Source organism: Pseudopodoces humilis, chromosome 5 (genome assembly GCF_049639895.1).
Source record: "Pseudopodoces humilis isolate 2021_Gansu_Grassland_sample_001 chromosome 5, ASM4963989v1, whole genome shotgun sequence".
Classification (NCBI taxonomy): Eukaryota; Metazoa; Chordata; class Aves; order Passeriformes; family Paridae; genus Pseudopodoces; species Pseudopodoces humilis.
Window position 1 is genome coordinate 62,728,700 of NC_142204.1, and position 144,179 is coordinate 62,872,878.

Genomic DNA, 144,179 nt, shown 5'->3' on the forward strand with positions numbered 1-144,179 from the left:
AATGTTTCTTGGGTGTGAACACAGACATGTAGCTAGTAGTTTAGTTCCAGTCCTTGCTCTTAAGCTCAAAGGCTACAAACACATTGCAGGTGTTTTATACTTTTTATATTTTGTTTGCTGACACTACAAGCAAAGAAACTTGATGATACAAAGCCCAGCATCTTTTGAAGATTATAATAGGTAATATATTTCAGAGTATTGGTGTGAAAAGGAGTTATAATGAAAAGAGTTCAATTAAAGTGGGACTATTAGCATGAGTTCAGCTGAGAAAAGGAAAAGGAATAAAGAAGAGTCTATACAGAGAAGGAGGAGTAGAACCCTAGAGGAAGAAGAGCTTTTGAAGGAGGAAATGGCTTAATTTTTACCCAAAATTAAGGGGGGGTATAAAAGCTCTTCAAAGGGCTCAACCAGAATCTCATTGTGAGCAGTGAAAGGACCTTAGTATTGGTGAGCTTTATCCTATGAGAAAATTTGGCTTTCAAGACTACTATAAGAATGATATTTTTCTATCATATAACAACATGCAGCAGTGAGGAAATGTTCACAGTGTTCATGTACGGACCATGGCATGTTCCATTGCTCTGTTTATTTCTGGGGTCTGTGCCATTTTCAGCAAAGCCTTACAAATATTACATTTTTTTTTCCCAAATATTGAATCAAATAATGACATTTATTAGGCAGATATCATAGGCAAAACTGTATGCAATACAGCTTTTACTGAGGTCTTATTTTACAAAAAGCCTGAAAGGATGCCCTGAACATCATGTTTTAAGTTGTCAGCTTGGAAAGAACCTATAAATTGCATGGTTTTAGGGGTCTTTGAAATGCAGACAGGGAGAGCAGATACTGGAAAAAGGACTACTGCAAAGAGCCAAGGAACAGCATCTATCCAAAAGGTTGTGAACCCAAGATTAAACAAATGCATTTTTCTTATTCCTTCCCCGCACTGCATGTTTCTGTACAAGCTAGAAAACAATCCTTTTTATCAACTCTCATTTACCTTAGACAACAAAAATGGCCATTTTTTAATTTGGCTTTTTATTTTCCTAAAATCCTTTGAAAAAAAAAATCTATGGCTCTATAAAATGTTGGACGTGATGAAATCCCTTGGCCTAAACTGTCTCGAATGTGGAGCTTAGCAAACATTCAGGTTCATTTATAAGGCCAGCATATGAGGCTGTTCGTTTATCAGGCATTCAAATCAGCAGTAATGAAGCTGATAGAGTGCTAAGAATACACAAATGCTGTTTGCTCTGTAAAGCTGTATCTGGAATCCAATAATGAGTCCTGAGACACAGGACAGTCTATCACTATAGAGTAATTATTTGTTGACTGCTGAGCCAGCTGTGTTGAATTTGCTTCTTGGAGTGTTCAGAATGCCAAAGCATCTTTAAATCTCAGTCTTTAGATTTGATTAGACATGTTAAATGACAGCACATTTTTTATTACTTACACTGTGCTAGTCTCCTGATGCTAAAAGCAAATTCTTGTTGAGATGGTACAGAACAAGGTAAACTGGAAAAGAGAGTGAATAGAAGAACTTTTGTTGACTATTTACTTGTCTTTAAAATGCTCTCAGAGATGGGAACGGCAATACCTACAAGCTGTTGGTGTCTTGGGACTGTGAGGACTGATTATGCCCATGTGGAAACAGAAGAGGACACACATCAATGTTAAAGAAAGGCAAGTACTGCATGGAAAGAAAAGCTCCCCTGTATGCCGGTAGCTCCATGTATGCATGAATGTCTGGGACCTACTCTGTGTCTCTGTGTAATTGTACTTGGGCTCAGAGCACATGGAGTCACTTGGGGTGTGTGAGAAGGGCTCAGCAAGCCACTTGCAGTGAAAAGGATAAAGAAGCACTGGCCTCCTGAGACCTAGCCCATTGCTTTCAGCAAAAGCCACAATGCCACAACCTGTTTTTTTATGGCCTTCACAACAGAATTACATTTGCTCATTTCATTCTGGAGGCAACAATTAATTCCAGAGGCAACAATAATCTGGTAGCATTGGGAGCCAGACCAGTGTTAGCAGCCCCTCCTGTGCAGGGAACATTTTTCGCTGGTCACCTCTGGGCTTCTGTGGCTGCTTGGAGGAGGCTGTGCTTGAGACTGCTCAGTCCTGTGAGGAAGTGGCTGTGTTCTGCATCCTGCATTTACTCAAAGGGAAACCTTAGAAAGGTCTTGACACCAGAAGGCAGACCTTAGAAAAAGCATTACCTCCCAATAGAGCCACTGGAAAAAAAAGTGATCTAACAGACATTTGAAAGTCAAGGGAGAAGTGTCAGACCCCCAGAGTTCTCACATCTGACATCCAAAAACATCTTGTTTTGCCACTGCTCAGAGTCAAGGCATCAAAACCTTAAGTGCTGAACCCTGCAGGAGAGGGCAAAAAAGAGTCAGTGAAGATCAGCAAAAGACAACTGAGCAGGATGGACAGAGGGTCAGACCTGGGAAACCTTTCTCAGAGTGTAAAACTCTATAAATGTCCATCTGTTTTGGAGCCTTATCCAAACATTTCCTACAGCATGTGGGAGTGCTTGGAAACTCAGCTTCTGACCCAGACTGGTCTGAGTGCTGAGCAGGTAACTATCAATAGCAGCACACCTCGGAACCAGCCACTATGGAAATCCTGGAGTGAGGTCATCTTACCCACTCACACTTCATAAAGCCTTGCAGCAACCTATCTAGCTGGGAAATCAAAATATGGGTTTAACTATCCAGAGTCTTGCTATGAAGGTCAGTATTTGTGGCATTTAATTTTCAGTTATTATCCCAAAGAACTGAAGAGGACCTATGCTTTCTTGTTAAAACCCATCTGGAAAAACAATCGGTAAGAAGAGCAGCAATAACACTGCTCAGATGCTGACTGCAGGAAAAAGGAGCATACTGTAGGTGTCAGGCAGGTTATTTCACTGCAAGTACAAGCCAAGAAACTGGGAGAGAGCTGTGTGCACCACCCTGTGGTGCAGCCCCAGAAGCCTGCAGAGATAGCTGGAGAATTTATTTTTTTTTTCATATTTTGTTGTTTTTTTTCCCAGTGTAATAAAAAAAAAAAATTACACTTCACTCCCCTTTTTCAGTCATCCATTTCTGATTTACTTTGTACTCCTAGGAGAAAACAAATCTTTTTAGTCTCTTTTTTTAATAATGAATAAAAGTAACCTGCTTTTATGCAAGGTGCTTATATGGGATAACCTCTGAAAGAATCAATCTCTGACTCCTCATGAGTTCCTTATTATCTCTGTGACTGGGCTTCAGTCTAGAGCAGGGCTCAGAACTGATCAGCTACAATACCTGATGCTCCAAATATTTTCTTGAACTTGTTTAGAAAATCTAGAGAATTGCTTTTCAGGTTCCTTCCTTAAAAAAAAAAGAAAAAAAAAGAAAAAGCATTTTTTAATGCACATCCTTAAGGGGCAAACCAACAAATTTTTAAGATGTTGCAACACACTTTATTTTGTTGGGCATTTTAGATATTCAATTAAATAGCACTATGTTAAACTACATTTTGTTCTTTCTTACACACTATATGATGCATATTCACTGTCGTGACAGTTTCATCATGCTAGGAACTTATACACATAACTACACTTTTAAAACCAAGATTCTCTTAATAAAACACGCATATCTACAGTAACAACAATTGCAAAGAACACATTGTTAGGTCAAGAATTCAGCAAACTTTACAAACTACACAAAATAAAAAGGCAAAAAAATTAACAATACATAGTGAAGTTCTTGGCAGAGAACACATCTTTACATTTGGTGAAGTTATGCCTAGAAGTCATTTTACTTTTGCATTTTTTAAGGAATAAAATTATATACATTATTTAGAAATCCTCAAAATAGGAAGTATTAAATAGCACAAATAATATTATAGTCTTAAGTTTTGGTGTTACCTACAGTAGAGGGGCTACTTTAAACAAAAATTGCAGTTTGTCTTTTCTGTACATTTAAGGCCAAACACCCAGCTGGTATCAACCCCAGTAGCTATAAGGACAGTAAGGAAGTTACATTAGTAACTTCAGTTTACACCAGCTGAGCATCTGGCTCCTGACTTCTCTATACATGCAGGAAGGCTTCTAAAGCATGGAGGCTTGGACCAGTTATGCACTGACAGAAGCTTATTGTATTCATATACTGGAGTTCTCATGCAGCAGGAAAAATGTTAGTTTAAGTATAATCCCTTAAACAGTCATACCATAATAATGGTATATGAAGCAGCTTTAAAAATATTATTTTATAATCATACAAGACTCTGAGCTATGCTGATTGTTTTAATGGAATCCCTTATTGCCAATATTCTATTGGAAGAGTGTAACTGTAATTTCTGAGGCCTAATGGGGGCCTATTAAAATATCACTGTACCTAACCACTTACAGGGCAATTTGTACTCTTAAATACCTATTAATCACTGTATTCCATCTGGAAGCAATTCTGATGCTCACAACAGACATTAGTATCACACTAACTCTGCAGTGAATCTGCTGGGGAGACAGGAAAAGCATGGCAGCATAGAGAGAATATGCACTACTGTCATCCCAGGAGGTAGTTCTGTTCCATAGCATTCAATTTTTGGTTTGTCACTTATACACTTCAGAAGCCAGTCATATTCAGGGAAAAAAAAAAAAAAAAACCAAAAAAAACCACCCCAGATTCTTCCAGAATCTACTTTGCCAGCTCTTGGGGCCAAATTCCATCTCATGGAGGTCAGTTTCCATAAGAAGGACCTTAGTTATCAATAGCTAAATATTGCAGAAATACACATTTAGGCCTTGAGTGAGTGAGGAGATCACTTAACTAGAGGGCAAAATAAGAGCAGGCTGGCCCTGCCATGCAAGCAGTAACCACACAAGTTCAAAGAGCTCCTGCCAGCATCAAAGGGACTTAGAAACTGTTTAAAGGGTGTGATTAGGGCTCATTTCCCAGCTATCCTTCATGAGGTGATGATAAAGTGACAATCCAACTAAAGGCAGGTAAATACCAGTGTTACCTCCATTGCACTAGACTGAATTCACACAGGCACAAACCCAGAAGTGTTTCCCCATGCCCTGTTGAGTTACTCCCAGAGTATTCTATTAAAAGCAGGATTTTAACAACATAGCTCAGTTTTGAGCTGAACATCAGTTAATATTTTTGTATAATGTCATAAATAATTGTGATTTTTCTAAGGTACTAATACATTTTTAATCCCTGTTACTGTTTTGAACAGACTAGTTGGCTTACAGAACACTCTTACATTAAAAGTAAAAGGATTGATGATCTGTCCCTCTTTTTGGCATTTGTGTTGATAAAAAAAAAATAAATAAGTGATTGCTTTTCCTAGCATAGCTTTGTGCACACTCACACAATTTTCAACAAAACTTGCTTCATTAACCTGACAGCTGCTTCTTAAACAAAAGATTTCTGTTTGAATATGCCTCTCAAGTTATAGGTTTTGGTTTTTGACCCAAACCCATTTTTCAGTTTTATTTTTCCCTCATTCATTTTTTTTCTTCTTTTCTTTTCCTGATCTGCTTTTCAGCAGCGAACTGAAAATAGGAGCAAATTGGGAAAATAACCTGGAAAAGAATAAGGGTACAAAGACTGGAAAATGGGAATGGTTTAATTAGAAAATTCTAGTTAAAATATTTGCAATTTTGAGAAAAAACCTGAAAAAATAGTGTTTTAAAATTTTTAAAGACACTTATGACTTGTTTCCACATTGCAGACCAACTCTAATCTAATAATGGAACAGAATAAAGATAATCTATATTTTTCATTTATGAACAAGCACTATACAGTATATCTACATTCTGTCCATTGAAAAGAAATTGGAGTGCAATCCTTTGAAAAGTAGCTAAAATACCTAAGTCACTTAGGTGTTTTTCAAAATTGTATGTATAATGAACATTCTCATGTTACCTTTGTGCCTCTTATAAAGCTATGTAGTGTTATAGGACACCCTATTTTAATAAAAATCAATATGATGAGCAGATATTTTAAGTCACATTCCAGAACTCATTAATTTATTACAACTCATACTATGCACAATAATCAGTGCTTACTCTGATAAAGTATAAATTCTTTGTTTTCCTTCTGTTTGTTCCTTCATTTGACCTCTGAGCAAATGAAACATTTCTACTACTTTACTTGCTTCCTGTCATGCATTCACATGATTTGATCGATGAGTGAAAGCTGTAAACCCAATATTGAGCAGCAAACAAGAAGAAACTCATGCTCTTAAACGCAGTGCAAGGAAATCTTAGTACCATCCTACTCTGAGGACGCATCTTAACCCAGATTCTTTCACCACCAGTCTAGTTGGTATGGTTCCAGAGTTGCAAGACAATGCATTGATTTTGTAAAAAATTCTATTCAGCTGTAATTAAATACTGTTGTTAAAGATGAATCTGGTTTACGATGCATACCCAATGCTGCTTCTAGGATAGAGCCCAGCCTAGAGTGACTAAGCATCCAGGAAAGAAAATGCTCTGAGTTATTTTCTTTAGTTAGGTTACACTGCATTTTATCAGGAGACAGATCTTTTATGAGGTGTGCTGGATTTTAATTTAATTTTTTATCAGATTTGCACAAATTTGTTCTCAATAGACAAATATAAGCCCCCTACACTGAGGACAAAAATAACTATTACTATAAAATAAAATTAAGATCCAGGTAATTGATTCCTTCTATTTCTACTTTTTCTGCTATTGATAAGGGCCTTTAGTTTGCTGTAGTCCCCTCTCATCTTCTGGGATTCTTCCCTGTGCTGCCCTGCCTGCCTGCTGTCTTTGCAGTACTGGTTAATCATCTGCATCTCGGAGTGGCTGAAAGCCCCCACAAAGTCCTTGGGGTGGAACTGCAGCGCTCGCACCGAGCTGGCCCAACTCCAAGGGGACCACTTGTCAGTCATGACAGCCACCATCTCTGAATCCAAGACCTTGAAATTGATCTTTGCCAAGGTCTGCTTGAAGCTGTTCTCTGTTGCGATGCAGTGGTAAAGGCCCCGGTCGCTGTCCTGCACAGAGCGGATCAGGAGCCCGTGCTCAGTGGCTATCATCCTCTCGTTCAGCTTGACCTAGAGAGAAAAAAGGCAGAAGGAACCTTTTAGGGAAGGTTATGGAACAACAGAGTATTGGACCTTCTGGGAAGCTTCACTTCAAACATAGCTTTCTTAAAGTCACTATATTTTTATATAATTATCTTCAAGACACCACCAATATTGCTACCTTTAGGAGAGACCTTATCTCAAGGAAGGCAAGTGCTGCTAAAGAAAATTACTTGAATATTTTTATTTCTTATGTTAGAATAAATTTGATCAGGATGTAGACAAAGATGAAAATCTGGAAACCACATGAAATAGAAGTTTTCATAATGTTCAAATAGCAGAGTTGAAGAAATGAATTTTTATTTGCCCTGCTGCACTCCTGAGAATGTCTCTTTCAGCATCAAGAGATTGTTGCTGAGACTCAGTGGAAGAAAGGTGCAGGACCAGGGAGGCTAATTTGGCACTGAACTCAAGGTGGCTTCTCATTAAATATTTTGACTTTGAGCAGGTTCCTGCTGAGGAACTCTATCTGCTCTGCAGAGTCTATAGCCTCGTATAAAGATTACCACCACAGTGGTCTCAAGTGGGACTTGGCTCAGCGTGAACCAGGAGCACAGGTACTCTCCCATTTCCTTCCTGCCTTCAGACTGCACTGTCCCAGGAGAAGGTCACGTCATCTGAAAGAAGCAAGCTACCAGAGCTTGTTATCATCCAACTATAAATGAATGTGCAGATGTCCCTTAGCATATCAGTATGAAGTAAAAATTGGTAGTTCAATCTGTTATGAGAGGAAATCACTGCTGGTATTTTTCTGAATGGTTTTTCTGTTTTGCTACTCAACTTTGCATTATATTCGGTTCTCTGGGGAACTAATTTACTTATTATGGTATTCTGCTATTGTAAACTTTTGTAGACTTTGTGGAAGATTTCCAGAAATCTGAGAGCTTGAAAACTAATTAACACTTTGATTGTTTTATTCTGCCTGTTATACCTTGAAACTGCATTGATTCAAATGCAGTTACTGAACATGAGAAGAAAAAAGGGAGATGTTCTGCTGAATTAATGAATTAAAGAATTGCACCTATTGCCAGGACATGGCTTGAGTCTTTGAATAGTTAGAAAACTCCGTGAGACATTTGCAAGTCCCCTCTGTTTTTTTAAAATGGACTGATAGGAGAATAATACTTTACAGTATTTATAACATATCAACAGACACCACATTACTTAAAAGCTCCCTTTGAAAGATGTTTCTTTTTATCCATATAGTAAGTGCCTTGGATTTGAAATGGATTTTTTACCCTTTTACATTACTTAAGGAAGGCACATTCCCCATAAACAATCATACACTATATTACAGTGCTGAAACTTGAGAGCCTTAGAGAGTGCAGTAATGGAAAATGTGATTGCACCATGGTGAGGAAATGCTTTTGTCAATACGTGTTCTTAGACTGGACTAGCTTCTTGCTAAAGAAATCTTTCACTTTTCTCCCACTTTTGCCTTTTATCTCTTCAATAGCACAGAGGAGCTACTGCATGCTGACATCTCCCTGAACTTTATACAAGTTATTGTTTTTGTGCCTATTTCCTTGGATCAATAAGAAGTTCTGAGTGCTGCAAACCTTCAGTTTGCAATTTGTAAAGTGTGAAGCAAAGATTCTTTAATTTTCTGGTTGCTGTTCTGATCTGACAGACATCAGTGGGGCTGAGGCTGAAGTCCCAGCTGTGCTGAGCCTGCTTTTCTAAGTTTGAGTAAATGATGGGCACGGTCCTGCACCCACACAAATTCTCCAGCTTCACTGTAGCCAGAGTGCCTGACAAAAACATAACCTGTCCCTCGCCTTTGTCTGGGGAGGGAATGTGATGCTGACTGAGGATTCTCCCAGAGCTCCTGCTCACATTACTCACCTCTTTCCTCCTGTCATTGTCTTTCTGTAGCAGCCATTTAATAGAAGCCTGAGGAGATTTAGGTGTGCATTCCAGAAAGGTGGTGTTGTTTTTTACTCCATACTGAACTATTTCTGCAGCATTTCTGTATGCTAGAAAGAAAGAAAGCAAAAAAAAACCAAACAGGTCAAGATACTGTGAATGGTGATTTGATTAGGAAAACATGTAACTCTTTGCAATATAGATTAAATGAAGTATGCCTGATTCTGATATTGGCCAAAAATAAAAAAAATTGGGGAAAAATTTTCAAAGAAATTAAACTAAATTAAATGTGAAGCACATTCAGTTTCAAATGCCAGTGTTTTCAGAGTGACATACATAGTCTGCTCTGAGAAATTAGGATACCTATAGGCTATACAGGATATATTGGATAACTAAGCTCAGGGATATTTTTCTATGAAATTATCTCATTCTTTACTACTCCAAAAGAGAATGAAGCATTTAATAAATTTCTTCACATTTCACCATTTATGAGCTGGGGGAATATGACCAAAATAAAGCATCATGCCCCAAAGAAGGCTCCAGCATCCCAGGGAGGACAGAGAGGGCAGGCTGGGCTCCCACTCCTCTGCTTCTCATCCAGCACAAGGACAGGACTTGGCTCTCAACCTGAAATGTTATGAATATGCAGACAAGCCAGCAACAGAGAGAAAGACAGATTTATAGTCCTCCAGTAACACCTGGGCAAGTGCTGAGCATATGTCATCCCTTAGACTTGTTGTGTCCCTTTATAGCTTTGATAGATGGATAATTGGCAGTTACCAGTAGGAACTTCTGGATCCTTATTGCTTGGTCAAAATCGTAATATTTGTCCTGAAAACAGAGCACCTCCAGATTTAAAAGCTTGCCTCACATATGAAATACAATTTTTCCTTTTTTTTTTTGAGAAAAGAGCAATGGATACAAAGTAATATGAGAACTGCAAATACCTAGAGGTTTGCATGTCTAAAACGCGACTCCGTTTCTGCAAAGTCCTAAGACTGGTTTTCCTCAGACTCTACTTTATCTCCCATTCTTTTCAGCTTCTTTCATCAACTGATATGTGAAATTGAAATCCATTCTTCTGAAGGAAGGAGACTTTGACTGGTTCTAGTCCTTCAGCACATTTAGGAGTTGTAGCAAAACCAATTCTAACTTTTAGGAGAATAATGTGGAAATATTTTGCATTCAAAATGCATTTCTGTAATGGCTATAAGGGCTAACACAAACATAACAATATTAAACAGACTTGAAAAGAAAACATACAAGATTGCTTAGCTCTTGATGATTGATTTAAAAATAACAATGTGCCAAAAATGTTGAGTTTATATGTGCTTAGGGGTCTACTGTGTTTGAAGACTTTGATCCAGCATTTTGATTCTCTATGAGCCTTGGCTTTGCTTGGTTCTCTGCTCTTTTGTCCTTTAGGTAGATTTCATTTTTTTCTCAAACATAGTCATTTTGCTATAAATGGCTCTAATTATATTTTGCAAGGGTCTAAATTGCTCTTTCTTTTATTTTTTCCAGGCAAACAACTGTTGTCGATCTATCCTATATCCTATTGCTACCACCAAAACTTCCTTTACAAAGATGCTAAAATACATAAACCTATAAATGCTAAATACATAAACCTATAAATATATCCACATTACAAAAGTGGCTGGAAAACAAGAAACCTGTTTCACAAGACAAGACAAGACTGTCAAGCCTCAGGCCAGAATGCAGACAGTCGACATTCTCACATTTTCCACATGGAAAGAGGAGACAGCCACCCTTGGGACAGACAATGGCTGGGAGGTCTCAGCACATCCCTGCAGGGGAGGACAGGCAGCTCAAGTTACTTCAACGTAGATCTCTCAGAGCTCAGGTGTATTCTCTAACACTGGGGTCATCTCTTGGAATTACCTGTTCAAGCTCTTCAGCTTCACAGAAATGAGCTAATACTGACTCATGGGCAAAGGCTCATTTAAGCAGAGGGATCTGCATTCAGCTGACTGCTCTGGTCTTTTCCAGGAGATTCTTCCAACAATCAGTGGAGACTGTATCAGTAGAATTATTATTAACAGAACCTTCCACATGTAACCCTTAAAGCATTGTTCTTTGATTGGGAAAACATCAAATAAAAACATTTACAATCAGCTCTATTATTCGGTCTCCAGGTGGTACGGATGAGGACATACTTCAGAATTCAGGCTCATAAATAGAGGTGAAAGGAGCATAATTCTCTGTGTGCCCTTGGTCTGATGGCATATATTGCCACTGCCTAGCTCAGACATGAATGGGGTTGAAGAGGATTGAGCTGCCTTTACATATTTATTTACTCCCATAGCTTTGGGCATATCTGACTGGTGTCCATCAATCTGAAGAAAATGCTAGCTGGGAGGGCAAAGCCTTGGCTCCCCTGGCCACCCTTACCATGTCAGGCTGACTAAAGAGTTGCACAGCTGGAAATAAGAGACTTCATAAAGAAATTTGGAATAGGTTTGCTTCTTTTCTCATGTAAAAGGAGAAGGGAATAACCATAAATAAAAAGAGAGGCCAGCCTAGATCCTGCTGTTTGGTGAAAGGTGTGCTCCAAAACTCATTATGGGATGGGATCAAACATTCAGAAAAATTCTGAGGTCCAAAACTTAAATGAATGAAAAGGCAATAATAAAGACAAGAGAAACAGAGGTAGAGAAGCCCTCAAAGTAACTTTATCTTTTTCTAGTCAACAGTGTCAGCCTATCAATTCAAGTATGCTGGACTATGTATTTCAGGGCTCATGATTTTATCATATATGTGCAACTTTCATGTAATTGCAAGGAAAGCTGCTAAAACCAAATAAAACAAAACTCAGACTTGGAAAATGATTATGCTTTACCAGGAAACCATACCAGTAATGTCAGTTACAATGAATCATATAAAGGAAAGCCATGTGTTATTTATATAGCATGAGAATCTCTAAATTATAGTACCTTTCAGGTTGAAACCTCGGCACTGAGTCAGAGGGTTTCCATGTCTCACGTCTTGTCTACGGCTCCTCCTGCAATATTTTGTAAAAACAAAATGTTATTCCAAGATAGCTATGCTGAAAATAACCACTCTTTTATTTGTGGATTTGTTGTGCTTTGGGTTTTTTTACTAGATCAAATGCTAGAGGTAGTTCATGACCTACAGTGAGTGTGCTTTAATGTGCACTACTCTTGGCTCGAGTGAAGATCCTGTTTTAGGTGAAGCATCTGTTGAAGCTTTAAAAAACAGGTGCAGCTTCTGTAGGTAAAGCAGTTGTGCAGTGGGGGTGGAGAGATGGAAGGACTGGAGGTGATACATGAAAGAGACCCCTGTTCACTCACAAAACCTAGCATTCAAAGCCAGAACCCCCAGCTGGAACTCTTCATAAAGGCAAACAGCTGACAGTGAGATGCAGAAGAGTCATACTGGCTCATATCTAACACACCAGCACAAAATTATGATAAAGGGCATGTTCTTGCCTCAATTTTAGCAATCAAGGGGCTGGGGATACTGGCATTTCAGTCCTCCTCAGCTAGAAGGTCACAGAATTCAGTGCATGAAAAGCTGGTACAGGTACACAATTTTTTTATTAAGATATATTATTTTCATTGCTAAATATTGTGTAAGGTAGTTCAGTACTTATCAAGTTCAAGAAAAAAATATATTGGTGATAGATTGTTGCAAATGGACACTGTTGGGACATTAAACAGCTGTATTCTGAACCATGCATTAAGGACTTGAGGATCAGAAACCGTAAGAAGCCCCTGGAGCTCCAGTACTGCTGAGTGAAGGGTGACACATCTATGGCCACATTATAGCAGGTAGTGCACAAACATCCAGGGAGAGCGCTCATAATCCCCTGTCACCCAAGCCTTCACGGCATCATTTGAAAAGAAAATATTTGAAAGGTGTAATTACTGACATTCCAAGTATAGTTTTTATGTTTACCATCAAAAATATTTCATTTTATGCCTTGGGGTCTTAACCCTTGTGAACTATTTACATGAGTCAAGGGAGGCAGTGAAGAATTTCTGAGTGAATATCAGAGTTCTTGTGCTACCATGAGCTGCTCCATGCTGTCAGAAATGGCATGCTGCTTGCATTAAGCAGTTCTGAGAATGTAAATTTAGCACTTAGATATTTATTAAAAAAAAAAAAATAAAATGGTAGTTAGAAAATAAAGATAATACCATAAGGTGTTTTGGGGTAAATCAATGTTGCATGAGGAACTACTGTAATTCACAGGAGACAGAAGTGTAAAAAGAAGCAAATAAGCAAATGCATACAGCAGAAACTACTGTCTAGACAATGGGATTTGGCTCTAATTACCAATGTTTTCTCCTTCATAATCTGTCTTGTTAGATAAAGAGACAACTTATTTCCTTCACATATGAAAACCAGAACTTTTTCCATACAGTTTGAGGTGTTTATTTTGGTTTGACATAAAGAGAAAATTGCAAGCAAAATACAGAAAGTAAGCCCCAGAGGAAATAACCCTGGGTGGGTGTGTATAATGGGGATGGCAAACTGGAAACTGCAGAGGCTGGGTGTACCTGACTGCTCCTTGTACCTTTTGGCAGCTATGTTACTGTAGGAGTTAGGTGGCCTGAGACTTGGGGATTTTTCTTTCCGTTCCTCCCCCATATTCTGACCTTTGTTCCATGGAAAAAAACAATGAGTTTGCAGACTGGTGGCTGAATATTCTGAATGAAAGTAGTTAACCATGTACTCTACCTATTGCTACGTGGCCAGTTTGGGCTTTACCTTGTAATCTCAAGTATGGATTGAGTCAAGGAAACTTTGCAGTAACAAAAACAATTGTCCAGGGGATGACTTTACTAGCAGCAGATCCAAGCTTTGCCTGTTTCTGTCAACTGTCTCCCTCTATGAGGGAAGTGCAATAAAAGCCAGTGACTGTATGAGGCCTCCTGCACCTGCAGCTCAGGTGCAGACACTGAGCACAGTCACAGGTTTAGGCTGGATGTCAAGTTCTTCATCCAGAAGGTGGTTGGGCACAGGAACAGGTTCCCCAGGGAAGTGGTCACAGCACCAAGCCTTGAAGAAGAGTTAGGGAAATGATCTCAGGCACATGTTGTGATTCCTGGAGTGTCCTGTGCAGGCCAGGAGTTGCACTCAATGGTGGGTCCTTTCCAACTCAGCAGATTTCATGAATCTGATTCTAGAATATGCAATCTAAACCTCTTCTGGCACAACTTGAGGCTGTTTCCTTTTGTCTTTTTGCTTCTCACCTGGGAGAAAAGCCCAACCCTCGCTGGCTACAGCCTCCTTCCAGGTAGTTGTAGAGAGCATATATCTGGAAGGTTTGTCTCCTCTGCAGTAACACTACATTGTGTATTCTGTAGCTTTGTTTGTAAATGAAGTGAAATCTTATTAAGAGAAGAGCTCACTACAGTCTTCTGCTATTAAATATTTCCCCTGGGAGGAGGCAAGAGACTCCTGATTTGCATAAAATTATGAGATGGACTATTAGTTCTGTTGTAAATTAAACAGAAATTGCTTTCCCTGTCTGCTTTAATAAACCTCATGTCAAAAAACTCAAATCCACAGGCATTACATGGAAATCACATTTGCCTAAAATTTTCCTGAAAATAATTCTTCTCACTTAGGAACAAATGAGGAATGAAAAAATATAAATGAGTTTATTCCTCAGACAGCCTGAGAGATATTTTGGTGTATTTAGGGCTATCATAATTACATCCACGGTAAGTAATTGAATTTAAATGAAAGGAACAAATGTCTCACTGATTTTGTGTGCATGAGACAGAAGGATTAATATTTATGATTAGGAACCATTTTTCTCCTTTTCTTTTTTTTTCCATCCATTATTTAAATATGAAAAGCCAAGCTCTTTACCATACACTCTTGCAGCACACAGTCCTGGGTGATGAATAACTCCAAGCACACCAGCTATGGGGATACTGCTCATGAAAGGAATGACATCCCACTTCTCTATCACAACACTCCAGGCTATGCAGCAGAACAAAAACCATCTTCCCTGGAAAATTTTGCTCACCTTTTTCCTGTGGGATAAAACCTGGAGCAGGAGTTGCCATCCCAGGCGCAGTATGGATCTCGGGCTAGGCAGCAGTCAGCACAGGCGGTCCCGTAGATGTGGCAGCGATGCAAGGAAACCTGGGTGACCCCTTCATCTGAGCTCACGTACAACTGTTGCTGCAGGAGGAAATGGGAAGGTTTATTTCAGATGTGGAGGAGTTTCACCCAAGACCTGGCTAATACACCCAAAAAGCTTTTAAATTAATTTTGGAATTAACTCAATACCAAGAAGGGAGCCAAAAACACATATAAAATCAAGATCAACAGAAATCTCCCAGGTGAACAGGCCTACATTACTTCCACCTTCCTGCTAGAAAACACCTAGAAACACTGGGGAATGTTAATGGTTTATTGGACATTGAGTGTCATTGTTCTGCTCTGGGGCAGACAGGCTGAGTTAATATCGCTCAGATTTGAGAACTTGGTTCTTACTCAGTGAGGATTATTGGCTCAAGCCTTTGAACTAAGTATTTTCTCTGCACATAGTCACTTTAATAAATATTATGCAGAGTTCCTAGTTGGATCCTCCAGTGCATACATATCCAAGATGTAAAACCTAGAGATTATGTTGAGGCTTATGGCCAGATTCTGATAGCCTTATATACCTGGAAAAATAAGCCAAGAGAACTTCCACAATAAATCAGAGCTGTTGCAAGAGAAGTTCAAAGGGAGTAGGTCATTACCAAAATCTGGGCCAAAATGACTGTTTTACAAAAACAATTAATCATTCTAAAAATATAAATCAATATTGAATAAAACCCCTTGAAATTCCTTTGATCTTTTTATCATAAAAATGAAAAAGCATATGAAATTCAAGTCAGTAGTAGCTTTGCAAAATATTGAGCAACATCTTGCTTGCAAAAACTTAAAATACACACTTTTAGCTTGTGTGTTAAGCATTTCAGCAGAAATCCTCTCAGCTGTTTTCATCATTCTTATTGCCATTGTTTATTACTGCTAAACAAACATGCACAATTGCACCAAGGACCCAACACTGCCTTTTCACACTGATCAGACAGACTTCCAAAGAAAAAATTTCTGTTTGGGACTTTAGAGAAAAAAATGAGGAGGGTGAATTTCCTATTTTAGTCTTTTTTTGATTCTTTAATTGTAAATAAAAACAACCAAAAAACTGACACTTTCACTGACTTAGAAATGACATTAGGAATAAAAATTGTTTTATCTTAGTGGCTGAAGGGCATGTAAACAGCTCCTGCACACTTCAGTCTGTACTCTATGGAAAATTCACCTTTATTTAGTGTGCTAAATAAGAATTGCTATTCTAACATCTAAGTCAATTTGCTTCTCAGCTAACAAGCACTAAGCAGACATTCTACTTTGCCTTACCTTTTTAGATGAAATCTTCATTGTTGTTATAGGAGAATTACTCTGAAAGACAGAATTACAAACCATTGTCAAGAACTCTGTCCCAAAATTAATATTTATAAGTCACTAAAACCTAAGTTTTAGTGACTAAAAAACTAAAGAAAAACTATAAGCTAGAAAAACTATAAGAAAAACTATAAAAAAACCTATAACTATAAACCTAAGAAAACTATAAATTTTCATATCCTGGAAAGGGACCACTCACCCCTACTAAGTACTGCTATTTTCAGAACTAAACAAATGAAACACAGACAATCAATGTCTCACAAAATATATTGTTGAACCACAATATTATTACATGTATCTAAAAGGTTTTTGTACACTCATAATTAACTTGCACCTGTGCTATCTCAGAAATACAGGAGCCATTACTTTTACTTTGTAATAAGAAACAATGTTTTTTCTTTAATTATGATAATAAGGAAAAATCATAAAATAGCTCATGAATATTTACCACATGATCTAGACAAGAATACAAAACTCTTTTCCTACAAATTATCTACCGTGAATATAGTTTGGCGACCATGCAACATATAAATTGAGATTATCAATGACTAGATTCTTTTAAAATGGCATAAGTGTTCTTGAATGTTTCTTTCCCAGAGACAGTATACTACTGTGTGTCATCATAGCAGTCTATTAATATCTGTGTCCAAATCAAATATTAAAGAGCTGGAAAAGGAATTGTTACTTTCATTGCCTTAAGTCATTATGTTCATCCAAACAAGTGATAAAATCTATGGTAATAAAAATATTCAGCATTTTTTTAAGATTCAGCATTTGCTCTGTCACAAAGGAAAGCCACAACAGCAAGGCTAGGATTAACTGCAGTAGACCACAACACAGCAGGGAGGTCAGGACTAGAAAATTTGGCTGCAAATCATGTGAACTGGCAAAGGTTTGGAGAAGTTTAGAGCTGCTTCATGAACTGTTTGGACACTGCAGGTCAAATGCAACACTGGATCTGATGCCACACTCTGCTCTCCTTCTTGACTCTGGAAGAGGATCACTTCTTTGCTACCCTTGATATTAACAAGCACATGATTTCACCCCTGCTCTCTTGGAGAGAGCACCTAAACACCGTGATGCCACACAGCTTGTAACAGCAGAAGTTGTGATATCATAGTTTTTAGGGTTCAGGATAAAAAGGTCTGTGCATAGAAACCCAGAACTAGGTTTAGGCTGAGGATGACTCTCAGCCCACCTATCTTCCTGCTGTATTAATTTATGTTTCAGTAATTGGAATGAGCAATATCTTGATGAAGACTCTGGTTTAAGTAAACATGTACCTTTTTTAGCAGGAAATCTTCAATGAAATCGTAGGAAGACTAACTATGCCTTAATGAGTGTTAACACAGATACCTTTTTGAGTGTTCCTTTCTTAAGGAAACTGTTAATGCTGCCTCAATAAAGAAGCTTAAATTTTCTTTTTTTGTATTTTGTCAATTAAATTAATAAAAAGCCATGACAAAATCCTTAACTAAGTTTATAGATGCATACTACCATTTTCCCAGAGACTACTGTTTAATGAATAGCCCATTCAAATATTTGAGAGGGATTTTTCATCATGAGGGTGAATATTTTCTTTAGGTTATTACAACTGTTACATGCCAGAGTGATTGACAGGGGCAATTCCTTTATCTCCTTGTAGTTTTTGTGTTTCTTTTCAGCTTATGTTGTTTTAGACTTGTAGCTTTCTTGACTCCAGAAGCATGTGACTTTGAAGAACAGGAGTTAAATAAAAACAACATTAATTTGATCTCATTTTGCAACTGAGAACCAGGAAGGTTTTCAGATAATCAAAGTACAGAAATCTGAAATTCCAACCATACCCAGAAACAGTCTCTATAGTGATGCCAATGATAAAAGTCTCCTTCTGGAAGCCATCGTAACATGACGTCCTAAAAAACTGATTATCAAAATATTTCTAGCCAGTATATCAACATAAAAAATTGGCAATTGAAATACCAGAGAAGAAAAGGGCTTCAGGTAGCCATAGGCTTCATAAGAGTCAACATTTCATAATCCTCTTTACATGGCTATCAACCTGACAGCATGCACATTTACTTGGTATTTTATCAAATCGCAGCTGTCCTTGCCAAAGTCTGTTACAACCAAGTGTTTGTGTGAACATAGACACTGGAAAAACAAAAGGAGGAGAAAGCCAAACCTGAAAAACCTCCATCTCTTCTAAAATGAGTTCTCCACTTGCAGAAAAGTTGGTGGGTAGGACAACAACTTTTTGTACAGTTCCTTGATCTGCAATAGGTGAGAACAAGTGAGACCATATGACACAGAGAGGGAGAAATAAAAAAGCAGATGAACCTTCATTAATTATTAAAGAAAACCATCAAAACAAGCACTAGAACATAGAGAAAGGTAAGAAATGTTCAGTAATTTCTGCAGTTTGGAGTCAGTAAGAATGATGAGATGATTCCTTATACAGGAATACTATTATAGTGTTATTCTCATATATGAATATAAGTCATGATAAGATTGGAGTTGTTACCATTACTGTTACCATTCTATACAAAAAGATCAATAAAAATAAGTATGTTCTCCTGCTGTACAGACACACAGAGGCAGAATCTATCCTAATGATCTTACAATACAAGCAGGTAAAAGGGAGCTACTGCAGGATGTGATATATTCATATCCAATAATAAAATGCTAGGAAAATTGATGACATGAAAGGTAAACTTTACAAAGACTAACTCTGTCTACACATAAACACAGTAAGATGAAAGCTTTTTTAAAAAATGAAATTAAAATAATAATCAAGTACACTATATATTGGCAGGAGTTAATATTTTGTTCTGTACGGTAAAAAGAAAAAGTTAGGTGAAGATATTTTAGCTATTGTATCATGGCTTCCCTCTCAAAATACAGTTCCAAACCTCAAAAATCCACTCAGAACAAAGGAGTAAGAAGTAGAAATATGTGGCAATGACAGTGTTTTTGCAGGGTAGATGTGATGAGTGAGACCAAAGGGAAATTTGTGATTAGTTTTCCAAATTTCTTAAGTGGAAAGAATACGCAAGATGAAGGGGTCCATCTGTGAAGGCTCTTAAAGGCTGAGGCAGCCACTGAAGTATTTCTGATGAGGCAGAAGAGGCAGACTGTAGGATAATCACAACAACGAGCATTTTAACTTAGAAAAAGCACATAGAATTCCTCTTACCTGAAAGACCTAGAAATTAGACTGAGTAGAATAAATCTACCTGCTCAATACTGATTCTCAGGAATGAGAACACATGGGACAGGCTCTGTTCAGCCTTCAAAAGTTTTAAGAGCAATGTAGAGTTGTGCAGTTGGAAGAACATTAGCATAACACAATATAGGCAAGTATCTACATTTATGGGGGAATTTCAGTTTCCTGTTTGGCAACTCATAACGAAGACAACGTAAGTTGAAAAAGTTGAATTTTATTTTTGCTTGAAGCTCAGTGACTAAATTCTCTAGCTAGAGCTGCAGGGTAAGATGATTACTGTAAGTAATTTACATCTCTTTATTTCACTTGAAGAAGCCAGATACTACCACTACTACCACCACCACTACTACCACTACTACTACTACTACTACTACTACTTGTTGTTGCTATTATTATTACAAAAAAAAAAAGGTTTAAAGACAGAATACTGATATTTAATCACTTGACCACACACAGAGAACACATTACAGTATTTGGTCTTTAAAAAAAAGAAGGAAAAGAGAAATTGAAAGCTGACAAGACTTAAAAATGTGTAGCTATCAATGGTACATGCTCAGGGCAAGTTAGGCATGAATTTTTTATGAGAATTTCTACGGAGACATTTATTCTCATTATACAATGGCATGATAAAACAGTTCCTTCTGAAGAAACTTTACTTAAACTAAATCTTGTGATAGCACAGCTGTGGTCTAGCCTGGGTGCCAGTATTAGCAAAGCTATGAGAATCTGAGAGAGATTTAGTAACCGCCAGGACCCACTGAAGTGTTAAACTGCTGCAGATGCCTCCCTCAGAGGAAAGGAGAAAGGGGTTGTGTGTATTTCTTCTCCTGCTTAAGGGAATAACCCACTCACACATGCACATGGCTTCAGCCCAGTCTACTTCTGCCTCATTGCATTCTTTTATCAATTCTCTCTCTCTGACATTAAACTCTACCTTACAAAATACTTAGTCAGAAATGCAGGAAGGAATTGCAGCCTTTTGGGTTGTTGTTTGCAGCTGCCTGCAAAATGTCAAGTACCTGTAACCCTGACAGACAGGGCACTAAGCATGTTGACAGTGACCTTACCTGCAAAGGAATGTAAGGCTGCTGAGCCTCTGAAGAACCGGTTTATGTCAATGATCCATTAGCACATGCCACACATTTAAAATTCCTAAATTGTCTTGAGTCCTCAAACATTTCACCAAACTGAAATCAGAACCTGAGAGGAGATTTTATCCTGGGCATTGGCACAGAAAATACTGATAATGCCTGACGCCAAGTCCTTGAGTCCTAATAACCTTTCCTATTTGTAAAGCAGGTTCCTATCTACTTTTTTGTCACACCCCAGAAAAATACACAGAGTGAAGGACTGTTTACCTTTGTATTAATTCCCTTTGACTCAGAATTTTACCATTTGCTTTGACTCAGTATTGTACCATGACAGACAGATCCTTGCAGAAAGGAATGTTCCATTGTTTCAAAGCAGACTTAATACAACATTTAGAATAAATATTCATGTAGGTAATAGAAAGATATTGATTAAATGAAATTTCTTAAAGCAAAGGATTCTAATAGTCTGTACATATATATCTCTCTATATACACCTATATATAAACATTTCCAATAATATAAAGCCTATAGGCTATAGTTCTCCCATTGCTTCTAAAAATAGTCTTGCTACTGTTAGTCAGCCTCTTCCTTAATAAATGGAAAGCAAATATTTGTCCCCAAACCCCACTTTTTATTTCTTTCTCAGCAGCACTGCTGTCTCCACTATAAGCACAAATTTGTATCTGACAAATCAAGTCACTTACATGTGTTCACATACAAAGCTTATGGTATATTTGAGTTTTGTCAAAAAATATTATTTGATTATTTCTGCTAATGGCAAAAATGGGAACTAAATTCCCTGGGTCAGAGGAAAGGATGAAGCACTGCAGAACATTTATGCAAAGCATTGCCTGAGCTGTTTCTGAGTTTATTTCACAATAGATAATACTTTATGCTGTAAATAAGGCATAAGAGATCATCAAACAAGTGCAAGTGAATTTTTTTCAAGTTTAGCCAATGTATGAAATTAGAAGGTAATCCTCTAAAATTCATAAAAAGGAACAGCATGGTTTCCTTTGCCATTTACTTGTTCTTTCCAGAAATCCACTTGAAAACAGATCTCCACTGCTATGATTTTACATAGTCAAGAAAAAGTTACTATGTCCCCAGAATACCAATCCGTCACTAAGAAACAGAGGCAGAATTTTGGTCACCACTTTCCCAGTTCCTCACTGGGAGCTGTTTGCAGCCTTGCACCAGCTCAGCAGTCTGAGAGTTAGGGAGAGATGGACAAACAAAAGAGAATCTCCCTCAAGCTGACAGCAAAGGGACAGGAGTGACTCAAAACGCTTTTCCATTTCAAACCTGCTTAACAAATGTGGGTGTCCCAGCTTGACATGAAAGACAATGACACCGAGATCACATTCTTTCTGAGAGGACTGAGAAACTGGGAACAGCAAGGGAGGAAAGTGCAGACAAAACAAAAGGTGTAGAATTTATTCAGAGTGGGAAAGAAATGAAGAAGGAAAGCATTCCGATAAATGGAATGGAAACATAAGAGGCAAATCATCATAATTATAATAATATTTATTGAAATGCAAGGCATGATTCTGGACTGATATTAATCAGCTAAGCTTCATCAATATCAGTTAGACTGTGACTGATTACATTAATTCCTAGTCTGCTTGACCATGGGCAATGGAAAAAATAAAGCTTAATGAACAGATATGAAAAATACAGAGTTTTTTGGCTGAATCAGAAGGTTTGAGTATAAAACTTATTCTCTGAATTTTGACTAGTTTTTATTTCCCCAGTTCCAAGTGAACACTGCAGCTGTCAGTAATGTGAGCCTCAAAGAGAGCCAGGACCCATTTACCCCTGAGCCACATCACATGGACAAACTGAACTACAAATAAAACCACCAAATTTTCCACATCATAAAAAACGACTGCAATAGGAACCAAGTTCTACTCTGACACGAGTTTTAAGAAGCTTCTCTCAGTAATCCCCACCCCTGATGTGTCTGATACTGCTGGAGACCCTCTAAAAACTTTTCTTCATGTTTTACCTGTCAGTCTAATGGCAACTAATTATTTCTGGTCTCTTATCTGAGTTGATCCTGATGTATACAAATAACCTTACAAAGAAAAAAAGAAAGCAAAAAGTTGATAGAATGTTTGAAATGTCTGTTTGAGAAAACAGCCTCTGCTGAGGCTCAGCAGAGCACCTGAGAGGGTGGCACGTTAGCAGTCAGGCCTGACAGCCACATTCCCACGCTCTCTGTCTGCTGTAACTCAGAGCTCCCACCATGGCCACTAACTTCTCTGTGCTTGGTTCACTCATCTGTCAAATGGGGGTAATTTTTTTCCAGCTCATAATATGTCTGTGAAACTTCATAAAATTCAAGCTGCATCAAAGAACAAAAAGACAGATACAAATGCTCACACTTGAAGACTAAGTTTTTGTATAGCCCTCGCTCAGTCAATCTTTTGGGACACACGGTGAGCTTGCTTGAATAAAAGCTGAACAAAGGAAATGAAGCAGGTGGAGGTATAACATCTTAACTTACATATCATCTTAAAACTCTGTGAAAAGGCTTTGGGTGAACAGGTCAACAAAAGGTTATGAATGACTCAGGCACTACGACCAAGAGGAAGAAGGAAATTGTGTCTGACGCCTGTTGTGCCACTGTTGTGCAACATCATCTTCCCAAGCTCACAGTCACGAAGCAGCAGCCAGGAAAACTATGGGAGGCAAGTTTGCTCTTTTGACCAGATTATCTCTCCATTAGAATCTGTAGATCATTTGGCTATTGCATTACTGGAGGCTACTGCTGTCAGCAAGGGTTAGTTTTGCAAAAAGACTGCCATCATACAACACCATGAAAATGAGTATTACAAACTTATGCTCTGGAGGCACTTAATGCATCCAGACTTTGAAAACAAATGTTTCATCAGAGAAGGAAAGATAATGAGAAACATCGATCAGCCTCATGCCACATCAGATGCTTGTGGCTGACATTAATCATCTCAATAAGCCACACTGAAGTTTGTAGTGCCTTTTTATGACAGTAACTCAGATCTCTTTCCAGAAAAACATATCATATCTTGATAGCAAGGAGCTGAAAAAAAATCTCATTGGTGTCCATAGCTATTTAATGTACCCAAGTTTGACCCAGACATTTAAATATTTTCATAACAACAAGAGCAATGAAAAACCCCATGAATAATCTTTTGGTTGTGCAATCTGTGTGTACTTTGACCAAAGGCTTTCGAGCTGCAAGCAGTAGGTGCCACTTAATAAATGAAGATTAATCTCACAGATATGTTTGCATGATGTTTTATATTTTATATGTTTGCATCCTGTCTTATAACTCAGAAAACAATATACCAAAGGATGAACACAAAATATTGAAAGCTCAGGTTTTTTACATATACCTGAAATGAGTAAACAAATTACAGTAAAACCCTAGGGTGAATCCAAAAAACTCAGGACTGAGTCCTGCCCCATCACAGAAATAGAATAATTGAAACAGAATTCTAATCCCAAATTCTTGAATTGAATATGTTATTTCTCGTTGCATATGGGAAAAATACCATCAGCATTGCTCTAGTCAAATATGCATATGAGTGATTATATTCTTTCCAAGTAAATTATGTCTTGGGGTTCTGTTTGGGAAGACAAGATAGATAGACAGCACTCTCCTCTCGCAGCACTGCTCTCTGTCAGTCCAGACTTGTACCTTACTCCACATCAGCTCAGCCCAGACAGGGGTGAAGAGACCCCTTAGGGGAGACCTAACAAAACTATCAAGTTTTGTTAAGTGCTTTGGGAACCTTCATGATTAAACACATAGGAAAACCAGGAGATTGTAATAATTTGAAAAGCATGGAATGCCACAAGAACAGTGTCTGTCCCTGGGATTTATTTTGTTTGCTATGCAGGTAAGCAAGGGAAAAAACCAGTACATTAACTCTGGCTATGGACCAGCACCTGTGAGCACAGAACTGCTCAAGGAGCAAAGGAAACACTACATTTAGTTCACACCAAGGTGAAAAAATTACAGAGCTGCCTATACCCTTCTGTGCCATGGCTATATGATGAAAGCCACTGGGGTTGTTGGAGCTCTGTACTTCTGTTCTTCTTCGCTTGCTTTCAGGAACTGATTTATTACTAAGGCTGTAGAGGAGGAAAAGAGGAAAAGCTAAACATTTTGTGTGCTTTGCATCTGGCAAGACATAAAACACTCTGATTTCAAGCATGAGACAGGTCACTGACAGTGACAGACATGGCTGGCAACATCTCAGTTCAGCAGCAGTAACTTATCATTTGAACTGAGTGTAATTGTCACCAGGTGTCAAGTCCCATTGTCTGGCTGTGGGGCTCCAGACTCCCAAGGAAATTATCACATGAAATTCTCCTATACAATGTGGTTTTTGCATTTGCTGGGATGAACTGACACCAAAGCAAATCCCCTCTGCATTCCTTTTGACACTTAATATCTCCATCAAATCCTCCTGAGTCTCACAGAAAGCAGAGAATAAAGAAAACAAGTTTCTCCTCTCAGTGACTGAAACTTGATCACTTTTGTTTGAAAGGGCTGAGAAATTCAGTAACTTACATTGCAACGATTTCTTTGGAGGAAGACCTTGGAAGGTATTAATGTCCTGTGCCCTGCTCAGGAAGAATAATGCCTGCCCTCCATCTCACTAGAAAGCAGAAAATGATCCTTGTCTCCAGTGCAATGAAGAAGATAAAGCAATGAATATAAAGTATCAAGAGCTGCACTTTTTGTATCTGATCCATAATGGGGCCAGTACACAGAGGAGGATTAACATAAGAACAGCCTGAGGTATATTTATGTTTTTAACAGCTCACGTGTGTCTATGAGGCCACACTGATCACCTAAAATCAGTCAGATGGTTATCAAAGGATAAAATGAAATTGCCTATGTTTACCTCTTGCAGAGTTATTAAAATGTTTACTATCAAATTGTGATTTCAAGGACATTTCAGCTTTTCAATAGTTTTCTAGCTTTAACTATCATTGCTACATTAGCAATCTATACAGTCTGGGAACTTGTGTCTCAATCTTTTCCTAGCTTCGACTGAACCTTTTACTAAGCTTCAGCAGAATTTGCCTCCAAATAACATTAGATGCTTACAGAGCACTTTGAAACAATGGCATCACTATACATTGAAAAAAAACCCAAAAAACTAGAAAGCCCTGTCCTAATTGGGTTAATTTAGCAGTTTCCAACAGCTGCAAATAGGAGAGAGTCAGGAATGCCTTAAGACTCATTTATCAACTTACAGTCCAGAAAACAGTAATACCCAGATCAAAAACTTATGAAATTCTTTGAATAATTCATTACCCTGACTATGTCTTATCATATACTAAGCATTCACTCTACATCAGATGGAGACTTGGCAAAGGTTTAGTGGAAAAACATGAAATCATAGAATCATTTAGGCTGGGAAAGACCTGAAGGAAGACATTGGGACCAGCCACCAGTTGGCTGTGACTGCATTCATCACTCTCTGGGCCCAGCTCTCCAGCCAGTTTTATCCCCAGTGAACAGTGCTCCCATCCAGGCCATGATCAGCCAGTTTCTCCAGGAGAATGGTCTGGGAATGGTGTCAAAGGCTTTACAAAAGTCCAGGTAAACAACACCCTGAGCCTTTCCCTCATCCACTGTGTGGGTCACCTCCTGGTCATAGAAGGAGCTCAGGCTGGTCAAGCAGGACCTGCCTTTCACAAACCCTTGTTGGCTGGGTCTGATCCCTGACTGTCCTGCACACGCCATGTGATGGCAATCAAAATTATCTGCTCCACAACCTTCTGCAGCCCTGAGGTCTGACTGACAGGTCTATAGTTCCCCACATCCTCCTTGTGGCCCTTCTTGTGGATGGCATCACATAACTTCCAATCAGCTGGGTCTTCCCCTGTTAGCCAGGACTGTGCTAAATGATGGAAAGTGGCTTGGTGAGCACTCTGACAGCTCTCTCAGTATCCTTGGGTGGATCCCATCCAGCCCCAAGGACTCATGTGTGTCTAAGGGGTCAGAAGACATCTGGTGCAGTCCCACACTCAAAGCAAGTCCTATTAGAGCAGTTCTGGGTTTGTCGGGTTTTGAATCTTTTCAGTCTCTGAAGATGGAGAATTCATAACCTCTCTGGATCCTTTTTCCATGTTTGATCATATTGATGGCAAAAACTTTTTCCTTTATATCTAACAGCACATTGCAACTTGTGTGAAATTCCTCACCTTGGCACTGAGCACCTTGAGAAGAGTCCTCATCTGTTTTTTTTCCCACTAGATAATGGTATCCACCCATTTGATAGCTGTCAGCAGCATTAAGGTCTCCCCTTAGCTTTCTTTGAATAAACCCGTTTTCTCATCTTTTTCTCATATATCATACAGTCCCTCCACTGATCCTGCTCCATTAGGTTAATGTTTTCTTTGTACTGGTGAGCCCACAGCTGGGCACAGTACTCCCAACAGGAGCCAAATACAGGGAAAAAATCCTTTCCATCAACCTGTTTGCTGGCTACACTTCTGCATGCACAGCACAGTGTGCAGTTGGCCTCCTTTGGCACATAGGCAGCCTGCTGATTTTGATAGCTGGAGAGGTTTTTCTAGGAAGAGAGATACTTTCATTAAGTACTTTTTCTATAGAAGCCTGATATTCTTATGTGATTTTTTAGCACTCACTTCCTAAATCTATTATAACAAGATGGTTATTCCCAGCCCCATGCGAGTTTGTTGGCAGACACAGTTATTCCATAAGCAGAAAACAATCAGGACCCCAATAATATGTGAACCATAAAAGCAATGCAAGACATCTCTGTAATCATTTTCTGATGTGCAGAGATACATTTGTTCTTTAAAAGAACTCTATAGAATTATTTTCCTTTGTTCTACTTGAAAGTAAAAAAAGTAAAAAAGATTAGTCTTTGTGCCTATCAACTTCTAATGCCCTGTTAAACCAGTGGGAGTTTCAAATGTGAGTGAGTCCTAGGGTCTACTCAGAGTAGCACTCTACTTGTCTGCTTCAATCTAAAGCGTGTGCTTCATATCAGAATATTTAAAAAAACCAAAACTGATCAGTACAAGAATCACTTAACCTGCTCCCCTGTAGACTTCAGACACTAACACCAGATTCAAATTTGATGTAAGTAAAACAGAATGTAGGTTATATTAGACAGAAATTATTTTAGAATACTTGGATCAAGTTCTCTGTGTCCACTACTGCTAGGACTCCAACCATTTGTTTCTTTTTCTCTGCTAAGTACTTCCATATTACCACTGTTTTCTGGAGGAGTTTCTGCCTTTGCAACATCTTGATCAGATCGTGCTTTTCTTCAGAAGTAGCTTACACAGCATATATTAAATAATGATGATGAGAGTATATAAAAACATTATAAAGCCAGATTTTGGTATTTTTTTCTTGTGCTGGAGATCATCAAAATCTAATGTGGAATCATATTGCAGACATACCATATTCAAGAGAAGTATTATAATTTAGATCAAATAAAATATGCACTGGTGGTGTTTTTTGTCTCAAAAATAAGATCAACACATTGTATCTCTTGCACATAATTGATGTCTATAGTAAATGGAAAAATGTACAGAAAGTAAAAAGAACGTAATTCCTGGATTTCTATAACATTTCTGTATAGTGCAAACATTACACAAATATTTCTGAAAGCTGTAAATTATAAAAATCAGAGTTGATTGCAGATTACATTGCAACAGAGGAAAATGAATGCTGCCAAATTTGTCTCACCTGTTCCAAGAAACAAGACGTGGTATCTTCCATCAGCAGCGTTCACTCGATCCACAGCAATCTTTGTATACTTGTAGTCAGCTCCTATCCTGATGATTAATGGCCTCTTGTGTATTGGGTAAATGGGATTAAACATCAAAGGGTGGTTCCTAATGAAGGTCACAACATCGTCTGGAAACTCTTTGGTTGTCCGCACGTTGGGTGTGAAGGCTCCTCCTGGACACTGCAAGAAACGTGCACAGAAATGGTGAACAGCACTTACCATCTTTCAGAGAGCTTTCATCTCCACATCATTTACAAATATGGAAAGATAGTTGACAAAGGAAATTCCAAAAAATCACTTCAGACTTGGGCCAAACTTACTATATTCCAGTAAGGGCAATGAAGTGTTGAATAGCTACACTTTGAACTCCCATCACTTCTGATAAAACAAACCAAAATATATTTTTGCATTTTCAAAATCCAGCTTGATGGCAAAGAACTGTACTTCTGAAACTATTTCTACATGTTTTATGCTTCTAAACTGCCTGCTGAAAAAAAAAAAATAAATCCAAAAGATTGTTACAGGAAGATACCAAACTTTGGCATGTGACTTTTACAGAGTTAGTACAAAGGCAGAAGACAAAATCTGATACTTAATTGTAATTTAGCCAATATCCCTCTTGATTAAAAGATGATGAAAGGACCTGTTATTCATTTGAAAGAGCAATAATATGGAGTTAAGGAGGGAGTCCCATAAAAACTTATTTATATCTGAAAAGGTTTTTTATACTTTTCCCTATGCCTGAGAAGTAACTGAAGTCCATGAATACTTTGGATGCTCCTTTAAATATAATGAAGAACTATCCAAATAATCATCCCTGAGGCATTCTGGGCCTCATGAGAAAATATAAGCCGTCTTAGAAAAGTCTTTACTGAGTTTGAAAATAAAAGGAAATTTTGAAGAAATCTGAGCTATATCAGTAATTTGTACAAAGTTCTGGATGTATCTATGTTAATGTACTTGATTTTTTTTTTTTTCCAGCTACCACTACCTCACTTCTTATTGCTGCTCCTGAGTTTTCATTTTTTTCCCCTAACCATATTTCTGAGCTGTGACTCTCTTCAGAATACTGGAGAGATTCAGAAGTGTTTCAATGCAGTATTTTTTCCAAATGGAAAATGATTTGTTCAATAAAAAGTACTTGATAGAAATTTGTTTATTTTGACAAGGGCCATTCTTACATTTAGGATGGAATTTCTGGTCAAAACCACAGACACAAAATAGCCAGTAGCTTAGGGAGAGATTTACCTCACCTGACTTTTACTCTCTTAAAGTCGGCATCTATTCTTAGGTTTCCTCTGTAGTCAGTAATTCGGACTAAACACCCTGCTTTTAGATGGCTAAAATTACATAAAATGAATCCTATTCTGAGAGACTTGGAAACTGTCTGGGGAAATGTGAGTCATGTGTCCAACCTACCTGACGAGATGCAATGTTAGAATTTGGGTCTTCACCTCCCGGGGCATCCCCGTAACCACAGGCAGGAGTGTAACCACAGCCTGCTCTACCCTCACTGCTAAAGCTGCTCCATATTGTGCACCCAATTCACTATTCACTGGCCATACCAGAAAACAAGTAGAGAGGGGACTTCAGCCTAATCACAAGCTTTAGAGTCATCTTCTGGCTCAAATAGGAGTTTATTATCTATACAAAGTAGAACAGCTCTGGTAGGAACTCTTTAAAAGAAATTGCTCTGGCATCAGTTCCCTCCAGGAAGAAGAAGCAGAACTCAGCTCAGACATGGGTTGTTTCTCTCAGCTGACATCCTTGACGATTTATTTTTCTGGGCTCATATTTATCCTAAAGGTTTTGTTTTGGCTCTCATTAGAAATGATGCTATATGTTAACACTCTAAGGTTGCTCACAAAGGAGAATTCTTATTATCTTGCTTGCTCTACCCTCTCTGGAATTTTCATCCACATTCCAGAAAATGTATGGAACTATCTGTTAAGGTTAGCAACAAATGCTTAAAAAAGAACTGCATTCATCATTAGCAAGATTATTCTACTTGGTAGTACTCTGCCAGACCCTATTTCCTTTCAAGAGGGATTCTGTTTCACAAACAGTTCAACTTAAACCTTCCTGTCTCACATAGCTCAATTAAAAGTCTTTCTCTGATACTTTCAACCTTTCCATTATTGACTTGGAGTCATAAGACTTTTGTCTGTGACTTCTTGCAAAAATGTCTGTGCTATGATTCACACCAGCATGACCCTAAAAACTTACATTATATCATTGTTCCGAGCAAAGCCTTAGCAAACATCTTTAATCAATTAATTCTTTTGCTAAACCAGTGACAAGCAAAAGATGATACTGAAGAAACCCATAAGCTCTCCCTTTCCTGGAAGGATTGAATGGGCAGCCTTCACAGCTCATTCGAGAACTCGTCTACACAATTTCATGTTCACACTCGATTATCAGAATTCTTTAATTTACAGCATATTCCCCAATATGATGTAGGTACAAAAACTATTTCTGTAAACTCTGAAAAATGGAAACTACCCTCAAACATCACAGAGTTCAGTAGCAAGCTGCCAATTATGCATTTTTTTTTTCCATAAGTAAGTTTTGCTTGTGGAGAAATAAGAAACCATTGGTATTTAGTGAAGGCCAGCCAAACACTGCCAAGTTGATCATGGCCAAAAGACTGTATTGCTTTATTTAATCCTACTCAAGCTACACTGAAGCCCATCCATTGTTTATCCAGTGTACTGCAACATGATGAACTTTCATTTCTAGCCAGAGGTTTAGTATGAATATCTCTTTAGGCAACTGCAACGTAGGATTTTCCATGTCATATAAAAAGGCATGCCTCTCTAGTCCAGCATCCCAGAAGTTACAAAGAAAGTACATTCCAGAGAAGAAAAGAAGCCCCACAGACTGCAAACCTGGCTAATCATGTTAACTCTTTGAGCACAAATTCTGAGCAGGGAAAAATTCCCATGTCCAGATTTTCACAGATGCTTTGATATAAGTGAAAAATAAAGTTTGTGACACATATTGAAAAGTGGATTTTTTTTTGGCAGTGAAATAAAAGAAACGCCAAAGAAATTCCGTCTTAGGAAATATGACTTAGGGATACTGTGTTGTGGCTGAATCATGAGGAACACACAAAAGCCAGTGATCCAAAAACCAGCAATGGTCATTTAAAGGACCATTCTCTATGAGCTATGATTTAAGAATTTATCTTCAAATTCAGAGCTCATCAGCATATTTGGAAAGTGTAGATAACTTCTGTCACCATGTAAAATCCAAATCTGATTTTTTTTCCCCTTTCTGTTGTGTTGCCCAATTTCTTTAGGCCCATCTGGAATACCGCAAAAGCCTCCATGACATGAACCAAGAAAAACATGGCAGTGGTTGAGGAAACACATACAAACAAAATACTCTGAAGAAGCAAGAAACTTTGAAATGTGACTAATCACAAGGGTGTGAAACTTCCTGTTCAAATGAGTCTTTTTTTAAAAGCCCCAGTGAACTCATGAGATTAGAGCTGTATGAATTAATTGCAAGGAAAGACTAATGCTAGCATTAGGGCTTAGTGGTATGTCAGGTATTGATTAGCTAATTCTAGAGATCTGGGAATGTAAAGTCCTAACTCTTAAAGCCAGAAACAACTGCATTAAAATGTCATGAAGAATTGTGTGAATGGGGAGAGCTATTCCATGTACAAGAAAGAAAGAGATAAAAAGGACAAGATTTTGCAGCATAAAGACAAATCAGACTAAAATAGTGATATGGCTAAAGGTTCTCACAGGGACCGGCAAAATTTAAATAAAATTTAATTTCCTGTGATTAATGGAAAAGCAACAAAGTGTTAATCTAAAAAAATATATAACTGCATTGTTGAGAGATAATTTATGTTTCTCTGCATACTTATTTCATTCTGACACTTGAGAAACTGTAAGACTTCATAGGAGTCAACACACACACACACTACCATACTTCATTTAGCAAATTTGGATTCAGAGATGATTCTATAGAAAGTTCATACATTCTTCATTAAAGCTTGAAATATTAGATGTCACATTTCTGCTAAACATAAATTAAGAACAGTTAAAATAAGTAAGTAAATAAGTAAAGAAGAAAGTGCATTAACAGCACTTTTTTATGTGTCATGAAGTTGAAAAGTAAGAAGAAACTACTGTTTTGTTTAAAATATTTCATGAGATACTTTTACACAACTGGGAAACAGAGCTAGCTCTAATTGTGTACAGAATTTATTGGAAGATTATTACTACCCCTGACAGAGTTAAAGAAAGTTCTAAAAGTAAGGCATACAGAAAGCATTCTTATGAGGGAGACTATGGTGAACTGAATGACAGGAAAACACATCTATTTCTAGGTCTCTCTTCTAAGATTCAGAACCTGTCAGGGTATGATTTAGTCAAGTGACAAGTCCCAGAAACCTCATTCTCTAAATGTCCTACTACATCTCCTAAGCATCTGAGTAGAGGTGCAAGAGTCTAGAGAACTAAAGAAAACTCATACAGACAGAAAACATTAGATTAGAGACATTTGGATCCAGGCTGTGGAACACACTAACAATGCTGTCTTTGCATGCTTGTTTATTTAGCTACAGTTTGCTCAAATGTACCCACAAAATGGAAATGCACATGCAAACAAGAAGCCTATCACCTAATTAACTAATTCATATCACCTTTGAGCAGAAAGAGAAAGAATGATTAACATTTTACATGACTTTTAATTCTTTCTGGATTTCCAGACACCATGTGATTTGTAGTTGGATTTGTAGGCAAATAAAATAGTTCTGGATTGTAACTGTCACAGTCACATACAGACTTTTCTCCTGGAATAAATAATATTTATTTATGCATTAAACGCAGACAAGCAATTGGCAAGACTGAATAAACATCTTTGTACTTACGGTGCCAGGTCGTGGGTATGGAATTCTGCCCTGATATGGAATCAGCTGGTGGTTTGGGCCCTCCTTGTGTGCAAATGGTCCATTGAACACAGTCTGGATGTCAGACAGATGATACACACACACGGCTGAGCCTTTAAATATGGAGCTGGAAGACAGAAGAAAAAGTTAGCATTGCAGTCTACTTTTTTACAGTTTTACAAAAACTTTTTTATAGCTCTTCCATAATTTTACATGGTCCAGTGTTGAAAGATACCTCTAACATAATATTTTATACAATTTATTGCTTTTATATGGATTTAAAGCATTTTAAATCAACTAATCTAGCTGCCCAATATGCACCACTACTTCTTAAGACTTAGCACCTTTCTGAACAGTGAACTGAAAAAAGAGAGGGGCAGGCTCTGCCCTGCTGGTGCAATAAGATTTCCTAATGCTAAATATAGAAGAAATATAATCTGGCTCCAGTTAAATCAATGGCAAAAATATTGCTGAGTTCAGTGAGGCAGGAGTTTTATAAACTTTTTGCTGCCAAGCTCAGCACAGGTTTCCATAACTCCCTTCCAGTATATTAACCACAAGACCTCCACGAGCCTCCTAAAATACATGGCTAAAATATAATCAAAACATCCAAAGCGATGACAATCAGTTGGATTATTATAATCACTTTCCAGCTTTTTTTGCAAAAAACAGGGACATGATGTGGCTGTAAAGGAGTTACTCCTGTACAGTCCACCCATAAAACTGGTCTTATGAAGACCCAAGTTTGAAGTTTCCTGAGGAGAACCAAGGGATTTGCCTAAGAAAATGGAATGTTCTTCCCACTGCTCTAGATTCAGCCATGGATACAGGTAGCACAAGCCCTGAATGTTCTCCATCACCCTGTGATGATGAAGGGCACTAGAGAAAAAATTTCCAGATTGATGCTAAGGCTGACTACAGTGAATGAACTTCATTTTTCCTCTCACTTCATGTAAGATTTGTAACATTCATTTTTTAAAAAGTGGAAACTCTAGACAGTCTAAAATCTGCCTGGTGTTAACTGTAGGATGAAGATAATCCGAGTAAATGTTTTCAGCTGAAGAAGAAAAAACACTCCAGAAAAAACCCGGAAAATATTACACATAGTGTAACACAACAGAAGTGAAATCCACATTGCTCTCAGATATATATGGATTAGTGGAATGAACCTTTTAGCTGGATTATGGTATTTGTGGAAATTTTACTAGGTATTAATAGATTTTGAGAAATGCATTTAGTCTTTCCAGATGTTTTATGTTATATTTACAGCATATTATGACACTAAAATAATTTAGTTCAGATTACTCAGTTTCCTTCTGTATGATTTAGATAAAAATACTACTAGTTATTACTTCCTGTGATATTTCTCTCTTGCTACTCTTATGAGTTGGAAGTCTACAGAGATGAAGATACAGGAAGTATTAAGGAGGAATGGTTTCTGTATTTAACTAGGTAACACATTCAACCTATAGCTGAACAAAAATAAAGCAAGAATAGACCATGTGGTTAACGATAACAGAAATGCATGTGTAAAAACTTCAGAAGAAAGAGAAAATATCTTAAGAGCCAGGAAAAAGTGAATTTTTCTTTTTTTTTTTTTTTTTGTAACCTTATGTGGTCCCTCGATTCAAACCTCATTTCCACTGAGAAATACCAGAATTAGGTAGAAGTGTTTCCAGTTCAGTCTTGTTGCACCCCTAACCTAAAGATAAGTGTGGTTTTACTACTAAACATAAGCTCATCCTTTTCTCTTTTTATGAAGTAGGAATTATAGACAACACCTAAGTTTACAAGTTAAGTGATACTTTCTTTCCCAATTAGATATCACAGAATCATATTCTCCTGTCATATTTACATATTTGAGCAAGCAGACCCCTGTATCCAGTAAAAAAAAGTTTATTGGAGCAAAAAGGATCTGAAAGTATTTTTTACTAAAAATTGCCATTAAAGGAATTATTAATAATAAATTACATAATTTTCTAATTTTATCAAATAAATTAAATGAAAATTAAAATAATAAAAAAAAAAAACAACAGGAGACTTCCTTGAATGTAAGAAAGGTAAATAATAAAGGGTAGCATATCAGAAATCAGGGGGTAATAACCAATTTTACTCTGTGTTAACACTATGTGGTGAGGGCAAGAGGAAATATAAAAAAAATAGAGGTAGAGGTGGAAGAATCTGTTGGTCCAGCTGTCAGTCTATCTTTGTGAAGAGTTTCAGCATAGTAAGCCATATCTAGTGCTTCCACCACCCTTGGGAGCTCAGAAAATGCTTTCTAAACCAGTGAGTGAATACTACTGACTGAGCTGCAAGGAGGTGACCAAATGCCACGTAAGCTTCTCCTTTTGTAGCCAACAAAAGCCAACCTCTGTGATCATCAGCCAGCCCAGAGACTGGAAGTCATTTGTATGAATTCATGTAAGAATTCCTGGTTTGATCCTTCAGGGATGCTGGATGTTCTTCAGGAGGTGCTAAGCGCTCTCAGATGCCACATGAGTTCTCTGGAACATTTTCCCAGTGGCAGCTGACAGTGTCAGGAAGCAGTTTGCTCCAAGAGGCATAGCTCTGACACAGATAGCAACAGCAATGACACTGAGACTCCTGCATGCAAACCACAACCACAGCAGACACACAAAATTGCCCAGCACAGCCTCATCCACAAAATACCAGTTTGAGTTTTCATACAGAAAATCAGGCAGTTCAGGTAATTTTTCTTCAAATCTCCATGTTTACCTCGATGTTGTAAAAATTCCATACACGAGTGTTGTTCTGGGGTTATCTGTCTCTAGGAGAAACACATCCTCTGTAAGAAAAAGAAAGACAGACATTTTGAATAGTTTTTCCTTATTTTTAAAAACTTTATTTTCCAGTTTAATTGATGATTTTATTTCTCGTAAACTCAACAGTAGTTTTATCTCAAGACTTGAATGGGAACAAGGAGACTTACCTCATGAACAGACCATTATGCCATGTATCTGGCATTTGAACATTCAGAAACAAATTTGGAAATTAACTCCATGCCCCCTAGCCTTGTGGAGACAGAAGGCAAAGATTTTCAAATACATTCAGGATCTATGTCACGCATTTTTTCAGCTGTATCTTGTTTCAGCAGGTTGTTTAGCAGTAGGGAAACATTAAAGTTGCAGTAGGTTAAAGACAAAGAGTTCCCATAGATGGATGTAATTGAGAACAGGGAAATTAGGTGTTTTATTGTCCAGACTGCACTGGAGTGTCCTCACTAGTGCACTTCAACATGGTATGAACAGACAGCTTTGCAGTAAAGACGGTGAGGGATGTAAACCTCCTGCCTCCTGTTGTGTAGGGATTTACTGACTGCACCGTGCAAAACTCACTGTACCTACTCACCGAAACCAATCTACCCACTATTACCTCTGATCTGTTGATTTTTTTTTTACACTTCAGTGAAGACTACTTTAATCTCTGACATTTTCTCCTCACTAATGTTTCTAATAACTATAATCATGCTACCTCTTACACTTAATTTATAACAAAAAAAGACTGAACTGTTTGAGCTTTTAATCACAGAATATGTTCTTCAGCTTTCCATTAATTTATGTGGCTCTTTCATTTAGCCCGCTGAATTTTTTAAATATTCTTTTCAATATGTCAAAAGCAAAAGACTTCACCATTCAGAACTGGAAGTGTTATACTCTCCTGCATTATACATGAACACAGAATCACGTGTTTGCTCTCTCCCAGTTTTCTGAATTTCCAGCTGTGATTGTATTCTTCCTCCTTGCTGTGAAATTGTGCTGGGAGCCCACGCTGAGAGCATTGTCTCCTGTTCACTATGGTCCTACCCTTTGTCACACAAGAAACTAAAAGCACTTATCCTACTGCTTTGTTGATGAGGAGGGGGTTGGTAAATCACAGTTCTGAAAGATGAGCTGTGGCAGTGCTGAGGCACTGTAAACTTCAGAAAATCAGTCCTCCTGATTGAGCACCTTGCACATTCCGAGCTAGACCAGGTTAGGAACTATTCCTAGGCCCAATCAGCTTCCATTGAAACCTTGAACCAAAGCAAGTACACAAAATAGTTGTAAATATATCAACTCAAAAGCTCCAAACCCCATTTGCTATGGTGGGAATCAGAAATAAGAATGGACAAAAGAGGGAGAGGATACAATGAGAGAAGATCAGAACCAGATGAGACCCAGTGCAGGGCACATTAGCTGCTTATATTACTTATATTTATAGTAAGACACATACCAAATCTTCCAACACCTGAATTTTGAACTATGATTTTGCGCATCTCAGCTGTGGAAAATATAGAATTTGAAACTTTCTGATAATGTTGTTTGACATGTAAGTACATGCATCTATTAATTCCTTCATGAAAAGAAACTTCTTGTGATTGCTGTATCATAATATAGATTATGTAATATATATAGATGTAATATTAATGTTTATTAGCATTAATATTACATATCAACGTAATTAATATTGAATGATAGTAATTTAAATAAGTTAACATCAATATTATTATTAATGTTAAGTACTGATAAATATGTGTAATATAGATTATATGCATAGAATATTTACAGTATTTCACATGTTGAAACAAAAATTGATGTGACTGAATGATTCCTGAGAAATTATATTTATGAATAGTGCTATTGCTGGTACCAGTAACAGGATTTATTAGTATTATCTTGAATTACCAAATTGAGGACTGTGATCAAAAAATAGAAAAAAATGCATTATTGAAAATGATGTGTAACACTGTGTGTTACACAGTGGTATAAGAAACAGTTTCAAAGGGATGTTAAAAACCCTCTATTGTAATCCAAGCTAGTAGCAAAATAGTAAGAGTCACTCAGATGTTTCCTTCTAAATACTAATTCTTTACATATGTCATTGTTTTACATAGTCAAGATTAATTACCTTTATTTCAAAGGTAATGATAATTACACAGAGAGACTTATGAAGATTTTTTTTCTTGTGCCATCATAAAACTGAAAGGGGAATTTTGTCATGGACTTCTAGTGCTATGATTTCACTGCTAACGACTGAGAAACTGAATGAAAATCAGTCATTAAATATGCACAAAATGTAGCATTCAGATAAAATTTTAAGGAATGTTTTTTGTGATACCTAATTCATCAAAGTATGTTTCTGTTCCATCTTCATCCATTACTGAGCACACAAGTCTTGCTTTCAAGAACGTTGTCCACTTGTTCACGAGACTGCGCTGACCTCCTGTGTCATTCTGGAAAGGAATATTAATTTCAGAAAAGAGGAAATAGAACAGCTAATATTTTACTGGGCTTTCCCACATTTTTCTCAAGTTAATTCATTATCTAGATAATTATCTGGTAAATTCCATATTTAACAGAGATAGGCCTAAGCAAAATCCCCTCATCTAAGCATTCTATATGCAGAAAAAAATGAGAATTAGTTTTCTGAGTGGACTTTTTCTGCTGGACTAGAAGGGTTGGAGGGTCGGGCAGTAGATTTTGTGCATCAGCAGTGTATGCTGTTACGATTGGAAATGACTGTGGAGCTCTGCATCGCTCATTGGCACCCAGGATAAAGACCATGCACACTCTGAAAGGTCTCATGGATCTACAGAGGAATGTTTCTTCTCGTCCTGACAGCAGCATAGCTGCACCTGTCCTAATAAAACACACTTCACATGGGTGGATGCTCTAAACAATACTCAGAAATGATGGCTAGTGTGGGTCAAGCTAGCTGTGCACTGTTGCAAGTCCCGCTAGCTTGGTCCAGAGATGGCCTGGTCACAGCTCACTCGCAGATCTTTCCAATTTTCCATGGCTCTAGGTGGGAACTGTAGCTGCCAAACCAGGGGATGCAGCAGTTTGGTGGCAGATCCTTGCTAACTGTGCTGGTGAATGCCTTATGCAAGAGCAGCATCTTCCAAACTGCATAACATGATGTCACCCAAAGAAAGAGAAAAGCCAAATTGAAATGTGATTTCAGTAAAGTGCTGTGCTATTCACTGATGCTGTTGGAGTTGGTAATCCAATGTTTTGGGTGACTTATAAGGAGTCTTTTCAGAGGGTAATATATCTTGCCAGCCTCAAAGGTGTTGATACATGAACACCATGGTATGTATACAAGTATACAAAAACGAATGGCTCAGATTTATTTCCATTTGCCTTGGGATTCTGCCACTGGCTTCAGTGTAAGCCTAAAAAGGCTTAGGCCTTTCAAAAATCATCTGGGCTTCGTTGTAATTGTAAAAAACCAAATGCAGCTGTAATTGTGTCAAATGTCTTCTTGCAAAATACCAAAAAAGGCCTTTAGGCACTCTCACTAAAATACAGGGAATGGAGATTATAGAAGAGATCACATGCCTCATCATATTGCCAGAGAAGGACAAACACCTTCACACCTAGGCACAACAACATCACAAAGCATCAAATTTTAAAGAAAACCCAATGTAAAGAAAAGGAATATATAAACACTCACAATGAACTTCCTGAAACCTTCCAAAAGAAGGAATGAATAGGCTAGCAGCAACAGTACATTTATACTTTTTCTCTCATTAAAGAAAAAAAAAAATTGATTTCACCAGAGCTATTAATAGCTGCTTCAGTAATTTTTCATCTACAGTTGATTAGAGATACAAAAAAGAACCCCACAAAATAGAGACAATGAAGAGTTCTGCAAAAAAAAATTTAATTATTGCCCAGGAATAGTTATAACTCCTGAATTTAAATTTCCTGTGCACATTTTTAAAGTTAGGCTCACACATGCATCAATACAAGCAAGTAGAAAGAACAGATGCCATAAAAATGAAAACAGCATTTGCAAGTTAAATCCACCAACTCAAAAGCTTGATATTTTGGATATGCTTTAAATATTTTGAGTGTGTGTGTGTGTGTGTGTGTGTGTGTGTGTGAAAGCCTTCATTGCTTAAAGTTCATTTTTATTAAGAAAATAATGTGCCTTATTTGTGCCAAGGACAATTCAACAATTTAAAGGAAAATCCAACACTGGCAGCTATTCTGACTCACTGAGAGAAATACACAAATTCCTGAACCTTTACATTTCTATATTCTTACACATAAAGTCAGATAATACATAACCTGTTCAGACCCTAGCTGTGAATCCAGTAACAACTCTTCTCAATTATGAATGGTGACACAGGAACAGGAAACTTTGTCAAATCTTTTTGTCAAATCTGCCAAGGCTTTTCAAACATTTAGTCTTTTACATTATCATGTCACACTAGCAGCTTATCCCAGCAACCTGGTAAACAAAATAGTTCTTACTGGGCATACTCTTGCAATCATTGAATGAATTTGCTTTGTGCTGCCGCTGTTGTCTGTGAGTCTTTCTTTGAAGAAGAAGTAGATTTTGGCATCATTGGGGTCAGTGCCATCTGGGATAACATGAGCATCCACAAAAATAGGCTCTGAAATGAAAAAGTTTACCAAAAGGATGAAACCAAAAGATGTATCAGTATAAGCAATGAATGATTTGACATTTACTGACTGCTTCAAGGAAGTGCTGAATATACCAAATATTAAGAGGTAAATGGCCCCTTGCTGGCAACCATATGTGTTTGCGTCCTCAAATTTTATTTCATAGCAAATTTTTAGAGGAGCAGTCCAGAAGCAGTGGTATTAGATTAACGCAGAGACTCAAAGACTTCAAGGAAGAAGGAAGAATAAGTGTGTTATCTAGGGCGCCAAAGGAAAGTCTCATTGAGACAAAACATAAAAATAAGCCGGAAGAACTTAGAAATATAACAAATGAGGTTCATAGATAAGAGAGGAAAACAATTTGTGTAACCCAGAAAAGGAAAGCAGAGTATGCAAATATTTGAGCAGCATCTGACCTCATATCAGAGGCTGGTAAAAATACTGAAATACATGTGCAAAACACTGAAAATGAGAATCAGGGAGAGAGAAAAACAATTTATAACCTTAACAGCAAGCATATAATGGACAGTGCAGGAGCTCTCAGAACACCTCCTTTGACTGAAGGAAGAAGTGGCCCCTTTCCCTGCATTTGTCTTTTCAATGATCATGAAAGATTGCTTGTCCTGTTGAAGTGCAGTACAAAGTTTGAAACAATCTGATACAAAGGTTGAATATCTGACAGAAAACTCTTTTAAGACTGCAGTATTTTTCTGTCCACATAATTCTATTCTCAATTAATATAATAAATGTCATGACTCTGTCTCTAAAAGAACATGGAAATAAACTGCACTTTCAAGTACCTGTTTTGAACAGGTAGATTTTCCAGAAATTAGGCATTTTAAAATTTTCTTTTTCTCTCATTTTAGGATGCACACGTTAGGATGTGCAGGTAAGTGTAAAAATGTATAACAAACAGAAAAAAAAAATAAAAAAAAATTAGAGAGCAGGCATAGTTTCCCTTTCATAGTGAAATGAATTTGTGACTGAAATCTTGTGATTTCTTTTTAGTTACATCCAGACAGGAGTAATAAGTCACCATAAAAAATATCAAGACAAAACCACAGTAACTTTACTTCAACATACCTGAAGGCTTTTTAAAACTGTAACTGCTATGTTAGTTGCTCTACAGTCTTTCACACCTACCTCTGCTCAGAGGGTTGACCACCATTTTAATTTAAATTGGTTTCATTGGAAGGAGTCTTCTTACCAGAAAAGACAGGAAAATTTTCACAGCGATGTCAGTAAAGCAAAGAGTTATGTGATTCCACTCAGAAGTGAGTTTTTCTACTGTGTTTAGATGAACAATTCCTCACCACTGAATTAAGTGGCAATGATCCTCATTGACTTCTCTGATAGTGGGACACTCTTCTGCACACATTTCAAATGCACATGGTGGTGAAACTTCTGTGCAGAGATGGATTGCCTTGAATTAACTGAAGCTGGTGGCTTAGAATCAAACTCTAATTTAAAGCAATATCTGATTCATTAGAGGTGAAGGCACTTTTCTAGAAATCAGACTGTCTGACCAATTGCCACTGGAAAGGTTTTCATGCACTTGCCCTCAAACAGCTTGGTTCAGCCTTAATGCAAAAAGGCCCTCAGGTGGAGCTTGGTTCATGAAGGGATCCCTCTACAGCTGTGCACTGTCTACAGCTTGTATTTACACACATTCTTCACAGTTCAACTGCATAAATTCAATTCAGAAAAGCTCTTTAAAAGATAAGGTCTTTGTTTTAAGCAAAGGAAAGCAGAATCTCTGAGAAACCCATTAATATTCTGGTAAATTAAAAGCATCTCACCACTCAGCCACTTGGAGTTGTGCTGGTCAGTCCTCACTGCATTCCTCCTGGTCAGACTGCGAAAAATGGCCGCATCTGTCCCCATGAAATCAATATACATTCCTGAGAAAAGCTCTTCATCTGAAAAGAATTGAAATGGAAGGGGAATTGTTATGGTTTTTGAGAAAACAAAAGTATATTTTAAATTCATCAGCTCCTTATTTACACAGGAGTCTATAAATAGTGGGTCATGGGAATGAGGATTTCTCTGATTTACAAAGACTTAACCTAGAATGCATGAGGGTAATCAGATTTTTCTTAGAGACTTCATGGAACTGTACCATTAAATGTCACAGCAGAGCTGCATATATGGGAAACCGTTCCCGATAGAAAGTTTAGTTGTTCCATTTGCACTGCTAAGGACCAAGGGAGAGTAAGGCTACTGTTACCAAAAGGTATCACATTCAGTATGTTAAGTATGAACTTCAAAGAATTGTTTTTTTGTTGTTACAAAAGTAGATGAAGTGACTGGATTGAATTTATTGCTGCTGTAAACTGACACAACATCTATTGCAGTCAGTGGATCAGTGCCAATTTTTACCAGCAGCAGTTTTGGCTGCCCAGGCAGCCTCAAGCTGACTTCAGTATTGCAGAGGCCAGACAATCATATTGTTGAACTTTACTCAGAGTAACACCGAGCAATAGCTGTCCCCTTTTGTGCACTTGGTTCTAAGCACAGGGTCATTATGATTGAGCAGAATGAGACATGAAACTCCCGCATTAACAGAACTGTGAGCTTCTGCTCCCTGTGCAGGGCTAAAAACTCAGCCCATCAGTCAGGATGTCTATCTGTGTTTGAGTCTGTGTGTGTGCATAAACATATGTATATATAATTACAATTATAATTACATATACTATCATTTTCTACTCTGCGAATTACCAAGCAATTTCCACTGAATAATGACAAAGAAACCCCAGAGAAGAAAACGGTAGCTAAAATAAACTCTCACTCTCAGAGTGGGAGTAGTGGCTGAATACATTCCAGTACAGCTGGGTCCTTTGATTGATGTTTTTGTCTGTACTCCTGGATTACCCAGAGAGTGTGGTCAAGCTGGCAAAAGTCACAGGCTCAGAAATACTTGAGGCTATTTTCATGCTCTGTGTGTGTGTATTTTTTTTTGTGTGTGTGTGTGTGTTCATAATCAGCATGGAACACTACTGAGAAGCTCCCGAGAGAATCAAAACTCTGGAGAATTTGCTTTTCTGCTGCTAACTGGAGCCTGAAGTGAACCCTGCCAGGGCATCCAGCAGCCACTCTTCTGCTCTCACCTCTCCCTGTGATGACAGGATTTGTACACAGGGGATTTAAGCAATGCATTTGCTGCATGTTGCTGAAGCGTTTACTTATGGAGCAGCTATTGACAGAATGAAGTTAGATCTGTATAAATTTATAAGTGATTTTGTACATCTGCCTCCTTGCCTCAATCCATCAGAACTTTATTCTTATTATGAAACAAATGGGCTGAAAGAGATCAGGTTTATAGCTCTCACTAAATGTTGTGTACAGTCCTGTGCATAAATACATACATACACAATTCAGCAATAGTATTATACTGTGTAATTTTAATCCTATTACATATCAATGGTATTACTTATGTCTTAAGCATTCCTAGTGTCTGTTTGCTAATCATGTATCAGAGGAGATCCATCAGTTCCACTTCGTTCTGGTAAAATCCTTAAATTCCACTCAGTATTTGGTCTGCACAGCACAATGAGTTCACTTTGTTTCTGGGGGGAATTGCTGAATTGATGAGGTATGTCTGCTTTTATAAATATCTCAGTCTTGGTGGGGAGAGAGACATGCACCCTGCACACTAGCAATGCCAAGCTGCTTCAAGCATATTTTTCATTGCTTTGATGCAAATGCATCTCTGTACAATGGCAAACTGTACAAAGTTCAAATTTATTTTTATAGCACCACTTTCTTCTGAAGGGTGAATCAGCTTTCCTTCTGTATTCTAGGCTGGTGATGTCCAAAATGGTCAAGAAATTGCATCTATATTTAAAAAGGGTTCTTTTATTGTGTGAGAGTTAGTTGGTCTGGTGGTATGTACTATCTTCTGAATATGGGAGGGAATTCCTCCTGCAGAAAGCTCAAAGGTGAGTCCAATACATTGGCTCAGTCCCCTCATTACAACATGAGCTGAAACTTAGAAAATGTTCACATTTCTGGCATGGATACTAAGGCTAAATTCATTAGAGCATAATGTTTTTGAAGTGACTGGACTTTACAACTGAAACTATAAAACCCAATCTGTGAACTCTTTTTTACAAGACTCTTTTTACCTTTGTGGAATAATTTAAACTTTGTAGATGAACCATGTCATGAAAGATAAGTCAACCATTAGGGAAAGTCTCCTTAGTCACACAACAGAGATCAAGGAAGATAACGAAAAGTCTATTAAGATGAACAAAGCTACCACAGATCTACTGTAGAAAGAAATGAGCTTACTATACAAACAATAACTCAGAAACAATGTTCTTTAATGTTGCTATACAAAATCCAGAAGAAACAAGGAAAGGAAACAGTTGCTTCACCTAATACCACAATGGCAATGAGTAGCAGTGGACTCAGTTATCACTGACAAATATTTTCTTTACACAGTGAGTATCTGTAAACTCTATCCCTAGATCACTGTTGAGATAAAGGTGTAAGTGCAGCCAAGGTTCAGAAAGATGTCTACGTAGCATTTACCTGTTCTCTAAAGGTGTTCACTTCATGTATTTGTGAATAGATATACTTGTCCTTTGTTGAAAATATATTTGCAATGAGGAATCAAAACAAAACAACCCACAAAACAAAACAAAACAAAACAAGGCAATTTATATTTTGAACAGGCCATGTAGGACAGACTGTATAACACTTCCCTTAAGATCCATAAGATTTTAAAGAAAATATATTGCAAAATATGTAATAGACTTCAGAGGAAGGTGAGTATCAGAAACACTGCACATTGCTCCCTTGTAAACTTTGGGTGAAATATGCAGTACCTGTGTGCAATAAGTTTTATTTACTAAGAAAGTCTCAAAAATCTGTGCAACTGCTGTTACCATCATAGCCAAAAATACAGCAAGGAGCAGGCACATGCTGAAAAATCAGGCTTTGGCACTAGGAGTGTGTGAACATACTGCAAATGCGAAAGGTCACCTTACACTATGTATTTCCAGCACTTCCTGGTTGAAAAAAATAAAAGTATCTTTTACAGATGACTTAGGCTGCTCAAAGTTTATGCCCACTTTGGGTTTTCTCGTAGGTGTGCAACAAGCACAGCAGAAATCCTTTATTGTTTCACTTTCTGGCCTTTCAGATGGAAGAAAATTGCAAAATTGGTTGGGTAAAAAGCCAGTTGAAGAATGAAGAGCTTTATAGTTGGTGGGCTCTACAGCAGCAATGAGAACAAAAATGAAATTTAAAGCATCTGAAGTCTTCAGGCTTTCTTTCCCTGGCTACTCTGAGATTTTAAAAATAATTAAGTAAGACACAAGTGCTGTTTAGGATGAACAAGGTCAGAAACCATTCAAACACAAATGCTAGACAGGGTAATGCAAAGCTGAAACTATTCCCGGGAACAAAATATGTAATCTGGAAAAGGGAGAACCTTTTGTTTCCTGTGTCTCTCTCCCCCTTTAAATAACTTATTCCTGCATTTCATTTGTCCACCCACTTTAAGCTTCATACAAGCCTTGAAACACAGATGGATCCAACCCTTGAGCCCATCAGCCAGACAAAAGGCACTGCTCCTGGGAGGCTGAATTCTGTGTCCAGCTGCCTTGGGTTATTCCATCAGCCCACCCTACACATGACCATATGGGTTTAGACCTCAGCAACTTGGAGTGTCTTTACTTACTGATCATCACAGACACAGTATTCACGTTAGGGTTGAAAGAACAGCGTCCCTTTCCTGATTCACACTTGGAGTCGATCTTGAAGATTTGTTCCTGCAAAGTAGATTTGTGTGTCACTTCTCATGTCAGAAACCATTAGATCTAAGCTGATTTTTATGCCTGGCTGTTCACAGCATTAGCACTGCTCTATTAGCAGTGCTCTATTGGCCACTTTTACTGTACTATGGGTAGTTTAACTCTTCTATTCAGAATTCCATCATTTTGTTAGATATCACTGACACATGGTTATTTCAAAGACTCTTATTATAAATTTAAGACACTGAATCAAAAAAAATGTTCCCTCTGTGTCTGTTAAGGATAGGTTGACTGATCTCTGCAATAATATCCATGGAGATTGCTTCTGTGGGTTTGAAGTTACCATTTCTTTTCTGAATATATTGGTGTACTTATACCTGTCTAGGACATTACAATAAAGCTATTAGAACAATAATACATATAAAATAAAAATCTCTTAAAACAACTGTCATTAGATTATAGCATAAATAATTTGGTCTTTACTGAGCTATCAGACCTCCAAAAATCTCCCAACATTTATTTTCTTCAATACCATCTCTTGGATTACGTGTAGAGCTCCAAATCCACAGTGATAGATGATTTATTGATACCTCTTACCATGGTCTGAAATCTCCTGGGGTTTGTTGGTTGTGTTTTTTTGTTGTTTTTTTAAGAAATGATGGTACAGGGATTTGTTTATATGTTTTGTACTTTATGAACAGGAAATACATTTAGCAAAGTAGAAGCAATTTGGACTACTACAGCTTAAAATACAAACAACCTGAATATCTTTAGAAAACCTGCTCCTTTTGGTGCAACTCTTCACTTCTTGGCTCCCAGAAATATTAGCACAGTGTGCTCAGCAAGAAGTGACTCAGGCCCAAGATCATTCCTGGAAAACTGCAGTCAATAATGCAGATATTCTCTGACCCAACACACACTGTATACCAAACAACTTGTTCTTAGGCTCCTACAACAAAATTCCAAACTTCAACAAAAAGCCAAATGACACAATTGCAAGGGAAAAAACCCAACAACAAATAACCAAACTTAAATATTTCCAAAGAAAAACATAGCTGACAAAAATTCCAAAGCAAGGCTTCTGTCAGGTAGATGCCAAAAAATAGTTATTTGAGAAAGTACAGCAACTCCTGGTAATCCCTTTAACAGTTAATGTAAATCACAGGGAGTGGGGATGCCACACAAGTCCCCAAGCATTTGGCACCAGCAAATTGAAGATTACACCAAACTCAAATGCACAGCTGCAGCAGGAAGTTTTCATATCATTATCCCCTCTTTTCCCCTTCTGTTTTGCCTAGTTTAATCTCAGAGATCTTATCTACTGTTTCAGTAATAAGCTCTCTAAACAACGTAAAACACAAGTATGAAGTTTCTAATGTGATCTTGGGTGGTATCTTTGTTGTTTTTTTACTTCTAGATTATATGCAGCTTGAATCTAATCCATATTTACTATATTAAACCACTATTTACCAATTCAAAACCGCCATTACTCTTCTATTAAGAAAGCTCCAGGATTACACTTGATTTTCATATATATTAAACTGCTATTTAGTCTATAATTATTCCACATAGGGATTACATTTCCTTCTGTTTGCATTTACTTTGACATTAGAATATATTTGGGTGACTAAGGGAGTAATTACCAAAGACCAAAGTACCAAGCATGCCAAGGAAGAAAATTAATTGTTTCATAACCTCTGTTTCAGGGAAAAGGGTAAAATTTTTCCTCATCAATGAACCCTTCATTTTTTATTTTTTTTTTGTGAGCTCATGTGGAGCCCCAGAGACAGAAGAGCAAAACAGGACCAGTTCTTATGATTGCTGGATATGAGTCTGTCAGAATTTGTAGCTTCTAGAGAAAAACAGATGTGCTTTGTAAAATATTCATTTTGCACGTGCAAAAACAGCCTTTTGTGCATTGGAAATTGTACCAAATAGAAGGTGAAATGATAAAAGCAGAGGAAAATTGAATTGTCACTAGTCCCATCAGCAGTGCATGGTTCCTCATTCTGCTCTATCAATTAGTCATGCATAGATATATGCAATGAGTTCAGAAGGAAATGCTTGGGTTTAAACTGTTATGCTATTGTTGGCCTGTACAGTAATGGCTTTGAGCATGAAGTGTCTACAGTCAAGTGTCTCAGACTCCAGATGTCTGAAACAGCAGTTTATTTAATCAATTGATCATACGCATGCAGCTATACAGACAGGCTAAGTGAAGCCAATTCTGCTTTTCCAAGTCATGTATCTTTACTTTTCATTTAAGAAATTTAACGTCTTGCATCATCTGCAGATGTAATTTCCTGCCCTCCCCTCTGTCCCAATCTCATTTACAAACAGTCTAAAATAAAGATTCAAACTTCTCTGAGCTGCAATACCAGTACTTAAGATGAGAGAGTATTACATTAATTAAAGGCAAATGAGATCACTGTTCATGTTTTAAATGATTTTTCAAGAAATAGAATAATGACAGGAAAAATTGACCCCGTTTCAAAATACATCAAAATAAGTTAATGCAGAATTTTTTAACCAGAAGGATAGATTTACATACTAATTCTGCTTGCTTCTGCTTCTAAATCCAGGCCTACAATCTCTACTTTTGTATAGTTTAGTAGGATTGAAGTGCAGTGATTCCGAGTGCATGCTCTGTTAAGGACGCTGGAGCCAGGTAGGGATCTACCAAAAGTCACTGAGATCATACCATGCAAACTGACCTGGAGAAACACTGACTAATCACCTCCCTTGCAACTCTGCAGCAACCTTGGGTGTCGGCCAGAATTCCCATCCCACTCCCAATTAAATCAGTGATGAATTTCTGAGTGTCTTCCCAAGAAGCTAGCCCAGCTTTTAAAGCTGCCCTCACATGGCAAAGCTCCAGGTAGCACACTCTGATCTTCCTTCCCAACACATCTGCTTCCACATTGTTCTGCAAAATATACTGCACACCCCTGTGCCTGCAGACATGAATCTGACCCAAAAGCTACTGAGGTGCTGCCTCCTGCTTAAATGCCTTTCTTTTTCCTTCTAGTTGCTTAATTTATTACCTATTACATTTGCACATAAACAAACATTTCACTTTCAACTCAGGAAACTTGGACCACATACTTCTGAAACATCTGATACTTGTACTGAAAATACACTCAGTAAATCTGAATATAAAAAAACTGGAGACCTATCTAGAAAAAGCAAGATCTTACAGTGAAACTTACCAACTTTGTCTGGACACCATCTAGCAGGGCAAAACTTATGCAGTAGATAAAGTTCCTGTACTGGGATTGCATCTAGGTGGTGTTAGGCTGAATTCCAGCTTAACCTGAATAGTTAGCCAAATTAAGGGCTTCTCCAGGGAACCAATAACACATGAAAGTTATAAAAAGTGGACTTTGTATGTTACTTTTCATCTAACTGGCTATTTCCTTTCAAGTATTTCTTGGGCATTTTTCTACCAAATGGTAGGAATTAATCCACCAGACAATGTCAAATAAAAAGTAGTATCAAATGTATCCCAGATTTTGGTATGACTGTGGAATTTTGGACAACCATCATATTTGAGGCATGATTTTTGATTCTAGCTGGTATCAGGTCAGAAAACTATGGACCTTTGCTCTTTTGCACCTTAACATCAGTGAAGGAACACACCGGGACCACTGATTCTTGCATTTTCAAAACTTGGAGCTTTCGCATCAGACCAGTAGGATGGACCACAAGATGAGTGGACAGAATGAAAAGGGAGGTACCTCAGACCTGCGTCCCCTGTTGACGTAGACACAGACGGGGCTGAAGGCGCCGCTGCCGCAGACGTACAGGTGGGTGCGGTTGTACGACTGGATCACCCGCACGAAATTCCCACAGCCGTGCTGCAGGAAACAGGGACACACAGAGAACAGTCACCCCACAGTGGCAAACGTGAAATGCTGGGAACTCCAGGGAACAGGCATGACATATCATTTTAATTGCATCCTGAAAACAGCTACTGAATTTGTTAGTCTCTGGATTTGGTACAGCTGTTTCCTTTCATGTCATTTTGCCTGCTTTGGGGAGCTGGGCTCTCTCTGATGGAGCACCACAGATGAGTTATAGAGGAGTCCATGTAGCTTTCCCACTTCTACAAAGCAATCCAATTTTCATTCACATATTTCTCTTGCATGAGAGGAAGCAGGACCTCCAGGAGACCAAGGTGTATGTAACCTTAGGAAGTTTCCTTAAGGACTTCTCTGAATCTGTCTCCTCTTCCCCCAGATTTGTTCAACATAAATGGATATAATTAAAAAGAAAGCAAGTCCAAATATCAGATTTTATTGTTTATATAAACAATTTATTTCAAAAACTTTAAACTGAGGTTTGCAGTCAATTGTTGCTTTGTATTGAAGACATACAGTAATATCTTCAAATCAGCGTGAAAATTAAAACAGAATGTTAAGGGACACACAGTTCACAATATTGGATTTACAGTTTTTTCCTTCCCTTTGTTCTCCAACTCTTTCATTTCTTACTATGATCAGGTGTTAACTCACTTTAGGCTGAAAATAGATTTTTTTCATGAATATTTTTTCTTACCCAGATCCAGCACTGCTTTCATATTCAATCATCCAAACCTCACTCAAGACAGTGGGAACTGCATATGTTTTATGAGCACAGGGTTGGAAACTGTGCCATCAGTCATCTTCATGAAAATCAGTGGAGTTAATCCTTGTTTGGCAGACTGCACTGGCTTATTTACTTTTAAAGGCATTCACATTTTTGGTTCAGCAGGAGCCAGCACCATACAACATCATCTGAAAACCAGTGCACAACTGGGGTCTTCAGACTGCAGGCAGTGGGCACCACCCACCTTCATTCACAGTGAGCTCCTGGGGGAGCAGCCAGCCACAGAACTTCCCCACTTGGAAGAGCAGTTCAGAAGGCTGTTCAGCATCACCCCAGGACAAATCTGGAAATTTCCCTGCTTGATTAGTAACAACCAAGCAAGGCGAGGAAATGGACACTGCCTATCTTCTCCCACCTGGCAGTCTGAAGGTGCATTCTGTTTACTCTGCCTGATTTTCCAAAATTTCACTTTATAGGCTGGCTTTCAAAGCATTTTAATAGAAAAACAAACACTTATTTCATTTTGCTTTGGCTGCACTCAAGGTGCTCTTACTTTATTGCCAAATACCTAATATGTGTGTATGTGTGCATGTGGATTATAACTTACTGTAGGATCCTTTCCAGCCATTTTGCACTCTTCAACCTTGTTTGCTGATGCTGGCCAGAAAATCTGTAAGGAAAGAAGTATTGTTCAAGTAGTATATTGATTACATAATTTAAAAAAAATAATTTTACTGCCTCACACTAATAGATAAATATTTAGATAAAATTTACACTTTTATTATAAGGAAAAAATGGATTTTTGTTGATAAATAAAACTGTCTTAGCATGCACTAAACAAAATCAAGGTCCAAGTTTTTGACTGATATATATTAAGTTTATTACATATTTTTAAGGCAAGTTAATCAATTAATTTAGATTTTTTTTCTTCTAAAGAAGAGAGATTTTTCATCACTATTTCCTAAATTACTATCCATCTTTACTGTTTTTCTTGTATTGAACTTGTAGAAATTATTCACACTAGAAACCAGAAGACAGATATTGAAAGAAGAGCTCTTGTAAAAATTTTTCAATTCTATTATTAAAGATTTGGCTAGATTACAATAAAACCTACTTGAAATCTCAAGATTTCACATTGATTTCTTTCAGAGAGTTTTTCAAGAAATACCACAGTGTCTGAACATTTATCAGTTTATCTCAAACTGTAAGTATTTTGAGCTTCTTCCATTATTTATTTTGATTTTGAAATAGGAAAGACATCCATTACAAATGTATCCCTAGAAACCTAATAAATGACAGAGCCTGATAACATTTAGCCCCAAGATAACATAAACAATATCATTAAAGGATCTGTGTATATATGTATACACACATATATAGATGTAGAATTGTGGATTTGAATGTATATGTATATAGGATTTCTGTAGATATATAGAATCTGCATAGTGAATCTATTGTTAAAATAAATAAACAAATGGAAGACTGTGCAGAATTGCAGTGATTCATTTTGAACTTAATACTCGGTGATCACTTTCACTGCCAGAAGGCTTTGTGTGTTTTTCCTTTCTCTTATTTTTTTTTGTTTTTTATTCTTGTTTCTCCAGGCCTACATGAGCTACTAAAGTGCCTCACAGCTTTACACTGCAGAAAATATTCCATGTAACAGAGGCCCTCCTACACCAAACCAAACTCAGCACAGGATGAAACCCAACCTGCCAAGGACAGGAGGGAGCGTGCCGTGCTGGGGCACAGCTCCTGCCAGACCAGGGTGGCTGGATCTCTGGGAGATGGAAATTAGCCAAAAGGTCACAGAAGGTATTTCAGATCCTAGAAGGCAGCCCCATTTCAGAGGGAGATTTGGGTACCATTAGGAGGGGGGAAGGATGCATTCACACCATTGAATGAGAGGCATTTAATTTAAATGGGTAAGTTAGAATGAGCTTCCCTGGCTCCCTGAACAATAAATTCAGGTGGACAGAAAAGTCCAGAGAGTGATTCAGAGCAAAGCTGAACTTGACTGTGCTCAATCACTCTCTGGCAGCGCCCCCTCTCTCCCCTGACACATTAAAAGCCTTGTCTCTTAAGGAAGGCATTTATCTTCCCTATTGCCAGCTGGGTATCGCTGCCCCTCTGAGGTACAGTAATAAAGCCCAGAGATTAAAGGACTGGATGGATTTGGAGGAACAAGGCCTTTTTGGTGCACTTTCAGGCAGGGCAGTAGCTGTGACAGTCTAAAGACAGGCAAGACCAAGTCTGTAGACAGGCAGTAATAGCTCAACAGCCAAGCTTCTGGGCACACAAGTACTTCTGCAGGTCACCTATTTCAAAAGCAGAGAGGCTGAATTTCAGCTGGCTTTGGAGACAAGAGAGGAACCTGTAAGCATTTGATAATGTTATCATTTTCACACAGAGATTGCCTACTACTGTTTGGTGAGGAAACACAAAGTCCTTTGAAAACACCATCTCAGTAAGTGAGAGAAGGCAGAAAAGAGGTGGTGTCAAGGAATAGCTGTGGGTCACAGTATCCAAAAACCCCAAATAAGGTGTCTCAGCTACCCAACTGAAGGGCAAAGGCTAACACAGACATAACAAGAGATTGGAAAATCTCTTGTTCAGTGTTCAGTGATTAGGGTTGATAGCAGAAAACAAAAAAAAAATGTAGTATAAGGTTAAGGAAACCCTGTCCTTGCTTTTTTTCCATATGGCATGAGAATGGTAGTGTGTATCTTATTCTTCCTTGAGGACTCTTCCAGAAGTGCATCTCTGAAATACCTTATCTTGGAAAGAGGTGGAAAGTGTCAAACCACACAGGTTTTCCTCGTGAGGCCAGGCCAAGCAGAGTAATGCTTCAAAATTGGTAAACAGGTCAGTTTTAAACAATGTATGAGGAACAGTGTATAGCCTCATCTGCATTACACATAAAGGACTGAAAATTCAATAAGATGAGGGCATGGACTTCAATGCAAAATAATCAAACACCATTTTTTTGTCTTAAAAGGAAGGGTATGGAGTAAAGCAACCTCAGATTCTCAAAATAAAACTTGAACTTACACTGAGGGGGTCTTGGCTTATATTGTTAATATTCAGGGACAGAATATGATCTTTACTCCCCACGTAGATCCGATCCTGATCTTCATCCATCAATAATATCCTGTAATCCAGGGGGCTGTGGGATATCCTGTGATACTCAGAGGTCTTAGTTTCTTGCAGCTCTGAAATAGTAAAGACAGTAGCATAGTAAAGCATTTCACTCACGTTTCTTGCTTCTCAACTGCATTTCTTTCTAAGTAAAGAGATCTTTAGACACAAGTGGGGTCAGAGAGGGAAGAAAGTGCCTCATTGGACACTAGATAATAATACAATGGCTGGCATAAAACAAATTTTCTTTTTCCAGTTTGAATACAATTATCTTGTGCATTAAGTAGACATAGCTCATAAAAATCAGGCAGTGCTGTTATTCATTCATCTAATTAACTCTTATTTTAATGGATATTATTATTTACAGGTTTGGCTTTTAAGGAAGATAATTTATTAAATTAATCAATGTGTTCAATATTATGACTACAGAAAATCCACAAGATCAATGAACATTTTACTTCCTTTCCCTGATAGGGGGCTTCACTAAGAATAGGTTTTTATCATTTTCAAGGTCGAATTTTACTTTGTTCTTCATCACCATGTATGGCTTACTTAAAAGAAAAACAAAATTATTCAGTCAAGCCTAAATGTGCCTGTTCATTCAGTTGTTTGTTTACAGGTTTGGACTAAACTAACAGAACTGTAGAAGGAACTCTATTTTTCTACTTAAAACTTTCTTCAACACAGTGAAGAGAAAACATGCTTTGATCTCAGCAGTGCAGGATCAGGCCTGTTACAGGAATAGCAGGAACTGCAATCTAAGTATTACTTGCTGCCCTCAAGAAAGCTCAGCCTTCCCATCTTTGCTTGGCCAATATATTTTGGCCCCCAGTCAGATTGTTTTACTTTTCTGTAATAACAGAAGGGAAATTTCTCAAGAGCTGAGAGTGGAAAAATAAAACCTTAATAAACAATTTGTCTTTGTTAAAATATTTAACATATCATTATGCTTTCTTTCTTCATGAATATTAAGATCGAATCGTGTTCCCTGTGACTCTAAAAGGGTGGTAAATACACAGTACTTATGAAAATGAAGCGCTGCTATCATGTTTATTCATAAATGTAAGATCTGAGCCCACAGTTCTCAGTTGCAAACTTTGGGACAATATGGGTTGTCACTTTTGCTAAAGGTTTCTTAAAAGCAAATTTTTTTGCTCATCTTTCCCTGTGAGAAGCAATAAATGTCTTATACAAAACTAGTCATCTAAAGCTACTGATATTCTATAAAATAAAACTCTCAAAAAATAAATATTTTGTATATGTGCCCCTATAAAAAAAAAACCAACAAAAAAACCTGTGCCAAAAGAAGTGTGCCTCAAGTCTGAACCTTCTGCAAAACACATACTTAGCTGAAAGCAATTTTTTTTTTTTTTTTTTTTGGAAAATTACTTGAGATGGGGAGCCATTTTTAATAGCAGGCAAAAGCTGTAGTCCTAGGATTTATGCCTGTCTAGTAGAGAATTAACGATTGAAAGAATACTTATCAGAATATAATTTGCATTGATAAATATGATACATAACTCAAATTAATTTTTATCATTGTTAAATAGTTTCATAGGAAGATGAAAAATATTCCCAGTTACTTAATGATAATTGTATTTTGATTAATTTAGATGTGTGACAGCTTTCAGGAGCCATTTATTTATGGTAATATTAAAAGAACCCAAATAGTATTTCTCTTGTCCCTTGACAACAGATAAACATACAATCAAGATTTACAATCTGTGCCTAAAAACTGAAAAAGAACTTGTTAAATATATATGAAAATTGTTCACAGTACTTTCAGAAGTTTTTCTTTAGTGGTTCAAAAATCAACTGTTCTACTTCACTTTAAAAAAATTCTCCCTGTAAGCTCTTAGCTAGGATTGCCCCAGGCACCTGGAGACTCACCAGCACAGTGCCATTAGCACCCAGGACCTTTGGCTGCCCTCAAATGCTCACAGCCTCAGACACCCGTGCTCATCCCTTTTCCTGGGCATTATTAACTTTACCATAACATTTGGCAGCTGTGAGGTGAAACTGAACCTTCTCCCACCTGTACATTTGATATACCAGGAAAGCAGAGGTAAACTGGGAGGGTTTCCCACACAGCACGGGGTAAATGTGAGCACAGTGAATGCACAATGTAATGTTCCACCTTCCTGCCTCACTGACTGACACTGCCTGACAATGAAACCATGGCTGATGTAAAACATAATCATGATGATTGCTTTTAAACAGACAGAAACAACAGATTTCCACAACTTTCACTTATCAAAATCCATTATTTTTTTTGAATTTTAACCCCTTTGAAATGGTATTATCCTTTGCTAGGCTCCTGAAGGGTAATCTGCCTCCATCGAGCTGCTGATGAACACCTTATGTCAGGTTATGAAGCTATGGAAACTCAACACCATTCATAAGAGGAAGGAAAGCTGTGAAACAAATACTCTCACACTGATTTATTAGTTTTATTTCTTTTAATGCTGAAGCTTACAGCTTATTACACTCTCTGGGCTACTCAAGCAAGTAGGAAGGGAATTTATACCTAATCAAATTTTATTTTCATTCAACAAAATTTACCACACAATCACCCAAGAAAATTTGAATTTTTAAAGATTTACTATCTGGTTGTTGTTGCTTGGAGAAAGCAGTGGCTGCAAAGATGCTGTATGATCTTTCACACTCCCTTTCATCTCTCTCGAACAAAAGTTTTTGTCAAAAAATGAAGAAGACATTTACTGACATTCTGAGCAATTCTATTCCATGCTTTGAGAATTTAACCAAACATTGAAAGCAGTAAAACCTAGATAGAGAATGATGCTACAGACATCTCTCTTAATACTAAAAAAAAATTGTCAGTAAAACAACATACAAGTAACTTTCATCCTTAATGATACAAAAATAATCTTTCCTCGTAGTTTTCTTCATCAATTGGTGAAATTTGCCTTTCCTCATGGATAAAAGCAAAACCAACTTGATCCCTGCTGTAAGAAATCTGATCTTAGAGGACAGGTTGCGTTAACAAAAAACCAAAAACCTCAGTGAGTTCTCTTTCCAGAATTATGCTTATTATTCAACTGCACATTTTGGAGATCCCAATGACTGGGAGTTTTCTCTGCACACAGCACACAGTTTACTGAGAATTAGACAATTTAAGTCCTACTCTTTAATCATCCTTCTAATCCACCACAAAAAAAAAGTTTCATTTTTAAAAAGTGTTCTCACAAAAGAAATAACAAAATATTTGTGCAATGTCTATTACTGACATCACAAAAGCCTTTGTAACAAACCTAAATACATTGGCCAGAACAAAACCATTTCAGCTATTAGAGACAGGGTATCCAAGGAGATGTAGATATCTCACACAGCCTATAATAACCAAATTGTCCAGCCAGCCTAAGGATACAAGAGCTAGATCCATCAGGTAGTCCTCTGAATGTCTTATTTAATCAGTCAACCTCAAACTTTCATCACTCCTTATTTCAAATTCAATGGTAGCACTATGTTAAAAACAGCCTGACTCCCAGACTAAGGAATATAATTATCTCTTATATATAGAGGTAAAACCCTAAGTAACTTCCTTGGTTGACATCTTATAAGGATGTTTGATGCATTTGCTACTGAAATTAATGCAATTTTTAGCAGGATCCTTCCAAAATATAACTTCCTTTTTGCAGACTCACATAACCACTTATTAATGAATGTTCAACATAATCAAGAATGACTTCAACATAATCAAGAATTATCTTTACTTGCAGGGTTTGGTAAGCTACAGCCATGGTGTGCAAGCATCCCTAGCTCAAGTTTAAAGGACTGAATTCATCCAAAGACAAACTGTGGATGAAGTGGGAGACTGCATGCACTCTGCCATCCCTGGGTTTCCAGCCTAGCAGGGCTTCTTTGAGCAAGCCTAGGATGGTCTGACAAACTTTTAATTTAGGATCCCCTGTGGAAGAGTGCAAGAAATAATATGCTTTCCTCCTTGTATCCTGCTGGCATAAGGATTCAGTCTCGGAAGGCTCTTTATGGGCAAGTTCAGAGCAAAAGCAGAGATTTGGTGCCTCACAATCAAGCAGGAGTAAAGCACAACAATTCATTCACACGCAGCACCACAGCGAACAAACAAACACAGCTTTCCAGGAAGATGGGCTCCATCTCCCCAGAGGACCTCTGCTGCCCAAATTGGCACAGATTTTATGTAGCCTTACTGATGTGGAAGTCAGCAATACAACATTTTATTTTACATTCTCATGGGGTGTGGGGTGCACAACTCACATGCCCTGTGTACATATAGCAGCAACTCCATGTTAGCCTCTGGTTACGGAGGCTATAAGACTCTCTTAAGCCTCATTAAGTTTTGAGTTTGTGCCAACAAATATGCCAGCCCATGCCAAATGTGAGACTGCAATGTAAAATCTCACCTTCTAGGAGCTGGAAAGAATGAAATTTTCTTTTTCTTTTTCTTTTATTTTTTTCCCCTAGAAATAAATACTTAAGTAGAACAATATTTTTTATTATAACATCAAATGGAAATAGTCCCCTTTTACCAACAGGTCGTGTTTAGACAGGTGAAAAAGTAATTTGGACATCAAGACACTATGCAAAATGTTGCTAGTATTGAATGGAATGGTTATGTATTTTAAGAACGTGAGTGAAATCTGAGGCATTTGCAAAGTTACCAAAAATAATTTAAAAAATCCCAAAACCAAAAAAGTTCAGCCAGAAGAAAAGTTCTGTTTTATTTTAGCTTCAATATTTTCTCTTCTACTTTGTATTTACAAATCTCTCTATTTTGTAATTTTTCAGCAGAAATTACTGGAAAATATTTAGCTAAATAGTATCAGATTTCATAAGAACCTAAAATTTTAAATTATTTTTTTGCTTTAGTTTTAATTTTTTAAAGACATAGAAGAAATAAATGCACCATTTTTATAGTTTACACAGTGCATGTGGAAATAGTCTGCTATAATATTGCAAGTCTGAGAACACCAGTGACTACTTTTTCAATTTTATGTATGGAAAGAGAGCAATGCCAGAATATTTCTCTTCAAAACTTCAGAATGAGTCACCTTTGCCCTGTCAATATTCCTTTTCTTTGAAGATATATGTATTGATTCCTGCTGGTTAAAGGGCTAAGGGAGCTGCTGAAGCATTTGGCCACTGCTCATGCAGTGTTCAAACCATCCCTCAGCCACGCTCAAGTGAATCCCATTGTGAATGGGGGCACAGTCACCTCACCAAAGAGCCAAAAGTAGCCAGATGTGCTACTGGTCATTCCCTTGTGTGCCTAAACTGCACAGGGCCCAAAAAAGCTCAGGTGGACCTTTGACCTTTTCTTTATCTCTTTATCTCTTGTTCATGCATGAGAGTTTTACTCTTTTCTTTAATGCTGTGACAATGAAATCTGGCTTTTTATACAGGAGGTAATAGCTTCATAAGAACTAGAAACCACAGATGTGCACACTTGCTTGCTTCTAAATCCAACTGAAAGGGGTTTAATTCATTTTTATTAAAAAAAAAACAAATGAAAGGGAAGAAAATAGATTTACAAATGCTCATAATATCACAGGCTAACTAATTAACAAGATCATTTGAACGAGAGAGAAGGGAGTTCAGACAGTACAGGTTGAAACAGAACCCTCTCTTTGCCCAGAGCTAAAATGTACAATCTGCTAGAAGGAAACTTAATTGCTGCATTTGGAATGAGAGTAAATAACAAGGAAATGTCAATGATATCTAAGTATGATCTGGTTCAAATATACACCTTGAATGCTTGTGGGTGTATTTGCTAAGTGAGTTGAGAGTGGAATTTAAACATTACTGGACTGAGATAGTGCAGTCTTTTATAAAGGGAAATCAGAGCACCAAGGTGAAGTCTTTGGAGAATCAGGCCCAGAGGTGGCTCAAGCATATCTGAAGAACAATTTGTCACCTTCAGCAGCTTAACATATACATTAGGAGCAGTAAAACACTCAATAGCTCTTTGTGAAGGGGACCATGTGTTGATAGGAAAAGACATACCAGTTAACAGTTGACCTTAAGCAGAGCATTCACATATGTCAGTAGATGGGTCTTTTTTAATTTTTTATTTTTTTTTTTTTTACAATTTGCAAAATACACAGAACTCTGGAAATCCTGGTTACTCACAGACTTTAAAAAAAAATCATAATCGAGTATTAACTGGCTTTTAACACTGTGCCTTTTAAAAAGTTGTACCAAAAGGGAAATTCTTCATGACAGAGTGCTGTTTTATTAAAATTACTGAAATCTGTAACAGAATTTTCATCTTTTATTCATCTTATACTTTATTATTTATATTTATATACTTTGAAGAAAAAAGGAGGGGCATATCCTCTGAGGTGTGGGCAGCTGCCAGTTTTGTGCAGAAGGAATGTGCTTTCCAAGCAAAAGCAAACACACAAGAAGAGAAAGCCACTTACTCATGTGTGGCAAAATGTATTAACATGGCTTTGTGGCACACCTATGAACCCAAGACACCCCACGATGCTCCTTGCCTCTTTATTGAAGCTTTAAATTATGAAGAAGAGATATAATTCCTTTTTCATTTTCACAGACATTGTCATGTGAAATCATACTACATTCCACAACAGAAATCCTACTCCAAAACAAAGAGAAAAAAATGTGTCAATGTTTTCCAAACTGCAGTTACACAGCTATCCTAAGTCTTGCCAAATATTCCAGTATTGAGATTCCTTCATTGAGCATTATGCAAGACCACCCACACCCTCCAGCCATCTAGTCTCACTAGGCTGCAGACACTTCTGGGCGTAATTTTCAGGTTATTGCTCCATTTACCTCACTGTAAATCTTGAATAACTCCTCTGAAGTCTGTATAGGCATTTCAATAAAAACATCGAAAAGTATGCTTCTTGGTTTTTAGAGTGAAGTTCCAATTTTAGTGTGAAGTTATTATTTTATATAAATGCAATTTGAATGTTTTATTTCAGAACATGCTACAAACACTGCCATTCTACAGAACTTTCTAGAAGATATCCTATTTTTCAAATATTATCTTGTTCTTTTCTTCTCATTATTATCCTGTCCAGGCCTTGCTTTCATTTTGGGTCCCAAAACGAAAGGGACAACTTTGGCAAGCTTGGAGAGCCATAAAGACAGGCCAAATGGGTTTAAGATTACTGCAGCTGAGTTATGCATATCAGAGCCTGTCTCCTCCAAGCCGTGTGTGCAACAAGCCTGTGTACAACAGCTCTGCAGCATGAGAGCTGCTCTCCAAGAGCTGCATACCTCAAAGTCTGCACAGTTACACAGAGTTTACCCTTTGGTTGCTTTCCAAAACCCTTGGGGAGAGAGGGCCCTTGCCACACTGGCCAAAGGGAGCTCAGCCTGGGTGCACACCGTGGCTCTGCCATTGGCACTCGGGATGTTTCTGTTTTCCAGATGCAGGAGTGAGAAGATTTTGGCTGCCAAGTATGACATTATTTTTGAGACAGAGTATGAAAAAAAAAAGCCACACCCCTGGAGAAGTCAGACAGATTCCACATAGTTTTACTTCTTCTGGGAGAAGTATATCTTGTCATTGTAACCTCTTGTGTTTTTGCTCTTCCTTTTTTTTTTTCCTAGTGGACCACCAATCACACTACTGGAAGAATGACTGCACTTCTTCCTGTGATGCTCAGGCATGCAGAGAAATGTTCCAAGTAGGGATCAGACTAACTGGACAGCTAAACCCCTTACTGTATGCACACACTGAAACTGATACAAATTTACAGAGATACGAGAAGTGGAAGAAAGTGAATTATTGTAATTGTCTGCCCAAAAAATTAAGACTGAAGCTTGTGATAGTTTTCAAGTCAGAACTGGGCAACAACATGAGATCTGGGAACTGTTTTTCCAAATCATATATCTTCATCCCATTTGCCACTAATGGGTTAGCCACAAGGAGAACAAGATCTGAGTGGACTTCTCTTTAGTTCTGCATCTCATTCAGACTATTGTTTTTGTGATAAAAGCAAACCTTTTAAGGCTTAGGCTTAAGTACCTGACTATTTACTCCCCACAAATAGATGGGTCAGATGATGTCAGCTGAGACATCTCTGAATATTGGGAAGGGAGAGAGTGTAAGTAAAGTTGGGTGAGAGGTAGGTTTTTTTACTGCTAGAATCGTCTTTGCAAATTTATCTTTCTGTTCAGTCTAAGTGAGCACTTTGCAGATGTATCAAGGTAGTCTGTAGACAGTGAAGACATAATTTGGATTTTGCAAAACTGACAGCTACTGGGCAGTAGCAGTGTTCAGTTTTGAAATGGTAATACATCTTTGCTGATGAACCAACAAGGGTGACATTGAAGTGTAGTGAAGATCTATCAAATGTTTAAGAATAATCAACACCTAAATAATGAAACCATGATAGTAGTCTCCTAACTTCTTTTCAGACTGAAAAAGCTCTTAGCTCACATGCAGTCCTTTTCTCTCTGAGCATATTTTCACTATGCTGCCAAATTATTTGTTTCCAGAGTTAATAAAAACTTTTTCAGAAAACGCAGCTTATCCTCTGAAACTTTTCATTATGGTTTCTGTAATAAAGTAAAAACCCACTTCACTGTGGCAAGGCAGAGGAACCCTTTCCATTATATTCCTTTCTCTCCCTCAAAGAGCAACCTCCCCAGAGATTCAGCTAATCTCTGTATGTCTACAATTGGCATTATTGCCCTTGCTGCAGTAATCCTTGCCTTTATTGATGTTACCAACTGTACTGCAATTTTAGCCATGCTACTTTATCCACAAATCTCCTTAAAACATATTGTTCCTATCTTCACCAGTCACTTCTCACCACTACTCTTTAAAAAATAGGGCAATTTAGTATATGTAGGCTTGGTTAGAATTTCATTATTATTATTATCAATTTAATCAAATTAGGATTAGCTATCAGGCAGACATCAGGCATAAACAGATCAAGCTAAATCCCGGTGCTTAACTTTCATTCATTCTTCATTAAAATAATGTAAAATTTACCCAGTCATGAGCTGAAGAAACTTTGGAAGGCAGTATTTCCCATTCAAAAGAATTACAGTAATAAATTTATTTCAGTTGACTGCTGAAATAAGGGGTAGTATTTTTATACACAAAAAAATTTGAATTTTGTGGGATACTCATAAAAACGGTTAAGTTGTCCATAGCAAAACCAAGCAAACAAATATGTGGCATGGCAGGTATCACACACAAATAGGTAAACCACTGCTTCTTATTTTTGGTGTGTTTTCTTGTTTCCTCAGTATCAGTATGTCAATGGGATGCATTTACCTGTCTACATAGTCTTGTCTATATATCAGATAATCATCTCTATATGCCAAGTCAAGATAGTTAGCAAGCTCTGCTTTACATCTGGGAGGGATAAAAGAGACACTTATTCTCACTTGACTGTGTGAGAAAACAAAGCAGCTGGAGGTCAACAAATGGCATCCCCTCCTCAGTGAACCTTCCATGAACCCCTAGTTCAACACGATGCCAGAAGGGTCATTATATTGGAGATAACAAATTTCACCAAAAGCAACAGCCACGCTCAATCCCACAGTCGTGTCACAACTGCATTTATCCAAATCTTTCATTGGTATTTCCATTTACAGAATTTTTAGAATAATAGAATACTTTTCCACATTATTCTTAATTCCTTTTCCTATATTTATTTGTTGTTCTGTATGCCTTAGTAGAGTACCCACTGTACTATCTCTTGTAGCCTAATTTGAGCTCTTGGATTGAATTTTATTTTGCAGCTGCAAGGCCACCCAGCCTTTTCCATTGACAGGAAGCAAGCTGCTTTCTGGATGTGGGTGTTTGGGATGTTTTCTGAAGCCAAGGGAAGTTTGGTTTGGGAGAAAAGGTCAAGCCTCTCTTTAAATATCTGGGCAATTGGTTCTTTTCTTTTTCTTGAAATAGATTTTTCTGGTACATTAAATGCATTTACTCCTATTGGATGAATAGCCATGCGGTTTCATCAAATTACACATTAATTTTTATTTATTCTTTTTCAAATCACTGTTATGACACAACTTGCTTCATTGAATATGGGGTTTGCCACGTCCCCCAGAGGACTTCAGTAGTTGGACACAACAGGAAATTATTAATATCATTACCAGTGTTTTCTGCTCCTGTTGCTGAACATCGAACACTGTTATGAGTACTTTCAATATTAAATTAATTAAGACTTAGAGTGTTTTTTTTCAAGTGTCAACTTTAAAAGTAAAATATTTCTAAGCATGTGTGCAGTATTTCATTAAAGCTTATTTTTTTATTTTTTTTTCTGTACGGATTTGGCTCTGTCACTGCTAGGTGTCATTTATAGGAGTGGCTGTCCCTACTGCTGGCTCCTGGGAGCACGAGTGCCCCAAGCCTGCGGGCAGCCGTGCTCAGTGGGAAGAACACTTGCTGTTTAAACACACAGAGCACAAACGTTTTTCACTCTTTTCCACACCATGAACACTGACACAAAGAGTGAATTTAGGAACACATTCCAGAGCTGCATGCTACCATCAATCTTCAAGTGATCACCAGCTGGTATTTGGGTGCACAATAAAAGTCATGTTCAGTGGGCTGAGCACAGCCTGGTGGATTAGAGTCCTCTCAGCTCTAAATCCTATTCTGCTGGTATTTTGCTTTTGACTTCAGAGATGCCACATAAACTCTCTGACTTACATATGTAAGGTGAAGGTAACAGTTTGGTACTTATTTGACCGAGATTTTTCTTTTGGATTGCACATGGTAATGTACAAAAAAGCTTTTGAAATGAAAACTAAATAGCTGGAGGAAGTAATTTTGAATGTATTTCATATGCAAAAAGAGGTATTTTTTGTTTGTTTGTTTGTTTGTTTGAAATCCAGATGCTTCAGACTTAATAAGCTCAGCCAAAACTCTGGTTTGGATTTAAGAGATAACTTTTATGCTTTTCTGTTTATATTTAAACTGAATGGAAAGCCACTAAAATAAATAAATCTTCTACAGTCACTCACTCCATGTTTAAACTAGACTTGCCATATTTATTCATCAAGATGACCATTTAGAACTTGGCCAAAAGTGGGAAAAAAAAAAGTATAAGAATTCCCTCTTTTGCATTTACACAGATAAAAAATAAAAGTAGATAAAACCTACTTGTTTATATTCAACTTTCAGTTATTAAACATCTCATGATTACAACACTATCTCTTTCAGATAATGGGAGGCTCTAACAGAACAGAGCAATTAGCCTATTTGGATATCCTGAACAACAGAAAAGAGGAAAAAGAAGACAAATTTCTGCTTCCAGATGAAAAGGCAGAAGAATCAAGACGAGTAACATACTCAATAAAATATCATGTCAGCCTCCTACAGGTTCAGTACAGAAACTGGAGGTTCAAGGAAGGAAAGACTCAAGCGCCAAACCGAACCTGAAGGGTATTTAGATTGCTGACAGATTAAAATTGGCACACTGAAGTACAGGACAGGAAGTGTCAATAGGATAGAAATCAACCACAGTCATCCACTTATCACCACAGCAAACTACTAACTGTAGCAGAGGATGATGCAAGTGCTTTCAGTATGTAACTCTGTGCCCTTGATCTTTACAACAAAAATTGCATTAATTTAGGGGCAAAAATCAGATTGTGTCTCTTCTGTATGCCCTGTGCTTATATTTTGGAAGCACAAGCAAAATAATATGGCTATTCTCTTCAAGTGTAATGTGCAAATACATAGAACAAAGGAGATTTGTTTCATGATCAGAACAGAGAACTAACTATATGTCAGAACTCCTGGGCACTTGCTCTCTGACCTTGAACAAACCTCTCACCCTCCATTTATGTCAGTTTAACCATCTGCTAAATGTTTATAACAACACTTACCTGTCTTTCAAAATTACTATCCAGTTCAGTTAATGTATTTTTGTTCCAAAAAAACCAAATTAAAGGCATTTTTATGTTCAAGGTGGTATTCTAATTTGAGTTCCTGCTAACTTATTATTAGGTTTATTGCATAATACATTTAAATCCCTCTATTTTACAGGTACAGATGCTTTAGTGTTTCTTTTTTTGTATTAAGCAATGCTCCTTAATGCACAATCCATTTTAGCTCCATTAAATAGATGTCATGAATTTGATTGCTATAGAAGGAAAATATCTACAATGTGATTGTGACAAAGCAAATAGAGACAGCTCTGAATAGCTTTTAATCAGAATTTGTTTACCAAAGGCAAGTTAACTTCAGCAGATTTGGCTGTGAGGAGGAATGCCAAACAGCGACCTTTTGAACTCACATTGAATGAAAAATATTTTCAACAGGTTTAAGTCTTTTGGCTGGTGTTTATTAAATAGGGTTTTCAGTGTTATATAAGACATATTTTGATTTGTTCCCTTAAATAGCTTCACCTTCATAGCATTTCACTGTACATTTTCATCGTTATGTTTTTACAAACCGATTATCACTTATAAAAACTAGCATTTATTCTAATAACTTTTAGATTTGCTAAACGATCTCTCATAGTTGCTCCTCTTGCTCAGCCCTGTTTGCTATTCCATGCTGAGTTACTGGGTGGTTTACTGGCACTGAAAGTTCCTAGAAGAAGGGGTTTCTTTCAACAGATGCATATTTAGTGTAGAATAAATAATTTAAACTTATTTTGATGTATTTTTGATGGCAATCAAAAGCTCTGAAGACACATTATCACTGAAGACACTAAAATCTAGTGATACTGATCTTTTCCATTTGTGCTACAAAAGTTATCAAATCTACTCTTGCTATGTGAATATCATTAGCCTGAGAATAAAACACTTTACATGATGCTGGATTTTGTCACTGACCAGTGTCTGCTGACCTGATTTTTCACTGCATTGCTATGAATGTTCAACTCTCAACACCAATAAAACCAACAAGAGCCACTGGCGTAAAATATAGCATTAAAGCCTTAAAAATTGATTCTCAACTTTCTAAACAACTGTCAGAAATGAAGTCTCCAAATGTACCATACTGCGTACCATACCATACTGCGTACCATACCATACCAGTTGGCTGCAGGTAAAATTTCAAAGATTATTAAAACATGAGGGTGAGAAATGACTAGAAGTTCAGGTGCTTGGGCTCTAGCCCTAGTAATACAAACTAACCTAGAGCACAGACAATCATTTTCAGAAATGTCATTCTCAGTTTGGCAATACCAATCATTCCCTCCTGGTACAGCAACCCTAAGGCAGAACCGAGGAGAGCACAAATATCCAGCTACTTTTGAGAATATTTCAGGAATTATCCTTCTGTCTTTTTTTTTTTTTTTTACAGCAATCACAGACCATTTGGTGCAGGTTGGTAGGGCCTGACCATCATATCAGGCTCACCAAAGAACTTTGGCAGAGAAATGATTGTGTTAAGCAAGCCAGTACACTTTAGGCAGCCAACCCAATGCAAAGAAAAACTAAGAAAAATGTGCAGGGCATTACAAGTAGTACAGTTTACATCTGGGAAAATATCTGAACATGATTTGAGCTGGATTTTCCTGAATTAATGTTATGAATTTAGGCTCCTAAATCCTACCTAGATGCCAGCTTAGGTGCATAACTGGTGTATTAAATTTGTGGTTATACTTCCCTACCATATTTCACTTCCTTTACTCTAGCTTTGGTAATATCACAACAACTTTCATCTCTTTTACAGTTAAATTTTGTACAGCAATGCCACATTATGTTCTAAAATAGGTCCTCTAAGAGAATTCTCAACACATTTCATAACAAAGGAAACATGCTGGAATCTGGGGAATTATACTGTCCCTTTAGTACTTCATTCTGCTTCCCATGTGCCACAAGAAGGAGACATGCAGATATGAGACTGCCATGCTCAGAGGTCTAACTCCTGAGTCTTCTCACAGGAGGCAAAGTGGGCTGTGCCTCACTTGTCACTGCCTATCGATGCCCCTTTAGCATGTCAAATCAGTGCATGCTTGTCTAGAAACAGAACAACACAGAGCAAGTGATAATAATTTACAACTTGTGAGATAAAGTACACGCAGAGAAGTCCTTCAGTGTTCCTCATAACAAACAAAATGGTCACAAATCCTGCACTGCCAGAAAATGCATCAATTTCTTCAGGCTTAAAACTTGACAGTGAACTTTAGCCTTGGGCATGAGAAAAGGGAAACCTTAACAATCAATGACTACTCTGGGGGGAAACGTTCTGGTGAATGAGGGAGAAAAGAGTAACATAAGAAACTGCCATCCAAACCTACATAATTTTCTCCTTTGTTATTAATTTTATCCTTCTTCTTCAGGTTCTTGATTTGTTTTGTTTTTCTCTAATGACTATAAAAGAAGCCTGAATGATTAACTCAGACTAGATATAAAATATTTACATGATGACACAGAATTTCCTGAATATGTTAAGGTTGAACTTCCTCAGTATGACAAAAGTACAACTTTGTCTCACCTGGTACTTTATGTGACAAGTGTAATACAGTAAAAAAAATTATCTGAAAACAGTTAACTAAAGGGTTTGTTTATTTCGATTATTGACTTTGGGCCACTAAAATAAAAAAAAAAAGATCTAATTCTTTGCAACTGTAGTGAACTCAAATGTAATTGTATCAAAAACCTTCAAGCAGGACAAATAACACATAGGCAGAATCATGACAAATTAACTTCTTGGATTTATCGTCTTAGAAAGTAAGGGGCATATGAGAGAGGAAGGAAGGGAGGGCAATAAAATATCTGCAATTTGAATACATTTGCATAAATCTCCTGATGACCTTAGGTACTGTCTAGTATCCCCCTGCCTCTCACACACTAAGCCAAAGCAGACCTGCACTATTTGTCCTGAAAACACTATTCATAGAAGTAATCAGAAGGTAACTTTTCACAGATGCCAAGATAATCATGCAAGCAAATGTCTGAAGGTTCTGTCAGGCTGCACATTACCAATATTTAGATGCTGCTCAAAGATAAATGATCACTGTCCAGATCATGCAATTAATAGTGGTTTTCTCCTTCAGTTCTGCTTCCCCTTCTCCTGCTCTCTAATAAGGTAAAGGACTGTCCTTTCAGCTAGTATGAACTTATGCATACCAAGTGAAGCGGTAGAGAACCCAGGTCCAAATGATAACATTTTTCTTTCAAAATTATGAAATGCTGCTGCTAAAGGACAGTTTTTGTTCTGTGTCTTGGCCCCCAAATTATTCATACACTGCAAGAATTCTGCTTCAAGTAGTTGACACCAAAAATCCCTTTAGTTGTTCACATAAGGAATTTTAAATATCTTCCAAAATTATTTATAGCTATTGCATTACTGTAATTAAGACCTATCAATTACATTAATTAATAATGTTAGTGTATGGATATCTTCCTAGCAAGTGAGTATAGAGTGCAATTTGTTTGAACTGTTTGCTGCAATGATACTGTTACTCAAGAAATATTAATGCTTAGCTAGATTTAACTGAACAAAGAAAACTATGTCAATAGCCTTGGGGAAAAAAATCTAATCAGAAACGAGCAAGTAGTTAAACAAGCTTGCATTCATACTGAAGAAAAAATAAGAATATAAAAGGCATAAAATAACTGTTGATGATTAGATATGAGGACATAAAAATATGCATTACCAGTCTAGAATAGATAAAATATAAAAATATTCCCAGAATCTCATCTCTTTTTCTATATTGATGCAATTTAGGTTTTGCCTTTTTTCTATGTTCTCTGTATTCTTCACACATATATTTGTAGCTCTGTAGTCCACTGTATCTGTGACTAGTTTTCCCAATATTTTTCCATGGCTTTTCGTTAAGCAGAAAGACAGAATAAATTCCAGGGCTCAAAGCCCTGGGAAGTAGAAGGCTCTGCGCTATCTTGGTTCTTCCTGGGAACCAAAGCCAAGATCAATTTTGGTGATACATTCTCATGAACAAAGTACAGCTCGTGCTGAAGGGGGGCTCCAGAGAAGGGGCTTGACCTGGGGGAGAACTGCATCACCACTTGTCCTCCTAACTGCTGCTTTTTATCAATCATGCTAATTTCCTAAAACCTATAAAAATGTACTCACCCCTGGGGGGTTGGGCTTCTGTGGACATCTTTCTATAGCTGCTCCTGAAGGCCTTCCAACAAAGATCCCCTTTCTTATTACCTCCTTACTAAAATTATCTCAAGTTTCATTTCCAGGTTGGGAAAAAGGCAACAGTATGTCAAGGTAAAAAGCACTTTATTATTGTGGGGGTGTGTGTCAGCATATCCCACTGTGAGAAAGGGACATGTTATTTCTGATTCCATTTCATGACACAGTAGACAGTGCTCTTACTTCTTTTGTCTCAGTTTGTGAATTCATTAAATCAACACATTTTTTCTATGTCTAGCCTCTGAAATTTTAGTGAGTAGTTTATAAAAGTCAATTGACTCAGCTTGTAGCTGGCATAAGCCAGGTTTTTCTTACTGGAACAACAACCTATTTCTTGTGACAAGCACCTCTTAGATTAACTTGAACTCTGATACTGGCCAGATGCATTACCAAAGGTGCATCATTTCATCTGTCTAGTTCTCCTTCTGGCTTTGGTCTGTCCTGTTTATTTGGATTATAAACTTCTCAAGATGGGACCACACACAGCAGCTTCTGAATGCCTGTGCAGAAGGACAGGGTGGCATATTACATAATTTCAGTTTACTACAATATCAATGAAGAAAAAAATTATGCCCCAATTTGCATTCTGAACTGACTGAGCAAAGTTCTTGTTGGAAACTTTCTATCAGGTTGCCTCCTGTCTGCTTTACTGTGTTGGGAGGTCCAGGGTAAATACCTTGTCGTTGATACTGAGTCACTCAACCACAGTAACAACCCAAACCAACACCAAATCCTCTGTGGGCATTAGGATTATAAGTAATCTAAGCATCATCTTCTGGAGCAAATCAGCAGGCAAGTGTATGTAACAACTGGCTTTGAATATTAAGCAGGGAAGGTCTGTAGAAAGTCAAAAATAGGTTGTATGGCAGCACAAACCACAGGCTCAAAGTCAGGATTGCCACTAAGCTACAACAGACCTGCAAACATTCTAGGAGGAGAAAAACAAGGGTATTCTTCCCTTGGCTCCATCACCCTTCCTGACTCAGGGAAACATAAGCAATTAAGAGTGGCTCAGGAGTCCCATGTTAAGCATCCCAGGTTACCTGAAGGTAGGGGAATGGTTTGCACTAGTCTCTCATTTGCATTAATAAAGCCAAATTCCAAAGAGAGGAGAGTTTGCACATTAGCAGATTCGGCAGTCATACAGTCCTCTGCAGGCATCTGAGGTACTGAATTTAGGAGAACAGTTTGTAGAAGCTCTGTATATCCTCTCTGAGAGGGAAAAATCAGAGGGTTAAAGAGAGAGGGGGAGTAGTTTAGATTTCCTAAAGCTCCATCTGAAGGAACCTGCTGTGATTTATTGAGGACAAGCAGAACCTAAAGAGGTAACTCTGCTTTACAAGTAGTTGTCAGTTTGCTTGATCTGCATAAGGTCATGCCTAATGGTGACAATTCCCCATGAACTGTCCATCTGAACAATTCCCATCAGAACAGATGGAAATTGTAACTCCTTGAACAAAACATTGTGGGTATTTTTTGAAACACCAGGCTCATAGGTCAGTGGTTATATATGTTTTCTTAGAAGTATTTAAAAATGCTGCAGGGTTATCCACGTCTCTTAGAGGAATCATGGGCAATAAAAAGGTAACAAACTGTAACTTCAGTTAATAAAACTTCCAACTTCCTTTTATGCCCTTTCAAAGAGATTAATCACTTGGAGAGATGATCCCTCTCTAGATCTTTATCTCTGCACTCGCATCTTTCACAATCAATGGAATTCATAAGATTACACTGAAAGACTGGTGGCAGTGTTTTCCATAGGGCAAGGTTAAAAGATTGAAATAAAGCATAAACCTCTAAAAAAATTTTAAAAGTGTACAAGAACAAAAGAGAGGCAAGTGATAAAGTGATTTTAATCTGATACAGTTATAATATGGTCTTCTCTAGAAAAATAATAAGCACTTGGAGTTTAATTGAAAACATACAAGAATTTCCACTAGGACTTCTCAGGAATGCAAACTAAGCATCTTTAAATGCTCTGCTGGACCAATTTTTAATTTCAGGTAAAAAAGAAAGTGAAGAAAGACAATCACTTTTGAGGGGAAAAAATAAGGCAAGAAAATTAAAATATTGGGTTATTTATTACAAATGACAATAGTTATTTCAATGTTTTAAAATACACAGCAGTGTCTTACGGGAAGATAGGAAGCTAAATTTTATCTGGTTTTACAGAAACAATGGGCTGCCACAATAATGTAATGCTGTCCCAGCAGAGGAAATAATCAACAAGAAATAAGAGAGGATAATACTCCAAAGAAACACCACACCAGAAAGAGAGCAAGAAAAAAAAAAAAAATTCTAGAAATAAGATTGTCAATACAGCTGAAAATTGATTTGAACACAGTTTTCTTCTTTCTACCTCTACACAATCTTGCTTGGACATGTTTAATAGCAGATAACCTCAAGAATCCCTCTAGGTTAAGGATACAAAGATGGACTGTGAGAAGATACTTCTCATAAACCAAAGATGCTAATGTATCTATCAGATAATTTATTTGTCAGCATCAATTTACTTCAGATTGAAAGTAAAATTGGAACTCTGCACAGCAGAAACAAAGGGCTGAACACAAACATCTGTCAGAAACAGCTGCACCTTTGTAAACAACTCAAACAGAAATCAGAAATGTAAAGAGTGATAGTGACTTTCCAAAAGTCATCCAAGACAGTAACTGGGAAGGGCATTTACTGCCAAGGCCCACTTTCACATCCTGTTCAAGCAAAGGTAGCACCGTGGCCTTTCATCATGCAGAGGAACAAATCATTTGGGAACAGCCATCCCTAAGGAGCTTGTATGAGGCAGAGACAGGATCCCTTCTTAGAGCTTTAGTGCATCTCGACTACTCTGAAGCCTTTCCAGTGGCCTTGGAGGGACCAAGTGCTCTGGCTCTGTATTTGCATGGGGAGGAAGCAAGCACCACATGCTTGAGGAGAAAAACGCAGAACCCCCTACTTTAAACAGCCATTAATGGCTTGTGGTTTAACTAAAAATAACAATGGCTGCAAACACAATCTGAATTTGTTTTTTCTTTATGGGTTCAAATTATGCTGTGCAGTGACCAAGACATTTAATGAGATTAAGTCCCATGAGGTTCACATTTTACTGGCCTGGGAGGATGGGCTGGTTGTTCATCCCTGGAAAACTTGTCAGAAGGAAGTTTTTATTATAAAGCCCATGCTAATAAACTTCACTCCTAGCCTCCCACATTACAGAAAATTGAGTTAAGAGATCATTCAGACCATCTGCCTCTCCTGCCTCCTAAACATGCCTCCCTTGGGTTTTGATGATATATATAATGATATATATTTAACTTAGTTAACTGCTACTAATGATCATTTTTGAGGAACAATAGAAAGTTTTATATAGGCAAAAAGAAGTGTCTTTTCTCCTGTAAACTTGAAGGAAAGGAAGATTCCCAAACAGAGATATTCTAGAGAGAAATAAGCATTCAATCTAGCAATGGAATTTTTAGCACACAACAGCCTCCAAGTAGTGCGTATGAAACAGCAAAGGCTTGCTACTTCCACACCTTTTCACTGACATCCAAGTGCAATGACAACTCTTCCAACTTGTCTTATTTGACAATTGTTTTTCTATACTTCACATGCTTTGCACTGAAAGTATATAAAGCTATTTGTTATTTCTGTTTCCTACTAGCAAGGGACTTATGTCACTGCATTAGAATGCTGTTACAATGAATAAACTCATCACCACCCTGAAAACAAAAAGAAGAGGGAGAATAGGAAGAACAAGAAAACCCAAATGCACAACTGGAGAGAAAAAATGTCTTAAAGTTCCCTAAAAAAATAAATGCTTTGTCCATGTACAAGTATCTTGGTGAGCCAATGTCTCAAATGTAAGGGCTTTGACCCAAAAAGTAGAATTTTTGAAACAGCCACTGACACATCCCATAGCAGAGATGTGCTTCAAACCAAATTCGGAGAGTGAAAAGGAATGTATGTTTGCCACTGTGTGGAAGCAGCAGGATCTGCTGGTCTCCACTTAACCCTGCCATCCTCCTCAAGTCATCAAAGGAAGGTGCAAATTTTTGTTACTCTTATAAATATCACTGCCTTGAGGAATATTACACAACTTAAAAGTTAAGAGACATCATTTTTTAACAAACAAACAAATACAGTTGGCATAAAAGTGCTTGGAGCAATCTGAATAGTGAGACAAATGCAATTTTTGCCAAACATTGCCATACACAGCAGGAGTATGACTAAACCTGGTTCCAGGCAATTTTTGCTAGAGGAGCTCAGGAGCTGAAGATTTAAGAAAACAAAGTCACTGGTAGTACAAAGATCATAAAGCAAACATGAAAATCAGCAAACTATTTCTGTTTTATAATGAGAAGATGACTCAATATGAAATAATAAAACTTGAGCTATTCCTCTAAAATAAGGCCAGTTACTAACATTCCATAAAACTTGAATTTCTTCCTTGAAATCTTACTGAATGCTGGTTCCCACTGTTCTATTAGAAGAAGAGCTGAAGTATCATGGGAAATATGGCACCTCCAGTTTGTTTGGAAGTGGTTTGATACTTCCTGAAGTCCTGTAACCTTCTGAGTTACTTTTTCAGATTCTCTCTTTGACACGAACTTCAGCATGATGTCAGACAGAGCCAGTGAATTATCAACACTGAGTCTGACACAGGGCTTGGTCCAAGCCCATTAGAGACCTCCCAAGTTTCTGTTCCTGGACACTCCAGGCTCCACATGCGGGGTCGTGTGAACGGGTGCATCCCCCACGTCAGGGCACTCGCAGAGGGTGGGCAGGACACGCCGGCTGGGGCTGCAGCCAAGGACTTCTGCAAGGCAGCATGCTTTCCAGAATGTACTCCTGAGCTCCTCCTAGCCTGATCTCTCTGCCCCAAAAGCCCATTTTCTCAGTGCAACAGCCAGTCAGTGTGTCCTGGCTCATACTGTTCCAGAAAACTGGCATTGAAGGAACTGATGTGAGGATGACCACATGAATGGATCATCTCTATAAAGCATCTGCCTGATCAGGTACAGTACTTGTGATAATAGACAAACTTTATTTTTTCTGAAAAAAGTAAAACTCAATAGAAGACTTTGTTTTTAATGGGTCATGGAGACAGTGAACTGATGCACACTCAATTAAATTAAGTCCAGGAAGAAGAAATCATGAGAAAGGACTGAGTACAGTCAGCATGAGAGTTGGCCTTCAAACTTCTTGTGTTTGTTGTCGGCAAACTACACCTTGACTTTACCAAGGCTCTTCTCATCACTGTAATTTACAAACTGTAAAAACAAGCCACATGTTAATGTGATAAAGTTTCCCAGCACAAATGTCTCACAGAAGCTTCATTTGTTGCCCAACATCACACAGGGAATTAATAAATCCTAGTTAGAAATACACCAGTATTTATGGGCTCATAATATATTTGTATCTGTTACAACCAGGATTAAGTTGCATAAGCCACACCTGCAGGCTAAATAGTAGAAGTTTTAATTAATTTCTTAAACCATATAAAGTATTCAGCTTTCTAAGTACAACAAATCTATTCATCTAGTGTGACTGCATACCAATAAATGCCTAACATATCAATTAATATTGATGAATCTACATATGAGACAATGCAAGCATTCAAATTGCAAAATGCACACATAGCAATTAGTTTATATGTTTAGAATAATAAAGTGATCGTAGTGAAAAAAAAAATTGATAGAATATAGTATACAAAAATGAAAAATACATGTATTATTGCATTTGGTAAACAAACTGTTTTTTCCCAAAAAATTATTTCCTTCTCCCTCAAGGGAAGCACACAGCCTCACATCCCTTGTCCAGAAAGAGCTCGACTCCTGCTTGCTACATACATCCAGGGATAAAGCAATGGAATTGCTTACTTTTTGGAGGTTTTCATCTTGAGTAGGAATAGCCTACTTGACCAGACAGAAGAACCTTTCTGTGACTAGGTCAGCTGCTTTGGCATGAAACTTTGTATCCTTTCTTTTGAAATTTAGTTAGGAGGAGAATAGGATGTGAACAATTTATTTGGATACTATTAACTTTTTTTTAGTATAGTTGCATAAGGAAATCTGCTGGGAGGTCAGAAACTGGACCATAATAAACCATGTCTCCAAATAAACAGGTTTGCGCTCTCAACCTTCTAATACACCATTTTGAGTGTCAGATTTACAAATTAAGGTGATAAATACAAAGAAATTTAAAAACTAGTACTGAACAGCAGGTAGCAAAACACTAAACATGTGGTAACACTTCCCTAAGGATCTCAAACCACTTTAAATAACCCTTAAAACACAGCCCAGAGAAGAGTGAACACAGTGTAGAGAACACATCTCAATAACCAGCTCCAGGTTAAAAGGAACAGCTGTTTCACACCATAGCAAACACTCAAACTTGAGGATAAGGATAAAAGTGATATTGAAATAAAAAAAAAAGATGGTTGGTCAAACACTAAAGTCAGAGGCTTAGACTTTACACAGCTAAATATGGACTCACATTTTATATCTTAGTCTTCAAACTTTAGTAACTACTTTAGTAACTTGACTTCTGTTTAACATTTCACCTAAGGGACAGCCCCTCCAACAGCACAAAGAATCCAACTATAATCTGGTTGTACTGATGGTCAGTCACTGAACCACCAGCCAAACTGCAGCTGGGTGTGTCTGGCTACCAATCCAGCTCCCATTAAATTCACAGCTGCAACAGCTGCCAGGATCCTTGGCAAACCAGAGCAGCTGCAAAACCTAGGTGATGAGTCAAGGTGTGCTCAAAACAAAAGCTGAAACCTCACAAATTCAGAAACCTGTAGGTTTAGAAAAGGTTTTTTTTGTCTTTTAAAGCTGTAGTTCAGTAAAACTAAGCATACTCATCAGTCTCGGAAAATATAATGTCCTTGAAAACCTTTTTAAACCATCTATTGGAAACAATGATGACAGAGAAGTAACATATTTGTTATTATTCACTTCTCCTTTGTAAAAAATTAGACCAAAAATAGCAATTTAAACCTCCCCAGCTACTGAGCACAGAGAACCCACAATAATCTTGGGAATATTATTTCTCAATGTCAGCAAAAAAAAAAAAAAAAGAGAAAACTGCACAAAGAAGCTAAGAATTCTATTGTTGTGCACTTGACTACATTGAAAACGTGCTACGTTCATGTGTTGAGCTTCTTTAATACTTCATCAACACTGAGGAACACTGAATTATTTAATAACTACATAAGTTGTCTTTCTGTCACGTGCATGTAGCTGACCAAAGCTGTATTGCCTGGCAGTAAAATCACATATAATTGGCCCACAGAAATAGAAAACATAATTGTCACCTGCTAGTCCTCACTGTTAAGTCACAATACTTGCTAATTAACTGCATAGAAAAGGTCAAAGAAGGAAGCATCAGAAATGAGATTCCTGTGGTGAGGTCCTACGTATGACTCAGTTTGACCAAAAAAACTTACATCTGGACAAAATTAACACTCATGCTGGAGATTCTTTGAACTCTGAGATAGTGGCCACAGTGGCTTGGATGCAGCTTTATGGATGTGTGTACACAGACACACACGACTCCCTAAGGCTGCCAGCCCAGCCTTCTGCAGGGAGAGCCACCAAGCCATAGCAGGAACTGTGTCACAGCTGTTAGTGCTACACTTGGGACTTCAACCATAGGCAGAGTGAGGGCACATAATGGGATTAAGCAGAATATGCATATGTGGAAACAAAAAAGGTAAAAAAAAAAGGATATTTGATCATTAGAGCACATTAAACAGTGAAGAGAACTGAGCTTTTGGATGTAAAACACATGGCTAAGGCTTGTTATTTACAATACAGGAGTCCAAAAAATGTAAAGAATCTCCTTATAGCCACTAGGTTAAGCATTTGAATTCCAACATGAAAATTCATCCTGTTTCTATTTTTCTTCAGAGCATTGATTATGTTAATTCTTGTATCCCCTCCTTGACTCAGAATTGCCAAGACCACATACATCAAGGGAGAGAAATTATGTTCTGAAAACAGCTTTCCACCAATTGCATAAATATTCTCTCACCGATTTTAAAATTTGCTGGTTGACACCACCTAGAACCTCAATTAAAAGCTAAATGTAAAAGACTCTCTTCAGTATCAGTGGAATAAAGCCAGAAAAATGTAACATTACTGCAAAACTGGCATGGTTTCATAGTAACTCTATATAGCCTTCTAAATCCAAAATTTAGTTTTGCAACCAGCAAAAGACTTACTGTTAAAGTGCTGGAACACATTTGTCGCTTCCCATGGAAGTGTGCACAGGAAGGACATATGTGACACGTGCTTGGATTTCTTGTTTCCTACCCTTTCTTCAAAATATTCTTGCAAAATATGCCACCAACAGCACGATGCCAAGTGCCTTAAGGGTCACATTGGGCTTGCTTCACAGGATACAATGATTATATCATGGTGGCGTTGACACACAGCCACGTCCAAACAGCTGCTAAAGAGATGACAGGATACCATCTGTCAGGAAAAACCATGCCCAGCTGCTGTCTAAGCTGAAGATTACTTTGCTGACATGATGCAGATGGCATGAAAGGCTTCATTACCAGGTTAGTTAACCAAGTCAAGAAATCCAATGTTACGATAGTAAAAGCCTTTCTCTAGCTATGACAATGCCTGAAGGAAGCGTTGTGTGCACCAGGACACAGCAGAAGACACTGCAACCCCCGGACAGAAGTTAAAAGCTTATTAGCTTTTACCAAAAGATCTGACAGCCTCTGTTCTATGGCTGCTAACACTCGCTGCCAGGACAACTTGTTTTCATAAACAAACCATGGCTGTGCACTGTTTATCCTCCTCTAAGGCTCCCCTGTGATGCAGAGGCTTATCACAGACCTCCAAGCAGGGAAACCAGGGCTCCTCTGTCCAGAGGGCACCTCCAGCACTGACCCATGGAGCAAACTTAATTCTATGACAGAAGAGATCTCACCAAAATGCATGAGAGAAAAGTTTTATAGGTAGCTTTGTCACCCAGGTAAGAAAGGAAAAGGTTTTGTTTTCTGGAAAATCACATTTCTCTTTTTTACTATTAAATTTTAATTAATTTTCTTCATTGTTTTGTACCTCCAAGGCCTTCAAAGAGCACACTTGCAGACATCAACATGCCCCAGTGCTTTTCTTTCTGCTGCTTCCAAGAAAAAAATGTTTGCTGTAAGCAAAAAGATGCTTAAGTTCCCCTTTCAATATGTTTATAGTTTTATATTACTCTGATCTTGTTTTCTTTGTGATTCACATTGCATTATCTGCTGATTGGAATAATTACACAGATTTTACTGTTGTAATGTGAAAAGTATGAGAAGAATTTTCCATCTAAAAGGTTTAGCAATACCACATACTTTCAGTAAGATTTGTCCTGTCAGGCCATAATTGCTTCTGATTGCCCCACCCTCTAGTACTTTAAGAAAAAAGATAATGTCATTTCAAAATATAGGCTTACAGCATACTGTGTTTTACAAATATGTATGGTCTTGTAGTCTCTGCCAAAATTTACAAAATAAAAAAGATAAGAAGTAATGCCAAATGCAGAAAAGGAACTTTGTTTTCTGTACTTAGTTTACAATTAGCAAACACAATAATTCCATTTAAGGTTGCAAACTGAGGATGCAGAACTCATAAAGAGCACAGTAGTAAAAAAAGCTGGATGAGTAATATCTATTCATATTTTTTCATTTCTTAGGGAAGAGTTTTTAAATGACAAGGGATACAGGGACAGTATCAAAATGATTGCTTTACAACTGGTAATTTTCTAGAATTCTTTCTCTAAAAATGATGGTAGGACTATATGAAATGCTAAGTAAATAAACTGCAAACTGTTTCCTCTCAATACATGCTGTGTCACTTGAAATGAGTTGAGCATGAATATACAAGAACTCACTTGGTAAATGATCAGCCAAGTGAAATTTAGAACTGGAATTCCCTTTAGATATTTACATAATGCATAACTGCATCAGCCTTAAGATGAAAGTAAATAATGGAAACAAAGTCTTGGTTATGCACTCTCTGTGGACTGCACCGACCCAGACTTTGCACAACTGAATCCCTGTTGAAATTACTCTGAGTCCAGGCATACACAATAATAAATAATGTTCTTGTTCTGCCTTACATGCCTCTGGTTACCATAATACAAGTCAAATTTGTAAGTGTCTTTTTCCTCATAATGTATCTGTGGCACCAATGCTGATCTGCTGATGGGAAATCACAGGCAGAAGACGATATTTGCTCAAAGCTTGTTAGGCAGAAGGAAGGTGAACTTCCATCTGCAGGAGGCACCCCAGCTGCTTGGTCAGCCTTCTGCCAGAACAGATCTAGGCAAAACTGGCAGAAATGTAGTTTTGCTTGGTTAAGTTTTAAAACCTTGATCAGCGTATGTAACATTTACAGAAAAGCAGTGGGGGTGTTGTATCCTGCTCACGCTTGTGTCTAAAGGAGTAATGTAGATTCTCTTGGACTTGGATAATCAAGACAACTTCTCAATCCTTCAGTTTATCTATTGAATCATGTGCCTTGCAAAACTTTTGATGCTTTCTTCTTGAAAAATATAAAAATATTATTACTAAATATTAGTAGCAATATTATTACTGTTTCTGCCGTTCAAGTTTTGATTCAGTAATACCGGTCTAAATATCTTACAAACAACCACTGTGTTGAAATTCTTTACATACTTTCATTGTGTAGGCTGACTAAGTCCCTGTAAGTGTAATGGTTTTGTACACTCCTCTTTATAGAAAATGGAAAAATGTTCATCTGTTTGTGGGAAAGTACATTTTATAATTTCCAAACCAGTTTTTTTATTTTTCCTTTCAAGGGTAATTAGAAAATTGTGAAACAAATAATAAGCTTTCCACTATATTTTATATAAAAGATAGAACTACTGCTTCATTCACAAATTAAACACATACTGCTTGTACTGTTAGTCTCAGTGAAAACTCTCCCTTCTAACACTGCTGTAGGAACAAAATCAATCAAAAGTGAGAAAATGCACTGCCCACCCAGGACTCGATGCATCAAAGTCCAGGCAGTGTTGGTTGTTGTTTCTACAACATCCGTAAATGTAGAAGTACAAATCTCACCCTTTCCTTTTTTTTCTTTTTAATTTTTTTAAATTTTTTTTTGTTCCCTCTGCATTTTACAAAGAAGCAGCAGCTCCAAGAGCAACTTTCTGGCAGGGTGTTGTACATGCTGATTTGGAAACTCATCTCTGACTCTAATCCAAACCAGCAGGCTGTGAACAAAACCACAGCCTCTGAAGTGCAGCAAACATTTCTCCCCACCTCCCTAGTCTACTGAGACACCGTGCCATCAAAGATTTTATTGTCTCAGCAGGTGGTAACCTCGGAGTTACCTACATTTTCAATTACAAGTCAAATGAGGCACTGTTATTCAAAGGGACAATTTTTTTGTTAAATGGTATGAAAAGTGAACATTTACAAAGCAGTATCAAGTCATTTAGACAGCAGAGGAGTTGGTGTGGCAGACCAGAAAGCACATCTGCAGTCACGGGTACATTTTAGAGAGATTTCACCTTATAGCTATAGAACAGAACAGTTATGCACACAAGTGTTGAAGACAGATTTGATTCAAAACAATTATGAATCCTTAAGGCCATTGCTGCCTTTGGGTAAATCAGTTTCAAACACTTGCACAACCAGAAGATCAGTTCAATGTCTTTAACATGCCTGCTGTACCACCTACTTACACATTTTGCATTACTGCCAAGTAATTTTCCTTTCCAAAAAATATGTCAATATCTTAAATTCCATGTTGATAATTTAATACATATCTCTATGCTTAAAATTCAGTAAGACAGAAATCATCCTATCCCTTGGAGTATAGTATGCAGTATATCTCTATATTCTGTTTATGTTTTTTTAAAAGTATCAACCCACCTGGAAGTACAAGGCCTCTAACATCCTGCATTTTTGGTGCAACAATCATTTCTGATATAATCTAGATATCTTTAACTACTGATGGGAAAACCTTGAGTTTTTATGGAGCACAACAGAGGACTGAGATTCCAAAAAAATGATGGAGCTTGAACACTCTCAGTATAGAAGCCTCTGGATTACAGACTCTCCCATTTAGTCATAATGGGTAACTTCAGTCTGGCACCTCCATTCATAATTGCAGAGCTTCCCTACATTTCAGTACTTTTTAGAAGTGCATTCAATTCTCAGTTCCAGAGATGCATCCTGGATCATCATAACATTATCAGAACTACAGCCTTTGTTTCAAAGAGTTTAATAAATGCATTCCCCCTAGGTTCCTAATATTTAATCATGGAAATATTATTTTACAGCTGGAATCTCACCAGAAAGCAGATACTGCATAAAATCAACATCTCAGATATTCACCTTTCCTTGTGGGAATAGTTGATAAGAAATGCTAACAGGCAAGTGGGTTTGTCATACATGTGAGGTAAGACTGACCTTCACAAATGTGGTTGATCAAAATAATGCAGTTAGAGCTTACACTGGGGATACCTCCCCTTTGTGCAGATCCAGCACTGTTTTTAACTCACTGAAGTTTTAACCACATGCAGCATTTATCTTACACCTCTACTAGCTAAAGCTACATAATTATATTAGTTCCCTGTTCCCTTTATTTATTCATAACGCTTCACATCAATCCAACACGATAAACACATTTAGCTTCCAGTTCTTACCTCAGGTGAGGTAGCAGGGACACCTCAGTCCAAGCCAAACATTCATGTTGAACCTCAAACAAAAAGCTAACTACAAATCATCAAAAGATCAAGTTCTGACCTCAGCCCGAAGCTCCCAAATCCTTCCTGTCCTTCCTTTCTTACTGCTGATCAATGAGAAATGGTGGGCCACCCTGGCTCATTCATTCAAGATCATCTTCATCAGTTATTTATTCACCTCCCTGCATCCTGTGTGGGTAATACTAATCCAAACCAATCTTGCCCTAAAAAGTTGTAATCTTTTAGTTTAACATATGGGTGCAGTAACACTTTCACACCAATATATTCTGTATATATGTGACTTGGATTGGCTTAATGCCTCTTGTAGTATTGTAGTATTTCTCTTCAAATCTTGGCAGACCTAGGCTAGGCTAGCTCAGCTCTTGGCAGGGGAGTTCAATTAGGCACTATTTGCATGTGCAAAGAAGTCATATGCAATCAATTGGTAAATACCAGCCACATTTCTTTGGACTTTCAAGAAAACTGCACTGAACAAAATAATTACTTTTTTGTTGTACATTCTTATGTTTGATGCAAATGTGCAGCATCATTTCACAAACTGTTGTATAATAAAACTACTTGTAACAATTGCTGATGACTTTTTTCTGTAAAAGTGAATTTATTCACTCCCAAAGCCCCATGGCTCCATCCTCACCAGCTTTTTCTTCCTTCCTTTTCCCTTGGGGTGCTGGTGTCTGCTGCCTTTGCTGAATGTGCCCAGAGAGCTCACAGGTCACTGTACCTCACTTCCAGCACTGAAGGTGGACTGGCACACTTTTACAAATGCATCTGTGGTAGTTCAATACTGAAGGTCATTTAATATTGATGACCAAAGGCTCTCCAGAAGCAGCAAGCAGCAACTAAAGGTGAGTGAACGCTTGAGATCACAAAGAACCCTCTAATGCACAAAAGCAAGGTAAAAAAACACAAAACCAAGAGAATTGCCATGTCAGAACCTATTGGCAGTAACAATGGAGTAATACATTTTGATTTACATTTTTCCTTTCTGATATATATGGTTCATTCCAATAGCTTGGGCTGTATTGTCCTTGAGCATACCATGCCATTCTGTTTAAACTTCTCACTCAAAATTAGGGTAGGAACATGGGGCCTCCCTAGAAGGATTCCAGAAATTTTAATATATATCTTCAGTACAGGAGACAGGAGACTCAACTCAGCAAAGTATGATATGAAAAAAAAAAAAAAAAGAAAAAAAAGAAAAGAGAAAAAAAAAGAGGCTTGAAGAATTATGAAAGACAAAACATGAATGAAAAATGTGGGAAATGCCAGGCTTGTAACACTATGCACCACAACGCAAATGATGGCATCACTCAGAGATGGCAGCCATCCCAGAGCTGAATCAGGAAAAATGCACTTTTGCAAAGGCAACCGAAAGTGGATTTTGAAGCTACCTTTAGCTTATCGAAAACATGTCTTATTTCCACTGAAGTCTGTGGCAAAATATTGAATGATTTCATGGATCCAGAGAGGACATTTAGATTTTCTCATTTTCATTTTGAAAAATGAAATCTGTACTAGAGCCAAATTTTATGATCACTGGTACCATTTTGGAGGAAGGGGTTTATTTGAAAGTTTGGGTGGATGCTGACAATTAGACAATTCATATTTTAAAAAGCAGTTTATAAGTCCTAGCATACTGTGATGGAAAGACCATGAAAATGAGATAACTTTATCATGGAAATATAGAATGTATGAAATATACAGAAATGTGTGAAATATAGTATTGTTGTAGTTATTAAATGCATATATATGGAAAATATTCATTACCACCAAACACCAACATCTTTTCCTTCTAAAAAACCAATGGAGAAATAAGTTTTCATTTTAAAAATGTTAAAAGCAGTGGACTGCTGCAAGTTACTTGACTAATTTATGTTTCAGCAAAGGCAAGAATTGTATGTTTTATTTATTATACCACAGACATGGAAGCTAAAGTAATGGACCAAATCCAAATGGAGACACAGAGTTGGTAAGGATCACATCCTGCTAAACTGGAAAAGGACCAATATATGTAGACAGATTCACAATGTTTTTTTTCTGACAAATGTTTAATTCTCTGCAAACCATCACTCCCATTCTTCCAATACAACTTCTGTTTAGGTCTGCCTGATGAAGTTTTTCTTTTTGAATGCCTACTACAAACTAAGTCAGTAGCTGCATGTCTCGTCCTCCACAATCTGGGGAACAACTGATAACCCCTGCAGATGTAATGGTTTTGAAGACTCTTATCAAGTTCCCTTCTCCCACACCACGAGTCTTCCTCCTTCCAGACTAAACAAAACTAGTTATTCCAAGCTTTCCATGCAGGTCATATCTTCCATACCTCTTATCAGCCCTGCTGCTGTCCTCCAGACTCCCTTCACTTTGTCCACATCTTTGCTAAATGCAGTGACCAAAACTGCACTCAGCAGTGTGAAATAGAGTAATTTACTCTGGTTCCTGACATGGACATTTCCATAAATTTATCTGAAACACTTATGCTGTTCATTTCTTAGTCTGCAAGGTAGACTAAAGCCAGCTCTAACTCCAGTTCTGTCATGTTGCTGCACAATTTTCTTCCCTTTTTTTATTTGACCATTTAATTTTCTCTGCTTAATTGCATACATGGTTCTCCTTGTTGAATTTAAATTTATTGATTTCAGACAACTTTTCAATTAATTGAAATTATTTTGAGCTCTGACCTTATCCTCCAAAAATCTTGAAATCACTCTCAGCTTTCTCTCATGTTCAAATGTGGAAATTTTATTCCATCATCCAAACTGCTGCTGAAAAATGTAACATAGAAATAGATTCCAGACAGACACTCTGTAATCATACTAGAGAAGTCTTTCCAGTTTGACAGCAAAACAGTATTCTTAAATTTTTTCCCACCCACTAAGAATACATTAAATTAATCTACACCTTAATTCCATAGTTTACTTTAATGAATTTGAAATGAGAAAATGTCAAATCAAGTTGTAACAGATGTACTTCCTCACATCCACAAAAGCAGACACTCTATGAAAGAAGAAACTTGGATCAGACTAAAATCTACTTTAGTCGTTATAAATCTACTTTGTTTCATTCAATCCACATCTGTATCCTTCCAATGTATTTAAACTGATTTCTACAGAACTTTGGTCAGTTTGGAAGCTTTCTGGTTGCCATATTTTTGACTTGTCTGTACTTTTTTAAACCCTCTGTTTACCTCTTTCCAAAGAGCAGCCTCATATTTGCTGATCCACCATGCTCTGACCCACTTGGACATTATCATCCTTGAAGGGCTCTTGAACAGACTCACTGATGCTGCGCTTAGCAAGTCAGAGGAAGTCCCTGTTATGTGAGTAACACTGAAGACACAAGTCTGTAGTGTTGAGCAGTGATAACAGGGACCTGCCTTTGCCTGGTAGCACTTTCCCAACCAAATACTGAGGTCAGGTTTAAGGATGGAAATTTCCAGGATCTATGATTACTAGCAAATGCTTTGGATGCAGATTCCCTGTTTTGAAGGCAAAGGTAATTTTTAGTGGAAACCTGGGCTGTTTCATGCCTCATGGCATCAGTACCCAGGAAAGCTCCTATTAAGTTGTATTTGTTATTACAACCATAGTCTTGGAACTGAGGAACTTACACTTCCCTTAAATTTGTCTAGGATAATCAGCCACACATTTGAAATTATCTAGCTTGGATAAATTAACTTGCTCTTCTTGAATTAAGAGCAGTTTCTCTCTCCACACTAAACTGTTAAACATGTAACTGCAATATGTTTATTTATCCCTTTTCAGTCAGCTACAGCATATATGCATATATTGTACTTTTCACCTAAATTTCTTACTCATTTCAAGACCTGCAGGATAAAAAAAAATCTTTTGATTACTTGCACAATTCAGAATCAGGCTTACAGTAAATTATCTTACACCTTTTACCTTACCAATACGAGGTCAGGCAGGATATGAAGGGAACACCCACCAAATAAACTATATAACACCAGGAAGGAGGCTGCACTATGGATAAAAACTGATTTTTCCTATGGGTTTCATCAGCAAGGGTCATCTCAGTGCCAGAGCCTCTTCGGTTGGAGAGGATCTAATGTCCTCAAAAATCATATATGATTCAAGATTTACATGGTCAGAATGCTTTCAAAACACTGTTGTTAAGTTTTTCATTAATTCATTCAGCTTTACTTTCAAAGAAAACGAATGCTGCAAATTTAAGCACTCAGGAGATGCAAACTGCCTGAAAAAAATCAAATTTGACCCCTGTGTTATTGTGAATTATAATACCATGAATTGTAACATGTTTCTATAATTATACCAGCACATTTTTTCCTTAGCACTCCAATTAGCTCCTTCAGTGCAATGAATAACCTTGAAGCAAATTTTTTTTCTTTTTTTTATCTTCATTCCTCAGTTCTAGAGTCATCAGACCTTTCCTGAAAAAAATACTCATAATTCCAGTGGGATTTTTCAATTCTGCTCAAATGAGCATCTGAGTGTCTTTAGAAACCTTAACTAAACTTAACCTTAACTAAACTTAAATAAACTGCTATAAATGTCTAGTAACTTACAGATGGAAAATGGAAAGTTTAAGTGTTTGGCACTTCACAATCAAACAGAAATCTCAGCCCCGCTAAAAGCACTTTGTGACCATCTGAAAACACTAACTGACTGGTCTAGAACTTTCACTAAAAACTGTGGAACAAGCAAAGAAGAAGACCCAATTTCGTAAGAAACACTGAGCTGAAATGTTTCTCTTACACTTTGCACCATCTACAAATAATGACAGAGAACCAGGAATCCTATCTCAGCCCTCCATAAATTCTATAGATAAAGGCTTACAAAAAACTGGAATGGTAATTTCACAATACATGATCACAAAATAGCTGAATTAAATTTAGGCTGGCTATTTTCTAGTCTTTTAGTGATTGATTTGATCCTTCAGTAATGTTCTCTTCATACAGTTGGGTTTTTGGAAGACTTTTGTAATGAGTTTGATTCTCACCCATGCTCACCCACCAGTTCTATTTCCAGGCTGATGTGAAGGGGGAGCTCTGTGAATAGCTAACCTAATATATGGAAAGGCTTCACATTTCACAAGCTCTAATGCTTTCTGATATTTAATAATACAGTTTGTCAGTTTTTCACTTTTTATCCAACCTGGGATCCCACTGGAGAATGCAGACAGGCTCCCTCTGAGGAAAGAGACTCCATAGTTCTGTTTAGGTCATGGGAATCTTTCAACTGACTCTAAGGGACAGTGAATCAGATTTAAAGAAGATGCCAAAAGTGAAGTTTTCTCTGTATTTTTGAGGGCTTCAGACCACTGTTCAGATAAAGGAAACACGCTAATGTGTACACTGAATTGTTACATCGGGTTAAGTCTGCCAGGCTGACGTCTGTATGTCTGTAGGAGCTCTTGACCTCCTCATGCATTGCAAGAGAGATTCCACAGCTCAGAGCTAAGGTAACCAAAATCTTTGTAGTAGGCTATAAACATGCATAGTGCACAAATAATCTGGTGGTTTTGTTCTTTGCTAGAGGAAATTTTCAGCATATTTATAATGTCCTTTGATGCACCCTGTAAATTTGCAAACAAGAGGCCACATGTCCTTTCGATGAAACTTGACTTATAAATATATGCAAAACAAGATGCTGGAAGAGTTTGGAAGAGTTTGAAATAAACAGAAAGTTACTCTACATCACCAAAATGCAGCTTATTTAGATTTTAAAGGCTCAACAAGAAAAGCTCTTGCTCCCACAAGTTACAAAGGGTTATTAAATAGCTCTGTTTCACTACTTATTTAAGCTACGAACACCATGTCTGAACAGGAGATTAAGATATACACAGCCTTATGTGTTGCAACTCTTCTTAAATAAGCCCCCAAAAAACATGCATGTAAGAATTAAACAGACACAATTAGGAGTTTCCCCTGCACAAAATTTCACTCAGTTCTAGAGCTAAACTCAAGCAAGGTCTGGTGTGTAGATGTGAATTACTCAGACAAGTCATTTTACCTTAAATAATAGAAAAGGAGTGGAAAGGACTGCTTCAAGACTTCCTGTATTAGATGGAAGTAAATCTAGAGAGGCAACTTATCTTGAAAACATATTGATGGAAATGAGAAGTAGGTTTCATAAAATGGGTTATGTACTACACGATAAAGTCTGGAATTCTGGATATCTTGTTGATCACCATTCATATTGAGAGGACAGAAGTCTTGGCTGACTTGATGAACTTGTATTTTCTAGCCAAAACAATGCTCCTGTCTTTGATAACTCAAACACATATTTTAGGTGAAAATCCATGCTGTGGACATCCCAAGCAGGAGAAAGAAATGAGACTGAGCATTACTTTACAGCACATGAAGTGAACTTGTACACATCTACAGCAATGTACATGTCTGCAGTTTCCTCTATATTTAGCTCTAAAGACTGCTTGCAATTGCTCTGAAAGAGGCAGTGATACACTGCATTAGAAGAGTATTTTAACTGCTCTAAAGACACTAGGTAGAATGTATTAGCAGCAGTGGTGTAAATAACCTGTGGAAGCAACCATGACATCACTAACAGCACTGGAAATGGCTTTGCAATGGCACACAACATAAAAAATAGTTACTTCAACAAACTTTGATCTGTGTGACCTGTCACCACTCATTTCCACAACAAACCACCATAAAAAAATGAAGGCAATATTATTTTATAAACCCCTAATTTTAGGCCTTTCCAGGTCTTGATTTCTAGGCAGTTTTGTAAAAATCTATCTGAATTTCACAAACATATTTAAAATTTTGGTTTTCCGCAGATTTTTTCCAGTGTATCCAAATCCAGAGGGATTGATGTTCATGCATGAAAAAAAACCCCAAACAATTTAAACTATATTGTTTCATTCCAGCTGATAGGGTAGTGACAGTCTTTACAAACATGAAAACATTTTGCAGAAATAACCTCATCAACTAGTGCACACTGTATTTCTTGGTAGGATCTCTAGAGTAGCAACTATAGACAGGCTTTGTTCATCAGTGAACAAATTACCATTTTGATCAGCTTTTACAAACATTCATTTCTGCTGCCCCAAACATTTGAATGACCCTTTCATCTAAATGAGCTGCTGCTGCACAGAGAACCATTAGCTTATATAAACCTGCTGCTGTAAGCATCTATTACCACAGCCTGGTAGTGACATATTGATTTTCAAGCTGGAACTAGCTCCCTTGAGACTAGAGAACATATGGCTGTTTGTTAGACCTGCTGGGTAAAACATGTTGATTGCTAGAAGGAAAAGGATGGAAAAAGTAGGTGTTAGTCTTTGCAATTTATAAAATATTGATTTTAATTCTTAAAATAAGAATAATAATTCAGTCTTATTGCCTCTTTTTTAAAACCAAATGAGCTTCAGAACTGGGTCTTCCACTGTGTTTATTACGGACAGGCATTCATGATCATTGGACTTACAATCAATAGTGATATCAAGTTGAAACTATTAGATTTTGAGGTAAAACAAAGTATTGAAAGGAAGCACCAGACACTATTGGTATATATGTAACTGAGATCACAACCAAACACCTGTTGAACAGAGCCTGGCCAGACAGCTGGACAGCCGTGCAATCCAGAAGAGTCTTCCTGTGAAATGCTTAATGGGCTTTATGTCAGAACAAAAGAAAGCCGATTTAGCTCACACCAAAAGTCTGTGCTGTGTCTACCCCAAGATAGCTACAAGTGAAGAATATAATGGGAATTATTTTTCAAATGAGATTCCATCTTCTCCCTACTCAAAATTAGATTTTTTTAATCCACATGTGAATTAGATCAGTATTTAGTGTACTAAATGTCTATGTTTAGCAGTACAAAAAGTCATAGTTATTTAAACTTTTTGGTCTGGACTTAGAAATCACATTAAGTGGCAAAGTTAAACGTTTCAAATATATCCCAGCTGAGGCACTCATAAGAGAAGTGCAGAGCAGGAAGAGGCACAGTAGAAGAGCAGCACACCCTAAGCCCTTCACAGGTGCTAAATGTGCATAGGACGAGGGTGGGTGGTCACAGAGGGGAGGCAAAACCCTGTTGTGAGGGGACAGCAGGCACTGTGCTGTTCCTCAAAACTCTGCCCTCCTCACAAATCTCTTCAAAATATCTTTTCTGTAATAACAAATCATGAGACAATTATGTTTCTGGGCTGTTACATGAATGCTAAATCCCCTGACAAGCCGATGAGTACCTCGTGGGAAATACTTAGGAGCATTACTGAAAGAAAAGGTGGAACACTTGAAGCAACAGGAAATTTTATTCATTTTTAGCAAGATTTAGGTTCTTCCTTCCATGGAAGCTGGTAAATGTCCCACTAAGTTTAACTAAATTAGACTCCAGACAGAATAACCAAAGCTTTTCATTATTTCTTTTCCAGGGGACAGAAATAAAATAGTTCTTTCCCACTTTAATTCAGCTCAGTACTTTATTGATTGGTCTGCTCATTCTGAAGCAGAGTCCACTTCTGTTTTCCTCCTGCCATCACTCCCCTCTCTTCTTCTTCTCCCATCTCTGTCTCACTCTGCTGCTGATCAGAGACTGCCACTGCAGCAGCACCAGCACTCGTGGTGCTAAAGCTTGCTCAGCCCACGATATTCCAGGATCAATTCCTGGAATAATTATATTTGTAAAGGCTTTTCTTTCTTAGGAACCTGAAAATATATTTTAATAATTTTTTAAAAATGCTGAGAGTTTCTACAGAGCATATTGTAGCCCATGAGGAAGCTGAAACAAAGTAACCTGCAGCAGAAAGCTTTATCCTCTTAAAATGAGTTGAGGACTGTCAAACTAAGTTTTATTAGCGCCGTCATGCCAGAGGGGTAGTAGGCAAGCACTCAAGTGCTCCACGTCTCCTGAACTTTTCCTGAATACTTCTGGCACATCTTTAACTGTAAAGTTCAGAGACTTCCAAAAATACACCGCAGAGACACAGCTGCCCGCTGGCAGCGGCTTCTGCCCGGGAAGGCAGCTCCGCTCCCTGCCGAGTGCGCGGGGACAGCCGTGACCCCGGGCAGGCTCGCAGGGCAGCTCTGTCATCTGGGCAAAAAGTCAAAGGAGCTGAGCCCTGGCATGGGCAGCAGCCCTGCAGAGCAGAGCCGGGAGTCTTGTCCGGCCGTGGCAGGCGCCGGGAGCCGCGCTGCTCGCGTGGAGATCGGGAGGTTGGACATGGCCGGATTTACCCAGACACTCAGCACCCAGGAAAATCCAATTCCCTGTACAGACACGGGTGAGTCATAACGTGTGGGAAGCACGGCATCAAACCAGGCTCAGGAACAATGATCATTAGAATTGCTGTAGCATTGCTACACAAAACTCTGCATTCAACTGGGTAAAGCAGTAATGGAGATGAGCAGGAGAGAAAATGACATAAAATATAACTGAAGATTAGAAGGACTGCTTTCTCTGATTTTCAGTTCTGATGCCTAATACACATGGAAAAGTGATAGTGGACTCTTAGTTTCCTACCAGACTTACAGATTTTGATGCTATTTCTGTAGTTTATTCAGTGGCTCTCCTACACAGAGCCTCCTGAAATGGTTAATATTGCACAACATTCTCATACAAGTTTTTTGGTTTTTATGAAAAACCTCTTCAGAGTAGGCAATGAAAAAATGCTTTAAAATCCAAGGACAAACTCAAATAATTCCAGTAAAAGTATAAGAATTTTGGATTTTATTTCATATTTTTTCTGATGCTGCCTTCAAATTTTTTCATACCTTCAAGGAAGTGATAAAGCTAATGAGCTCAAAAGGTACTGCCTACATTCATTACATTCATTTACTCTACTTAAAGAACAGTAGCATCAAATTATTTAAACACCATTAATTGAACACCATTCCCTCTTGCATACCTAAACAGTTCTGCACTTTACATCTGTCTGCTGCCTGGCATACAGACATTTATCCATAAAGAAAGCAAGAGAACAAACAAGAAATTATTCTTATTTTGCATATATCATATACTACAATCCTTTGAAGCCTATGCAAGTTAAAACTGCCTTCAGGTATCTTATGCACCTGAAAAAAAAATAAAAAAAGCCAGCAAATCACCCAACCCATATAAATCTAAACTTTGTTTGCTGTATTTACCCAAGTCCTATTTTGTATGGACACAAATGCTATTAAAATAATATCTTACTTTAAATATATACATAATACATATTTTATATCTCACATAGTATCTTAAATTACAAGCTTTTTCAGAGCATCATGGTGAGTCTTTCTTGTTCTCCATTGTTCTTTAACAAAAGTCCCCTTATGTCCCCTAAGCACTTGTTTCTCTACACCCCTTTTATGCCCCATCCCAAGAAACTGGATCAGCTAAAATTTTTCTTTTTAAACTGAAAATTCCTCCATTTCTGTTACACAGTAAACAACAGGCATAATGAGATGATTTTATATGCATATTGCACGACAACAGTAAAGACTCCACTGCTGAAGTACATTTTCATCTCCTTCCAGGGCATGCTGAGGCTGCTTTCTGCAGAGTATGTCCTGATGCTGAGGGCTGAGGAGGCAGCAGACTGAAAAGTTGAGTAATGAGCACTGCTGGCACCAGTGACAATTGTCTGAGTAAACAGTGCTTCACCAAGCCTGAGGATCACACAAAACTTCAGACCTAAACATCCTTCTTTAAGTGTGAGACTGTTCAGAGCACAAGTTTATATGCAAGTCAAAATCCTGCAGGGGGAAGTGGGGAGACAAATTCCTGAGATAAGGAGCCTAATGAAGCATCAGCACCTGCTCTTACCAGCAATCCAACTCCACATGGGCCTCCCCCAACACCTGACAGGTCAATCCTGTCTCAGGTAGCAGTAAGGAAATTCTCTGAGTGATCTTCAGGTATCATTTCCTTTCACAGGAAAAACTTGGGATTTCCATCTCCAGTCAAGCTCACTGGCAAAATCTAGGATGAGTTACTCTGAAAACCTCTGGAAAAACATACTCTCTAATTCATGCTGCTGTTCTACTGCACACATGTCCTTTAGAAGACAAGAATAGACTTGTGTCTGAATAAATTAAAAAGTTGAGAGTGCAGCCCTGTGCATTTGTGCAGCTGGTGAGTCAATAGCAAAATGACAAGTTTCAGGAAACAGCATCCACATAAGCATGTAAATAGACTTGTCCAAAATCTTGGCTCCATTGCTTCACCAGTCGTGTTTCACTGCTGATATGTGAGGGAGCCTATGGACTTGGCTCACTGTACTTATACTATTTCAAATCTAATCCCTTAATACACAATTAGGAAGGTGATGCATATTCATCAACTTCAAGGGAGTCAGTCTGGATTTGCACACATGAAATTACCATTAGAACAATGGAAGAGTATGCACCTGCAAGAAATAAATTAAAAATGCTCTGACTTGTATTTAGCATCACTTTGAAGGTTACCTGGAAGAATCTCATGACTGAACACTCCTTTACCACCCTGAGTTTATCCAATGAACTTTCTTTCCAAGTTTTTCAGTATTAGTAATGTGAAGGACAACTGGTACAAATTTGGAACACTGTAAGTATTCAAGAGACTAAAGAGACTGAATTATGAAGGAACATCAAGAAATCATGAACAAGCAAACAAACAAACCAAGCAGGGCCACCAAGGTAAAAAAAAAAAATATTATAAAGCAACACAGCAACAGTTTCAGTATGAGCACTCTGTGCTCAAACTGGATAGGATTACTATAGTGCACAAAAGTATAATTCACTGTTACAAAGAGTTACAAAATACAAAACAAAGGCTCACAGTTAGAAAATAATTCTTCCTCCTGAAATAACAGCTCAGAAAATAAGTTTCTGTGCTTAAGGTATTCATTACTGAACAAGAGAAAGCACTACAAAAATGTGCTGGAGCAAACACTTTTTAAAGAAAATGAGGTGGATTAGAGGGTTAGGATTTCTAATATTTCTGTTTTTCAAATTTCCTACATTAAAACATACCTTTTCATTATGACTGGATTCAAATATTGATTTGGCCTATTCCTTAAGTCAGGGGTCTCACAGTGACTTTTTGTGCCTGTGTGTATGTTTACACATGTACATAAAAGGACAGAATATTGTGTGTACATGGGTACATTAGGAAAAGAGAGAGATTTAGATACCTTCCTTACCTGAGGCAGAAAATATAAAGTATTCTGAATTCACAAACACCTTGAACAGATATCTATCCTGTTGCTTGAGGGAATGAGACATAAAAGCTCCAAAAAACAAGTGAAGTTAATGAAACAAAGCCAAATTCTCTGCTGCTGTAATTTCATTAGAGGTAAATGCAGCTGCCCCCACATACACAGCCGAGAAGTCTACTTTGAATGACGAAGACAGAAAAGGGAGTCAGTCCAAATGTGCGGTTTCAAACTGTATTTTTCACTGTCAGCACAAATTCTAATTGCAACACAAGGCAATTTCTATTCATTACACACTTCAGCATTGGGTTCTAAGTACATATTGCTCTGCATTTCATGGGTTTTAAATTAGCATCGCCAGGACTGTTCTGATACATATACTGACTACAGTGGAGGCCTTATTTTGAAGAAATGTATCATTTTCTATGACTCATTTTACTGCTTTTTCTCTTCTGTAAAAATAATTTAGAAAACTTAATTTACAGTTTTTATCATTTTATAGCTGAATTCAATGCAGTAGTTTCCTTCAAGTTGTGAAGCAAATTGTTCTTTGAAAGTACCTAACGACAATTTAACTAACTTTATAAAGTTTTACAGGAGTTGTTCACCAGGGCTGAAATCCATTCCAGGACACAGGCATCTCTGTATGTCTGTATGCAGCTTTGGGGTTTGCATTCTAGCAATAGAACTGACAGACTTGTTCACTCACAATAGCAAGAACCTAAAACCTCCACTCACAGGAGTACCTTCTGGCAACATGCACAGATTTAACTCAGTTACAGCATCTGTGAGCCAGTCTAAAGCCAGGACAAAGTGTTACTAACCCTTGAAAATTACGTGTTTCCCAAGATTCAGCTTTGGAGATTGAGAACAACTGATCTATGAGATGTGTGCAGAAGACAGTCAAAGAGGATTTTGGGGACAGGTGGCTAATGCCTCTTCAGCAGGCTGCAGGAATCATTTGATGAATATGAAGAACTGAATAGTGGTTGGCCACAGCTCCAGTCTTCCACCATCCAGAGATGTCCCTAAAGGACAATTTCTCTGTTTTACAGAGCTAACAGTTACTACAAAATAAAGTAGCTATTATGAAAAGAAGACATTGCACTTAATGACTCAGATCTAATCTGAACCCCTTAAGCTTTTCAGTCAAAGTTAGCTCATTTTGAATAATTTTTTGTGTATTGGGGCAGAGGCTAAATAGAGGAGTGAAAAGTGAACCTCAATTAATTTAGCATATGTCTCCTACCTACAACATTACTTAAGAACCATGGGCTAGAATTGGAATTTCTAACTCTTTGCTTCCAAATTAATACAGAAATTAAAACTTTTTTTCTCTTCATTTCTCTTTAGGCAATGATCCTCTTTGCAGATTCCAGGCTAATGGTTATCCTTCCCTGCAGACTTGAACGAGACAACTAATACCAAGGTTTGTGTCCTATTCCTGTCCTCAAAGATTCTCCCCTAGATACTTTCAGGTGATGTTTAAAGAAGCCTGATGATTTTTGGAGCATTTGTTTATTTGACAGGGTTACTCCAGCTCCCAGTTTGAGGTGCCTAACTCCCAAGAACAAGACACAAAGACATGGTGGCTTTGCATTCCAGTCCCCAGGAGACAGTCTCACAATGTTTTTGCCAGGCATTACAGCACATCATTCTGTATTAGCCCTCACTCTGCAATATTGTTTGCCTGCAGTCCCTAACTAGTGCACTGTGCATTCCAGTGTACAACATTCAGCAGGTAGATGGTCTGTTGAAGTTCATCCAATATATATTAGTAAAAAGTTTTCAGATAATGATGTCAGAGACCTTTGTATGGGATTGTGCCACTGCACATTAGCCATTACACAGTTTGCTACTGAGTGAGAAGAACCTACATTCTCAAATCACAGCCCATCAGTTACCATAGGTATCTGTCACTCACCTGCAATGACCCATCCTTTATCCTAGAACAACGAAGCCTGGGAATGTGTAAATATGTAAATATGAGGATGCTTGGCTGAGAATTTAATGTTGCTACAGAAAGCTAATTAAATCCATTCAGATATAAAATGCATTCATTTTTGTTGAATTTAAGCTGAGCTACTAGTGCATACTAGTAAGAATACTTTGAACACATATTCTAAGTTCCTGTTCTTATTTCTTGCTCTAAGGCAAATACTTTATGGGTTTCTTTTTCTTTTTTTAATTTAATGAGAGATATGTGTGCTTCCAGTGAGTGCTTAAATGCATTAAAACAGCCATGGTATGTGTCTACTGGGCTTACACAGTACGTAAACCAGACTATGAAATGGGATGGTATTCCTACCCAGCGGTTAAAGGCACAAAAGAGCCATGGGAACCTTGCTCTGGCCTTTATTTTTGGCTTAGTAAAACAAACCCTAATTCTTTATTTGTCAAATTACTATCTGTTACAGTTTGAACTTTCCTCAAGCCTTACTCTCCTAATGAAGTTTAATCTGCCTCTGGCTTGAAGCAAAAGAGCATTGTGTGTTCCTCTGTAGGCAGTGTGAATGTGGTTTTGCAGAAAAGGAAGTCTTCTGAATGTTGGGGGCTAAAATCAATTGAAAATGGAAACCAGCCTATTGCCCTTGTTTGTCCAGCTGTCAATTTTTACTCTTATAAAGTAGACAGTATTTCTTTACAACCTCATTAGTTTTTCCTAAGCAAACTAACAATACCATTCACTGTTCTGTGACTGGAATTTCCATAATTTATGCAATTCTTCTGTGAGAAATACTCTGAAACTTGTGTGCAGAGAAACTAACATTTCAGCAATGTGTTCAGGGGTTCAAGAATCTCTTCTACTTTATTTTACATTTCAACTTGGACAGGGAACTAGATACAGAAGGGAGAAAATGTGAATCAAATTGAAGGAGACAGCATGTGTGAAAAATTGTAAGGGCGATGCATATTTTAGCCAAGCAAAATAGTATGTAGTATCTTAAGGAGCTTGGAAATAAATAACAGCATGTTTTATAGAAAGAGAAGGACATTATACAGAGACTGGTTTTCCAAAATCCTTCTAGATACTATTTTAAAAGCAGATAAATTGAGGATGAGGAAGGTCCTTTTTCCATGAGGCCATCTATGATTTCACATGTGAACTTTACATTTGACTTGTGTGTGAAGACATCAGATCATCTTTCTAACCCCTGCTTTTGTCATGTGCAAAAGCTTCTCAGATGCAGTGCCCTGGTTAAGATTCAGCAGGTCAAGCTATGAACAGGCAGCAAGATCAGAGCAGAAAGAATAACTTAGCACCTATTGCAAGCTCTGGATATTGACTGTATAACCCAACTCAACCTGGCCAGGCTGGCATCTGGGTTTTACTTTTTCCCTTTCACTAAAGGTTTAATATGCTGGGAGAAAGGGTCCTAGTCTCAGTTTGTTTCCAATGATGATGATGATGATGATGATGATTATTATTATTGAAAAAAGGCAGCTTTAATCAGCTACATATGAGACATATTTAATTATCCACAGGAGAGACAGTAATGAATTATTGTTTCTCATCCACCCCCATGTTTTTCTCACTGACTAACATAAGCATTAGCACTGCTCTACTGAAAACAAGAGTATTCTGCTTTTAGTTTTGCCTTTTCTTCTCAACTGTAGTGTAACATTCTCTCAATTAGGAAAATTGAATATTTTCAAATATGAAAATATTAACAGACTGTACAAGACAGAACAACTACAGAGAAGGTTTGTTCCTTCAACCTTTGAACTTGTAAATTACTGGTTTGTTTTTGTGGTAGTCACTTGACATGCCTCATTTCAATTGCTGCCAGTTGTCATAAGACAACAAAGTACACAAAAATCTTTAATTCTGCTTCCACCAGACAAACCTCAAAAAAAGGCTTGGGTGCAGTTGTGTCAGATAGCGGCTGAAGAGAAAAGCAGGAATAAACAATACTGAAAACCAACTCAGTCTCTATAAATAATACAAAGTGGCAATTACTGGCATGGGCAGTGAGGAAGGGACAGTAGCAAACATGTGTCCTTTCCATCATTGCCAAGAGGAGTAGCAAGGCCTGTCCCAAGCCATGTAAATGCCACCTTGCTAATGCAAAACCACATCCATGGCCCTGAAACTCTGAACTGGGTAAACGCTTCATGCTGCAGTTTGGACATCTAAAAAAACCTGTAAAAACACAGAAACTGATTTTAATCTATTCTGTTTTCATTCCAGCATTCATTAGAAAATTGAATACTTTCTTACAATGAAAGACATCATTGAACACTGTCATGTGTTCATTACTGCACACCCTCTTTTGGTGTGGAGACTGATTAAATGTAGATTTCTCATTGAAATACTGCAACCACTGGAAAACACAATCATGATCCAAAGTTCAGTAACATCACTGGACTTCAGAAAGGGTTTTTTTTTTTGGCCCCACAAAGAGAAATGTCTTTTAACTGTTTCCTTTTGTTTTGCCAAAACCAAATGGAAACATGTAAGACAGAAAAATACTGCTGCAATACAAATGATATGCTGGGCATAAACCCTGTGGACCATTTTGAAATTAAAATGCATCTGACATGAATATGGATTTTTTTTTTTAAGTTTTGTGCCATAAGGCTTTGTAACACACAGTTCTGTAATATGATCTTACTTTAATTTCTGTATAACATCCATAAAATTGAAATTGGAATGAAAGATTAAAGAAACATCCTTCCTGTATCCTTCTTCTAAGAGTCTCCTTTGGTTTTGGCATTTTTGCTTGCTTCTGTCTGAGGGCCTATTCTGCCTATACTATCCAGATTACGTTGGAGGAGCAGTTCCCCATGATTTAACCATGACTGACAGTAAATAAATTATGAAAAAAATCAAACACCACCACTACCACCACCTCCTCTCCCCTCCCCACCAAAAAAAACCCCAACCAAAAAACAAAATAAAAAAAAAAGACTTTCAAGACTTATTCCTGTATTTTGGATCACCAATACATGTCACTATATAGCCAAAACCATGCCAGGAGACTGTGCTATTTTGCCTGTGCTTAAATCCTAGGGTAGCATTCCTCTAGGAATTCCATATTCACATGGAATCAAAAAGTCTTAATCCTGTTAAGGACTGTGGCCTACAAGCAGAGCAGCACTAAACCTGTTACTCCCTTTACCTTGCTTTCAGCCTCTTTTTTCACATACAGGAGGAAACAAGGCAAAGGAGGTGTGGCAGCTGGGCAAACAAGCAGCATATTTTGCAGTGAACTTTGACTCCCAAATCCTAAGTGTTTGTCGAAAAGAAAAGTCTTGCTGGTACTCTCTATCAATAAATTAATCATCAAAGGAGTTTTTTTTTCTTAATTTAATTTAGAAAGAAAACACTTTTATTTGTTCTTCTAAAAAAAAAACCTCAGATTCTTTAGTCTTTTTTATCATTGGTATTTATTATAGTAGATAACAGCTGAGAGCCTTCAATCACAGAGCTTTTCAGGGTTGATGGAAGCATCAAGTTAATATTTTCAATAGCTCTGGGATCTGAACCCGGATCCTCAGGATTAAGGCAGATCAAATGAATATGAATATCCCTTTACAGACAAAATCCACCTATCCTTTACCACACAGAGAATGACTCTGTCTGCAGAGAATCTTAAGAAGTGAATTGAGATTTATTCTATTTTATTCTTCATATAAAAGCGATTCTGGTATTGCCAAATGACACAATGCTTTGGCTTCCCCCAGTGACCAGAATTAATGTCCAAAATGTAAATTAATAGGGAACTAGTAAACAGACTTTTCCTTTTAAACTATATATAGAAATTGATTTATGGGAAGGAATCAAAGGGTATCCTCAGAAAGTTATAGAGAAATTCCTCTAGAAATGGCTGGCAGGTGATTTCCTCATAATATTATCAAACTCAGCTTCAAGAATCACTCAACATCTGCCATGGGGACTCAAAGCACTCACATTTGTTCACATTCTCTGGGAAAAAAAACCCTCAATAGCTGACTCTAACAACATTGAGGCCAACAATATCCTCTTTTTTCTTCCCCAAATGGACACCAAAAGAACTTAATAGTCAGTAAGTATATACAAAGAGAGATATATAGTTCTTACACAGTTTTAAAGTGGCTGAATTATGAATTATTACAATAGACACAGAGTCAGACTCTGCTCATTTTAGAATGACAAGATCACTTTCCAAGACTAAAAATAAGCCAAAGAAAGGATACAAGTTTCTGGGCCACATGGCTTCCATGGAGAGATGACAGAACTGAGTTTCTTCAGTTTTTAAAGGCAAATGAAAAGAGGAAATCCTAGAATCAACCATAGAATGGTTTGGGTTGTAAAAAGATAATCTAATTTCACGTCCCCTGCCATAGGCAGGGACAACTTTCACTAAACCAGGCTGTTCAAAGCCTCATCCAACCTGGCCTGGAACATTTTCAGGGATGGGGAATTACTCTTCTCACTGATGTGTAAAATGATCAGCTGGAACACTACTGGAACATTGATATAAAAGGGTGGGATTTCCACCACTGCAGTTATGAAAGACTTAAGTGGACTTGTCTCAAATCAACCTGATCTAACCAGACCTGCTTTGAGCATGATGTTGGCTGGAGGTCCCTTCCAAGCCACAGGATTCCACAACTTTATAGTGGACAGGAACAACAGTGGGACTTCGATAAATAATGACAGTCAGAGACCAGTACGGGCTTGCAAAGAGGCTAAAGAAATCTTCCCTAAGTCTGTAAAGACTAATAATCAATAGTATTCTAATGAATTTGTCAAATATTCAAAATATTCCAGTATAAACTGCAGACTGAAAACATTTAAGCTCAGAAGCTTTTATCGTTTTACTAATTTTTTCAGTGCTGGTTGTGTATGTGTGCACATACACCAAGAAAGAGCAGAGCTTGAGCATGTAAATTCAGGCACTCAAAGGAAAGAAAATAGCTTGGACAAAAATTAGGATGCTATGCATTCAAAACAGGATGTGACCAGATAATTTAGAACTTTTTAAGTGGACTTGCCATCATCATCATATTTTAGCAAACGTGTTTTGCTATTCACCTGCAATATATCAGATAACATAAAATTTGCCCAGAAGTAGACATGTATACCTCCCCAAATACAGCGTGCACTGGAGAAATCTGCTTTATCAGTTCTGTGTAACATTACACATACACAGATACATACTGAGAATAAACTAGAACCAGAACAAGATCTAGTATCTGTTCTGAGACTAAACTTATACCGTGAAATATGGTCAGAAATGCTACTTACATAATTTAACCTTTATTCTGATTTGTAATAAAAGAGTTCAATAGAATTTCAAAAATAAATAAATAAAGATGTTACAGAATTTATTTAAACCTGTAAATTTAGCTACATACTCCATGCTCCATCATAATGATATTGATACTGATTTATTAATTGTATTAGGAAAGTTTAAAAAGTTTAAAAATAAGGAAATCTCTTTTTCTTAAATAAGAGTAAAAAGGAGATTATGTAAAGAAAATACACATGGAATCACATGATCTTATCCTCATATAATTCCATGTAATGCTGCATATCTAGGATTTTTGCCATTCCTTAGAAGAGGAATTGTTATATTTTACCATTCAACCAAATCAGACAGACCCACTACTTTCCCCTCCACACCAGGGAAATCTATTCTATTTCTTACTGTAAGAAAACAATTTACAGAACATACAAGGTTTCAGTCTTGGAAACACACACTTTAGGCACAATAATCTGCAGACAGCACCTGAATAAAAATTCCAGATGTTGAGTGTTTATAGTGTTCATTGTGGAGAATGGCACACAGGATGCCAGGTCATTTGGGTCAAATTTCTGACCTTTTCGAGAGAAGCTTTCTTTTTCAGAACTACTTTAATAGATAAGCTGTACTGGAAACACTGCCAACATAGATACCAACGTCTTAACACTCACACCTGCTGATCTCTGATAAAATCACAGAAGCAAAAGAAATGCAGGTTGGAAAAGCCATCAGAAGGTTGTGTCAGCCAAAATGCTGCTCAAAACAGGGCTACCCACTGAGTTGAGGTGGGTTTGCACAGAACCTCATCTAGCTGAGCTTCAAATACCTGAAGCAGTGGTGAGTCTGTTGCCTCTTTGAATAACCTGCTTCAATGTCTCAGTGTGTTTACAGAAAAAAAAAGAAAAACAAAAAAAAACCCCAAAAAACAAAAGAAACAAACAAAAAACAAACAAAAAAGAGAAAAGGAAAAAAAAAAAAAGGAAAAAAAGAGAAGTCCTGCTATCTAAACAGAAGAAACTCTGCTTACCATTTGCTCCATCATATGCAGCAGCCTTGTGGCCCCTATTTTGCCAGAACCTCTTATGCTGGGAGGGTCCAAAACTGAACCACCTCTTTCCCTGATCTTTCATCTCCACAAATAAAAACAAATAAATTGGCATGACTGCAGAAAACTTTAACACATAAATGACAGATTGGGCAAGAACTATGCTCCATTCCTATATGAAAAAATAGCATTTTGCCTCCTAAATGGGCCTAAAAAGAACACACATATACTTCCTTCAACACCAGATCTGACAGCAGATTTGAAGTCAGCTTCAAAGGAACTGGAGATTACCTCTGCACCAGACACTAAGGCTGAATGTTCTCATACTACATGAGCAGTATTTTGTGTCTGTGATAATCTCTACAAACCCCTTTCACCTCCTAGAGCTTCCTATGTTACCCCCTCACTCTCTGCTGATAAATATTTGTTTTATTTAAAGGGCCTTTTATAGAAAAATTGTCCCACAATCTGCCAGTCCTCTCTAACACATTTCCACATAGAACTTACACCTATCAACTAGGAATCAGACCTATTTTGAGCAAAACCTATTTTAAGCTGCTCAACAAACAGGTTGGGGCTATCACAGACACAGTGCTGAAAAAATAAGCAAAGGAAACAGTAAACAGTGAGTGGCCACCTTGTTTATTCAGAGTGCTGTGGTTTATTGACGTTAAACACAATCCCAAGTTTAGCTGATCTCAGATGTTACATGTTTTCTCTCACATCCAACTCAATCTGAAAGGGATCTCCAGCTGGCTAGGGAAGCTTTCAATAGTCATGAGCAAGCCATAAACCCCTTCCTATGCCATTGTCCCCACGTGCAAAAAAAAAAAAAGCTTGAAGAAAAGGTCTGTCACAGTCACCACACAGAGTGAAAAGCATAAACTCAGCTGCTTGTCTCCTGGAAAAATCTAGGCAAAATTCTTTCACTTCTTTAAGAACAAGGTAAGAGTGGAAGTGTGTATACAAGGAGCAGGACAGGCTGCTTCATAGCCAGCATTCAATGCTTGACCCTGGTACCAATACTAATACCAATACCAAAATACCAGTAACCATAAAAATGCAATGGATATAAGCACAAATATAATATAATAATAATAATAATAGTAGTAGTGAGGGATCTCATCACTGGACTGCAGTGCTGCATGTAACTGGAATGTTTTTATGAAGGAAAGTTCTTTGGCAATGACACTCTGAGAATTTGGAATAAAATATGCCTTTTTATTTTTTTAACAGCAAATGGAAATTAAGTCATCATTTGAGGCAGATTCCTGTATCTGCAAGAAAAAAAAAAAAATCCTACTCAAGAAAGATTAAATAGTTGGATTTTCTTAATTAATTCTGAGGTTGTCTCCCCCATCCAACACATCTCTGTAAATTACCACAGTAGGTATGAAACCTGCCCCTGTATTGATTCAGCTGGCACAGCCTTCCTCTATAAAAGCCTCCTCAGAGCCCCTGCACCAGGGTGGTCGTTCTGCTCTCCCCAGCTGCTGGGGAGATGCTGAATTCCTGTGCTTGCCCCTCTTCCCCAGAGCCTGTTCTGACTCCTCCAGGGGCACATACACACAAAAATGCAGCAAGACTCATGTTCTTTCTCTGCAGTAAGCACCATGCTAGAGCTTCATGAACCCACTGCTCTCCTTCTGGGTGCTGGGGAGGATGAATTCATCACCTATAGAGGCACATACTGTGCAAGCAGATTCTCCCATGTCTCAATGGAAAATATGTGGCTAGATGAAAAAAGTCTGTGGTTTGTTGGACCTGGCTGGTGGGCCAAACTGTGCTGGCCAAGTTCATAAATCCTAGCTCCACTTTCTGAGTGCTGCTCAGGCAGACAGTGGTATACCTGACTGCATCTGAAAGCTTCCAATTATGTTTGCAGTTTTATGCAGCTAAGTCTTTCAGCTGCAGGTGTGAACTTAAGAACACATTTACCTGAGACCAGGAAATAAGAGAGAGGGAGCTTGAGAAAACATTCAATGGAATAAAAATTACTGACAAATGATTCTTTGCCTACTTTACTTTTCAAAATTTTGTCTAAAGAAAATCTTATACTTTCAAGTACCCACTTGTAAAAAACTGTTCCTACTGGAGAAATAAATGGCTGACACTCTACTCATTTTAAAGGGAGTTACCAAAGCTACAAGGATGATAAGTTATTAAATAAGAAGTCAGTGCTTTACAGGCGTATTTATTTTCATATTTAATAGCTGTGTATGAACTGTTTTAGATCCCTAATGCAAACCACAATAAAACACCTCATGGGGGGTTTAAAGTCTTTTGTCTTTGCTGTAGGTTCGTCTGCTTTAGGGAAAGAAAAAATTATAGTGCATTATTTTCAACAGTGGCAGGAAGTGGGTTTTTAGTCGAATCAGCTTAAAAAATTCCAGCTGTGTTCACGTTGAAGCCATCGCAAAGTCTAAGCCTGGGATCACTTCTCCATGCCAACTAAATCCTTTTCAGGACTCAAGAAGTAAATTTTTGAAAAAATGCCAAGCCTCTCCTTGAAAATAACATCTTAATTGGTTGATATTAAAAAACCAGAAAGTACCATTCTGAAAATGCAAGTGCTCACATTTTTGTGTTCTAATTGATATTTGCCTGGTAAGAGCACTCAACATACTCACACAGAGACTGTCTCAAAAATCTGCACTGAGAGGTATGCAGGCTGCTTATTCCAGACAAGGAGGAGTTTCTAAGGGCTATAGAAAGTACATGTCATGATGTGTATCCTGTGCTGCTGTAACGCACCAGAAAGGCCAAAGACGTGTGTGACACTGTTGGACCCAAGGAAAACAGTGCCTCATTCCCTGGCTGGCTATGGCTCAGTGGATTTCTCAGAGGATAAGGAAAATCCACTCTCCTGAGACCCATAATATTTTTCAAGGAGTTTCTGTATCAGTGTTCAAACCAAGTAAAATGCTTGGGATCAACAAACAGCAAATGCAGACTTCAAATTCATGTGTCTGTAACACTGCTCTAAATACATATGCCTTTTTCATTAAAAATAAATTATTGAAGGATTATGAATATATCTACTCTCTGCTTCCTGTTACTCTCCATTTCCTGTTGGACTATTAATTGTGGTGTGCATATATACCATGGTACTTCTCCTTCTGCTGTTCAAAACTTTGTTTGCATCATGAGAAGGAAAGAAAATGAAGCTCATCATTCTCAGCCAGTTGAGCTAAATAAGGGATCAGGCACTTGCCTTGCATATTGCTCTTACGCCTGAAAATTTAATCTGCAGCTCCTTTAAGCTGTGAGACTGAGAGATCTAGCCTGATTTACACAGATGTTAAAAGAAGACAAATGTTTTTGCTATTTAACAGATTCTGAGCTGACATAAGTTCATTTATTCTGCACAACTCAAAGCTTTTGAAAATAAATATATTTTTCATTAAGAATAAAGAGAAATGTTATTAAGCAACAGAAAAAAAAATATTAAGCTAATAGAAACAACAACTAATGATAAGGAGAACAAGTAACTGAGAAAGCCTATTAATCTCAGGGAAGGATTTACTAGACCTTGTGTTTCTCAGTTCCATTTCAAAGCAATATCAGAACTGTGAAATTGCAAAAGAAATTCTAAAAGGAGAAAATAGTTGAGACAATAGTTGAAAATGAATTTTAATACATAACACATTTACTGTATAATTATTAAAACCATTCTTTTAAAAATTTTGGAATGCCAGTCTGATCTTCTTAATGGCTGAAAGCAGTGTCTGTAATGAAAAGAATTTGGATTCAGCTTAATTTTGAATTCTTTTTTCAAAAAAACAGAAGCAACTGCCAATACACATTTTTTTTCCATGAAGAAACTTGGCAGTCCCAGCTGATTGTGATGTCTCCTCATCCACATTCTAGAAGATAATTTTGGTGAGGTAATAATTTATTCCAGAGCAGTGTGTAAGATTAGGCAGAACAGTTCAAAAGTCTGGGTATTCATTCCATTCTATCATTAAAAATTGCATTTTACAAAATCACATTTGCATTTGAAATTTTTACTGGAAATAAAACATTCTCATAAAAATAGGAAGTATTTCAAATGAAGTCTTTACTTACAGCCCCCAAATAAAAATTTAAAAACCCCAAACAAAATTCAAAACATTCTTCCTTCCTCAGTATTATCAATGTCATTAAAAAATTACATATAGCACCTGGGAGATGGTGGCTAAATCACAAATTAGGAGCTCAGCCCTGAAAATTGCTCACAGACCAGTCTCTAAGCTCATGGTGATTTGAGGGCATTCATATACCAGATCTGAAATTCACTTCTCCCTAACAACACACAGAGTTCCCAATACATCCTGTATCTCTTACAGCTCCCTGACAGCACTCTGGAGTTGTGTACTGGTGAAATGCTTTCCAGAGACTTTTTTCTATCAAGGTGATTTGATGGAGAGTTCCAGAATTTTTTCCTTTTTCTCTCCCGATCGATAATGATGAAATACCATGACCTAATTTCTTGTAGGTAAGATGTAAAATGGCATCAAGACATGTCTTCCAAATGCTGCCTTTGAATATAAGCCTCCTAAGATTATAAATTAAGACTATGTGTATTGTGTTTCTGAAAAAAAAAAATCTTCATATAATGTGAGGTATTAGTTGTGGTAATTGAGGAGCCTTTGTAGCACTCACTTTTGCATAACTGACTTACTGGGTTAGAGCAGGAAATATCCCAAACACAGCTGTACAAAGGAGCAGGAAACAAAACTTCCACCAACCTTACACACAAAAGAATCAAGAAACTTCTCCTCAAGGAGGAATAGTTAGCCTTACATCCACAAAGATAAGAAAAAGAGCTAAACTCTCTAAAGGAATGATGGTCCCAGCTCCAGAGTGGTTTCATGGGAGAGGCAGAGCAATCACTCCCTATCTTCTTTCCATGGTTACACCTGAGTCGTAGCTCCAGTAAATCACTGCTAGGATTTCTGCTTCCTGAAGAAGCTATGCCAGTGGCAGATGAGGTAATGATGAAAATGCAACTGTACCAAGTTTGCACTGAATAAGGATGGAGATACAAAGGGAAGGGAGGAATGATGTAAACCCTCTGTTAATCACAATCATTCTCTTCATTCCTGGAAACACACATTTATCTTGATTCCCAGTAAGAGAAATACAACATCACCCTGATTCACACAGGTAATGGAGCACGTTTCACTCAGCTGTGTCCCTGAGGCCCTAACTCTGTGATCAGTTGGACAGGGAAAAATATTCAATCTTCTTCTAACCTGGTGTCAGCTGAGCCAGTGACATCTGAATGTGAGACAACATGAGCTGAGGAGCTGCCCTGTGAATCAGTAAACTGTGTCCCTAAGACAGACCTTTCCCTGAAAAACAGTTCCTAGTCTTTTTATTAAGGAGTGTTACTGAGAACTCTGAAAAGTCAGCACCAAAAAGAACAAAATACACATGTTGAGGGAACAGCCAGTTCAAATAACAGGGTAAGTTCTTGGTCTATGTGTTTATTCATGGCAGGATCTCAGTCAACGCACTTCAATAAAATGAGTAATTACTGTGAGTCATGTCACTAATTACATCTGATACACAAAAAGGCTTGTGCAGCTCTACATATCAAAGTGCACTGTGAGCTCATCCAGTATGGAAACGGCTCACAGAGGAGCTCTTGTTACCGGTACCGGAACAATCTGGAAAAAAATGGGGTATTAGAAACGTCTATGCCATTTCTCTCTCACCACATTTTTTTAAACATAAAAAGAAGACGTGTTGTAGAATAATGGCAATTTAACTGCCTACGTAGGGACTTCAGCATTTGCCTTGGACAGGCAACACAAGAAAGAATTGTAATGACAGAGCAATGCAATTGGCCAAGATAAGCTGCTTTCTTCTATGACAACTAGAGAGCAAGAACCCGTCAAAATGTCCTAAGATAAAGTTTGATTTTTCCATACCAAAATAAAAAAAAAAAACAAACAAAACCATGGGCTGGTTCAGATACAGGTCAAATTGACTGAGTTGAGGAACATAAAGAGCTTAAAGGAAGCAAGTAATCTCTCAGATTACAGATCTACTTATTAGCGTGCAAGAAAAAACAAGTCTTCACAAATTTTGTCAAATTCAGATGAGCTCTTCATCCAAGAGTAGGAACAAATTTATAGGCTGATAATTTGTTGCCTGGTAATTAGCTACCTTTGTTAATCATCAGACACTTTTGTTACCTTATAATTAACTACCTTGAAGATGTTCTTATTTGTGCTTTCCCATGAGGGTACAGTAATTTTAGAGCACAAACACAGAACTGGACCAAACACCATCTGTGGCTTCAGCTGTATTGCAAGACCATTTTCATAGCTGAAGTCAAATCACATGGCACAACTTAACTAAATACACAAACAATAAACTATCCTCTCCTGTACACTCATGTCAACAATAATGACAGTGAAGCCAACTCAAAGACACTGCCACTGAACAAGAGTGCGAAAATAAGCAGATTCAATGCCATTTGGCATGTAGGACCTTTACCCATGGAACTTTACAAAGAATACAGAGGTTTTTGCATAATTCTTCCTTTAATATGTTTGGGGAAAATTTTTTTGTTTGGTTTTTTTTTCTTTACGTTTAACTCATAGCCTATTCAAGTAATTCAATTTCAATACAAGATTTATTGCATTGAGCCTCTGTTTTTTTGAGAAATAAAGAAATACAAACAAAAAAAAGCACAGAACAAAAAATACAGAGAAGGCAGAAGTCTAAGAATGACCCCCAAAGACCATGACTTGTAAATTAGGCATTTGTCTTTAGGAACAACCAAAGCTGTCAATTCAAGACCCAATCTGGAATACTGAGCACACTTCTGGTGTCCCCAAAATAAGAGGGACTTGAAATTATTGGAGCAAATCCAGAGGCCAAAAAAGCTGTTAAGGGGACTGGAGCACCTCCCATACAAAGAGAGGCTGAGAAAGTTGGTGCTGTTCAGCCTGGAGAAGAGAAGGTTTGGAGACATCACAGCAACTTCCCAGTACCTGAAGGGGCTACGAGAGAAGCCAGAGAAAGGCTCTTTGTCAGGAACTGTACTGATGGGACAGAGCAATGGGCACAAACTGAAAGATGGGGAAATTTAGGTTAGATATCAGGAAGAATTTTTGTTCTGTGAGAGTGGTCAGACACTGAAAGAGGTTGCCAGGGAACTTGTGGATACCCCAACCCTGGCACTGTTCAAAGGCAGCTTGGATAAAGCCTTGAGCAACCTGGTCTAGTGGGAAGTATCCCTGCCCGTGTCAGGGGATGTTGGGACCAGATACATTAAGATCTATCCCAACCCCTTAACATTGTACAAAAAACTGTAAAAACCAATCCTCACTACTAAAGAGAATTTTATTTTTAGTTGGATGTATTCATAAAAGTTTTCAGATCTTCAGTGAGAGACAATTAAATTGGAAAAAAAATTCATATTGCTGATGTTCAGCACTTTATAAATTAACATTATTTAAGACCCATGATACTGTGGGAGCCATAAATCAGTTAATTTTGAGAAAATATTACTCATAATTTGCTGAAAATTAAGCAACTATATGAACATTCAAGGTAAGTTCTGCATGCAAATAAAATTAAACAATCGATCTCTTCTCTCTTTTTTTTTTTTTCCTCCTCTTTCAAGGCTTTACTTCTACTTCATTTCATAAATAGCTTTCATTCCATAGACACCAAAAAAGATCCAATCAACTATATGAGCGTAAACCTTTACCTACTAGACTGTCATCAGCACAAAGTCCCCCAAATAATAAATGAACTTTTTATTAACTGTGGTAACATTAACATTACAATGAGGGATTGTTTAAAAACAAGTTGTACTGCTGTTGCTCAAGAGCTCAAGGAAAATGGTTCTCAGTTCCTTTATTTTTCCTTGAGGGTAACCACAGGGGTTGCATTAAATCTTTTAAAATATGTTGACAGTTGAATAAGTGCTGCTGTTGCTCTGGTGACATTTTATGCACTTTAATTGTCATTAATGAATCTGATTGATACTTTCTTAAAAGTCCTTTACGTGTTCTAGTAATTTTATAACAAAGGGAAGAACAAAACTGTCTGCAAATTAGCCTTGATCCACTTCTCATATGGAATTTTCACTGCACACAATAGGAGAATCTGCATGGGAAATATCTGCTAGACCAGACAATTGAGGTAGGAATGCATTGAATGTTCCCAGTAAATTGTGAAATTATCACTTTGATACGTATCACCATATAAATTTAAATCCCAAAGAAGGTTTGTTTGAGTGTATTTTTAAAAATAAGTACTCTATCTGCTTCAATCAATACAGAATTTGATGTTAAAATGCTCAGCATTTTAGGGCTGCAACAAAACTCAGAAAGTAAATGTGAGTTGGAATGAAACAAACACTGACACTAATCTGGAGTCTAGTACCTCCTTCCTTATTCTGATAATACTCCCGCTGATTTCAGAAGGGCTTTTGCCCTGTGAAGACTGAAGGACACAGCTCCCAATTATCAGTTCAGGAACATGCAGTAACAAGGAGGAATGCATGGAGCTTGAGAAACTGCAGGCACCACACTTGATAGTTCATAAATAGATAAGGTAAGTCTTTTGCTTGAAGAGAAAATAAACTATGGTGCTTTAAATTGTGATAGGTGATTTAGGTAGATTAAAATATCTATTCCAGGGACAAGGAGCCCAAAGAGGGAGGAAGAGGGGGGAATAGTGTATTAACAGTGTAGGGAGACATGTTGAGTCCTTTGCTTCCCCCATCCCAAGTTCCCTCAGTCCTGCATGCTCAGTGGGAGCACAGCAGATGACTGCCAACACTGCTGCACCTGCTGCACCACAGGCTTCGCATCTTTGCAATTTCAGAGTCAGACAAACACGGGGCCATCTTTCTTTCTTCAGCTGCAGTGGCTCTTCAAGTGCAGAACTGTACAAGTGTCAGTGGTCTGAGACATCACCACTGAACAGGACAATTAGGTCATGCAAAATCGCTCCAGGCACACGGAGAGCCCCTTTGCCTGATTCTCCACAGTCCCCTGTACAACCATGCTCACCTGAGCAAAGCAGCAGTTCAGCCCCAGCCTGACCTTTCCTTCCAGCTGAGCAAACAGCTGTACAAGGTGCAAAGCAATCAGAATCAGGCTCAGGGTTCTGTATGGCTGTGTTCAGGACACTCAGGGTGCAGACAGCAGTAAGTTCCACACTCACATCACACACTCAGCTAACAACCTCAGCTAAATCATGAACTACATTTTAATTAGACAAGGGGCCAGGCTTTTGATTTCAAAAATAGAATTTAGGGTTGCAGTCCTTCATCCATTGAAGTTAATTGCAAAATCCCTATTATCGGGCTCTTGAGGTAGTACCCAGGCGCAGTTTTTAATTACATCTGATTCTTAACGAAGTAGATGGCAAAGAGAAAAGCAGCCCATGATTCAAATGATTCACATTTTTATCTTTCCTGATGAAAAACAGAATAGGTCAAGATACTTGCTGGATTTTCCCATGAGAAATGCTGCAATGTGAATAAGCTCAATTTACTTGATGCTGAAGGAGCAGGTTAGCTTTGAAAAGCATCACTGATTTTCTCCTCCTTTATACACTCTACCCCCAAAACTTATGCAATGTAATTGTAGACACCAAGCCAAATCCAATTCAGAGCTTGAAAAATATCACATAAGTATCCTAAGCTTGAATGACTTGTCTTTATTGTCTAATGTCACTTACAACATAAGGAGTCCTAATTATGGTTTTATTTTCAAACTATGCACTTTAAAAGAGTGACAATTCTCCACAAAAAGCGACAGCTTCTCAGGGCAAGGAGACTGCCAAATAACTTGGTATTGCTAAATGATTTAAAAACAATAAGTTATGAAGAAGCTTATGAAGAAAGAGCGTGTTATCACACTTAGCTAGACAAGAATACAGTTACACCTTTTTCTATTAGATCTCTACTTATGTAAGTAAACAAAGATTTACAGAGCATAATTTCATGCTACAGGTGGGGCCATTCCCTTGGTATACCCAACAACCTGCAAACTCTTTTCACATAATGAAAGTTGTTTCTTACCATCTGGAAATCAGGTTTAAAAATAAAACTTCTGTTTATATATTATACAAAAAGCTTTTTATTTCAGACATACTTCTCATATTATAAAACACAATTATTTTTTTTTTTTTACTTTTATGACTTCAAAAGACCAAATAAAAATTTAGGACCTAAAAATGTAATTTCTTTTTTAAAGGTTGGGTTTTAAGTATTAGGGAGAGTAGAAAGTCAGTTTTAAGAAAATCAGATAGTATTGCAAGGCTCTCTAACTGAGGCAGCCAAGCAGGGTTAGAGCAGGAACTGAACTGAGGCAAGGCTGTGTCCCCAGGGCTGGCACAGGGGACAGAACTCTTTGGGCTCAAGAACCTGACCAGACAAAGGGGTCACTGCAGCTTAAAGCTGTCATAGCTCCTTCTAAAGGAAGAAGGGACAACCTTCTTTCAGGGACACAGAAAATAAGGTTTTAATTCAGTATTTTTTTTTAAAATTCCAAGGTTTGGTGTCTTTTGCCCTGTGGCTGCTTCACTGTTTCAGCCTTGCAGGATACCTGTGATGAAACAAAATCTCTTGAGTTTGGTAAAACCATTTGCCTCTCATTACAATTCTTTCCCATTCAGAAGGTTGAATACCACAAAACCTGAACACTTCCTTGGTCATACCAGAGATCAGGGGAAGCTTAGATTACTTTCAAGGCCACCAAGTAGGTGATGTGGAAATCTAAATCAGCCTGTTGTGCATTACTGTGGGAAACCTGCAATGTAACAAACAACCACAGCCAAACTTGCTTCTGTGTTGATTTGTGCCAAAACAGTACCATCTCCACCAAGGCCAGTGCAGGCTTTAAGCAAGGAAAAAAATTCTTATCCCTACTTCTTCATTTGAATTCCCTCTTGGAACTCAATTCCAGTTATTGCTTTTACTGAGCCATGCTATCTTACACCTATTAAGTACTGCATTCATCAGTTTAGGGCCCTTATTCTATAATATAATTATTCAAACTCTGGTTGGTATTTGTGGAAGGTCTAACTTGGCAGTCTCCTTCTGGATGTCTCTCAGTCTCATGCTTACATAGATATTGATCATTATAGCAAGTAAAAGTTTGAGATACTTGCTAGCTCTGATAATTTTTAAAGCAATTCTTAAAGACTGTTCAGAGCACACAGAATATTTCCAAGGCAGTGGCAGGGCATCCTTGCACTAATGAACCACAGAAGCCATCCTACTGCAAACAGCACTGGTCCAGGGAATAGCAAGCCCTCATGCCTCAAAGACAATCACAGAAAAGGCAGAGGGCTGAAGAAAGTCAATGCCCATATAACTAGTGACAGAAAGTTTCAGCTCAGATTTATCAGACACTGTAAGCTGAAGAACACACACATTCTGAAGTGGTGGCTAAAATCAGCATTTAGGACTAGAAGAATAAGTCACTTTACTATTAAAAGTAATGCTGGGGTAATTGCAGCAATAAGGTACTGCTCAGTACTTTTGTAGTAAAAGAAACTCTTGAAAATGTTAATTTTCATTGCTGGTTTACAGTAGGCAGGCATCAGTGATTGCTGCATGCTATATGCATCCTACACAAAGTGCACAAGAAATGATATTTTTTCAAATAACTCTATGCCTGGCTAACTATTTTAGTAAAACTTCAGGCAGCCTCATTTTCTGAATATAAAGTGTTTCAGTTGGGCACCAATGAAAGCAACTCAAACCATTAATACTCTCCACCACATGTCATGTGCTATATTTTTTCCAAGCAAAACAAAGGATAAGAAATAAATCTTTAGTTGTTAGTAAGTCATAATAACTCAAAATAAAGAGAAAATCCTATTAATTATTAATTATATATTCATTATGCACCCATATCATATGATGGATAGACTCTGGTAAAAGAATCAAATTTAGGCTGACAGGTGCCTCAGCAACACCAAAATAGTAATTGTGGACACAGACCAAAAAGCCAGTTTCTACTCAGTTATTGAATTTAAGGGGAAGAAGAAAATGTTCAATCATAATATTTGTTTAAGGATGTTTATCTTATTTCTTACCATTGAATGATAGGAACACTCTTGCTTGAGGCTGGGAAGATCCTTTTACACTGCTGAAGTAAATAAATATCCCAATCAACAGGTTCACTGCAAGAAATGCCATCTCCTCAGATTTGCAACTTAATATCCAAGAAACGAGACCTGAAAGAGAGAGATATCACATTATTCTTATACAAACTTGTGGAGCAAAAACAACAGTACAGAAAGATTGTGTTGGAAGCCTCTTCCAGCTGAAGCCATAATTACTGATGTGAAGGAGGTACAGCACTTCTGTTTTTCCTTTGTGCATCTGAAAGTGGTTTTCTCCAGCAGTCTTCTGTGCTGGCACAAGAGGAACTCTGCCTGTTAGTAGGAACCAAGAGAGCCCAACTTTTGGGTAGGGCAGACTACAGCATTAGACTCAGTTTATTTAAAATGAAGACAATTCCACCTGCTGGAAATATAATTATACTAAATGTCAAGGCAGAGCAAAGCAAGGACAGGAGATAAAGTTTCACGAATAAAAATCTGGCTGATATTTTTAGACACCTCTCTCTCATGTTAAGCGGGGGGGAGGTTTGGGTTATTGGTTGTTTGGGTTTTTTTTCTTTTCTTTAAACATCTGAAACCAAAGGTGCTTGGAAATGAGCTTTAAGTTTTAGTAAGCTGAGCTCTCTAATCACCCTCAAGTTTTTCTTTAAAAAAATTCTGGCTATGTATGTCATTAATTTCAAAAGCATGAAACCAAAAGTATTTCAACACAGTTGAAACTGTTAGTCAATGTTTGCTTTTTGGGATAGCTCCTTTCAGGATATGCACCTGCTCTCATTGACTTCTACAGGACACTAAGAATCCCAGAGTTGGACAATGATACTACACTTGATACATCTGCTACTTCTCCTGCACATCTGCTGAACCTTCATTTACAGGAGTTAGCTGCTGAGAAGCCTGAGCATCTCAGAGAATCAGAAAAATCTCCAGAACTCTGTATTTCTTAGTTCAGGAAGGACTTGAGGCCACTGGAATCACTGGAGGAAAGTAGCTTTTCTAACAGACTTTGGACCAGATCCAAAAAACCCAGCCACCTTTAGAAGCTGAAAACTGCATATCTGTATCACATCTGCTACTAAACTGTATCTCTCCAAAAATTGTGAAGTGCAAATTTCACTTCATCTATTGTAACAACTTAGTCAGTTGCAAAAGTGAGAACACCTAACACTGTCATTTTAGGCCCATTCTTCCACACTGCTTATATATATATATTTCTTTTTTATATAAACAGCCCTTCTACTAGACACCACTTATTAGTTAATCAGGTGTTATACTTGATTTTATGGCAACTGGAAGCACTTTGAAAGACACAAGCCCTACAGCTAGATCATTAAAGGCTGTATATTTGACAAAGAGACTTGTTACCTGTGCAGTCAGCTTACCGTTCTTCACCTCAGCTCTGCTCCAGCACTACAGTCCCTCCAGTGGAAGCCAATATTTCTACAGGCTTGCTCACCCTGTCCCTCCGAGGTTCACACCTGTCCTTAAAGAAGCGGCTGCAACGCCCCAGCACGGCAGGAATGAGCTGTCAGGCGGGGATGGCTTTAGGTCAGCACTCCTTTGGGCTGGATCCACATCACTGCCTTAGCGGTGAGAGACGCCCCGTCTCTCATCACCCCCTCTGCCATTCCCTACCCGCTCACTGGAAATCGCTTGGAAAGGATTCCCTTTGCAGAAGGACTTCACATCAGGCTGGGGGGGGAAGGAGAATGTGCATGAAAGCGCAGAGCTCTGCAGCCCACACTCTATAAACTCTCCTTCACTGTTTGCTCGGAGTACTGAGAAATGCACGAAGATCAAATAATTCTGCAACTCTGCTAATTGACAAAAACAACCTTGTCAGAAACTTGCCAGCTACACATTGAGTCTGTAGGAAAAATAAATCCATTCTGGCCCAGTTCCAAATTATCTCTAAGGGTCTGTTAACTAATAAAATGATAGTTGCAGAGTTTTTACCAAGAATAATTTTTAAATAAACACAAACTCTAGCACTAATGTTGCTTTGTAGGCTTTAAAAAATTGTGACTTGCCCATGGGATAGCCTTTAACTTACTCCTCTTCTAAGAGAGGCATTAAATCCCAATAAAATTCCTTGTCAGGCCAAAGGAAATAGCCAATCATACAAAACATGTGATTTAACAGATGCAATGGGATTAGTATTTTACAGTAGTAACACTATGCTTTCTTTGCAACATAGATAAAAAGTCAAAGAGGAACAAGTGTGCAGCTTTCCTTCTTCCTTTAAATAATACTGTAGGAAACAATAATAGAAAAAAACCAACCCTTTCAGCTCTCTTTCCCTCCCACTCTCGTGCCTCCTGCCAATTCTGGTGTAATCAGTCAGAGGAGTGAAACATTGCTACATTTCATTGCTCAAATTGCAGATCTTCACCGTTAACACAGAAGTGACAGGCAAATAGAAGATTCAAGTGCTAAGCAGCATGGTTCCTATGCAGCTTTTTGACAGAAATAATAAATGCATACAGCTCCAAAAAGGTACCTCAGGGTGTCTGACATGTGAGTTACCTAATGGAAATAGGTTTAATTTCAGAGATTTACAGAGCTGGTAACTGACAGCTCATTGCAGGTTTCACTCTTGCTTTGGGCTTATATCCCAGCTCTGAATTTATCTCAGTAAGTCATGCTACTATATTCAGCACGTCCAGTGCACATGATCTCTGCTGACAACACACAGACCTTGCAAGTACTTTAAAAGAATCCTACAGGACAGACAAAAAGCAGTGTCTAATTGCATTTCTGTTCTTACACTCTAGTCTAACTGTAAACAAACAGACAAACCGCTACCAAAGTGAAGTAGTGAAGTTTCCCTGCCACGGAGGTCGCTGGCAGCATGTTGCACGGCTTCTGCAAAGTACAGTATCGCTTTGCTAGGAAGTGCTGCGCAGGTGTCATCCGCTACAGGCTGGGTCCTACCCTTAAATCCTCCAGGAAAAATCACTTGGCAGACGGAAGAAAAGAAATGGAGAAGAAAAAAAAAAAACCAAACCAAAAACAAACCCTGCCAAACACGGACTGTGCCAATCTGGAAAACATTGGCTTAACTATCTGTGAACAGCAGCAAAATTCAACCATCAGAACCATTTCACATGTATTACAGAAAAGAAAGAGAACTTTAAGTTATGCTTACCCGGCTATTGGAGGCACCAGTAATACTGATTCCTATCTGGTTTCTATCACTTTACAGACTCCACTCCTGCTACCAGAACATTTTAATTCCAAACCTGCCTCACGGCAGAGGGAAATATAAATTTCAAAAAAAGGGGAAAAAAAAAAAAAAAAAAAGAGAAAAGACTCTCCTCGTGGTGGCTGCAAAGATACTCCCGGCTCTTCTGTACAATAATCCCGGCAGTGGCTCCCGAGGCTCAGCGAGCGCTTCTCCCCTGCGCACATTCACGCCCCGAGCAGTGAATGGAGCGGCGGCGCGGTGCCGGCGCTGGTTTCCAGTTACAGGCGCTGCCCTGCCCTGGCCGCCGCTCTAGCGAGGCGAGGCTCGGCGGCCGCCGGTGCATCATTAGCTGAGCAAATAGGGGCTGGAGCTCATAAATAATGGCGAGGCCACACCCCGCCCTGCGCGCCGCCGGCTGCCGCCCGGCCCGTCCGCCCGGCCCGGGCACCGCGCGGGGCGGGAGGGGCGCGAACAGCGGCTCGGGGCTGGCAGGGGTGCTGCGGGCTCCCCGGGGGCTGAAGGGGCTCGTACAGCAGCCGAGGGCTCCCCGGGGGCTGAAAGGCTCGTACAGCAGCCGAGGGCTGCTCGGCGGCACAGCCCTGCGCTAGACCCGAGCGGCTCAGCCCCATCGCGCACTGTGCGCGCCCGCGGAGGGAGCGGAACTCGCCGGGAAAGTTTCTGCCCGGCCGGGCGGGGCTTGCCGGGGCTGCCAGCGCGCGGCCCGGGCCGGGGCAGAGCGGGGGGGAGGCGGCGGGGCCGGGGGAGAGCAGCCCCGGGCGGGGGGCAGAGCCGGCCGGGCGCAGCCGTGGGCGGGAGGGATGCGGGAGCGGGGCCGGGGGGATGCGGGAGCGAGAGAGATGCGGGAGCGGGGCCGGAGGGATGCGGGAGCGGGGCCGGAGGGATGCGGGAGCGGGGCCGGGGGGATGCGGGAGCGGGGCCGGGGGGATGCGGGAGGCCGGTAGGTGTCACTGTGTGGAGGGAATGAGAGTGGGCTGCGATAAGGGGGTACCGGGTGACAGCCAGACCCCTCGGGGGGGGGCTCTTCCCCTGCTCCCCTCGAACTGTTTCCTCTATTTAAAAATTTAAAAACGAGAAAGAGTAAGCGAAGCATTAGAACAGTGCTTAGACTCAATGTCCAGATTGATCCAGGTGTTTTACCCCAGCTATCAGAAGCCTTTTTGCAGAGATTGGGAGCTATATTTACACAAGCTCAGTTTTCCCTAAGATACGCTGAGCAGCCTTTCCCATTTGGTGAGATTTGTGCTCCTACAGTAGCGGGCCAGCACTGAAAATTTTATCCAAGGTGTCAGCTCCCTTAAAGCCAAGGAATTTCCAAGCAATATCACTTGGGTTTTGGCTTAGGTTTTCCTAAACTGTCTTGCGAGCATATTCTGTGCTGCTCTACCTGCCAGGTGCGAACTTCTTTTTGGATCAAGATTTTCATTTTTGCAGAGAGAGATGGTCTCTGATGCGGTCGAGGTGGTGTGGGTCACTCAGCAGTGTACTGTCTGTCACAGCAGGACTTTGAGGGAGCACATCTCGTGGTGTGCACTTGGACCCATCTCCCACAGCCAGAAATATGTTAAGAAGTAAACAAGTACCCACAATGAATGTGCACATGCTCGAGTCAGAGTTTTGTTTCCAACTATTACACACTGGCCATACTAACCAAAACAGTCAATAATAGTGGTGGTATTATAGCCAGAGATCAGGGAGTAGCCTGATTACAGCACCCTGACTAAACAAGTTTAGTCTATCCATGTGGATGTCTTTCTGGCCTGTGTCTATTGATTACTTTCTGTAAAGGCTCATTTGCATAAGTTAGGGTCACACATATTTCAAAGAGTGTATCCCCAGGTGCCAGGCTAGCAAGTTAGTGCTTTCTTCATGCAAGAAATTCCAGTATTGTATGGCACTTACCATCCCAGAGGACACAAAGGTATGGGATGGTCCGTCCTCTGAAATGAAAAGTCAGATTTACAGCTGATGCCAGAAAAGAAATGGATCCTGAATTTTTAAGAGCTTAATCCACTTCAGATCATGTCTTGAAGGTTAATTAGCTGATGCCTTCAGATGAACCAAACTCTTCAGATCACGAGTCCTTAAAAACATTGGTTCTCTTCCAGTTCTCCTCATTAACACAAATAAACTACACAGAAATGTGTGAACACTTGCTGTCCCAGAGAGTGGTTTAAATTAAGCCCTCAGTTCTCTCCATGGGCAGGCAGTGTGGTTGTGAACATGATGCTGCTCATCCTTGAATTCTGGTGATATTCAAATGCCTCAGTCTGACAGCAGCACCCTGGCAAAAGGAGAAGTCACTTTTTTGCTTTGGAAAATCCCCACAACTAAGTGCAATTAGAGATCATCACACCAAGCAGCAGAAGTGAATCACCCAATCCAGTGTTCTCCCTCTTGCTGTGATCTACGCAGGGTGATTCAAAGGAAAATGCACAGAAAGCCACAGAACAAATACGAAAACCTTTCTCTTTTAGGAGATTTTGGGGAGATGTGTAATGGGTGGCGATAACAGTCAGAGAAATACCATGAAATACCAACACTAGAATTTATAATGATCCTGTCCTTCCCAAATATTTTCTTTAATAAAAAAAAAATCTACTTTTTTTTCCTTAATAGTACTGATTTTCTATGTAAGAACAAGCACATGCTCTTTAAAATAAAGAAAAAAGAGAACAAGAATATGCTCAAATATGAATCAACATCAGTGTTAAAGTTGTGTTTGTCAAGGAGTTTGTGTATGTATGGACACTGCAGGGCCATCTGGCTATCTGCACTTCTTCACATGTGCTGGCTACATTGGAGATAAAAAGGTAAAATGGAACACTGAGGAAAATTATGGGGCTTTCCAACACTCCCTCATGGACTTTGGGCTTATAAAATAGCAAATGAACAACAAAGAGACAAATGCAAAACTTTAATCTGTGAGATACCATCATGCTCATATCTGATAGGCAAAGCCAGAGTATGCTAATTTTAAAAAGCAAATTGAAACAAGAACAAGCTTGCCATATTGATTTATTTGTATTTAACATGTGCATATGTGCAGGTCAGAGCATGATAATTAACTTTAAAAAGCAGTTTGAACTTCACAGCTGGGCTAAGAGAAATGGTTAAAGTTTTACTTTAGGTGTTTTGTAATAGCATGCATTAGCTTCAAGCAAAACTCATGGAATGGAAATTACTTCTCCCAGTTATGAGGTGGGGTTTCAGCATTTACTGGCATGAATCAGCCCTGTGAGTTAAATGAAAAGTATGCAAGACACTTGCTTTCCAGGCTGTGTATTTTACAGCCTAACGGGGGATGAAGACAAGTAAGTTGGACTGTGGCTTCAGCTGATTTTTAATCATTCCTCTATTACACAAAGTGTACAGTGTCTTGTACAATTTCCTTCTGGTTCTGATTTCTTGCATGTGAGATCTATAGCTCAGGGCAGTAATTCCAGGTCACATCACATATGTGGGGACAGAGTCAGGCCCTCACTCGGCTTTGGAGCTGGAGCAGTTCTGACTCTTGGAGTGTGATCTGAGCCGGCAAATCCCCCTAGCCAAAACAAATAGAGCTGGTATTGTTCTATCTGTGCATGGTGTTTGCTTCTTAACCAAACAAGGCATCTTAATGGACCCAGGCCTAGCTTTAGACTTAAACACGAGCTGTAGCCAAGACTAAGAAAGACAAGAGTGGATTTGAATGTTTACTTAACATATGGACTTGGGGCTTGGCCTTTTTGTTTTGATTTGTTTTGTTTCCCCTCACTTAGATTTTAAGCTCCTGAAGAAGTGAACATATTGTAGGAGGCATTAGGACCGGAAGGAGCGCAGCTTTAGAAGAAGGCAGGAAACTAAGAATGATAAAGAGGAGAAAGACAGGAACCTTCTGAGAGGCAGTTGGATGGTTAAAGACAGCACAGTGGAATAGAATCAAAAAAATTTCACTGGATAGCCAATATGAAGATCAACAGGCTTGATAATCAGATTCTTCTTTGAACACAAGCACAGATCAAGATGAGATCAAGTGCCAGCTATTATAAAGAAAAATGTAGTAAAGGCACAATAAATTGACCATCAAATGGAATTAATTCCTTCCTTAAAAATCAAAGGAATGCTGTATACAGTAAATGTCCAGATTCCAAGTGATGAAAGAAAATGCTATAACATCTATTTTCTCTGCCCTCATTTATGGGTGTCAAATCACCTTAAAGAAATGCAGGGTCATGAGGTAATCCAATTAATTCATCATTGTTTATTTTCTTTCTTACAGTTGCAAGAACTAAGGAAAGTGTGAAACATATCAGCACTTTGTTGTGGGAAAGCTATTAGGTGTTTGTTTTGAAGGTGTGCTCGTATGAACAGCAATTTATATTGTTTTTCACAACCAATACTTTGAAGATTCAAGAGATAATAAGGACATGTGGTGTCCTGGTGACACCACAGTGTGATCTGAGATGGCATAAGGTCCTTGGACATAGTGTGCCCCTAATTGTCAATGGCCTTGTTTGGGTGGGTCAGTGTCAGACTGGCCACGAAGAGTGAAGCTTCTTCACCAAGGTCACAGCCTTATAAAACTGCTGGCATGTAACTAACAATGAGCTGTCAAACAGAATTAATCAGACTGTTTCTTAATGCTTAAGGTTCTGTGAAAGTCCATTTTCAGGAGATAATTTGTCTTTTCAGAGCTTAAGAAAAATTTGGTGCTTAGGATCAGGATTGGTGTAACCACGTAATGAAGTGCTATTACCTGGATGGGAACAGAGGAAAGCATTATGCTCTTAGCTTGATAAAAGTCCAGTTGTTTCATTAAATAGACCCTTCTCTGAGTGGCTTCCCTGGAAGTCAGTGAGCCAGCACTTCATAGTAACTCTGCCCTTGAAGAGACTGTGACTTGGGCAAGGTCAGAATCAAATAAGTCCTTCTGTGCCTGTACACAAGATGTGAGCATGTTCCTGGTATGCTACCAGGCCTTCATGCTTCCCCTTTTCAGTACGGCAGCCACATTATCGCTGTTTCTAGGAGAAAGACAGTGTTGTAGTCAGATTTTCCACTTTTTAGCCACTATGACTAAATGAGGTCAGTGATACAACCAGAGTCACTGTTCTTGCACAAAGATGTGTTTGAATTTTTAAGAAATCAAACAAGTCGTCATTATTTCACAAGTTGATGAATAAGAATATGTATAAGGAAGTCTTGAATGAAAGAAAGGAAAGGGTTGTTGATGCACCAGGGATGGCTTCAGGCCAAGCAAGCTACAAATAGAAGAAAGCACAAATGCATAGAGGAGGCAACAATTTGTAACTTCCACTGTGCATTGGAAGTACTTGGAATGAAGGTCATATGATGCAAGGAGTCTATAAACACACAGGGAAATGAGGCAGCAGCAGTTATGGAACTTTTTATCCAAACAGAAAAACAGAGATAGGAGGGGAGGGAAGGCAAGGGATTACTGCTGGGGCAGTTACATAACCCTGCATGTCATGGCCATTTCCAGCATGTGCCACTCTACAGCCTAGTACTTGATCCACTGCTACATCTACAGGGCTCACAGCACTCAAGAGAGTCCTCTCACTCTATTGGAAGGAAGTTTTGGAAAGGTATCTTTTTCTCATTCATTCAGCTACTTTAGTGTTTGTAGAGCATTGTGTGAATTACTGGGTATTTTTTGTTTTTTTTTTAAAGTAAAAACATAAAAGAAGACTTATGATTTTTTCTCTATTCACTGTATGTTTGAAACACACTCCTACAAGCCTGATTACAGAAAACCAGCCACCCCAGTCTGGTCCCAGATAATATACCAGCACAGTCCTATTTCCCTCCATCCTTCATCTTCGGACTAATAATGACTTCATACCTTACAGTCTTCGATTTGTTTTGTCCTCTGTAAGCACAGACTAAGCTTTACTGATGGTATTTACCATCTAGTTGCTGACTACATGTTGTTTGCATTCTGTTTGCATTCCCTTTAGAAGAGGAGCAGAAGGGCTGTTCTGTGTATGCCTTGTCCTTCCCTGAGCATGTCCTCTTGGCCACTGTCCCATTTACTCTCCCTAAGGAACTTTTTGCCATGCAGAAGACATAAAATAACTTGTGTCTCCAGATGAAAGAAGGTAAAAACTACTTAGAAAGTTTGTAATTTGAAGCATGCATGCTAGGCAGAGCATTGACTGAAGCAATCTCAATAATGCCTGCTGTCCCCTGGAGATGTCAAGGGTTTGTGCATATGGGACCAGAGAATGCTGAGGAATGGAATCGGCTTCAGAGATATCTCCTCTCCTACATATCAAACCTGATCCTTTTGCATTATGTCCTAGCTCTCAGTGGAGCTGGGATTTTAAACCAGATCTCTCAAGTAACCCAGTATGACCATGCTTCCATTTTCTTGAGGAAACCAAAGAACCATTGGCTATTTTCATGTAAATCCAATGTACCCTTTAACTTCCCCAAACTGGAAAACACTGAGATGCTATAGAGTTCAAGTCATAATTCTTTACCACAGCATTGAGGAATGCATTCTTGCTTCCAGCAAACTGACCCCCATTTTCAGACAGATGTGTTGTCTGCCATGAGGCAAGGTTTGTCTCTGGAATCAGCACGGTACACCTGGAGTTGTACTGATGTTTTAGGTGCAATGCTGACATTTATGTCCTTTGTTATACAGATACCACTGCATGCTTCTAAGCTCCTAAAGAAGATAAAATTAAAGCTATGCTTTAGATTGTGTTCTGTGCTGTATTGACTGTGTGAAGTCTCAGGAAGTGTGGCCTTTGCTAAGGTAGAAACCTTTGTCCCAGGTGCCTCCAAATGCTCATGATTCCATGGGGACAGGAGCTCTGTTTTCCTTTTTCCACTGTCAGTGCAATAGATGTTTTGAGATTCTGTAAAAATGCTTTTTGCAGTATATTAAGTTGTCATACTTCAGTCACCAAAACCCTTTTTGAAAGCTACCCCACGGGATTCATTAGAACGTGTTGCATGAAAAGTCTGAGCAAACTCTTGGCCTGGGTGGTAGAAGCCGATGAAGGCAATGTGCTCAGTGGAGTTTAAGGGAGTCTGCTGAGTTCTTTTGTATGGTTTTTGGGCCTGGGGATATGGGTTAATTTAAAATAACATTAAATCATCAGCTTAAAATCAAATTTCATTAGTTAAAAAGTACTTAGAAGTAGTCATAGACTTGAACCTATGTATTTTTTGGCTATTATGGATTGGAAATACACTTTATTGCTATTATTTTATTAGTTGCCTACTCCAAGTTAGCACAGGATTAGCAACACTTGATGCACACAAAATACAGCATCACTTCTCACAATATGAACCAAGCCTCTGACTTTGCTATCCTACTGAAAAGTTTCTATTGCTTTAAATTGGGTCTTGGCTTTTTATTGAGAGAACTACAATTGAAAGTGAGCCTATGCTTCTTTTTTTCATGAGCAACATAAACATTCCACTAAATATTTATCTTTTTTATATGAATGTCTCCAGAACATCTGTTAATTGCATCTTTATTTGAATCTATTAGCAGTAGTTTGTTTTAAGCCAAAAAGACTAAAAAATAATTAAAATAAATAGTCTGGATGACAGCCAGTACCCAGTATCTTCTCCAAAGTTACACCTTTTTAACTTAAATTCAATTTATTTATTGCCCATTATTCAAAGTCAATTAGGAGTAAAAAATGTGAAGACATATATTGATACAAAATATTTATTAAAAACTTTATTTTCCCCCATTTTTCAACTGCTAACATTTAAAAATCTTACTTGTACTACTTCAAATTTATCTTAATGTATTTCCAAAGTATTGTGAAATTGGAGATACATTTTCAGTAATACTTCAGTGCACTCTTGCCTATTTATTCCTTGCAGTTAACTTATATTACAAACACTTCCAGAAATCAGTTAAATCCTTTATTGTCAAAATCAATAAATATATATATAATACATGCTTGTTCTTTTACTTTATGTACATTCAATTTAATTTACCACTCATCAAAGAACGCTTATCAAAATGTTTTAAAAATTAGCTCCTTATCCTAATTGTTTGGAAACTGTTTTTAAGACAGTTTTTTCCTCTCAAATATTAGAGAAGTGGAGGAAGTATAAAGAAGGAAAAAGTTAGTGTAACACCTTAAGACTGTAGTATCACGTGCAGCATAATTTTCTTTATTTTTTTTTTTCTGGGTAAGTGTTGGGGTTTTGTTTTGGTTGGGTTTTTTTTGGGGGGGGGATTTTGTTGTTTTTGTTTGTTTATTTGTCTGTTTGTTTTTTCTGGACATCAATTTATCCTGTAAATTATTTTAGAACAAATAAATTTTTAGAAATCTCTAAATTTTGCCATAAGAGGGCATTATTCATGCACTTAGACTAGTAAATGCATCTCAAATATACACACTTGCATTATAGGAAATGGTAATTATCTGTACTCATGAACCAATGAAGTAAAAAATATTAATACTTCTGTAATTAGGAATACCTTAATAAAGTTACTGGGACAGGGTTGGTTCACTGCCCTGTATTCTTTTCCTAGATAGTCTGAAGATGCAAGAGGAGACCAAAGAAGAGGCAAAGTACTGCTTTTGCAGTCTGGAAATTACCAGATAAGACAACAAAGCCAAAAGTCGGTGTTTCGACTTATGGACACAATTCAGGAAGTATGCCAGGGCAGATTTAGCATTAAGAACTTGTTCATGCCCTCCAAGAAATTGGAAGTTAAAGTGTTAGAACATGTGTAAGACAAAGGACATGAATCCTTAAGCTCCTGCTTGAGTAAAAAAAAGAAAAAAAATGGAAAAGTACTTAACCCTGAGACTCTAACATTTTTTGTGAATGATGTAAATTGTGAGAATTGAAGGAATACAGAGATGTGTCATATCAAAATAAGGATCTGAGAAATGTTTGGGATAGAGAACAATTGTCTTTTCTCTACTCCCCACCAAAAAATTTAGAGTAGAAGTTGGATCCCAAAATGTAATGTAATGGCTTCTGCTAATGTTGGTGAATGTTGCATTGTTTGCCAGAAAAACTGAAAGTCATCATTCTGGTATCAGAAAAAAAAAACCAAAAAACAACCAACAAAACAAAAAAATCACCACCAACAGAAAAACCCTGCTAAGTGGAGCTTTCAGAGCCCTGAAAGACTGTTATCATGCAAGGTGCATTTGTGCTCTTGAACACAGATGGACTTGGGTGTGCACACCCTGAGTGCCTTGTGCAGGGATTGTCAACATCTCACCCTGTGCCTCTTCTCTCAGGTATTGAAAATGTCTCTAGACAAGGATTTTCTTGTGTCATCCTCATCCACCCCAATCACCAATTGATCCTTTCAATTCTGAGTCTCACAGAACATATTTTTCTGATTTAATATTATTTAGCATCTACTAAGGATGTATTTCATTGTCCCATTTCCTGGAATAATGTACTATATATCAAATGATCACTCCTTTAAATCCCTTTCACTGACAGCTATAAGAAAAAACAATATGACAAGCAGAATACAAATTGCTTTCAGGTATGTTTTGGGTATTCTCCTTCTTGTCAATTTTTTATTTTTATTTTTTTTTCCTTTGGCATGTACCAGAAATATGCAGAGATCCAGCAGTAATCTGATTTTTGCAGAAACTGGTAGTTGAAATGTAGAACTGAATTTGGTCATTTTGTCATCTGTGCAGTTTTATGAAGAACTATTAATTAATATCAAAAGAATCCTGTAGGGGAAAGATTTATGTGCATTGAATTTCAATCCACTTCATTACTGCATGGACATTACATAAGAGTTGAAAAGCCAGAACTGCATTTGGCACAAAAAATATTATTCTGGTGAAGCCAGTAAGTTCACTGAGCTATGAATTTACAAATAATTTGTGTTACCACCTGCAAATCTTTTTAAGAACTGGGTACACTCCCCAAGGCAATAGTACCTCAGTATCAATAAAGGAATCCCTGCTGTAAGAGATTGAAATAATATCAATTAAATTCTGCATCTGCAACCTCAGATTTTTAAATTTCTTTCTCTCTTCTGCTTTAGGGAAAATTACAGGAGTTTTTTTTAAAATTCACCAGATAAAAAATACTTGGAATGATGGACTACTGCCCAGATAAATTCCAACATTCGAGCTGGTGTCTTTATTTGGAACAGGTTGAGATCATATGGCTCCATGACTGGCTGATTTTGGGAGTGCTGTCCTTGCTCCACTTGTGGAATAACTAGTGGAGCTGCTTGTGTGGATTTACATACGTGCCTGCACAAAATTGTAAGATTTTTATTTGTCATACATACCAGCAGCTTCTCCTCCAAAATTCTTCCTGTAATTTTTTTTTTTTTTTTGCAATCTTTGTTGATACTGCTGTAATTCTGATTGTTACCTACATACTTGAAGATCAAAAGCAATAAATGGCAAATGGAATTCAGCTGGAGATGGGTGTCCACTTATGTTTTTAGCTGCTCAGGAGCTGGGAGCCTTCTCACATGTAATCTGCTCTATAATGCTATCAGGTTTAGATTATATTTTAATGGTCATAATTGTAATAAAATGGCAGTGTAGCTCTTCTGTAGTTTTAATTCTCTATCAGAAACGTTGTGCATCCTGGGAACACACATTAGCTACAGGTTTCAGGGGGTTTCAGTATTTTTCCAATCTACATTTCAAGGTTTTTTTCCTAGTACCTTTAAACTCAAAACTGCTTGATGTTATTTTAGGAATTTTATTGCAATTGTTTTTGAAACAGGCAGTTTAATGTATGAAAGAGCTGTTACTACTTTCTTAGAAGAAAATATTTGTTATCACTTCAAGAGTCACTGGCTTCCATAGGCCAGCAGATATACTTTCCTTCAGTCTCTTCAGTGTGATTGATCCAAAGGAAAGCTGCAGCCTTCTACAGGCTTCAGACTTGTACCCAGGTGTCCCATTCTCCTGTTTCTACCTTCTTGATGGAATAGTTTTATTCACTCTGGGTCTGGTAAAAAAGAAAATGAGACTATAAGGAAGTATTCACTATTCACTGTTGTGGTACTAAAAGCAAACAAACAAACAAACATTTCCCCAACTCATCTGGGGGGAAAATAATTTCCACACCCTGGCAAAAACCTGATACAAATGGATACAAACTCTTAAGTTTCTTCTTTGATCTTGATGGTTAATTCCTGTGGGTCACAACTTCACCTCCTTTCCTGTGTGCCTAGGCTTTACTTCCCACAGAAAAGGAGACGTGGCAAAAGTGAGACAATCCCTCGCTGCATTTTTTTCTCCAGTTTCTCTATTTGAATGGGAAACTTTAGAAAAAGGCTCTGTCTCTCAATGCCTTTTTCACCTAATGTTTTATTTTAGGTGTTTTTTTAAAGCTAATCCATTATGACTCAAGGAAAACTGAAAAACTTTTAATAAGCCATCAGCAATATCCAGTAACACCAGAGCATACCTGTGTTTTTAATGTCATACAAAACTACTTAGTCAGAGACAGTGTCACTCATTTTCTGTATTGGTGTGAGACATCTTTTCAAATCCAGAGAAGGCATGAAGTTAGAAACCTGGCAAAACTTGGAAGGGGTCACTGCAGAAAAAAAAAAAAAAGAATATTTATCAAGAGTGTTTTCTATCATATATTAAACTCTGTCTGCAAGCTTTCAAAGAACAATTCTGATACACAAAAATCCCCAAATCTTTTAAAGTGCAAATAGATATTTGTGAGCCATCTCAAACAGCCGCAGGACTCATTCATGCTTATCTTCATCTTCGGGTAATGACTGGTTAAAATATTTTTGAATAATGAAGGCATTGTCAAAAAATCAAGTCTATTCACAAAAGATGCTTGAGAGGAAAACGATGCTCAAGTTGTTGAATATATTTTTCATTCTGAATAGTTTGTCAGGCTATTTGCATCTTAGGGATAATGTTGATTTCCAAGGTAGTTTTAAAACACATGTCACTTTGTAAATATTTAAAGATGCTAATTTTATACTCTTATCATAGAAACTAATTTTGGACAGAAATCTTTTAAAGCATCTTTGTTAATGAGGAGGTATTTTGAAATCTCTGCTGATTACTTCACACCTTGTTTGGTGGTTTACACAGGTGCAGGGTGATGTAATTCGCAATCAAAAGAGAACGATTTAACTTTTAAGGAGTTTTTATGTTCCCTTTACACAATTGTAATACATGAGAAACATGTGATTTCCATAAATGGAGTTAATAATTTTTATGGCACATAAACAGAGAATTTGTATACAGATCATCTGCTTTCAGTGAGCAGCTCCCCCTTCCCACACCCAGTCTAAACTAAAGTGATTTCTATATGGGATGTTTTAGTATGAGGGAATCAAACAAATTTCGGTTTGGGTTTTTTATCACTTAGATTCCCTTTAGAGCTTATATAATCTTAGCTGTTATTAGTAAAATAATAAAATGTAAATAATGTAATAAATAAATGTAAGCATTGAAGATAATTCAGAGTAAAAGTTCACTTTCTGTAAAAAATTACAAGCATAGTATCTGGTTATCATCATAAGTTCCAGAGAATTAGAATTAAAGTATGTTTTATTAGCATTTGCAGATCTAAAAAGCACATCAAGATCAAATGACCAATAAAGCTTTCATTTTTTAATCTCTAATCAAAAGAATTTAAATTCCTTTAGTATTTAAAATATACAGAGAATACCTGACACTAAAACATTCAATTATTTCAATACTGTTTCATGGCCCTTTTCTTTAAAGTCAACATTTTCTTTAGAAATTTCTCTCTGAGGGTGAAAAACAAAAGCTATCAAAGCTATCAAAGCTGTTGTTCTACATTAGTAAATTTGTACTCTATAGGAAACAGCTGAAAGTGTTTTTTTCTGTCTTCATGTCTGCCTAAGTTGTAGGTTTTATCAGAGCATCATGTAAAAATTTGGCTATCTGTTGGGGATAGTTTAAATTAAGAAATTATACTATATATTATATCATTGTGTCATATCATATTATAATATATCACACATAATATAATCCATCATAACGGAGTGCATAGGTTTCTTTGTAAATTGCATTTATGTCAGCACAATACTACTCACCTGCAGTCACTGGAATCCTCTAGTTGACAACTTTTGTCACATAAGAAGTGAATTTAACTAAATTGCAGAATGGCAGTGTGATTTAGGTTTGCAAGGATTTAATCTCATTCAATCCCCTTTAAATGCAGGACTGACTCCGGAGTTAAACCAAATCTCAGTGTAGGATCACATTGCTCCTTATCCCATCAGCTCCTGGAAATCTCCAAGGGCTGATGTCCAGGCACCTGAGCAGCCTGCTTGGAGAGGTGCCCATAAGCATCCTTGTAGCAAAGATTTTTTCCTCTTGTCTGAACTGGAGTTTCCTTATTGCAGTTTTGATCCATCCTTTCCTTGATCACCCCTTGTCCTTCCACTGTGCTCCAGGAAGAATAATCTGCCTGTTTTTGTGACTCCCTTTTATGTAGTCAAGCCTGCTTTTTGATCCCCTTTGTCTGTCCTGCTTTCTATCCTGTTTGCTCTTCCTTGCCTTTTAGCCAGGATTTAGGTGTCAAACTTTGATCCATTCCGATCACGGCTGGTGCCCGTGGAGCAAAGCTTGGAACAGTGTGTGGGGCAGGGGGAATCAAGATTTTCATATACAAACAACAATGGAGGATTTCTGAATCCAAGACTAAGTGGGCATGAAGCAGGAGAGAAAGAGCCAGCAGAGCTGCCCAATTTGTGCACAAAAAGGCAGCTGCAGCAGGTAGTTAAACTTTCTGAGAGTCATTTTTAAATAAATACATGCTTGAATTTATAATTGAGGGCTTCTGTTCACAGCACAAGAGTATGTATGAGTAGTCCATGAATGAACAGCTCACTGGCAATCTGGCCAACTTTGTGTAAGGGAAGTGAACTGATGAATATGTACCATATGTTTAGATTGTGTAAGTGGATGCAACCCTCAGCGACTTCAGAGAAGCTGTCCTTGTTTACACCAGCTAGGAGCTAGCCTTGTGCATATAATTTTCAGCTGAATAAATGCAGATGTTAGCTTTACACAAAATTTACAGAGTTTCAGGTTACCTTTGTTAAACAAGGAAACTAGCCCACAAGTTTGGATTTGGCAGCACTGCACTGCACTGCTGTCTGAGAAGAGACATAGGTTTGGAAGTAAATGTGGCATTTTTTGAGTCTTTGGAAAAGAAAAAACAACAAATGTTCATATGTCCTACTGTACAAGAACTCTTCCAAGGCAGAGAAAATAATGAAAAAGAAATGAAAAGGAGGCTATATGGAACCTGAAATGGGGAAATATGGCAGGATTATATGTGTATCTGAAACTTCACAAATTGCATGTCTCCCTTTGGCCAAAATACACAAGATCAACTGCATCACCTACAGCACTGGCATCCTAAGGATGCTCCAGTTTACCAAGGGCCAGTTGAATTTTCTTCAAGGTTTTGTTCAATTTATTTATGCCCATTGCAGAAAATTTGGGCCTTCCTGCAGATAATGCCATCATCTAATGACAGATGCCCTAATAAAATTTTGACTTGTGATTAATAACTCCAACAATCTTCCTGAAGTCAGTGTGAGAGCTCACAAAATTTAAGCCATCCCAGAGCAGAAAAAGAGTTGTTAAGGACCAGACCTTTAGTTATTTAACTGCACTAGCAAGATTATAAAGCCCTTGAAGGCATGTAAATTAGACATGAAAAATATACTTACCATGATTTATTTTATTTCATTACAAGAATACATAGTGTTTTAAAGCTGGCTGACTTTTGCAGCAGTATTTGCAAACAGATCTGGGATAAACAGCAAATGAACAATTCTGCTGATAGCAATCTAACCAGGCAAATGTCTTTTGGTGCAAACAATCACAGGCAAAATTTGCTGCTGCTACATGTGCCAGCTTGAATCACTGATGGACCAGGCTCATTGTAACTTCATAAAAAAAGTAGGTAAAGTTGCAGCCTGTGTAGTTATTATCATGTATATGTTGATCAGTATAGTATCATTGCTTGAAGATTGTATGACTCGTTCTCTGATGTTTATCATTAATATCTGTAAATGCAATCAACTCAACCGTAAAAAGAATCAAAAATTTAGTTTTGTTTCAGTATGTTGTGAGAGTAAAATTGTAGTCCTGGTGTTAGGGCTCTGCACATAGTGATTAAATAAAAATCCCAAGGCCTGTGTCCTATAGGACGTTAGAATAGCTTGGCAGCGTGAATCCTTCAGGCCTTTTGTTCTATGATCATACTGACTTAAAAGTTGTTTTGGAAAAAAATAATTATTCCTCAATGCAAGAGACCTTTCCACTGACATTTTATGTGTCAGGGGAAAAAAAACATCTCTCTTCAACAGGCAACTTCTTTTCTGCAATCTTGTGTGCTTCTCTTCCCACTTTCTCTTTGTTTACTGTGAGGTTTGCTCAATCATTTACGCACTGACATAAATTTAATAGGCTGACAAAATTCACTAATGAAGATAAAGACATTCAGATCCGCAAAGCTCGCTGTAGTTTTTCTCTCTCTACTTTTCCTGCTAATGGGAGTTCATTTCCAGCCTGAGTTACAGGGTTAGAAGCAGCTCTGAATGCCAAGCAGGAACATACTGTATCCATTTGTGCTTTTAAATAATTGCACTCTGTCTTTGACTTTGGTTGCCTTGATGGTAACTTCCTGTGCTGGTAGCTAGTACACCATACCTTTTCTATAAATCTCTCTCTTTGATCTTCTCTTTAAACTACACCTTATTCTGGTTTTCCAGCTAAAATTAGTTATCCAACTGGCATTCCTGCTCTTTCTTACAGTACTTTAGAAGAGTTCGCCCTCAATCTAAATGCTGATTTTAATAAGCCAATGTAAATTGCTCTATGCAGCTATTTTATTTTTACAGTACTCTGAACTTCTTCCTCCTTTGGGAAAAAAGTCTACATTTTCCCTGTTCATATTTCATTTTTTCAGGACTATATTCTCAGCCCTGAATAAAAGTCTTTACACTATGGACTATAATAATTTCACTATTAGCTGTAAAAGTAGAAAGTATGTCACTGATCTCTTTCTAAGTGATCAGTATCCATCCTCAGTTTCTTTTAAACCAAAGTGAATCAACAGAACTTAACAAGGACTGATAATATTGCACGCTCTTTACATGGGAACAGTAATTCTTGCCAAAAGCTCTATTTGGCACTTTGGAGGAGCTATATCAAAAAAGAACTAAAAACAGGACAGTGAAATATTCAGGTAGTGCAGGAATTATCTCCATTCTCCCTTACAGCAAGAGCAAGTGTCTATTCTTGCACCTCTATTCTATAAGAAAGGAAAAGACCAGCATCTCTGAGAAATGACATAAATGCATGCCTTCATTGCCTAGGGAAAAAAGATATATGAGCACAGAATGGGAGGTTCTGGAACTGTGGTTACAGTTTGGTTCAATGGAGTTCTGAATTCAGGTATAGAAAGTTTCTGTAAAAAGTACATATTTCAACTAAAAAAAACTCCAGTATTTGCAGCACATAGGAACCCAGGGACAAGCAGCACAATCCTGCAACACCCATGAAATTAGTCACATCAAGACATCCCCTGCCTGGTTAATGTGGAAGCTTTTAGATTGAGTTCCTAAGCCTCTCTCCCAGTTTTTGGCTGAGCTTTTGTTTCAACAGACAATTCAGTACATTCCAGAATTTCAAACTGCTGAGAGTGCTGTTGCTTTCCTCACATGTCTTGAGGCAAAGAGGTAGAAGTCAGCTCTTGGTACATAAATGTACAAATGTATCATAGAAAATATCCTTTACCAGACATTATTTATAGGGAAGTCTAATGCTACCTTATCCTCTTCTTAGGGCCACACCTGAATGTAGCCAGGTATGAGTGGTCCAGCACCTGAGCTGCTGTAGGTGATGACTCCTTTGTCAGCTGAATATCTCTCTTCCATCTCTGAAACACGACACATAAATTTACCAATGAAATTTATATTATGAAGTCATACACTTATTATTAGGAGGGCTTAACATATTGTGACTTTTAGTAGTCTCACAAGTTTAACATACACTGAACTGTTTCTATAATTCTTTTCACTGATACAAAAGTTCTATGAAAATAAGATCTCACAGTCTGTCAGTGGTCAAGAAGGTAAATAAAATATGAAGAATTTTTAGGAAAATAAATAAAAAACTAAAAAAAAACATGATTAAGGTAGTGCATGATTACTTGTTTCATAATGTGTTTACCTTGGTATCACAAAAAAAGGGAACAAGGGGTAATAAGATTGAAGATGCAAAGCAGCTTTCACAAAAGCAACAACTGAGCAGGTTGGACCTCCTCATCCTACAGAAGAGAAAGCTTATGAGTATGATAAAGATCAGCAAAATAATTAGTACCATAGAGAAGGTAGATACGGATCTATTTGTGTTTTTTTCCAGTGCATGCTCCATCAGGTGGTCCTCATCTATTACCATCTCAGAGTAGAGAACTTCAAAACAAACAAAAAGCAGTGATTCTTCATGCAACAGGTTTTACGACTGTGTAGATCTTTGCCAAAAGATGCTTTGTTTGCAAAATATTTATATGGATTAACAGATAGATTGAAAGAGCACTTATAAATAAATCTGAAAGTAGATTGAGGCAAAAACAATATTATGGGTGAAATATCACAGCAGCTTGGTCTGATTCTCTTTTTCCTGATATTTCCACAGGAGGATATTTCTGAAGACATTACCGGGCTAGATGGACTCTAGAGCAGTGAGGCTGATTTTATATGCGAAGAAAACTATCACAAAAATATGTCTTAGAAGTACATCTCTGTTGTGATGCTGCCATGATGATGCTGCCATGAAAGAATATGGATTTCCTAGTCATCAGGAATTCAGAGAAAAAGAGGAAGTGTAAAGTGGGGTTAATATCTTGTGTCTTGACATGTGTGACCAGAAAGTTTTCCATATGGAAAGGGATTACTTTTCTTGCATTTCATTTTGTTATCTTAAGAGGACTGATTTAGTTATAGAAGCCAAGCATGTCATGCCTGGAGAGGTTGACTCATAGAGCGAGCAGACATATGGAAGCTCTGAAAATGAGGATTAATAAGTAAGTCTTCTTCAAACTTAATAATTAAATTGATCTTACTCTCTTCTGATAGTTTGGTGATGATCCATAAAGCTGGATGAGACACAAAGTTGATCATGTGCTATTATTAAGTACCCTATAATTTATTTAAGGTCTGATCTTGAGAAGTGAAAACATTTCTGCAACATCTGAAGACTTGCAAAATTGCAGGGCTTAGCACCTAGCCAAACTGGTGATTAGCAAGAGCAGAGAAGTTAGCCCTATGGTCCTGGGCAAAATCCAGCTAATTGAAAGTACTGTGTAGAGTGGTGCCTACATTTTCCCTCTGGTTTGGTATGGATACAATATTTTTTAAATCTCCTCTCAGAAAAATAGTGTGCTAAGTTAGAAAAAATTCATGTTTCATGCTCTGTATGTGGCTGTATTCCAACACAACAGAAATCCTGAGAATGATAACACAACTACAGAACTGAGATCTCCTAGATAACTATCAAGAATAATGCACTGACTTTGCATAAAGGATCAAAACATACAGTGATTTTTTCTTATATATCTAATATATAGACAGATAAACAGGTTCCACTGAATGGCTTAGAATCATAGGCTGTGACAATAAACATTGCATTTTTTGAGTATGAAAGAATAGGACTTCTTTTCATACAGCTCATAGGCTGTATGAGCTTTTGGCAAGGGAATGTCAGAACAAAGATCTATTATGAAGAAGTAGGAATCCTCACATCAAAATATAGGTCATTTATTGAACTTTCCCATAATTGTATGGGAAAAGGAATTAAATCACTTCCCCTGCCATGTTGTGGCAGATGTTTTTCTACATGCTCATGAGAGGATGTGTAAGATTTGCAGATGAGGGGTTGTATCTTCCGTATTGGCAGCTCTGAGTACCTTGACTGGAGAGAGTACGGTCAGCAAGTTCAGTGTGATGATGTCAGTTTACTCCTTATGAAGTCTGGGTATGATTTTTAGAGCCTTTAGAGCCTGTTGGGACTGTGGAAACAGACATATTTCACATAACATCTGAATATTTTAAAAAGATATGAATAAAACACTGCCATGATATAATAAAATATTAGGAGATGGCCACAGTTATTAAAAAAATGTGCCTCCTCTGGAACCTTGTGACTACCAAAATAAGATCTAAGATCTCTCAGGCTAAAATTTCTTAGCAAGCCCAGGTGCAGGCCTAATAATTGCATCAGAGACAGAAAGATGTATGTGGATTTCTGATGCTGCAGGGGAAGGGGATCTGTCCCATGGCTGTGAGAGCAGACCAGCAGCTTTCACCCGCCTGACTCAGCACAGGTTTCCATGGAAGTCTGGGCTCCAGTGCTGGGAATGTTGGTGTGAACAAAAGGAGTAGTTTTACAATATCCCCTTACTCCCCTGCTGTGTCTAACTCTTGCATTTCTCACTTTTGCATGTTGGCAGCAAGCACTGATATAGGTTTGAACTTTCAAGTTGGAATTTTTCTGTTAACAAAGACAGCTCTCTGTACCAGGCAGCTCTTAGGGGGAAAAATTATAGTTCTATATATTCAATTCCTATCTGTCTGGTAGTGGTGCAAAAAAATGTCAAGATGTTTTATCATACACCTCTATGCTTGACCATGTGAATTCTTTGAAATGTTTGTCAGCAAGGTGTCTGTCAGTTGCTGAGTTCCTGTTTTATTTTGCTAAGGATTTAATTTTCACTGAGTCCCCCTTCTATTCCAGAAATATATTATTAACTCTGCTAAAACCTGGATGGAACCTGTGCTTATTTCCACTTTCTAGAGAACAAAAATTTGTCTCTTGATACTATTCTTCTGCAGCATTTTATGGTTCTGAGCACTGTTTGAATGCATTGTGTTGATATGAATAAACCAATATATTACTTGACATTCCTAGAATCATGTATTCATAAAAAGGTTGGGTTTGAAAGGACCATAAAGACCTAGTTCCAAACCTCTGCAATGAGCAGGGGCAGCTGCCACTAGATCAGTCTGCTTAAAGTCCCATCCAACCTGGCATATGGGGCTTCCAAAACTTCTCTGGGCAACCTGCTCAAGTGTCTTTCCACTCTCACAGTGAAGAATTTCTTCCTCAGATCTAATCTGAACCTGCTGTCTTGCAGGTTGGAAGCCATTCCCCCTTGTCCTGTCACCACATGCCCTTGTATAAAGTCCCTTTGGACACTGGAAGATGCTCCAAGGTCTCCCTGGGGTCTTCTCCAGGCTGAACAAGCCCAACTCTCTCAGCCTGTCTTCATGGAAGTGGTGGCCCTACAGTTATCTTTCATTTGAATCAGATTTTTGTGTTCCTATCTATTTGAGATGATAATTTCAGTTTGGTTTGGGTTCCTTTTTGTTTTCCAGAGGAGTGATTTACGTTTCTGCCTTTTCATAAATAAGATGCTTTTTAATATTATTTGGCATGTAATTGTCATTATCCTCAGTAACATTGCACAGCTGTATCTGAGGATGTGTTTTGAAGGTAATGGGATTGTGCAGGTGTAAGGAAAGGAAAATCATAATGTAACAGAAATAGAGATATTTGTCTGCTGAATATTTATGAATACGCTGAAGAGCACAGATAAAACATGCAGGGCATTACCTAAGACTGGGGACAGGAGCAGGAGAAATAGCTGGGATATTTGTTTGGCATCAATACAATCTTCGTAAGTTAATATAAAATAGAATTTCAAAGTAAAAATAGTAATTAAAAACAGTCTGAATATCTGAAGTATTGGTGTCTACTCAGATTAAAAGAGTATAGATTGTTACATCTGCAACATATTCTAAATTGCTTGCTCCCTGTGCTTTTGACAGCAAATATTTTTGTAGTCAAGAATTCAGTTTCCAACATAAAGGGGTGAAGTTTTTGAACTCTCTTAGCTAATAGACCTATTGCTTGTATAAATGTTGATGGGATTGTGTCTCCTCCTTTCCTAGTAAAATAATTGCATTTCTTTAAAAGCTACACAGAACTTCAAAAACCCACACACCAAACAAAATGTAAATGGTTGTGTGACCCTGTTAACCCACTTAAGCTGACATCCAGCTCTCTTTATGCTTTAAGGGTTTTTTTCCCCTTTGCAACAGTTGTTACAACTTGGGTCAAGCCAGCTGTTCAATGTCCAAATAAAGAGGAAGCCTGATTTTATGGCATGAATCACTGATCTTATGATGCAAGTGGAGTGTTTTTATTTGGGGCTGGGAATTTTGAAGGGTAAATGACTGAGCCCCGCATCAAACAGTGTATCCAGTAAATGTGTGGGAGCCCAGCCATGACACAAATAGGAAAAACCTATTTTGTCACCTAGAAGTGACATCTGTGTTGATATTCACCACTCATAACAGAAAAAAAGACTGTGCTATTTTTCTAATAATAATTAGGGTCACAATAAGTTTCTGTTGAACTTTGTCATGTTAGCTAAGTTTAATGAATCCTAAACAAATTTGTAAAAGTATGGAAAGTGCTTCAATGCTTTAGTATTTCCATTTTGTATTTTATTTGCTTTTGGGGATATAATACATATTTTGTTTTTCTAAAACACAGATGTGAAATTCTTTGAGTCACTACCAACTCTTAAAATGGTAATGTTTTATTTTTCATATTTCTGATTTTTTCTTTTTCTTGGATGAAATAGAAACTGTGGTGAGGACTATAATCATTTGTTGTCTGCTATCTTGTGGTTTTTGATTGATGATTTAGCTGAGAGATTTTCAGATGCTGTGTAGACACTCAGAGCTACTACCCAAGCACTTGATAGGATTTTCAGAAGTTTCTGACTTATCCTGATTTCACAGAGAGATAGGACCATCCTGCTAAGCCTGCATGTAGGCCACCAGGCATTGATTTGTTTTCACATTTCTCTGCCAAAAATGTGTTATAAACCTTGGCATTTGATCCTTACTACTGTAAGTATTTAATCTCATTATATTTATATACTATTGCACAGGGAATTTGAATAAAATCTCTCTTGGGAGATTATTCTTTAATTTATTCTTCATATGTCTGTATTCTCCTTCCATGTGCTCTTCTTGGGTTGTTACTGACTACTAATCCTGCTAACAAGTCTGGGGCAATGCAATGAAAGTATTCTTCTTCCTTTCTCCCTCTAATTGCCTTTTTGCCTCACCCTTTCCAGATAACTCATAAGGTGGGGTGGTAACAGTGATTCCCCTGATGATTCTTCCAGCAGAGGAAGACCAAAAGCTAACTTGTTCAGTCACCTTAACCTCATCAAGGTGTAAGCAGAAGAGCTCACCTGGGCATTTTTCAGAGGACCAAGTGCAGAAGTTCTCAGGCATCTGAGGAATTGCACCTACATCTGGTATTGTGTAGGTGACTGAAGATTGGGTCTTGCTGCCTCTCTGCTCACATTCCCCTCCAGCTACTTCACGCTGCTGTGTCTGCCTTCGAGCAGATTGCCAAACAGAAAATCTTCTTTGAAAGAGAGGCAGGGACTTTTCCCCCTCTCCTCTTCACAGTTCTGCTAGTTAGGGATGTGCTCAGAAACTCTGAATATCTCTGCGCTTCCAAAGCCTGTCCAAGGGCTTCTTCTCCTGTGAAGGAATGCTGTGTTTCACAGTACCTGCAGCTTTACTGGGGAAATGCTACCATAGCTTCAGTCAAAGCTAATCCTTAATCTTGACAATTTCTAATTCATCATATGCAAATATATTCTAAAGTCTAAAAGTTTGCTTGAATTGCTGTGCTGCCTCTTTATTAGGAGATAATGGGAGGGCGATTAAGGGCAAGGAGAAGGTGCTGATATGGAAATTTTTTACCTTATTATGAAGTAGCTAACAAGACTGCAGAGGTTATTCTGGCTTTTTTGACATACTGAGCTGTGAATAGCCACTTCATACTCATCAGCAATCTGGGCATATTTTCTTTCTCATGGCCATATCCCAGAAATCATAACTGGAATGTGTTGCTTCTGCCACACATACATTGTGTGCTAACTGTTGCTAGGCTGCTTTGAGCTTCTTAGTGGTACTGATGCACTGTGGAAAAGGAAACTAAAAAAAGGTCAAGGAAAAACAAATCCTATACTACAACTGATTTTTTGTTTACAAGAACTTTCATAATATGATTTTAGGATCAAATACTGAATATTCTCCATATCTTTACTGATGTGTCCGGAACCCTGTTTTTTTCACAGGTATTTAAAATCTAATGTCCTCCCTCAGCTCATACTAATAAACAATAGAAAAGCTGTGTCCACCTCCCAACATCTTCAGTAGCAAGCTCAGTGTCTCATAAGATTAATCTATAAATCAATCTGTCTTTCTTTGTGTGTTATAACCCAAGTAGAGAGAGCTACAACAAGAGTAAAAAAACCAGCACTGAGATGTCTGCAAGCTGTAATGCACACTGGCAGAAAGAAAGAACCCTTGTGGTTGAATATAAAAACAAAAGTCCAGGTCTTTTCTTTTTGACCTGATGGTTCATTTTAATCCTGGCTGTTTTTTTACCTTTTAGCAGATGTGTAAGCACTCTCCAAGAGTGTAAAACTCTTCTGTTCTCAGTACTAACATACAAGGGATTTATCAGTGATATGCTGATTTTCTATATCATTAATACTAAATGTAAGTTGGCCTCAGTCAAAGCCTTTGACCATCATCATTCAGAATTGTCATTAGAATCTGTTGCACAGAATTACTGATGTAAAAGTACATGTTAAAGAAGTGTTCAGGCAAGGTTTCCCGGTTTGGAAGAATTCAGAGTGGAAAAGAGTGGTTGCTCTCCAGACAGCAGTAGAGTAGCTGGATCTAAACCACCCCAAACTTATTGAGTGTCTTGCAATGGTGTTATCCTTTGTTTGTGTTGTTTAGTTTAGAAAACAGTTTCCAAGTCAGAGATCTGGAGCTCATTATAATTGATGTACGATATATACAATAAAAAAATAGCTGATTGAAATCTTGTCCAAGAACAAGAATCTTAAAAACTTCCTCCACAATCACAGACATGGCAAGAAGTAACAGACAGCTCTTTGTGAAACCTGTGTCTTAAAAAATTACTTTTTACATTTCTTTGTTCAACATTTGTTTTTTACCCTTCTGCACATTGTTGAGTAATTTCTTCTTCTTAAGAAATTGCCTTTAGAAGCAGTTTTCTGACAAAGAAGTCTTTCAGGTATGTGCTGTGCCTTTGGTGGATATTTAAGCCTTTTCTTCCAGGAGTGGCAAAAGAGAAATAATGTTGATTTCTCTTTTATGAATGTTCCTTTATGCAATGAGTAGCATATATGGTTCCAGTGATGCATTCTTGCAAACCTGGTGAGATCAGTAAAACAACACACTTATAAAAAAAGAGTCCAAAATCTTTTTTATTTAAAGAATAAATAAAGAAATTAAAAATAATCATTCACACAAACTGGGAGAGAAAAACCTAAGAAAATATGGGCAAAGAAAGTCAATGGAACATTTTAAATTCCATTGGTTATTTTTTCTTTTACCCTACTTCTGGTAATTCTTGAGGTTTTAAACCTCAAGAAGTACAAGCACATTTTTTATTTTTAAGATTTTTCCTCAGTATTTGCAGATCTCTGTGGATAATAAATTATGTCCAGCAGTGGAAGGAATTCCATTTTACTTGGAACTATAAGTGATAAATCTTAATATAATTTCTAGAAAATTTGGAAAGGGTATTTGTAAATTATTACAACTTCAAACCTCTTCAACTTGATGAGAATTAATAATCCTTGTTATTTGACATCAAGTCACTATATTAAACAAATTTATCATCTTGTGAAGAAATCAAGTGACTAACTTTTGAACCTACAACAACCTTTTTAATTGATGCAAGGACATAGAGACAAAAATGGCCAATTCTTGCAGTAAATTTTTTATACTCAGATATTGTACTGACTTTAATTGCCTGTTCCTGAGAACAAAATCTTCACTGATGAGCAAAAGCTGCTTTATAAAGTTAGGCCCCAGTGAGCTGCATTTTTACCAGAATCATAGACTGGTTTGGGTTGGAAGAGACCCACGTGTGTATATTACACATAATTATTGTATTATACACATGTATTATTACACATAGTCTCATTCCAACTCCCTTGCTGTGGGCAAGGACACCTTTCACTAGATCAGGCTGCTCAAAACCCCACCCAGTCTGCCCTTAAACACCTCCAGGGATGGGTTGTCTTAACACATGCCCTTAAACTTCTCTGAGCATCTTATTCCTGTTTCTCACCACCCTTACAGTAAAGAATTTCTTCCTTATGCCCAGCCTCAATCTGCCCTCTTTAGATTAAAAACCTTTTTGCCTCATTTTGCCACTAGAGACCCTGGTAAAAAGTCTTTCTTCATCTTTCTTATAAGCCCTTGTATACTAAGAGCCGCTCTAAGGTCTCCCCAG

At 37.9% G+C, this 144,179-nt stretch overlaps 1 protein-coding gene across 3 annotated transcripts; it reads right to left on the reverse strand.

Moving 5' to 3' along the window:
* Nucleotides 1-3,431: 3,431 nt before the first annotated feature.
* SEMA3C (semaphorin 3C) lies at nucleotides 3,432-119,094 on the reverse strand. 3 transcript variants are annotated; one of them, XM_005526027.3, is made up of 18 exons: nucleotides 118,732-119,094; nucleotides 115,554-115,694; nucleotides 54,203-54,363; nucleotides 51,759-51,821; nucleotides 50,302-50,421; nucleotides 46,492-46,582; nucleotides 42,605-42,724; nucleotides 40,653-40,795; nucleotides 38,509-38,623; nucleotides 36,127-36,196; nucleotides 33,373-33,517; nucleotides 28,442-28,664; nucleotides 18,581-18,669; nucleotides 16,372-16,413; nucleotides 14,984-15,141; nucleotides 11,913-11,980; nucleotides 8,938-9,068; nucleotides 3,432-7,062 (listed from the first exon to the last, which is right to left on the reverse strand). In XM_005526027.3, the coding sequence occupies exons 2-18, from the start codon at nucleotides 115,654-115,656 to the stop codon at nucleotides 6,649-6,651; spliced, it is 2,256 nt and encodes a 751-aa protein (XP_005526084.1). In that variant the 5' UTR covers nucleotides 115,657-115,694; nucleotides 118,732-119,094; the 3' UTR covers nucleotides 3,432-6,648. The 3 variants fall into 3 exon arrangements, with proteins under 3 accessions (XP_005526084.1, XP_014110670.1, XP_087911090.1); XM_014255195.2 differs by lacking the exon at nucleotides 118,732-119,094 and adding an exon at nucleotides 116,966-117,004; XM_088054964.1 differs by lacking the exon at nucleotides 118,732-119,094 and adding an exon at nucleotides 116,949-116,998.
* Between the last annotated feature and the right edge of the window lie 25,085 nt (nucleotides 119,095-144,179).

Excerpts from the sequence above, each read along its gene's own strand:
- SEMA3C (XM_005526027.3), bottom strand. The coding sequence starts at position 115,656 with ATGGCATTTCTTGCAGTGAACCTGTTGATTGGGATATTTATTTACTTC. Across the intron at positions 33,518-36,126 it reads GGAATTTTTACAACATCGAG|CTCCATATTTAAAGGCTCAG; the intron begins GTAAACATGGAG and ends TCTGTCTTCCAG. Across the intron at positions 9,069-11,912 it reads CCGAGGTTTCAACCTGAAAG|CATACAGAAATGCTGCAGAA; the intron begins GTACTATAATTT and ends CTTTCTTTCTAG.